General features: G+C 38.7%; 4 protein-coding genes and 2 pseudogenes across 4 annotated transcripts in view; 5 read left to right on the plus strand and 1 right to left on the minus strand.

Annotated features, from left to right (window-relative positions):
• The first annotated feature begins 976 nt into the window (after window positions 1–976).
• LOC148742839 (uncharacterized) lies at window positions 977–8,553 on the plus strand. The gene is made up of 4 exons (XM_088748767.1): window positions 977–1,289; window positions 1,412–1,660; window positions 1,991–2,056; window positions 8,297–8,553. The coding sequence occupies exons 1-4, from the start codon at window positions 1,052–1,054 to the stop codon at window positions 8,551–8,553; spliced, it is 810 nt and encodes a 269-aa protein (XP_088604893.1). The 5' UTR covers window positions 977–1,051.
• On the plus strand, window positions 8,431–9,892 carry LOC148742840 (uncharacterized; annotated as a pseudogene).
• Window positions 9,893–11,024: 1,132 nt separating this feature from the next.
• LOC148742841 (uncharacterized) lies at window positions 11,025–12,116 on the minus strand. Its single transcript, XM_088748779.1, has 3 exons — window positions 12,056–12,116; window positions 11,555–11,942; window positions 11,025–11,397 (listed from the first exon to the last, which is right to left on the minus strand). Exons 1-3 carry the CDS (start codon window positions 12,114–12,116, stop codon window positions 11,025–11,027), a joined length of 822 nt encoding a protein of 273 aa, XP_088604905.1.
• A 46,966-nt stretch (window positions 12,117–59,082) lies between these two features.
• Window positions 59,083–59,823, plus strand: LOC148742842 (uncharacterized; annotated as a pseudogene).
• A 16,514-nt stretch (window positions 59,824–76,337) lies between these two features.
• On the plus strand, window positions 76,338–96,861 carry LOC148742843 (uncharacterized). Its single transcript, XM_088748798.1, has 6 exons — window positions 76,338–76,408; window positions 77,130–77,201; window positions 82,654–82,725; window positions 91,605–91,673; window positions 93,676–93,747; window positions 96,786–96,861. Exons 1-6 carry the CDS (start codon window positions 76,338–76,340, stop codon window positions 96,859–96,861), a joined length of 432 nt encoding a protein of 143 aa, XP_088604924.1.
• Window positions 96,862–133,016: 36,155 nt separating this feature from the next.
• LOC148742844 (uncharacterized) overlaps window positions 133,017–135,000 on the plus strand; it is a 4,362-nt gene continuing 2,378 nt past the window's right edge. Inside the window, exon 1 of the mRNA XM_088748807.1 lies at window positions 133,017–134,220. Within this exon, the coding sequence (XP_088604933.1) occupies window positions 133,017–134,220 (1,204 nt within the window). The remainder of the gene's footprint in view (window positions 134,221–135,000) is intronic.

Here is a 135,000-nt window from a genome sequence, read left to right on the forward strand (position 1 = left end):
ATCACCGACGCTCGTTTCAGTTTTCGTGAATTTTCTAGGATAAAGAAGCAAATCTGGGGAAAAAAAAGAAAAAACCTTACCACGTTTCTAAGTTCATTATAAGGCATCTCTGACTGAAATATCAGGATAGTCATTTTTTCGGTCGATGTGCCACCTCTCACGCGGTCTTGAAAAAAAGTCGGCCTCAACAATGTTGACTATGGACTTCTCCCATGCCATCAGAAATTATTTTTTAATCACAAGAAAGTCGGAAATTTTGAACCTTGCAATTTGAGCAGGCAAAATCCTGATTAGTGGAAAACAAGAAAAAGGCAATCTCTTTGAGAGTGGGGCTTTGCTTCCTTTCCCGAAGAGCTGTTGAATATCGACCCACGCGGAGCCGTCTGTCGAGGAAACTAGAAATAATTTCGGCTATCCCAAAAGTAAAAACTTGGAAGTATAATCTTACTCAGAAACGGAAATGAAGTCTAAGATTATACAGGTTCTCCGTTGTTGAATTCTCACTCACATGAGCCGGTTTGGATCACACGCGACCGGTTTAAATGAGTGCGGACTACAACAAAGGTGAAAATGTTTCGTTTAAGAAAGATTTCTTGCTGAATAAAGCTTACCTTAGAGTGAAATGTGTGTATACAGACGATTAGTTAGGTCTAGAGCCTCACTTATACTTTAGAATGTGCGATACTGGTAAGACAGTCTCATAGGTTGTTACATATTTGGTCCACAACAATGCTATTGTTGTTTCTCTCCTATAGGATGTCATTTTCCCTTCCTATATAAATCTTTTAGTAGTTTTCATAGACACAACTAGTAACCACGTTGTCTTACATATATAGCTTTTATTGAAAACATCATATCGAGATTAGCGTTCTCCTAAACATTCGGGATGCTATGTTTTAATAGCTTTGGTGAAATATCCTCTCGTTTTCTTTTGATTTTACATGAAGTTTCGATGATAGTGGAAGTACGCCTACAGAGAATTGACGCATCGTCTCAGTCAAGTCAACTCTTGCAAGCTCCCAAGGGAAATTATTTGGTACTAAATTTCACCATGGAGACTTCATTTCCAATACCTTGCATTTATGATATGTACCTTGAGGTTCGTGATGGATACAACAAGTCTGCCAATCTTCTCGGAAGATTTTGTGGAGAGAAAGTTTCTGGCATTGTACGATCCAGTGGACAGAACTTATGGTTAAGATTCTCATATGATGATTCCATTCTCTGGCTCAGTGGTTATTACCACTGGATGACTTTTTCCCTCAGCAGCAAATCAGCTAACATAACTGGTAACTATTGTCTCAATAAAATTATTCATCGTAGGAAGTGAATACAAGGGATAAATAGGAGATAAGTACACTTGAAACACTTCAACTGCTTAGGCAATCTTTGTGTTTTTTTTCTCTATCAGTCGAACCTAACCTGAATAATGTAGCCATGAGTCAGTTTGTACTTTTCAACCATACTTCATCCCTATGGTGTCCAGCGCAAGGTGCACCGGCGCCTTTTATTGTTTGGAGAAAGAACGGCACAGTGGTACAGAACAGCTCAAGTGTTATGTATCAGCTGAACATTACTGATGAAAATAACGACAATTACAGTTGTGAGGTGAAGAAACGAGATGCCTTTGACAAGAAAGAAATCCGCTTAGCCATTGAAAGTGAGTTTTAGTTAGAAAAATATGATTCCTTTTCTCAATCACGCTGAGAGAGTAATATATTGCACATTTGAAAAGTTTCCATTCTTCGCTTGAAAAATGAACGAATCCGAAACAGTTTCATCCCATCTTTACAACTGAAAGACTGACACGACAGATTTATTATCCTAACAATACTTTTTCTTTCATGACACTGGAACAGTAATCAGAGTGTTCATGAGATAACCAGAAGAAGTTACTTTTTAGAGTACTCAAATACACTCATTCAGCAAGTACAACCAATTGTCCCACCAACAATACGTTGATATGAACATATATTTTTTTATTAACTAGGGTGCCCAGATCCCTGCCGATGTACAACTGGAGTTGGAATTATACACACAGTAACCCGCATTGAATGTAGGGGGAAACATTTACAGTCAGTTCCACGGCCCTTTCCCTTTTCTACGGCGAAATTGTAAGCATTTGAACTCTTCTTTTTTAGAAGCGAGTGGAGGTGGGAAGGGGTGGAGGGCAGGGTACAGAGAGAAAATACATTACAACAAAACAAAAAAAAATCGTTTAACCTTAATCAAGGATATATCGTCCATTCAGGGTTTTGGAAAACAACCAGATAGAGGAGCTATCACCTGGAGTCTTCGATAACAATGCGGAGTTACTCGAGTTGTAAGTAGACAATATGCTTCTGTTCATATTAACGATCGATTGTTTAAGAATTACTAAACGCCCTTCGCTTTCCAAAACAAAAGCAACCACAACATGTTGGTGGTGTTGGTTTATTTTTATTAATATTTATTTATATCTTTTTGCGGAGTATTTGATTCATTTGCATACGCGAGTTATTCTGAGAAGTAGAGAGAATGGGAAGTGGGATCATCCTATGACTGCATGGCCTATCCGTTTCTTCCCTTCTCTTTTCCGATACAGCAGTAATACTATCTCGCGTGATGGTTAAACCCCCTCCCGCCTCTTCCCTCTCTTTACTTACATAGCTGTAATAATTTTTTGTGTGATGGTAACACCCCCCGACCACCCCCGCCTCATTCATCTCTTTTCCTATACAGCCGTGTTACTTTCTTATGCGACGGAGAGACCGCCAACCCTCCCTCGCCTCATCTCTCCCTTTACCAATACGAGAGTGATACTTTCTTGCTTGATGGTAAGACTGTCCAGCCCCCCACCCCGCCTCTCACATCCCTTTCCTCCCTTTACCATTACAGCAGTGATACTTTCTCGCGTGATGGTAAGACTCTCCGACCCCGCCGCTTCATCCCTCTCTTCACCTATACGGCATTGATACTTTCTAGTGTGATGGGAAGAACCCCCTGTTTCTTCCCTCTCTTTGCCAATACAGCAGAGATACGTTCTCGTGTGATGGTAAGACCCCTTGCTTTTTCCCTCTCTTTACCAATACAGCAGTGATACTTTGTCGTGTGATGGCAAGACCCCCTTGTTTCTTTCCTCCCTTTACCAATACAGCAGTGATACTTTGTCATGTGATAGCTAGACCCCCTGCTCCTTTCCCTCCTTTAGCAATACAGCAGGGATACTTTGTCGCGTAATGGTTAGACCCCCCTGCCTCTCCGCTCTCTTTACTAATACAGCAGTGATACTTTCTCACGTAATGGTTAGACCCCACTGCTTCTTTCCTCTCTTTACCAATACAGCAGGGATACTTTCTCGGGTGATTGTAAGACCCCCCCTTGTTTCTTCCCCCTTTTTACCATTATAGCAGGGATACTTTCTCGTGTGATAGTTAGATTCTCCCCGCTTCTTTCCTCTTTTTACTAGTAAAGCAGGGATACTCTCTCGTGTAATGGCTAGACTCCCCTGCTTCTCTCCTCCTTTTACTAATACTGTAGGGATAGTTTCTCGTGTAATGTTTAGACTCCCCCTGCTTCTTTCCTCTTTTTATTAATATAGCGGTGATGCTTTGTCGTGTGATGGTAAGCCCCTCAGGCCTCTTCCCTCTCTTTGCCAATGTAGATTACTCTCTCGTGTGATGGTTAGATAACGTACTAACTCTTCCAGATTGATACCTGATAACAAGATCAAGAAGTTGGGAGATGAACCATTTTCTCAATTAGTCAAGCTAAGAGGGCTGTAAGTAAAAAGTCGCATTCATATCGGCTATTACACGAGTCATAACACACTCTTTTAGGTGCCTTGTATGGAATCTATTTTGTAGATATTAAGACCCCTCAATATCCGCATGGCAGTAGTAAGGTATTCTGCACCAAAAGACTTGAAATATATTGAGTGTCCGAAACATTTTACCTAAGATTGTTGCAAAAGTGAACATTTTCCTAGGCCAGAGAGGAAGTACACCATCAAAGACGTAAAATGGTCAACCTAAATCCAGGACTTATTTTGTATCTAGGAGCTTGTATAACAACCAGATAAAGGAGTTACCACCTGAAGTCTTCCACAAAAACTCTAAGTTGGTCTTACTATAAGTAGTCAATGACTATGTCAATGATAATATCGTGGCGCGATTTGCCAACAATCACTAGTCGCGTCACGCTTGGCGGGACTTGTCAACCCCGCAGGCTTCAAAAAGTGGTATTTAGACTATCAGTGTTGAACAGCCGGGAGTAAAGCAACCTATTGGCTTCAACCTATTCGTTCCCATTTCTAAAACAACGGACGAATTCTCAATTAAACAAGACGTAGAAAAATTCCTTCGCCGCGTTCAATTAAAAGCCTTTTTTCACAACAAAGAGGATGATTCTAACACCTCGAACAAAGACACTTTCGAAACACTTCAGACTCGAAAGTCTAAATGGACTCTCCCAGAGGGCCAATTCGCATCATTAGACTTTTTTATCAAAAAATGTCGCCACGATATCAACAAACTCAATTTCAAACGTATTACCAAGTTTTCTAATCTCTCTTCTGAAGAGTGGTCGGCTCTAAAAAGTCTTAGAAAACGCAAAGACATAGTTATCAAAGCGGCCGATAAGGGCGGCTCAGTCGTTGTTTGGCGCACCGACCTCTACCAAAAAGAAGCTTTGCGGCAACTTTCTGACACCTCTTTTTATCAAAAGATCGACAAAGACCTCACTGCCAGCAATCAAAACTCCGTCAAGAATACGATCAACCAACTCATAACTAAACAAGAATTGCCGGCCACAGCAAAGAATCTCATCATAACCACTCCTAGAACTTCTCGTATTTACTTTTTACCTAAAATTCACAAACCTAACAACCCGGGTCGGCCCATTGTCTCGGCTTGCAGTTGCCCTACCGAACTTATCTCCAGCTATCTAGACAAAATTATGGCTCCCATCGTCAAAACTTTACCATCATATATTAAAGACAGCCAACACGCTCTTCAAATTTTTCAAGACTTTAATTTCCTTGGCCAAAACAAACTTCTTTTCACCATGGACATTACGTCTCTTTACACTGTCATTCCTAATGGCGAAGGCCTTCTGGCCCTTAAACATTTTTTTGATCAACGTACTGTTAAGGAACCTACATCTGAAACACTACTACGCTTAGCCGAACTGGTGCTCACACTCAATTGTTTTTCATTCGGAAACAACTTCTTCAAACAAACCAATGGTGTAGCCATGGGCACCAAAATGGGACCTAGCTATGCGAATCTTTTTGTAGGTTTTGTCGAACATCAATTTTTCAGCCAATACAACGGGTCCAAACCTGAACTCTACGGTCGCTACATCGACGACTGTATCGGCGCTACCTCCTCTACCAGAGAGGAGCTCACTCAATTCATAACTGCAGTCAATTCTTTTCACCCGGCTCTGAAATATACTTGGGAAATTTCTGACAACTCTTTATCCTTCTTAGACGTCAAAGTTTCAATTGAAGGTAACGGTTTATGCACTAGTGTGTATTACAAACCTACAGACTCGCATAATTACTCGTTATATTCGTCTTCTCATCCATCTCACGTTAAGAATTCCATTCCTTTTTCTCACTTTCTAAGACTTCGTCGTTTATGTAGTAATGACTCTGATTTTCACCACAAATCGGAGTCAGTGTGCCAGTTCTTCGATAAACGTGGTTACCCTGTTTCCGTCGTTCAAGCGGGTTACCACCGCGCTCAACTTATTGATCGACATTCAGCACTACAAACGTCGCATAAGGAAGATTCCGACCGCATTCCATTCACTCTCACGTTTCACCCTCATAACCACTCAGTTAAATCCATCATTCTTAAAAAATTTAAATTACTTCAAAACGATCCAGAGACAGGCACTATCTTTTCGCAGCCTCCGCTCATTTCATTCAAACGCGACAAAAACTTAGGCAATTTTTTGGTCAAAAGTTCTTTTCAGACTAATGAGCAACCAGGCACTTTTAAATGCGCTCGTGCACGATGCAAAACGTGTCCTTTCATTCACAACACTGATAAAATATCGGGACCTAAACGATCCATTAAGATCACCGATCACTTCAAGTGCACCTCCGCTAATGTAATCTATTGCATAACTTGCACTTATTGCAAAAAGATATACATCGGCGAAACAGGCAGAAGACTAGGTGACCGATTCCGAGAACACCTTCGAGACGTGGAAAGGAATGACAAGGACACATCGAAACCAGTCGCTAGACATTTTAATTTACCTAATCATTCTAAGCAACATATGGTAATCTGCGGTCTTTCCTTGCACTTAGGTGGCACGGAAAGCCGTAAAAATCTTGAACAAAAGCTCATCTTTCAAACCGGCAGTCTAAATCCCACAGGGATCAATGAACGCTTTTCATTCCACTAATTTATTCATGTTTTTCTAGTTGCCATGCACCCACCAATAACGTAGCTCCATTTTCTGCCTTCAAAAGCACACACAACCCACAATTCCTCTATTCGCTCCGACGAAGGGCTAACGCTCGAAACGTCAGCTTTTGTAATCATTACGGTGGCCAATTTACCATTTCAACTTTGTTGATATATCCAAATTATTGGCTTCATAGATGCAAATATGTGGAATATGTAAAACCAAGACTCCCAAATTATTTTAGTGGTCTTGGTTGGCAAATTCCATTTCCTATACATTTTTTTTCACGGTGAAGTTGTGTTTTTTGGTTACGTGAGGTATCCTGCGAGGCCAACGTCCAAAATGGGAGGCAGTTATACGGCTTCGCTCTCCACACTCTTTTTACCTGTATTGCAACATGTGAAAGTTTTAACTCTTGCAGACGGCTAGGTAGTAACAAGATCAAGAAATTGCGCGGTGACTCATTTCTCAATAGATTAGGCTGCAGTGGCTGTTAGTGAAATGTCATACTGTCATATCGGCTATTACACGACTATATAACTTTAGCTACGTGACTGATGTGAATCCATTTTCCGACTACTACGACCGTTGAATATCTGCATGGTACACAGGGCAATCCCATTGAAAATCACACTGAAATAGATGTACTAGTGACTCTGTCAGTAAACCTTTGTCACAGATAACAAGTTAAGGTCCTTCAGTAAAGTATTTTTATTATAGTGATATATTTTTTACTCAGGCACTTAGGCTGGAATCAGATAAAGGAGTTACCAGCTGGAGTTTTCCATAGAAACCCGGAGTTGACCCTCTTGTAAGTAACCAACTTGTAGAGTATAAAAGTACATGTAGTAGTAGTAGTAAACCTTTATTTAACTAGGGCAATCCCTTTAGAAATACTTAAAAGTATATCTGTTATCAATAGGAGCCCTAAATTAAAAACTAACAAAAAGTTTTAAAAATGAATACTAAGAAACTAAGTAACTAAGTTAGAATAGTACAGTATAACAAATAAAACTGATTCTTATTTAAATAAATAACTATTATACACAACTGAGCCATTATAAAAAAAAACTTTTCTTGGCGGTCTCAGTTCTTACCGAAGGTAAGGTAAGTATATAAAATTGCTTCTTCTTGTTTCTTTTAAAATGACTTCTTTATTCAATTTAAAATAATTTTTTAAAAACTGTGGTACATTATTATTTAAACACCTCTTCAGTAAACCTAAAATATGAGCGTTACGGCGATCTTCTAAACTCCGAAAATTAAGATAGTCGGTGGATGTTGTACCCCATTTAGATTTAACTATAATTTTCAAGGCCCGCCTTTGCAAAGATTCAAGACTTTCCATATCTGCTTTATTACAGCTGTACCAAACAACATCGCAATAATAAAAAATGGGCAAAATTAATGAATTATACATCTCAAGAGCTGCATGTATAGTGATACAGTAAAAACCCGCAAGTAAGAACCTACATTTTTAGGAGTTAGCCTAAACAGGGTCTTATATAAATGGTACTTAACAAAATCTTAGGCTATTTAGGTTCTTAAAACAGGTTCTTATTCTTGGAGAAAAACACACCTGCATAACAAGTTGTTAATAGGCTTGTTTCGAATTTTTGGTGCGAGAAAGTGTGCTAACTAAGTAAGAGCACCAAGTCGAGGCTGAGGGGAATAAGCGCTTATTTTGAAAGCAGATCGGAGTGACTGTAAGTGTGATATGAAGTTTTGTGCGATCGCTGTGTGCAAAAACAACTCTAAAAAACGGCCGGATCTCAACTTTTTCGAGTTTCCAGGAGAAGAGAGACTTAAAAAGAAATGGATTGCCTTCTGTCGTCGGGCTGATAAGGAGTATACGTCAATCAAGAACTTACACATATGTTCTAAACACTTTTAGACGAAACAAATCGTAAAGGCACTTTCTCGGATGAAAAAATTAGTACAAGGGACGGTTCCAACAATTTTCAATCCATTGAGCGGAGAAAACGAAAGTCAACTGAAGGCAACAAAGAAGTATTTCCCGCCAAAATTTTCCATGTCTCCACTGATATTGCTTTAAAAGATCATGACTACGTGGTAAAGGAAGACAAAGTTCATGCAATAAAGGAATTCAAGGAAAAGGAATGTGTCTGTTTCTTGTCAAACGGACATTGATCACCAACAAATGGACGATTTGATGAAAAATGTGTCGATGCTAAAAGCGGAAAACAAAAGAATTCGAAACGAACTTAATGGTAAGCCGGCATTAAAACGAAAACTTTCCATGGACGATATACTGAAAAATGACGAATCCGTGAAATTCTACACGGGATTTTCAACATTGGCCTGTCTTATGGCGATATTTAATCTACTGAAACCTGCAGCCGAGAAACTGAAATACTGGGACAGCAATAAGGGGAAAAAGTAAATCTCCAATACAGACCTGTAAACAAGAGTGGCAAAAGGAGAAGTCTAACCATCTTGCAAGGATTTATTTTGACCTTGGTAAGACTTCGATTGGGTTTACTTGTTCAACACCTGTCAGACACTTTTTCCATCTCTAAATCTTCTGTTTGTATGGTGTTCACCACTTGGATCTCCTTTCTTGTTATTACTTTGAGGGATGTTCTGTTGATTTGGCCTTCTAAAGAAATGGTTCGCCTAAACTTGCCCAGGTCATTTAGAAATTATCCATCCACTAGGGTTATAATTGATTTGTACGGAGATATTCATTCAGAAACCTACCTCTCCTGCTGTACAGCGAGCCACGTGGAGTGAATATAAGAGCCATAACACTATGAAAACGTTAGTTGGAATAACTCCATCAGGATTTTTCAGTTTTGTGTCAAAATTGTGGAGAGGAAGTAGAATTGACCGCAAACACACCCAAAAGAGTAGAATTTTGGAATTGATTGAGAAAGGGGACAACATCATGGCTGACAGGGGATTTGCAGTCAGAGACTTGCCGACAAAGCGAAAGGCCTTCCTAAACATGCCTCCCTTGTCTAAAAAAGGTAACTCAATCCTTAAGTTATTGCTATTTATAGGACATTCCCCTACTTACCCACCATGCACACAACAGTCACTAGTACTTCCTTTCCTCTCATGGATGTTTGTAACTTAAGAGAGTCACATTATAAAGACAATCTCAACTTGAAATAAAGACTTAACAAAGGACTGAAAGGTCAATATTAAACATTATTTTTTTATTTCTTGCAAAATAGGTCAGCAACTGTCCAAAAAGTCACTGAAGACAACAAGATCAATTGCCAGTGCAAGAATTCATGTTGAGAGAGCCATTGAGAGACTGAAAGACTTCCATATTCTACAAGGAAATCTGCCTATACCACTTGTACCTCTTGCTGATAAAATATTAATAGTTTGTGCTGCTTTGTGTAACCTACAACCTCCACTTAAAAAGTACAACTCTCCAGTGTGCTTCCAATTTATCATAGAAACAACTAAAACTAACTTCACGAGGCAAATAAATCTTTCAGATTTATCTTACCCTTAACTTAACCCACTTAAAACTGTTGGTTCAGTTCACAAAGCAAGGATGTTTTTTGGAATTCATCCACAGAAGATAACACTAGTTTACCAAAAAAAAAAGAGTTGTGATACCACAATCACTTCCGTCGTGTTTACAATTATATGCATCTTGAAGTACTGTCATATATTTCTTGAGTTCAAAACAGTACAACATGCAAAAAAACAAGTGTATTCTCCAATCTGCAAACAGGTCATTAAGACTGTTCTGCATCTTGTAAGTGTATAAATTGACTTTATGATAGACAGAGCTTGAATTGTTACTCAAGTGTGAGTAACCTCTTCAAGAGTCTTTCCATGCACCATGTGTTCCAAAAAGAACTTTGATAGCTTCTCCACCATTTTATCCCACAGTTCTTTGTCAAATTTAACAGGTAACTAAGATTCCCTTAAGAGTGTAAATGATAAGATTACACTGTTCTAATCTAGCTAAAGCTAGCTGTCCTTGCATTTGATAATTCCAAGATGTTTCTTTTTTTACATAATATTTGCCAGCCACTACGTCAAGGCAGTGAGCTTCTGCAACATGGGGTTGAAGATTTCTCTTGCTAAAAATGCTCTTGACCTCTAAAAGTGTCTTGGGACAACACTTACAAACTTGAATTCTGTCTGGAGAAGCTCCCAGATATGGATACTGCTTGTCTACGATAAGACCACTCCGAAAAACCTCCAAACCCCTATGTTTTGTTCTATGTTTCTTGAGATACTCTTTGATGGCCGCAACTTCCTTCTCATGACCCCAAGAAAGCTGATATGGGGTGCTGTCCTCACTAAGAGGACAATAATTCATTAACAACTTCGCTGTATTTTTGGAATTGGTTGTCTCTTTCATGTAGCATACCTTGTAAAAATTGGAGGCAGCTATCCTCCCTGCCCTCTGTGAAAACCAAAATTCTGAATTACTTGTACTTTGACTCAATGTTTTCTGAAATATTACCTCAGTCGCAAACTCAAAATGATGCAGGAACTCTAGAAAGCTACTACAATGCTCATACGTAGGATTTTCCAAACTTTCAAAATTATTTTGAGCAACAAATATGTCAGCTAACTCTTTAAGGGAATACACCTCTGCATATTCTACTATTTCCTCATAATCAATGTCAGCAGATGTGATCTGGTCCAAGAGTTCTTCCTCGCTCACAGCCTGGACTGGGGGTTTTGTTATAAACTGCAAAGCTACACAATGAAGGAGCAGCTTCTAACAAAGTATTATAAAACTTCTCTTGTAATGACTGGGAGAGATCATCAGAGTACAAAGGGTTAAAGTCATGAGGTTTTGGACAATTCTTAGATATTTTTCCATACTCTGATTTTTGAAATTTAACATTTTCCATTGGAACAGCATTTTCTGTGATTCTTTTCCGTTTCACCCAAAAGCAAGAAACTGAGGTGCAAGTCTCCGAGTCATTTCTTCTAATAGTTGCTTCCAAATCAAACAGAGCAGCAGCTGTATGTCTGCATGCACCATCAGCACTATTATAAGATACAAAATAATAGGACACTAGTCTCTTATAACTTAAAGAGTCTGAGTTCATTCGCACAGAAATCAAATAGAACATTAAAAAGTAAAAAACCATCATTTCATTCGCTTGTAAGGAAAAGGAAAAAATATGGCACACACATGACTCACCCGCCTTTGCAAGCACAGTAGGCAGAGTAAATGCTTCCAGTATATTGAAGAACGATAAAACCCCAGTAGAAGTCTTTTCCATCTTCGGTTTTGGACCTTTCGGTAGGTTTTACTTTGAACTGGAAATAACAGTATCCATCCTTTTTACCTGTCTCGTCATCACTTAAATCGTGGTAGCTCAGATCCTCCACATGCCCGTCTACAAACAAGCGAAAACCCTCGAGACTTTTGTACGAACGTAAACAGTCTTCATCGTAGCCATCTTTTCCAACAAGATAATGGTAAATATCAGGAAACCTAAAGTCTGGAACACCAGTAAAGTCGTGAGCCCAATCCTTGAGCGAAAGTGGATGGGGAAGTAATTTTCCTCCGATCCTGGCAGTGTTATCTTGGAATTAATTAACTCATCGCGTTTCGTTGATTCCTCTTCAGCATTTGGAACTTTTATTTCCGCTGCATTCTTACATAGCTCCAGTAGTTCTGTTCTTCTCCTACTCTTACCGTTAATAGAAATTTGAATATCTCTTTCTCTTAAAAACTCTTGAAGCTCAGATACTTTCATATCGGCAAAGTTGGCATGGTTCTACGGAGGCCCAGAAGGCTCAACGCAAACAGAAAATATACTGCAGAAAATAAAAAATATACTGCAGCAAATAAAAAATATACTGCAGCAACTAAAAAATATACTGCAGCAGATAAAAAAATCAAAACGCAAAGAAAAAAAGTACCGCATCAAATAAAAAATGCAACGCAAACAAAAAATACTGCAGCAAGTAAAATATGCAACGCAAACAAAAAAAAAGAAAACGCAAACAAAAAAAATTGGAACGCAACGCCAAGGAAGACTGGGTAATAGTTCTTAGTTTCCCGCCAACACTCATTCCATCCTTTGCTTAGCTTGTTCACCTTTCCGAAACCATGTTTTGCAGCGAACTTCTGACAGTACCATGCTGCTCCTTTAAAAAATCGATAATAACTCTATTTTCATACCCTTGATGAAAGTAATCCTCTATAATCCTACGCAGATCGCTTTCGTCCATAACCAAAAGCGAGTTCCAGCTCATGCTGTTTTGGCGGGCAACTAAGAACTATTACCCAGTCTACCTTGGCGTTGCGTTCTAATTTTTTTTGTTTGCGTTTTCATTTTTTTTTTGCTTGCGTAGTTGCGTTGCATATTTTATTTGCTGCAGTACTTTTTGTTTGCGTTGCATTTTTTATTTGCCTCGACACTTTTTTTCTTTGCGTTTTGATTTTTTTTATTTGCTGCAGTATATTTTTTATCTGCTGCAGTATATTTTTTGTTTGCGTTGAGCCTTTTGGGCCACCGTATGGTTCGCTGCCATGCTGAGACGACTTCTATTCCCCTCAGTCTCGTCTTGGTGCTAAAAACTAATTACCAGACTTTCTCGCACTAACAATTCGAAACTAGCTTATTGTCCTATATTTTAATTTTATTCATCACACCACCCCTACCCCACCCCCCCACAAAAAGGGAAAAATATAAATCTGTATATTTACATCTAATTATATGCTTTGCCTAGCTGTACTAAGCTTTAACTGTAACATTTAAAAATATGATTTTAGAAAATGAGAACCTATTTTAATTTTATCAGGCTAAATAAGTTCTTGTTTATAGTGGGTATAAATGGCAAATTTTAGGCTAACAGGTTCTTAATTTTTAGGTTCTCACTTGCGGGTTTTTACTGTATTCCTTCTAAGGCACCCTAAGGCACCAATTCTTTCACCAACCTTAGAAATAACTTAACGAACATGGTCTTTTCATGTAAGACTATCGTCAAGAATGATGCCTAAATACTTAAAATCATCAGCTCTATTTATTTCGTAAATAGAGTTCATAAATACTTTACATATACAGCCTCTCTTTGGCGCAAAACAACGTCCAGTTATTTGTCCACGGACATTATCTTATCAAAAAAGCGAAGAGGCAGTGAAGCTCGAGGAAAACAGTGCGTTTCGAGCCAATTACACCCAAGGCCATATATCCGAGTTCATAGCCCACCCACTAATTTTCATGCGATCTTAATGGCTATTTCATGTCGCGAGCTGCAAAAACACTGGACAATTATCACGCATGAAACCCCATCTACTTGTACACCGATCGTTTCCGTCACGAAAAAAAAGGAAACGAAAAGAGCCAGCCCAGGAATTCCACTTTTTCCTCTTTATTACTTTACATAGAAGAAAAGCGAACTGGTTTTTTAGAGTCCAGCGATGGTGACATTAAACAGCTGATCTCAAATGCTGCTCCGGAAAATTCAAAAAGTGAACAAAATTCGCTCTCAACACGCAGTACAAAAATTGATGGAAGGGTCTCAAAACAAATAAACCCTCTTCTGGGTTGCTACAATCTCGGCTGATGATGACCCAGTTACTATGTGAAAATCTTAACTCTTGCAGACGGCTAAGTAGTAACAGGATCAAGAAATTGCGTGACGACTCATTTCTCAATAGATTAGGCTGCAGTGGCTGTTAGTGAAATATCATACTGTCATATCGGCTATTACACGACTATATAACTTTAGCTATGTGACTGATGTGAATCCATTTTGCGACTACTAGGACCGTTGAATATCTGCATGGTACACAGAGCAATCCCATTGAAAATCACACTGAAATAGATGTACTAGTGACTCTGTCAGTAAACCTTTGTCACTGATAACAAGTTAAGGTCCTTCAGTAAAGTATTTTTACTATAATGATATATTTTTTTTACTCAGGAGCTTAGCCGGGAATCAGATGAAGGAGTTACCAGCTGGAGTTTTCCATAGAAACCCGGAGTTGACCCTCTTGTAAGTAACCAACTTGTAGAATATATAAGTATATGTATACATATACAGCCTCTCTTTGGCGCAAAACAGTGTCCAGTTATTTGTCCCCGGACATTATCTTTTGAAAAGAGCGAAGAGGCAGCGAAGCTTGAGGAAAATAGTGCGTTTCGAGCCAATTACATCCAAGGCCATATATGCGAGCTCATAGCCCACCCACTAATTTTCATGCGATCTTAATGGCTATTTCATGTCGCGAGCTGCAAAAACACTGGACAGTTATCACGCATGAAACCCCATCTATTTGTGCTCCGATCGTTTCCGTACCAAAAAAAAAGGGAAGCGAAAAGAGCCAGCCCAGGAATTCCACTTTTTCCTTTTTATTACTTTACATAGAAGAAAAGCGAACTGGTTTTTTAGAGTCTAGTGATGGTGACATTAAACAGCTGATCTCAAATGCTGCTCCGAAAAATTCAAAAAGTGAACAAAATTCGCTCTCAACACGCAGTACAAAAATTGATGGGAGGGTCTCAAAACAAATAAATCCTCCTCTGGGTTGCTACAATCTCGGCTGATGATGACCCACGCATATACTCAAAACCCATACAGAATCACAACTAAGAGATAAAGTTCCGAGAGCTTTCGTTCCAGTTTCCAAGGGCTTTGTTTGAAGAAGAGGACTACGGAAAAAACTTGGAGTTAATATAAATTTCGACAGATATATTTTGAAAACACTTTATGTCTGCCAAACACGGAAGTTACTAATTTGCTGTGTAGGGGTCTTTACACTCGGTGGCCTTCTATAGCGTTTCATGGTGGATAAAAGATATCCTGATTGTTAAATATGTAGTCAGAAATCGAAAAATGTAAAACAAGATGTTATTTCAAATAAAGCAACTATAAATTCGAACTGTTCAACTATTATTGATTCAAAACAATATTCATTAAAAAGACACCTACTTGTTGTCCAACTGCTTTTCTTCACTCGGTTTATCTAAAAACCTTGGATCAATATTCGCCAGCCATTCCGGCTCTTCGTCGGCACAAATATAATTTAAATAGTCCACCATTTTTTTTTTTGGAACTTCAATCTAATTCGTCGATTCCGCGATGCGAGAAAACTGGCTAACCGGTTCTGTGGAGTAAAAAAAAACCGCGTGATATTTGAAGACGTCTCGGGCGTTATTTGTACTCTACGAAGTGTAGATGGATAATAAAGAAGAAGAACTGAATTAATAACACAATTCGATCTAAAATACGAAAAAGCTATGTTAACACTCAGCTTCTTAAGTGTTTCAGACAATCAGAAAATTAGCTCTGATAAAACCTGCAAATCGATTGAAAACTTACATCTTGACTGCCTCCGCAAATGAGGTACATTGTAGCAAAAAAACTGGTGAGCAATTACGATGACTCGTTAGCTTGGTTGAAAGTGAACTGAACAACTGAACGAATAGATTTCGCGTCTTTAATTAATCGTTTTAGGCGACAATGATTGCGATAAATGTGATGTATAAATTTAATCAGATTGGACACGCCATACATGTCCAAGACACCCAAATCGTTGCGATTCATCCACGGTCGTTGACGAATTGTCACACCGGAAGTCGAATTGTACGCTATCATACTGTACTGGAAGTCGAGGGGCGTAAGCGATATGTGAAAATGAGTACCATGGTATGCCGGAAGTCGAATCGTGCGTTAGCGTACTGGAAGTCGAGGAGCATGAGCAATGTGGGAAAATGAGAAGATAAAACCTTCCACGTTTTTAAAGCGTGAAAAGGCCAGAAGTCAAGTTTCAGATTATCACATAATAAACAGGGATAGTAAATGTTAACAGTTCGCATGGATCGACTCAATTCTTCTTTTGTTGAGTCGATTCCTCTCACCGGAAGTCGATTTGCAGAATATTTTCGCGCCAAATGGAGGCTATTGTTTATATATGCATTTTACCGAACCTTGGAGGGTTCAAAACTTAGCCATTCAAAAAGAAATTTGGATTTAACAGGTGTAGCAGATTAAATAGATTCTAACTACCTCCTCCCTCCCTCCCACTTTGATTCTTAAATATCTGTATGGCACACAAAAGCCTATGAAGCCGTTACAAAATCTCATGACTTGTATCTGTAATTAAGGCGAGTGCAAACTTAGACGCGGAGAAAACTGCCTAGGTTATAGTTAAGAATTTTCCGATACTTCAGACGCTCCTGGAATTTCTTTTGGCATTGAGTGCGACTGTCGTCTCTGGGATTTCGCTTGCCCTTGGTTCATCCTCGCCATCACCGGCTAATGTGAAATAAATTTCTTGAACGTCCATACCGGCAACGTGAAATAGAAGAGCTCGCTTTTGAGCGTCATTCTAAACACCTTTACCCTTCACTTACAAATCAAACGCTCAGTTCCATCTCTTCCACCGCTGACTTAAATTGTGTCCCTCTTCCTTCGGATTATATGATTCCAACCCACTGACATCTAAGGCAACCGAAGCCATTCCAGAGCCACTAAAATAACCGCCAACAGCACCGCTTGTGGTGTCAGTTTCGCCTGATCCACCGCGTCCCGGCATCTCTGAAATAAATCCCTGGCGAAATAACCTACGAAACCCTGGACGAAACTCCTGAAACCCTCGACGAAACCTCGAATTCCTCAAAATCCTCGTCGCTAATGTAGTACACCACGGTGTACTACACCACGTGGAGTCTTCAGCCACAACACCAAGTTGATTCGACTGGAAGTAAAAAATATGTATTGCCGTATTCTAAGACACACATTTTTATGCGAATCCTACAGACCCAGTGACACGTTCAAAACATTTCAGCTTGCGTATTTACAAAATCTTGGTTACAAATTCTAATTGTCCAAGGGCCCGTGAAACATGCAATGATCGTTACTTAAAGTTGAGGATTAAAGCTTAAAAACTTATCATTCTTAAGTGCTTGAAAAATTTGCTGGTTACCAGAAGTCTTACTAAGATATCCGGAAGTAAGTAAATACTTACTTAAGCATTATTTACCCGAGATATTGAAAGTATGCTATGGTCTCTTAAATTTTATCTAGTTCTCAAAATAGCCCAGTTTTAGAGAATACATTTCATCAAGATAATATCTTTTCGAAGTGAATTGTATGACAACGAAATAGAAGAGTTACCACCTGGAGTCTTCGCTAACAACACTGAGTTAACTGTTCTATGAGTAATACATTTATCCGTTCACATATAACACCATTGTTCAGAGAGACGCCTTTAAGCGGACGTTGCAGGGTCCAAAACGCAGCCATTCAAAAGGAAATTTGAATTTATTTGTATAATAAAATAGATAAATTCTAGCTTCCTCCCCCCTCCTTCCCTCTTTGACTCTTAAATATCTGCGTGGCACACAAAGGCTATGGAACCGTCACAAAATCTCATCACTTGAACCGGTAGGGCGAGTGCAAACCTATCCGCGGACAAAACTGTTATACAATACCATGTAGCCAGTGTCTTGCTTATGAAGACGGGTTGGAACTAGTAGCACTAGTACAACTGATCACAGCCAGTGGCAAAATTCAAAATAATCATAGTGCTGTAAATTATCGCATGTTCAATCGTCTTACTTTATTCAAAAGGATCACAAGAGATATGTTGATGTGAACGATCACGTTAGTATTTGTCGTCCTTGTATAGCAAATGCTATTGCTTGAATCTCTATTTCATGACTAACCAAGAGCACCTTCTCAGTATTTTCAACACAAGTTGATTCTGATAGCCGAGAGTAACGTTACCCTCTTGACTGCCTTAAAAACCACCCAAAAACATCGACTGGCTCTCGAAATATGTCAGGTGTCCAGAACATTTTACGGAAAATTATTGCAAAATTTGAATTGACGTTTGCCAGAAGAAAATGACACAACAAAAATATACGATGGACAAAATGTTTAACCTATATCCAGAATATGTCCTCCATCAACAGACTTTAGGAACCTGATAGAAGGGCTATCACAGCACGTATTAGTCACTTATCATAGTTACATAAAGAATAGCTTTTATTTGGCTTTAAAGAAATGCTCTGATGTTTGTCCATTATCTGAAGCCTGGATATACTCTAGGCTTGAACGGGCTTCGAACCCGTGCCTCCCACATACTATTTCAGCGCTACTACCAAGTGAGCTACAGAGCCTCACATTGAAAGCAAGGTGCAGTTAAGAGGGTTCTTCTTTCTCGTGGAGAGGACTCATATAATTTGTAATTAGGTAAATTTCCTTTCATCGGCGACATTGCCAATCAAATAAAGCTTTATTACTAGCAGGTCAGCTAAAATATTAGCAATTACCGAAAATAAGCCTGAAAGAGAAAATTCATCCTTCAATCATCTAAAGTTTGCCTCGTTCTCAACGTGCCATGTGTTGAGAAATCTGAAAACAAGTTTCGGGTTACTTTCTATTTCGAACGAAAGTTTTCTTTTTTTAACATTTCAGTGTATTAAAAATGTTTTGAATTTACTGATTTGCTCTTGCAATATACGTGTTAATAACACTTTTTAAATGTTATCTTTTTTTATTACTATAAACCAATTAAAAAGAAATGGCCAAAAGGACACAATAACATAGACACACTCTCAGATATAGAATTACCTATTTAGGAGAGATCTTAAATTCAGTTTTGTCAAAATCTTAGGTGCCTAGGTGAAAACTAAACCAAGGAGCTACCACCTGGAGTCTTCACTAACAACTCCAATTTGACTGCCCTTTACGTAACACATGTTTGTTAAATACATATTTCTGCGGAGTTTCGACTTTAGCCTGTACATTCGCTATTGGATTTTTACACAGATTATGGGGGTACCTTTTGGAGTGTTCATTAACAGCACAAAAATTATGCAAGTGCCAGTTCACAACTATTTTACGAGCGCAAGTCGAATGTGAGTTGACGAATAATCAACAAAGTGCACAGCCCAGATTTTTTTGTAAATATCTCACATTTTGACAACGAACCGAAGTAAAAAGATAATTCCTTTCCTAATGGAGTATAGTTCCAATAGCTTCAGCTCATGTTCTTTAGCCCTTTTCTAGCAAGAGTGTTTGATCTAGTGCTAACCGCTGGGATTCCCCTCTCCAAGTACACAGACAAAACCCAGACACCTGCTTTCCCCTTTATCCCTTTATGATCCGTCACAGCCCTTTAGTATCTTTTTGACACACAAAATTGACGACACTACAAAGCTTTAATTATGAAATCAACCTGTAAGCCGAGTAAAAAGGTGCCCTACGGAAAATTTATTCACAACATCTTTTTCCGGTATCACACATTAACAGGACTGGTAAAAACCGTTACGATTGGCAAGATTGAATATAAACGTATGGCAAGAGTTAATATAGTTTTCGGAACGATTATGTCGCTAAAAATTTGCTACCTTATAAACACCATTGGGTTTCTGTTCGATGTTAAGCTTTGGCACACGTTATGTTAGCCACAAACTGACTCTGAAAGTGAAATATCAACTTGGAACAGACCGGAAATCAAGGGAAAGTTTTTCTTGTAGGTACTAAAATAGGCTTTGTCATTCATAGCAAGCAAAATAATGCATACGGACCTCTTGTCTGCAATCAATGCCCTGCAGAAACTCACACAGCAAAAAAAACTGGCGTTCACCTCACGGTAAACAAAGATTGAATTCACGGAAAACGCGGCATTTTATTAAAGTTTACCTGTGTTTTCCATACGGAAAGTCGATGTTTTCGCACCGGTGAATCCCACTTTTCGTTTTATTATTCGGTAGTTTTCCTTCGCGGTAAATACTGGTAAACAACTTATTTTCCGGCATTAGCCGCTCGGTTAACGCACGGTAAATGCCGATAAACAATTTATTTTCCGACATTAACCGCTCGGTTAACGCACGGCAAACAGCTTGTTTTCCTTTTGTTCATTGGCAATTTCCGAGTGAACAACAACATATTCACCGGAATTAACGCCTAAAAAGACGTATTTCCGGGAAGTTAAATGTGTGTAAAATACAGGAAAACCAAATGTTTTCCTGTGTTTACCGTTTGTATAACGCACAGATAATGTCATATCTTCTTTTGTTCGCAACCATTTTTTCGTCCGGTAAACAAAATGTTCACATGAGTTTTGCAGTCAAAAGCATGCATTTTCTAACATTTTTCCGAGATGGTGAATTCGAGAAAATTCGTTGAAACGCATTTTCCTCGTCTTACCACTTATTGCTGTTCGGTTAGCCTCGGTAAAATAACATGCACTCTGCCATTTACAGCCGTCTTGCGTATTCTAACGTTATGTTCACTGGAGTGAGCCAGTCGAAAGCATGCATTTCCCGATGTTTTCTGCAACGGTGAATTCGTGCAAGGCATGCACTCTTGCGTTTACCGCCGCTTGGTTAATCGCTGTCCGACCCAGTCAGTGCAAGTGACCCAACTGCCTGAAAGGACCCAGTAAGCTCAATTTCCTCAAATGATCCACACGGCTCCAATAACTGAATTGCCTCAAATGACCCAATCGTGGTGAATATTCTAAATATTCTAAATATTCAAGATATCCATTTGCGTTTTCATGGAGCAGGATAAAGAGCAGGAAGTAATTATCACGATCGACGAACATCTTATATTCATGGCGTTGACCGTCAGCGTTTCTCGGATAAAACACTTAAAAAATGCATTGTTCGGACGCGTAGGAATGCAGCAGGAAAAAGTTCCGGAAAAAGAACTATTCATTAGCCTCTCCTTGGAGCAAGAAAACAATGGACGACCATCGCGTTTTCTTGTCGTTCACTATAAGTAGTTCTGTGTGAAGACGCTTGGAAAATGCAGCGATTTTGCGCTCACGAAAACTACAGAAAAACATATGGGAAAACAATGTAAGCTGTTCACGAGTGTTTCTACAGAGCAGGCAAACAATAGACGAACAACAATTTTTCATGGCTTAATCACGTTCGTTAGTGAATATGCGTGCTCGGGAAAACTATAAATAAAGGTTCAGGAAAACAAGCCATAAACTAGCGTTTTCGTGGTGCAGGAAAACAATCAACAAACATCATGATTCCGTGGGTGATTCTGCGGTAAAACGCTTGGAGACTGAAATCCAGCTTTCGTGCGTTCGGGAAAACCATAGTAAAACGTTCAGGAAAACAAGCTATACACTAGCGTTTTAGTGGAGTAGGAAAGCAATCACAAAGTAACATCAGGTTTTCATGGCATTCAGCGTTAGTTATTCTGTGGGAAGACGCTTGGAAAATGCAGGGTTCGTGCGTACAGGAAAACTATAGAAAACCATTCAGGAAAACAAGTTATTCTTTGGTATTTTTCTGGTGCTGGATAACATACAATGAACATAGTGCTTTTCTAGAGTTTTTCTGAGAATTTGCCCTCCGTTTCCAGATATCGGAAAACATGCTTTAGTATATTGCTGAATTTTTCAAACATTCACCATTCTGAACCTTGATACTCCTTTATTGTCAAGGCATAGATCTTAACAACAGTAACCAGGTTTGATCTTAAGGGCGTGAAGAGCGTGAAAAGGCCAGAAGTCCATTTTCAGAATATTATATAGAATACAGAGATAAAAAATGTTGACTCGCACGGATCGACTCGACTCGTCATTAAGAAAGTCGATCTGTCTCACTGGGACTCGATTATCAAAAGAAGACAATACATACTTAAGCGTTGACTTAGCCGTATTCAGTGTTGACAAATTACAGAAGTAGACAATGCACAAGTAAGCGTTAACTTGAGGTATTCAATGTTGACGAATCGACATGATTTGCACGGATCGACTCGACTCGTCATGATCACTAAGAAAGTCGATCCGTTTCATCTTTTCATAATTTGGGTTAAAGATCTTGCATGTTAAAGAGACTAATACAGATTCCATTACACGCTTGAGAGGAACAGAAAGTGTTTAAGAACAAATGTACGAGCATATTTTCCCGCCCAATGGAGGCTGTTGTTTATACGTGCATTTTACCGAGCCTTGGAGGGTTCAAAGCTCAGCCATTCAAGAGGAAATTTGGATTTAACAGGTGTAGCAAATAAGATAGATTCTAACTACCTCTTCCCTCCTTCCCACTCTGACTCTTAAGTATCTGCGCGGCACACAAAAGTCTATGGAACCGTCACAAAATCTCATGACTTCTATCTGTAAGGCGAGTGCAAACTTAGTCGCGGACAAAACTGTTATAGAATATTATTTGGTCAGTGTCTTGCTTCAGGAAGACGGGTTAGAACTAGTAGGACTGGTGCTATTGCTTACAACTAGGGGCGAGAGTGAAAATAGAGTGAAAACATTAAATGGCTCTCGAACAGTTTCTGGTGTCAAAACATTTCATCGCAAAAATTTAAGTTTTCCTTAGCCAGATAGAAAATACAGAAGAAAAACAAATGAGATCAAACGTTCAACCTAAATCAAGGATATATCTTCCATCTGCAGACTTGAGACAACCTGATAGAGGAGCTAACACCTGAATTGTTTCAATAGAAAGCGTTTACCAATCATTTATCATAAATATATGAGCATTAGCGTTCATTTAGCCGGAAGAAATTCTCCGATGTTTGTCCGTTATTTAATCCGAAAAGTGAACAAAGAGCGAGGCTCGGGGAAAACTTGGAGCTTCAAGAAACAACTTATGTTCAAGGACAAATATTATATGTTCAATCGTCTTACTTCATTATCAGCAAGACTAGTAAAACTTTTAATGGATGACTGTCAGAATGCAAACGAGCTGCAAGGATCACAACAAATATGTTGATGTGAACAATTACATTAGTAATTATCATCCCCGTATAGAAAACGTTATTGATTGAGTCTCTAATTCATGATGAACTAGAGCACCTTTCCTAGTATTTTAAACGCAAGTTGACTCTGATTGCTTCACAAACCTAGGTAAAACCTATAATTCTTGGTATATTCTTTGCGTAGGTACTTATACAGCAATCAGATAGCAGAGCTACCTCGTGGAGTCTTCAGCTACAACACCAAGTTGATTCGACTATGAGTAAAAAGCATGCATTGCTTATTCCAAGACACATTTTTAAATGACTTATAACGACTTAATTACATGTATAAAACATCTCAGCTCGCGTAGTTACAATATTTTGGTTCCAAATTTCAATTGCCTAGGGGCTCATGAAACATGAAATCGGGAGTAAAGCTTAAAAACTAATTATACTTATGTGCTTGAAAAATTGCTGGTTACCGGAAGCCTTACTAAATCACCCGGAAGTAAGTTTACATTATTTACCTGACGTAATGAAAGCATGATGTGGTCTCTTAAATTCTATTAGAGTTTAAATAGCCTAGTTTTAATAACCCAGAAAATACATTAGATCAAGAATATATCCTGTTCGTAGTTACTTTAATTTCAATCAAATAAAAGGGTTACCACCTGGATTTTTCGATAACAACACTGAGTTAACTGTATTGTAAGTAATGCATTTATCCGTTCATATTTCACACTACTGTACAGAGAGACGCCTTTAAACGAACGTTGCAGGGTTTAAAACAAAGCCATTCAAAAGGAAATTTGAGTTTATTTGTATAATACAATAGATAAACTCCAGCTTCCTCCTCCCTCCTCCCCTCTTTGACTCTTAAATATTTGGGTGACACACAGAAGCCTATGGAACCGTCACAAAATCTCATGACTTAGACCTGTAGAGTGTGTGCAAACCTATCCGCGGACAAAACTGTTAGGCAATACCATGCAACCAGTGTCTTGCCTATGAAGACGGGTTGCAACTAGTAGCGTGGGTGCAACTGATCAGAAGTAGTAGCAAAAATCAAAATAGTCATGGTGCTGTAAACGATCACTTAAATTGGTAAACATGGACTGGTTCTCGAAATGTATCGGGTGTCCAAACCTTTTTGCGGAAAATTATCAGAAAAATGGAAATTTTCTCTGTCCAGACAGAGATTGACACAAAGAAATATACATGAATGATAAACTGTTCAACCTAAATCCAGGATATGCCCTCCAACTACAGACTTAAGAAAACCATATGCAGGAGCTACCATCTGAAGTCTTCCAAAGCACAGCGACCATCAGTCATACATGATAATTATATGTACAATAACTACCGTAAGGCCCGAAGAATGGTCCGATATTTGTGTGTTTAAAAAAAGGAAAAAAAATCAGCAGAGAGCGAGGCTAGAGAGAAACTGCGAGCTTCAAGGAACAACTTATGTTATTAAAAAAACAAATATCCAGGCATATTGTCAAGTCAAACGGGAATATTGTGTTCATTATCCTTCAAATATTTTTAAAAGTGCAGACAATAAATCATTTAAAACAGGTTATCGTCGAAAAAGCGGGTTAATTTTTCTGCACGTCATTAATCTATGAATTCGCCATGAAACATTTTCTTTTAACCCGCAGATTGAAAATCAAATCTAACAAATGGTGAACACCATAGCGGACACTTTTGAGTTTTGGATGCACGCGGGAGGTTGCTAAGCACAGACCTGAGAAGCGTAGGAGTCGCGCAAGGCAATAGCCGATAGTAACGCTAGCTTCTTGAGTGCCTTGCAAACCACTCAAAAACATTGACTGGCTTTCAAAATATGTCAGGTGTCCAAAACATTTTACCGAAAATTATCGAAAAATTTGAATTTACGTTGTTTTACCGAAATCCGGGATATGCCCTCCATACACAGACTTTAGCAACCTGATAGAGAGGCTATTATAGTAATTAAAATGATCAGTCCTTTATCATAATTACACAAAGAATAGATTTTATTCGGCTTGATAGAATTGCTCTGATATTTGTCCATTATCTAAAGCCCGGATATACTTTAGGCTTAAATGGGATTCGAACTCGTGCCTCCCAGCGCTACTATCAACTGAGCTAAAGAGCCACAAGTTGGAAGTGAGGTACAGTTGAGGAGGTTCTTCTTTCTCGTGGAGGGGACTCATATAATTTGTAATTAGGTAAATCTCATTTCATCGGCGGTATTGGCAATCAAATAAAGCTTTATTAGTAGCAGGTGAGCAATAAATTTTAGCAATTTCCGAAAATAAGCTTGAAAAGAGAAAATTCATTCTTCAACCCGCAAATTTACCAAAGCTTGGTTCCAAATTTTTATAGAAATCCTGCCCCATAGTTATTAATCCCACTACTTTATTTTCACCCAGTTCAAGGTAATAGTATCAATCCAGAAGAATATAACTAATAAACTATTTATATCCTCTTGATCAGAAAGACACACTTAACTTTATCTTCAAACTATAGCTCTCTCTTTTTCTTTTATCACAATCTGATTTCAGGCATTATGAATCCCTATAGGTTCTAAAACAGGTCAAAGGAACACCTTTCATGGGCCTTTTTCCCCTAACGCAGGCAACGTAAAAAATTATCGAATTCGACTTCTTACGTTCAGAAACTCAGCCATTCTAAAGATGTTGTCAGAAGTATAGTTCTTCGAACTTAAGGTCCACCTAGACTTTAGTCGTTTAAAAGGACATAAAGTTTTGTTTTGTTTTGTTTTTTTCATGATGCTTAGACTTATTACATTACTCTTTTGTCGGTTCCGCACGAGTGAACAGCTCTTTTTCCCTAGTTTCTGGTTTCTCACTTTTTGCCGAGCAAAAGTAAATAACCTCAACTCTCTTGCCCCCAACTATATATATTCTTATAGCCCTTTGATATTTACTTGCCATAAAAACCGACTACGACGCGACATTTCATGACTTGAGCCATTCCAGCTGATACAAATCAAGCTTTAGAAAAAACTGGATTACAATATCACATGTTCAATCCTCTTACTTTATTCAAAAACATCGCAAGAGAGATGTTGATGTGAACAATCACGTTAGTAGCTATCATCCACGTATAGAGAAAGCTATTGACTGAATGTCTATTTAATGACAAACCGAGAGCACCTTTTCAGTATTTTTATATAGCAATCAGATAGCAGAGCTACCACGTGGAGTCTTCAGCTTCAACAGCAAGTTGAATCGACTGTGAAAAAACATGCATTGCTTATTCCAAGGGACACATTTTTGAGCGACTTTTCCAGACCTAATCACACCTATAAAACATCTCAGCTCGCGTATTTACCGAAAATCTTGGTTCCAAACTTTAATTACTCAAGGGCTCATGAAACATGCAATGGTCGTTTCTTAAAATCTAGGAGTAATGCCTAAGAGAGACGCATTTTCCGAGCCTTGGAGGATTCAAAGCTCAGCCATTCGAAAGGAAATTTGGATTTAACAGGTGCAGCAAATAAGCTAGATTCTAACTACCTTCTCCCTCCTTCCCATTTTGACTCTTAAATATCTGCGTGGCACACAAAAGCCTATGAAGCCGTCAAAAAATCTCATGACTTCTATCTGAAAGGCAAGTGCAAACTTAGTCGCGGACAAAACTGTCATAGAATAGTATTTGGCCGTTGTCTTGCTTTAGGATGACGGGTTCGAACTAGTAGGACTGGTACTGCTGCTCACAACCACGAATGGAAGTAGTAAGGGTGCTGTAAACCGTCACATTAATTGCTAAACATTAAATAGTTCTCGTAGAATGTCTGTTGTCAAAACATTTTATCGCAAAATCTAAAATTTTCCTCAACTAGATAGAAAATACAGAAGAAAAACACCTATGAGAATAAACGTTCAACCTAAATCTGGGATACATATCGTCAATCTACAGACTTGAGATAGTCTGATAGAGGAACTAACACCCGAAGCGTTTCAACAGACAGCGATCATCAGCCATTAATCAGAATTACATGAGCAATAGCCTCCATTAGGCCGGAAGGAATTCTCCGATATTCGTCCATTACCTGTTTCGAAAATGAACAGAGAGGGAGGCATGAGGAAAACTTTGAGCTTCAAGAAACAACTTATGTTCAAGGACAGATATTACATGTTCAATCATCTTACTTCATTATCAGCAAGACTGGTAAAACTTTCAACAGATGACTGACGGAGTACAAGCAAGCTGCAAGGATCACAGTAAATATGTTGATGTGAACAATCACATTCGTAATTATCTCATCCCCGCATAGAACACGCTATTTATTGAGTCTCTATTGTATGACTAACCTAGAGCACCTTCTTAGTATTTTCAAGACACATTTTTGAGGGACTCCTACAGACCCAATCACAAGTATAAAATATCTGAGCCTGCGTATTTACAAAAGCTTGGTTCCAAACTTCAATTGCCCACATTACGCGGGATTTTTCTTGTTGGTGGTTTTGCTCTTCTGTCAGGAGGTCATTTTGGTCAGGACAATTGTAAGTATCTTGTCGTTTTTGCCTTTTCTGCACTTGTGAGTACCTGCCGGGAGGGAAAGCTTTGCAGTTGTCTTTTTCTTTTTCGCTGTTCGTCACCCATCCAATTTTTTGCATTTTTGGTTGGGTCCGAGCTTGGTGGGTCGGCCGTTTGGGGCTTTTTGGGCTTTGCCCTTTTGCTCCCTTTTTTTCTTTTTCTCCATGGCCCCGCCTTTGGAGAAGACCATTGACATTCAGTGTACTGGTTTCCCAGCTGGAACGTTGCAAACTGAGGTGGTTAAGTACATCAATGCCTATTTTGAAGTGGAATCGCAGCATAAAGTAGTTTCCATTCAAGAATGTCCTGGCCTTATAGCCAGGGTCACTTTTACGGAGCGTGTGGCTAAATTATTTTTCGAAGAACTGGGTTCAGTTGTCCTCAATGGGGTTGAGTGCTCAGTCAGGAAGCCTCCCCCCCCTCCCCCCCAGTTCACTAATATTGTGGTTTCTTGGTACCCTTATGAGTGGCCAAATGATGCGGTGGCTACCGCTCTGTCAGGATATGGGGTAGTTAAAACCGTTAGGCACCAGGTTTGGCCGGGCTTGCCCGATGTCTCTACTGGTTCAAGAATTGTAACGATGGTACGAACTAAGGAAATCCCCCGGTTTGTGTCTATCAAGGGGATTAGATGTAAAATTTGGTACCGTGGCTGCCCCTCCGCTGCGATATTTGTAGAGCGGTTGGACATAAGTCTGCAGCATGCCCTGATGGAGGCAAGTGTTTAAGGTGTCACAAAGAAGGTCATTTCGCTCGGACTTGTCCCGACGTCTGGAACAAGGCCTCAGCTCCTACTGTCCCAAGTGTGGCAGCTGCTGGTGATGAGGCGGTACAACCTTTGGACGCGGCTGTTGTTATTCCCCCTCCTCCAGCTGGTTCAGTTGATGAAGTTTCTGCCCACTCTGCTTCGGATGTTAACGTTGCTGACCCCATCCCTTCCGAGCCTGTGGACGCTGCGATGGAGTGTGGTGATGTCTTTCCTCCTGCCTCACAGGGCCCACTTGATTCTCAAGGTTACTTAAATGAGAATGTTGTCGACCCAATTGTAGTTGTGTCTGGTCAAGGTGCTAATGTTCCCGCTAGTGATATAGACTCCTCGGAGTCTGGTGTTAAATTGTATGACGAGCACTTCAGTCAGTTGGATGAAGTTGCTAGTGTCACCTCGTCGGTTGTTCAGGGTATTTTGAGTAATGGTGATATCCTAAGTAGTATAAATAATGAAATAATTAATGATACAAGTAGTGAAATAATTAACAATACAAGTAGTGATATAATTAACAATAAGGCCAGCGCTGGCAATGGGGAAGTTATCTTAGTTAATGAAATTGCAAACGAACCTAATACAAATAGTGAAAATACTACCTTACCTAATGTAGATGAGCCTCAGGACTGGGGTTCCATTGTTGACTCTCAGGATGTGAATATGTCACCGGCCTCTGGCCAACGCAAAAGGCCCTCTACCTCCTCGACTCCTAGGCGCCGTCCTGCTAAGAGGACCCCGGGCACTCCTCAATTGCCTGTGGGCCCTTCGGCTGTTACTAGGGTTAATCCAAGTCGTTCGGTTAAGAAAAAGTCATGATGTTTCTTTCATGCTTTGTGATGGCTCTTTCCATCCTTACGTTAAATTGTAATGGTTTGTTTTGGTTTTTGTTGTGCCTCCCCTTGGCTGGCTAGGGGCTATGATTATTGTTTTGGTTTTTTCTGGTGCCCCCTCTTGTCTGGCTAGGGGCTATCGTTTTGGTTTTTTCCAGTGCCACCCCTTGGCTGGCTAGGGGCTATTATTATCGTTTTGGTCTGCTATTATTATTGTGAGTGCGTTCTTCCTTGGAGTGAGTGTGTAATTTTTAGGTGAGGTGGGGTTCGATTCCCCAGCGAGTTTGGCGTCTGGTGACCCTCGTTTCTGGTGGACCCCATCCCTAAGGCATTGCACGCCTGGCATGGGTTGGGCTTAGACATGTAGGTCGGCGGGCACTGCACCTCCCTTCATTGGGGGCCCGGCCGTCCACCTTAAACATAAAAAAAACACATCAACATATAATGGCCCAATGGTAATTCAATTTCCAGACTGATTGACTCAAACAACTCCGATCACCGAACCGATTTCACTTTTACATTTTTCCTCACATAAATCGCTACGCCTCCTTTCTCTCGCTTGTCTTTGTCTTTGTCTTTGTCAAACCAGTCGTATCAAACTTTGCCTATTATTTTGGTTAGGATTTTTTAAGACAATGAAGCTTTTCTTATATGTCCTTTGGGATTTTTCTCTTCGGTGAGGCGAACTTAGACTCGGTTTAACTGGGCTCTAGTTCGCAAATTTTCAATGATGACATTTTGGTTCCCCACGGTAGCCTACTAGGGAAAACACAGACAGATTAGCAGGAGGTGAGTTAGTACATGTCGGTACCTCGACAGGACGCGTCTGTTACGTTGATTCACAGTGCGCGATTCGAATTGTAATCATGGCGTAAGCTTATCGCATGCGATAGAGTCCCAACGTGTAATGCTCCACTCCAGTACACAGTATATAAATAAAATATGCATGAAATATAAAGTTTACGACGTATTTGATCAGTAAAAGTAATTTACTCCAGTCATGTTATTGCGCGCAAGCGTTCTCGGAAAGCTGGGCCGGGAGCGATCTGTTTTCCATTCGCGTTAAATTTGTTGTTAAAAATTTCTTTTTGTTTTGGTCACGCGACGCCGTTTTAAAATAAACAGAGGGCAGGCAAAAAAAACCTGATCCTGAAAAAAAGAGGAAAGAAAACTGCCCGCGTTCTTTTTTCAACCACTGACGCAAGCAATGTAAAAGAAACAATGCTGTTGTTGTCAAGCCTCAGGAACAAAGAAAGAGTGATTTCCTACCTTCTTACGTTTGAGTTATGTCACTTATCGGGTAGGGCCCAGATAGTTTGAAAGAACATATTTATCCTTTTTATTTATTCAAATCTAAATTAAATCGCCACAGTTTAAAGTAAGATCTTAAAGTAAGATCTTAAAGTAAGATCTTAACTTTAAGCAAATTTTAGACACGGCCTCCATAAAAAGCAGAATTTTTTACTTATTTCTTTTATTTGAATTGTTATTATCAAAATAATTTTTGTAGTCAGATAGATAGGTCTCTAGTATAGAATTCACTTAATCAACTGATGGAAAAACCGTGTATAAATAACGTTATCCTATCCTATCCTAGTTATGCATACCTGAATGTTGATATTGACGCGCAGTGAGTTACGAATTATCTAATTTCTCACGCGTTGTTGGTGTAGTTAGCTATGTGCTAAAGTAATGAAACAAGGTGCGATGGTTAGTTGATTGGTAGTGATGAACAGGTGGGAGTAGCCTCGTCTCATATTTGTTTTATTTTCATGCGTCAGATACCCTGCGTGGATATTTGTGATAAAATAAGAGAAGGAAAAAACCAAAGTTGATCGTCCTTGCAGGCTTTCTCTATAACTGTTTGCTTTGCCCCCTCCCCCTCCTCCCTCTCCTCCTTCTCCTCCTCCCTCCCCCTCCCCCTTATCCCCCTCCTCCCCCTCCTCTTTCCCTCTTCTCCCCCTTCCCCTCCCCCCCGTCTCTTCCCTCTCTTTACTAATACAGCAGTGATCAATTTATCGTGTGATGGTTAGACAAAGTTTGAACTCTTTTTTAGATGGTTTCGTAATGACAAGATCAATATTACTGATAAACTGTTTATATTCTCTTAATCGGAAGAACAAATTTAACTTTATCTTCAAACTATAGTTCTTTTCTATCTGATTTTAATCATTACAATCCTAGTAAGTTGTAAACAGGTCAGAGGAACACCTTTTGAAAGCTTTTTACCCTAACTCAAGCAATGTAAAAAATAATCGCATTAGCTTTCTTACATTCAGAAACTCAGCCGTTCGAGAAGACGGTGTCAGAGTTATAGTTCTCCGAACTCCAGCTCCATCTAAACTTAAGTTGCTTTAAACGACTTAAAATATTTTTTAAAATAATGTTTAGACTTATTACACTATTCTATTGTCAGTCCCGCACCAGGGGATAACTCTTTTCTCCTAGTTCCTGATTTCACACTTTTCCCGCGCAAAAATATATTTAATATTTACTCGGCATAAAACCGATGATGATGCAACAACATTTCATGATTTGAACCGTTTCAGCTGATACAAATCAAGCTTTAGACATAAATCGTTTATAATACCACATGTTCATTCGTCTAACTTTATTCCAGAGGGTCACAAGAGATATGTCGATGTAAACAATCACGTTGGTAGTTATCCTCCAAGTGTAGAAAATGCTATTGATTGAGTCTCTAATTCACGACCAACCGAGAGCATCTTCCCAGTATTTTCAACACAACTTGACTCTGATTAGTTAAAAAATCTCGGTCAAACCTTAAATTCTAATTATATTCTTTGCATAGGTACTTACCTGGCAATCAGATAGGTCCGATCGATCGTCGCATGGACATCTGCTAACCGTATGCAACTAAACTTCAAGAAAACGCGGGAGATGCTTCTTAGAGGCAAATCCACATGGGCTTTACCTGCTCCTCGGATTTCTATAGAGCGTAAGCCATGTCTGAAGTTGTTGAGTGTAACCCTTCAATCTGATCCGTGTAACTGGGATTTACATTTTGATAATATTATATCGAAATTCAGTAGTCGTCTGTACATCTTACGTGTTTGTAAATTCTATGGACTGCCGCTGGATCATCTTCATCTTTTTTTTATCAGTCTTATTCTACCTATATTTACATATGCTGTAGAAGTATGGGGCTGCGCGTATTATCATAAGTATCTGAGTCGCATAGACAGGCTGTTCAAGAGAGCTTTTAAGCTTGGTTACTGTAAAGAGCTTTTTTCGATTGAAAATATTATTACTCTAAAAGATAAGAAGTTGTGGGCCAAGATCACCGACAGCGATTTTACAACAGCTTTAGATGACCTTTTGCCACCGGAGCGACAAATGGTTACGCTACGTAAGAGGCGCCATAATTATATTCTCCCGCTTGTCAGAACTGAACGTTTCAAGAGGACTTTTGTTAATAGATCTTTGTTCTCTTATTAGTCAGTCAGGTAGTAATTTAGTTAATTAGTTTTATACTTGATGAGTTCATATCATTGTAACTAAACACGTTTGTTGTTTAGAGTGCTTAATAAAGACTTTTATTATTATCATTATTATTAGAATAGTATTTGGCCGTTGTCTTGCTTTAGGATGACGGGTTCGAACTAGTAGGACTGGCACTACTGCTCACAACCACGAATGAAAGTAGTAAGGGTGCTGTAAACCATCACATTAATTGCTAAACATTGAATAGCTCTCGTAGAGTGGCTGGTGTCAAAACATTTTATCGCAAAATCTAAAATTTTCTCTAACTACCGTAAATTCTCTACTAAGCCCCTGGGCGGGGGGGGGGGGGGCGCTTATTTTTTTCAATCACTTTTGAGGGGGGGACTTAAGGTGGCTCGTACCAGTTTCCTCGCGCGGGGAACAGGTCACTATTGCGTGACGCGCGTGATAGAAACGTGCGAAAGAAGTGCGAGATCAAAAGATGAAAATTCAAAACAAAGATGGCGGCGCTTGGAATTTTTTCTACTTTTGTGAGAAGTTTACCTAAGAGCTTGTATTTGATGTGTTGAACGGCCACTGTGAACGCAGGAGATAGAAACTAAGATAACGAAGACGATTTTCGGAGAAGTAAAGGTTGCTTCAATTCACATTTAAAAGAAATATTCAACCGATATGAGATCTTGCGACGGCAAAAAAAGAAGAACTCAAGTGAAGGATAATCTACCTGAAGTGGAAGAAGACTTTGAAACTTCAAGGAAAATAAGATGATATAGCCAGAGGTCATGTGTAGGATTTTTAAGATGAGCTCGGGAGGCTGTCTTTGACGGCTGTTTAATGATTTTCTTAGCAGTAAACGTCTGTAAACATCAGATCGTAGGTGCTCGCGCGAGCACACGCAATTGTCAGCGGTAGCTAAAACAAATCATGAGCAAATGTCGATCTTATAAAATCCAGATTTTTACATGCGCGAGAACGCGCGTGGAAATTGCTAAACTCACGAAAGCTATTGCATGAAAACAAGTCCGGTGACCCCTTCTTTTTATTGTTCCAACATGATAATAACGTCGAAAGGAATAATCAGAAAAAAAAAAAACTAGAAAATTCTACGGAAGGAAATTTGTGATGTGTGAAAATTGCCCTTTTTGTAGATTTTCTGAAATTCCGCTCCGTAGAATTTTTTAAAAATCTCTGTGCATTTTCCTTTTCAAGTGCCAAAAGCAATCACTGAAAAAAATCAAGGGGTCACCGGGTTAGTTTTCGAATTATTTAAGCCACCAGCTAAAAAATGCGTCTGAATATGCCTATGAAAGCGTTGCCATGGAAACTGCTGGAGACGAAATGACATTTATTTTTGGATAACCAATGATTATGTAATTCAACCCCGTTAAATTGTTCAACTGGCCTTGGTCAATCTTTCTGTTGTATTCTTTCAAAGTTAAAAACCATCAATAGAGATGGGGGGCTTAAAAGAGAGGGGGGGCTTACTTAATTTAGCGAAAGGCATCACCTGTAGCAAAAATACCGTGGTATGAGACAGAGTAGACTTACGCGTTGTACAATTAGTCACTGTAAAAAGTATCTAATTCACTTCTAGGAGCCTAAAAATAACAAAAAATAAAATTCTTATTCTATAAAAATGTGCTTCTGGTCTCATGTTCTTCGGCAATTTTTATGAGAATGGTTACTTGCATAGATTTGTCGTACACAACTTACAAACGAAAATCTCTGGAGAACTCCTCTTATATTTACATTTCTTATCTCTTACATTTAAATATTTTATATAAAGAGCCTTGAAATTCATGATACTATAATTCTACGGTATTTTGTAATTCGATAACCTAAACAAAACAGCAGAAAGTGAAATCGAAAAGTTCGGAACTTTATGGTCAAGATTGAATGTCAATGTCAAGGATTTCATCCTCATCATCCTCATCCAAAATAAGGTGTGCGACGTTTTCTTGAGCCATCTCTTCTTCTGAAACAATAGTGTACTCGAAAGGATCGAACTCTTCCTCCTCTTGGTGAAACGCTTGCAATCTAGGTAACAGACTTTGGCATGGACCATGCTTGGTTTGGGAGAGGGGGAGGGGGGGCTTAATAGAGAGGGGGAACTTTTTAACTTTCCTCCTCTGAAAATGGGGGCTTATTAGAGAGGGAGGACTTATTAAGTTTCCTCCTCTGAAAAGGGGGGGCTTATTAGACAGGGAGGGTATTAGATAAGTAGGGCTTATTAACTTTTCTCCTCTAAAAAGGGGGGCTTATTATAGAAGGGGGGCTTATTATAACTCTCCTCCTCTGAAAAGGGGGGCTTATTAGAGAGGAGGGCCTATTAGAGAAGGGGGCTTATTAACTTTCCTCCTCTGAAAAGGATGGCTTATTAGAGAGGGGGGTTTATTAGAGAATGGGGGCTTATTAACTTTCCTCCTCTGAGAAGGGGGGCTTACTAGAGAGGGGGGTTTATTAGAGAAGGGGGGCTTATTAACTTTCCCCCTCTGAAAAGGATGGGTTATTAGAGAGGAGGAGGGCTTATTAGAGAGGGGGCCTATTAGCTTTCCTCCTCTGAAAAGGGGGGGCTTATTTGAGAGGGGGGATTAATAGAGGATTTACTGTAGATAGAAAATACAGGACAAAAACACCTATGAGATTAAACGTTCAACTTAAATCTAGGATATATATCCTCAATCTACAGAGTTAAGATAACCTGATAGAGGAGCTCACACCTGAAGTGTTTCAACAGACAGCGATCATTAGCCATTAATCATAATTATATCAGCAATAGCTTCCATTTGGCCGGAAGGAATTCTCCGATATTTGTCCATTACCTGTTTCGAAAAATGAACAGAGAGCGAGGCACGAGGAAAACTTTGAGCTTCAAGAAACAAACTTATGTTCAAGGACAAATATTACATGTTCAATCGTCTTACTTCATTATCAGCAGGACTAATAAAACTTGCAACGGATGACTGACAGAACATAAGCAAGCTGCAAGGATCACAGCAAATATGTTGATGTGAACAATCACATTAGTAATTATCTCATCCCCGCATAGAACACGCTATTGACTGAGTCTCTATTGCATGACTAACCTAGAACACCTTCTAAGTATTTTCAACACAAGTTGACTTTGATTGGTTCACAAACTTAGGTAAAACCTACAACTTTTGGTATATTCTTTGAATAGGTACTTATATAGGAATCAGATAGCACAGCTACCACCTGGAGTCTTCAGCTACAACACCATGTTGATTCGACTGTAAGTAAAAAACATCCATTGCTTATTCCAAGACACATATTTAAGCGACTCTTAACAAACCCAATCACACGTATAAAATATCTCAGCTCGCGTATTTATAAAATCTTGGTTCCAAACTTTAATTGCCCAAGGGCTCATGAAACATGCAATGGCCTTTCCTTAAAGTTGAGGATTAAAGCTTAAATACTAATCGTTCTTATGTACCTGAAATATTGCTGGTTACCGGAAGCCTTACTAAGTTACCCAGAAGTAAGTTTGCATTATTTACATTCTAGTTAGATAATGAAAGTATGATGTGGTCTCTTAATTTATTCAGGGTTTAAAAAGCCTAGTTTTAATAACCCAGAAAAAACTTTAGATCAAGAATATATCCTTTTCGTAGTGACTTGGATGACAACCAAATAAAAGAGCTACCACCTGGAGTCTTCGCTACCAACACCGAGTTAACTGTACTGTGAGTAATACATTTATCCGTTCATATTTGACACTATTGTTCAGAGAGACGCCTTTAAACGGACGTTGCAGGGTTCAAAACGCAGCCATTCAAGCGGAAATTTCAGTTTATTTGTATAAAACAATAGATAAATTCTAAATTCCTCTTCCTTCCTCCCTTCTTTGACTCTTAAATATCTGCGTGGCACACAAAAGCCAAGGGAACCGTTGCAAAATCTCCCGACTTGAACCTGTAGAGCAAGTGCAAACCCCCGTGTAGACAAAACCGTGATACAATACCATGTAGCCAGTGTCTTGCTTGTGAAGACGGGCTGGAACTAGTAGCCTGATACCACTGATCACAGCTAGTGCCAAAAATCAAAATATTCATGGTGCTGTAAACATCACACAAATTGCTCTTGTACAATAGCTTCCGTCTGGCCTAAAGAATGCTCCGATATTTGTCTGTTTAAAAAATAACAAAACAAAGCGAGGCACGAGGGAAGTTACGAGCTTCAAGGAACAACTTGTGTTAATAAAAAACAAACATCCAAGTATATTGTTAGGTCAAACGGGAATATTGTGTTCATCATCCTTCAAATATGTTTAGAAGTGCGGAAAAGAAATCAATTAAAAACAGTTCATCGTCGAAAAAGCGGGTTAATTTTTCTGCACGATATTAATCTATGAATACCTTGATCTGTGGATTGTAAATCAAATTCAACAAATGGTGAACACCGTAGCGTACACTACGGAGTTTTTGGATGGTGCGGGAGGTTACTAAGTACAAAACTGAGAAGCGTAGGAGTCGCGCAAGGCGATAGCCGAGAGTAACGCTAGCTCCTTGAGTGCCTTGCAAACCACTCAAAAACATTGACTGGCTCTTAAAATATGTCGTGATCCGAACCAATTTTCGGAAAGTTATTGCGAAATTTAAATTTACTTTTGCCAAAAGAAAATGACACTAAAAATATACGATACGGATAAAATGTTTAACCTAAATCCAGGATGTGTCCTCCATCAACAGACTTTAGCAACCTGATAGAGGAGCTATTACAGCAATTATCAGTCATTTATCAGTATTACATGAAGAATAACTTTTATTCGGCCTAAGAGAAACGCTTTGATATTTGTTCATTATCTTAAGCCTGGATAAACTCAGGCTTGAGCGCGACTCGGGCCCATGCGAGGTACAGTTGAGAGGTTCTTCTTTCTCATGATATAATTTATAATTGGGTTCATTCCATTTGATGGGCGGCATTGACAATCAAATAAAGCTTTATTACTAGCAGGTGAGGTAAAATATTAGCAATTGCTGAAAATAAGCCTGAAAAGAGAAAATTCATTTATCGACCCTCTAAAGTTTGCCTCGTTCCCAACGTGCAATGCGTTGAGAAATGTGAAAACAAGTGTGGGGTTATTTTCTATTTCGAACAAAGGTTTCTTTTTTTAACATTTCAGTGTGTTAAAAATGTTACGAATTCACTAAAATGCTATTATGATATTTGTGTTTATTAAGGCACTTCATAACACTTTTAATTGTTATCTTTTTCTATTACTATGAGCCAACTGAAAATAAAAAGGTGAAAAAATACAATAACATAGGCACACTCTCGGATTGACAGTTATCTATTAAGGAGAGATCTTAAATTTAAATATGTCCATTTCTTAGGTACTTAAATGGAAACCAAATCAAAGAGCTACCACCTGGAGTCTTCACTAACAACTCCAAGTTGACTCACCTGTATGTAACACTTGTGTATAAAATACATATTTCTGCGGAGTTTAGACTTAAGCCTCTGTTTTCATTATTGGATTTTTTTACGCAGATACTAGGGGTAGCCTTTGGGGTGTTCAGTAACAGAACTAAAATTCAAGAGCTATTTAACAGTTATTTTACGAGAGCAAGTCGAATGTGAGATGTTAAATAACCAACAAATTGCACAGCACCGAGTTGTTTATAAAAAGCTCACATTTTGACGACGAACAGGAGTAAAAAGCTGTTTCCTTTCCAAATGGAGTGGAGTTCCAATCGCTTCATCTCAAGTTCTCCAGCCCTTTTCCATTAAGAGTGTTTGATCTAGTGCTAACCGCTGGAATTTCCCTTTCCCAGTACACAGATAGACACTCGAAAAGATGGTGTCAGAGTTGTAGTTCTCCGAACTCCAGCTCCATCTAGACTTCAGTTGCTTTAAAGGAATTAAAAGAGTTTTTAAAATGATGTTGAGACTTCCCACACCACTCTTTTGTCAGTCCCGCACCAGGGGATAACTCTTTTTCCCTAGTTCCTGGTTTCGCACGTTTCCTTACAAGGGCCTTCCCCTAACGCAAACAATGTAAAAAATAATCGACTTGGACTTGTCATATCCAAAAACTCAGCCATTCGAAAAGATGATATGGTGTCAGAATTATAGTTCCCCAAACTCCAGCTCCATCCAGGCTTCAGTTGCTTTAATTAAAGGACTTTAATTTTTTTTAACAATGCTTAGACTTATTACACTAGTCAGTTCCTCACCAGTGGATAACTGTCTTCCCATAGCTCCTTGTTTCGCACTTTTCTCCTTTAAAAATAAATAAACATCAACCCTCCCTCCTGGCATAAAAACCGATTATGACGCAACAACATTTCATGACTTGAACCATTCCAGCTAAAACAAATCAAGCTTTAGAAATAATCGCTTTACAATGTCACATGTTCAATCCTCTTACTTTATTCAAAAGGATTACAAGAGATATGTTGCTATGAACAATACGTCAATACTTATCGTCCATGTATGGAAAATGCTATTGATTGAATTTCTATTTCATAACCGTGAAACCGAGAGCGCCTTCTCAGTATATTCAATACAAGTTGACGTTGTTGAGCCTAGAGAAACTCTAGCTTCTTGAGTGCTTAGCAAACCAGCCAAACACATTGACTGGCTCTCGAAATATGTCGGGTGTTCAAAACATTTTTACAAAAAATTATCGCAAAATTTGAATTTACGCTAGCCAGAAAAAAAATGACACAACAAAAATATACCATAGATAAAATGTTTAGCCTAAACCTAGGATGTGTCGACCATCAACAGACTTTAGCAACCTGATAGAGGAGATATTACGGCAATGATCAGTTACTTATCATAATTACATGAAGAATAGCTTTTATTCGGCTTGAAAGATATGCTCTGATATTTGTCCATTATTTAAAGCCTGGATAAACTTCAGGCTTAAACAAGATTCGAACTCGTGCCTCCCAGCGCTACTATCAACTGAGCTAAAGAGCCGCACGTTGGAATCGAGATACAGTTGAGGAAGTTCTTTCTCGTGGAGGGGACTCGATCATATAATTTGTAATTAGTTAAATTTCATTTCATCGGTGGTATTGACAATCAAATGAAGCTTTATTACTAGTAGGTGAGCTAAAAATTTTAGCAATTGCCGAAATAAGCCTAAAAAGAGAAAATTCATTCTTCAACCCGCACATTTACCAAAGCCTAGTTCCAAATTTTAATAAAAATCCCATTCTCTTAGTTATATAAGATATAACTAAGATATAACTAAGAATAAACTGTTTATATCCTCTTGATCAAAAGGACATATTTAACTTTATCTTCAAATTACGGTTTTTTTTTAAAATTTTTTATCACAATCCGATTTCAGTCATTATTAATCCCTATAGGTTTTAAAGCAGGTCAGATGAACACCTTACGTGGGCCTTTTTTCCCTAACGCAACCAATGTAAAAATAATCGAATTGGACTTCTTACATTCGAAAACTCGGCCATTCTAAAAGATGGTGTCAGAATTATAGTTCTCCGAACTCAAGCTCCATCTAGACCTCAGTTCCTCTAAAGGACTTAAAATGTTTTTTTTTTTTTTGTCGATTGTTACTCTTTTGTCGGTTTTACACCATGGGATAACTCTTTTCCCCATGTTTCTGGTTTCTTACTTTTACCGTGCAAAAATAAATAACCTCAACTTTCCCTCCCCAAACCTATATAGTCTCATAGCCCTTTAATATTTACTTGGCATAAAAACCGATTACGAAGCAACAACATTTCATGACTTGAACCATTCCAGCTAATACAAATCAAGTTTTAGAAAAAACTGGTTTGCAATATCTCATGTTCAATCGTCTTACTTTATTCAAAAGGATCCTAAGAGATATGTTGATGTGAACAATCACGTTAGCAGTTATCATCCACGTATAGCCAAAGCTATTGACTGAATGTCTATTTCATGACTAACCGTGAGCATCTTCTCAGTATTTTCAACACAAGTTGACTCTGATAGCCGTGAGAAACTTTAGATGCTCGAGTGCTCAGCAAACCATCCAAAAACATTGACTGGCTCTCGAAATATGTCAGGTGTCCAAAAACTTTTACGAAAAATTATCGCAAGAGTTAAATTTACGTTGGTCAGAAGAAAATGACACGACAAAAATATACGGTATGTAAAATGTTTAACCTAAACCCAGGATATGTCCTCCATCAATAGAGTTATGGAACCTGATAGAGGAGATATCACAGCAATTATCAGCCACTTACCATAATTAAATGAAGAATAGCTTTTATTCGGCTTGAAAGAAATGCCCTGATATTTGTCTATTATCTAACACCTGGATATACTTCAGGCTTGAACGAGACTCGAACTCGTGCCTCTCACATGCTAATTCAGCGCTACTACCAACCGGGCTACAAAGCCTCACGTTGAAAACGAGGTACAGTTAAGAGGGTTCTTCTTTCTTATGGAGGGGACTCTTATAATTTGTAATTAGATAAATTTCATATGATCGGTGTCATTGAATCAAATAAAGCTTTATTACCACCAGGTGAGCGAAATGTTACCAATTACCGAAAATAAAAGAGAAAATTCATCCTTCAACCTTCTAAAGTTTCCCTCGTTCCAAACGCACCATTTGCTGAGAAATCCGAAAAGAAGCCTATAGGGTTATTTTCTATTTCGAACGAATTTTTCTTTTTTCAACATTTTAGTGCGTTAAAAATGTTATGAATTTACTGATTTGCTATTGCAATATTTGTGTTTATCAAGGGACTTCATAACACTTTTAAATGTTATCTTTTTTATTACTATGAGTCAATTAACAAGAATTGGTCAAAAGGACACAATAACCTAGACACACTCTGAGATTCATAATTACCTATTTAGGAGAGATCTTAAATTTAGTTATGTCCAATTCTTAGGTATTTAAGTAAAAACCAAATCAAGGAGCTACTACCTGGAGTCTTCACTAACAATTCCAAGTTGACTCACCTTTATATAACACATGTAACGCACATTTACCATGCAAAGCCTGCTTGCAAATTTTAATAGAAATCCCACTCTCATAGCTATCAATCGTACTGCTTTCAGCCCTTATTTTCACCTCAAGGTAATAGTATCAATCCAGGAGAATATAACTGATAGACTGTTTACATCCTCGTGATCAGAATAACATATTTAACTTTATCTTCAAATGACGGTTCTTTTTTTATCAGAATCTGATTTCAGTCATTATCATTCCCAGTAAGTTTTAAAACAAGTCAGAGGAACACCTTTCATAGGCCTTTTCCTCTAACGTAAGCATTGTAAAAAGAATCGAATTGGAAATCTTACATTTAGAAACTCAGCCATTCGTAAAGATAGTGCCAGAATAATAGTTCTCCGAACTCCAGCTTCATCTAGAAATCAGCTGCTTTAAAGGAATTAAAAGAAAATTCTAATGATGTTTAGACTTGCTACACTACTCTTTTGTCAGTTCCGCACCAGGGGATAACTCTTTTCCCCTAGTTCCTGGTTTTGCACGTTTCCCGCGCAAAAGTGAATAAACCTTAACCCTCCTGCCCCGATGTCTATTTACTCTCATAGGAAACTCTTGATAAGTAGTTTTTTAGAAAAGCTTTTCAAGATTTAAATTAGTGATAATAATTTTGAACGACGTTTCGACCTCGCTGAGGTCATTTTCAAGCTAACGAAAAGGAAAATTTTTACATATATGAACTAAATTCAAGACGTGGGATGATAAAGGCGATACAATATGGAAATATGTAAGCGGTAGGCGTAAAATGGAAGGAATTGTTGAGAAAGACAATTGACCTTAATCTTAAAATCAAGGTGTTGTATTTTATCAATCGTAACTAATCCCACTAAGTTTCAAAACAAGTTAGCGGAGCACCTTTCATGTCATTTTTCCCCTAACAAAAGCAATCACAATAAAAAATAGTCCACTTGGATTTCTCGGCATACAAGTTATGCATATGCTGTACTGAATAAAATGGGGCATTCGAAAAAATGATTTAAGAGTTGTTTCTTCGAGCTCAGAGGGACTTCATAAATGTTTTAAATGATTATAGGAGTACTACAATACTCTTTTCTCAGTCCGACATTAGGGGTAATTGTTTTTCCCAGCTCCTTGTTTTGCTCTTGTCCCTTACGAAAATAGATAAATCTCAGCCTCCCTCGCCCCAGTGCCTATTTATTTTCTTAGGACACTCCATAGACCTATAGTAATATCTGCGTGAGACAGAAGCCGATGGCGATGTGATTATAATTTATGACCTAAACTATTAGAGCTAGTACAAATCAAGCCTTAGGCATAACTGGTTTACAACATCACGTACAACACATCATAGACCATAACTTTCTAAACGTATCAAGCGTGCAGATATTTTCCGTAGTTTCAAGAAATGCTCAGTCAGACATCTTTGGCAGAGCAGAAGATAAGCCATCCTAAGGAGGAAAAACGCAACTCTCCCCTTTTCTCCAGAGGGAAAAGCAAAGCAATAACATAAAGAGTCTTCATGACACTTTTCAGTTAAATGGTATTTTAAACCCATTCCTAGTTTAGTTTATCTATAACTCAATTTAAACAAAAATTATTTGAAAAGGACAAATAACAGAGACTCACACTAAGATCGCCTTTCTTGACACGTCAGTTACGAAGGAACCAGACAGACGCCTGAACACCATGCAGTGTCTACAGAAAACCAAATCACACGGACTAGTGCTTACCGTATGATGCACACCACCCTTGATCAGTAGAGCTCAGTATTGTCTGACCGGGCGAAGCGCCTTGTGACAAAACCGTCAATCCCCTCCGAGGATAAGGAACATTTTCTCTCTTCCCTGAGCAGAGAGCCCGTTAGTTTATCTAGCCCAATTTAAACAAAAAATGGTCAAAAGGGTAAATAACATAGACTCACTGTAGGAATCATAATTCTCTATTAAGGAGCGTTCTTAGGTTCAGTTTTGTTCATATCTCAGGTACTTAAATGGAAATCAAATCAAGAAGCTACCAGCTGGAGTCTTCAATAACAACTCCGAGTTGACTGAACTGTAAGTAAGACATTCATAAGATTGAAAAATTTGAGGGATTGTTTAGGATATATAGGATATTTTAACAGAAATATGATTTCAGATAGGTCAGCGGAAAACCCTTTTATGGGGTTTTTCCACTAACATAAGCAATCATGAGAGATAATAATCGATTTGGACTTTTTGCATACAAGGAATGCATATCCTGAATTGAAAATAATGGGCCACTCGACAAGATGATTCAATAACTGTTTCTCCGAACTTCGAGGGACTTTATAAACCCTTTTAAATAATGTGTAGACGTACTGCAGTACTCTTTTCTCAGTCCGACACCAGGGGTAACTTTTCTCCCCACTTCTTGGTTTCGCTCTTTTCCGGTACGAAAATCTCAGCCCCCTGAACCCAGTGCCTATTTATTTTCTTACAGCACTCCATATCTCTTTAGCAATATCTGCGTGACATAGAAACCGATGACAATGTCACTATAATCTGTGAATTAAAATATTAGAGCTAGTACAAGTCAAGCTTTAGACATTACTGATTTACAACATCACTTGTCCAATCGTCTTGCTTCATTGTCAACTTCATTGTCAACTTCATTGTCAACGTATTTTTTCTCTTGGGTTACTTTACTTGCTTATTTACGCGAGCAGAGTGTTGTGATTAAAAAAAAAATTTGAAATCCTTATAGACCATACAAAGTGAGGCGAGTAAAAAATTTGATATCCTTAGCTCGGTTATTTTTTTTTTTTTTTGCCCGCCAATTGTCTTTTTTGCAAAATTCGAGAGCAAATTTTGTCTAGCTAAGATGGACCTTTTTATTCGTGGCGAAAATAGTAAGAAATTATTTGCTCTACTCTCCGGTGGCGAAATGTACTGCTTGATATTTAACAAAACCACCAAATGCACAATGTTTTGTAACTCAGGTTATCTGTTTTAGTGGTATTAACTGCTCGTAGTTACTTGGCATTTTTTCAATTACTTGGCATTTTTTAAATGTCAAGTACTCAAGATTAAGTTCACTAGAACATACTTTTCTAAATGTATCAGGCGCACAGATATTTTCCGAAGTTTCAAGAAATGCGCAGTCAGACATGTTTGGCAGAGTAGAAGATAAGCCATCTTAAGGGGGAAAAACGCAACTTCTCCTTTTCTTCAAAGGGAAAACCTAAGCAATAGAATTAGGAGACTTCACAACACTTTTGAAAAGGTATTTTAAACCCATTCCCAGCTTAGCTTAGTTTATCTAACCCAGTTTAAAAAAATGGTCAAAAGGATAAATAACATAGACTTGCTCGATTGAAATGCGATTGAAATGTGATTTCAATCGTTAATAATCCCACCAAGTTTCAAAACAACTTCAAGTCGATAAATCTGTAAGTCAAAAATTCAAGACTTAAAAGATTAGCTCGGTAGTTTTTTTTTTATCTTTCCCGCCAACTGCATGCTTTATAAATTTCAAATTACAATTTTCCTCATCCTCTCCCCCATTTGTGTTCTTTCTGTATTCACGCGCAGCGCGTGTGAGTTTACAAATTAGCCAATCAGTCAAAGAACTCTAACCTCGACTTTGAAAATTTACCTGGAGAATTTTTTCCGGGTATCCTTTGCTGTTTTGTTTTACGGAGTTGTTTTGGTTTTTGAGTTTTCGCTCGAGGTAATTTGTTATCCCTCAGTTTGGAATTCTAAGAAGCTTCTCAAGTTTTATTTGATCCGAAAGTTGTGGTTGTTTTAACACATGTTGGTTAAACATATATTTCTGTGGAGTTTGGACTCTAGCCTTTGTTTTCGTAATTGGATTTTTTACACAGACTAAAGGGGAGTACCTTTTAGAGTGTTCAATAATAGTACCAAAATGATCCAAGTGCTAGTTCACAATTATTTTGCGAGAGAAAGTCGGATGTGAGATGATAAATAACCAAAAAAGAGCACAGCCACGAGTTGTTTATGAAAATCTCACATTTTGACAACGAACAGAAGTAAAAAGCTACTTCCTTTCCAAACGGAGTACAGTTCCAGTAGCTTCAGCTCAAGTTCTCCAGCCCTTTTCTAGTAGGAGTTTTTGATCTAGTGCTAACCGCTGGAAACCCCCTTTCCCAGTACACAGATAGACAAAACCCAGACACCTGCTCTCCCCTTTACCCTTCATGACCTATCAGAGCCCTTTAGTACCTTTTTGACACACAGAATATTGATGACAATACAAAGTGAGGCGAGTAAAAACCTGGCCCTAGGAAAATTGGTTCCCAACATCTTGTTCTGGTATCATACATCAGCAAGACTAGTAAAAACCGTCACGATTGGCAAAATTGAATGTAAACGTATGGCAAGAGTCAATATAGTTTTGGCAACGATTATGTCCTTAAAAAAAATTGCTACCTCATAAGCACCAGTGGGTTTCTGTTCAATGTTAACCTTCGACACTCACTATTTTAACCACAAACTGACTCTGAAACTAAATTCGGAATATGAACTTGATACAGACCGTACATTCAAGGTAAACTTCTTTTTGTAGGTTCTTACAGGACAATGAGATAGCACAGTTACCAGCTGGAGTCTTCAATAACAACAGGAAGTTGACTAAACTGTAAGTAAAATATTCATGTTCCTGCTAAGTTACTGGCTTTACTCTACTAGCCAAACCTATACTAAAATAGACTTTGTTGTTCATAGCGAGCCAAACGAGGGCTGGGGTAGTTAAAAAAATGGAACCAGTAAGCAAAGAATTAGCCATTGGGTATAGTTCTGTAGAACAAAAGACCAAAGAGCCAATACAGAGGAAGAATCGTATTGTCGCTAAAAACATTGCTACCCTATAGACACCACTGGGTTTCTGTTCTATGTTAACCTTCGACGCTCACTATCATTAACCACAAACTGACTCTGAAACTCTGGGGTAGTTTAAAAAAATGGAAATAATAAACAAAGAATCAGCCATTATTCCGTCGAACCGAGAACCAAAGAGCCAATGCAGAAGAAGAGCCGTATCATTAACACGATTTGATCTAACTAGTGAGTAGTGCTATATCTCATTTAAAAAAAAAGGACAGGATAAGCTTTAAAAAAATAGTTTGTTTCCTAAAATGAATGTATTTTAAATGTGAAGGAAATGTCATGAGATTTGCCTAACTTAAAATAATGATAATAATAATAATAATAATAATAATAAAGTAAAGATGAAATAAAAAATTTTTAATAGAAGAGAAAAATCGAGTTTCCAGATGGGATTTGAACCCACAACCCTCCGTGATCTAGTCTAAGAGGGGTCGTGGGTTCAAATCCCATCTGGAAACTCGATTTTTCTCTTCTATTAATAATAATAATGATGATAAAAATAATAATATTTATACAGGATAACCCCTTCAGTGTACTAAGCACTGGTATCAATGGGGGTCCTGTTATTAAAATACTTAATTAAAAGATACAAAAAGTCTAAAAGGTAAAAAGCACTAAGAAAAACTGTTGCATGGCCGACATCAATAAAAAGAGATGTACATCTACACGAAAACGTCCAATAATTAGGAAAAAGTCTTTCGTGGCCCTTGAGAATTCAATAAAGGATTCCTTTGCTTGAATATGGCGAGGGAGACCGTTTATTTCCATCGCGCCTGTAAAATAAAAAGATTTCTTGGCGACCTCAAGGTTGACTTTTGGAAGATGAATGTCATTACAGCGTCTAGTCGCAAACGTGTGTATAGAAGTATTTAAATTAAAATAGTGATTCAGATAAGGCGGTACCGAGCCATTAAGGCATTTTCTAGCCAACAAGACAATATGAAGCTTTCGTCTATCAATCAAGGGTACTAGACCCAAAGTAGCACTCAGCTCTTTAGTATCGAGACGAAAATGTGGAAAAAATAACTTTGCTGCTCTACGCTTTAAGCGCTCGAGTACATCAGAATTAGCTTTACCACAGCCGTGCCAGGCCACATCACAGTAATCAAAAACAGGTAAAATCATCGTCTTGTAAAGGCGTTCAGCAGCAGCCATGGGAATAGAAATTCTCAGACGCCTAAAAACACCCAATCTCCTTGAGACCTTATTGACCACGCGCTCAATATGGTTTTTAAAACTCAAGTGCTGATCAATTACAACGCCAAGATATTTAAAAGACTCGGATTTTGCCAAGGAAGATCCATTGCAGGATAAGCTTATGCTATCCTCCCGCTTAAGCCGTCGATGTAGGCCATATATCACATATTCAGTCTTACTCATATTGAAAAAAAGCTTATTTTCTTACATCCACAAAGAAATACGGTTGATATCGTTGTTTAGGCTTGCTTCTAACTCAATACCAGTTTTAGCGGTAAAAAAACAACACCGTATCGTCTGGATAAGGCAGAACTTGCGAGAAGCAGATGCAGGAGGGCATGTCGTTTATGTACATTATACAGAGCAGGGACCCCAAAATTGACCCTTGAGGGACGCCAGAAGCTATATCCAGGGGCGAGAAGAGAGCTTTGTCGACCTCTAAACGCTGGGAATGGCCTAGCAAATAGCTAGAAAACCAAAGAAGAGTCCTGTTACATATGCCATACCTCTGTAGCTTGTTTAGAAGGATATGGTGGTCTAGCGTATCGAAGGCCTTCTTCAGGTCAATGAAGACCGCCCCAGTGAGAAGACCATTACCCATATTTCTACGGATTTTATCCACAAAAAAGGTGACAGCTGTTTCAGTGGAAAAATTCTTCCGGAAGCCAGATTGACAGGACGACAAGAGATTGCGTTTAAATAACTAAACAATTGATGATATACGACTTTCTCGGCGACTTTGGAATTTACTGGGAGAATAGAGATGGGACGATAGTTATCCATTTCTTCTCTGTTACCGGAATTGAACAACGGAACAACTCTTGAAGTCTTCCAGTCGTTCGGCACCACTCCAGATGAAAAGGAAAGGTTAATTAAGTGAGTCAGACACTCCGAAATAACCAGGGCTCCGTCCTTAAGCAAACGTGCAGGAATGTTATCCCGCCAATCCAGTAGCTTTGTTCACTTTTATCAAACAACTTGTGACTCTGAAACAGCCTAAGCCTGAATGCAGTGCAATTAGAAGGTAACTTTTAAACAAAAAAGATGCCTTATTTTATGGGCAAGATATCCAGAGAGTTTCGCTGAAAAAGAACAGATACAGAATTAATAACCCATATAGCTACCACTACATACGAGTAATACATATGGACATTTTGTTTGCAATCAGTGTACTTGCAAAAACTCACAGGACAAAAAATCTAGCGTTCGCCTTTTGGAAAACGAAGGTTGAATTCACGGAAAACGCTGCATTTTAATGACGTTTCTCCGTGTTTTGCATACGGAATATCCGATGTTTTCTGTGCGTTTTCGCATCAGTGAATATCAGTAATCGTTACATTATTCGGTAGTTTTCCTCCGCGATAAATGCAGGTAAAGGATTCATTTTCCGGCATTAAACTCTGGGTTAACGCAAGGCAAACAGCTTGTTTGCGTTTTGTTCATTCGTATTTTCTGACCGAACAACAATGTATTTACCGGAGTAAACGGCTGAAAACACGCATTTTCCGGGAAGGTTAAATGAGTGTAAATACGAAGAAACGTAATGTTTTCCTGTGTTTGCCGTTCGTGTAACGCATTGAAGGTATCATATTTTCTTCTATTCGCGACCAGTTTTCGCCGAGTGAGCGAAAATGGGCAAGAGTTTTCGAGTCGAAAGCATGCATTTCCAACAGTTTTCCGCGATGACCAATTCGAGAAACTTCCTTCAAACTCAGTTCCGGCGTTTTACCATTCATTGGTGTTCGGTTAACTTCTGGAAAGTAACATGTACTCTGCAGCAGTTTTTTCGCATTCCAACGTTGTGTTCGCTGGAGTAAACCAGAAAGCACGTACTTTCTGGCGTTTTCTGCAACGGTGAGTTCGTGCAAGGCATGCATTTTCCCGCGTTTACCGTCGCTCGGTTAATCGTTGTTCGACCCAATCAGTGCAAGTGACCCAACTGCCTGAAAAGACCCAATCCACTTAAATGGCCCAAACGGCTCAAATGACTGAGTTGCCTCAAATGACCCAGTCATGGTCAATATTGTAAATATTAGACATGATATCCACTGGCGTTTTAATGGAGCAGGATTAAGAGCCGGAAATAATGATCATGATCGACGAACATCTTGTATTCATGACATTGACCGTCAGCATTTCTCGGATGAAACACTTTAAAAATGCATCGTTCGGACGCGTATGAAAACAGCAGGAAAACGTTCCGGAGAACGAACAATTCATTAACGTTTCCTCGGAGCAAGGAAACAATCGACGAACATCGTATTTTCTTCTCGTTCACTATTAGTAATTCTGTGTGGAAAATGTAGCGCTCGTGCGCTCAAGGAAACTACAGAAAACCTTATACGAAAATGATGTAAGCTGTTCACGAGTGTTTCTATAAAGCAGGAAAACAATAGACGAACAACACGTCTTCATCACCTAATCACGGTCGTTGGTAATTCTGTGATCGTGAGAAAACGCTTGGCAAATGCAGCGTTCGCGCGTTTGGGAAAACTATAGAAAAAAGTTCAGGAAAATAAGTCATACACCAGTGTTTTCGTGGAGCAGTAAAACAATAAAAAAACATGTTTTCAAAGAATTCGCTGTTGGTAATTCTACGGTAAAACGCTTGGAAACTGAAATCCTGCTTTCGTGCGCTCGGGAAAACTATAGTTAAACGTTCAGGAAAACAAGCTATACACTACTGTCTTCGTGGAGCAGGAAAACAATTACAAACATCATGTTTTCATGGCATTCATCCTTAGTTATTCTGTGGGAAGACACTTGGGAAGCGCTGTGTTCGCACGCACGGGAAACCTATAGAAAAACACTCAGGAAAACAGACTATTCATAGGTATTTTCCTGGTGCTGGATAACATGCGATGAGCATCGTGATTTTCTTGAGTTTTACTGAGAGTGAACAATGAATTTGCAGTCCTTTTCCAGATATAGGGATCGTGCATCGTTTGCTTAATAATCTCATCTGACAGCAAATGTTCTTATTATCATACTCTTCTCCAAACAAAGTTCCAGCAGAACTTTTTGCGGACGGCCACCATTGGGATAAAAAACTCAGAACTCTAGTATTTCTTCGCACATGGCTTTTCAATTAAGCTATAAATATCACCTATTTGAAGTCTTCTCGGATTTCAGTTCTCAGTGAACTTCATTTCTATTTAAAAGCTGTGTTTACCAACGAGGTTTTTCTTTTCTTTCGCTCTTCGACGAAGTTCAGCGCGGGTTTTCGGTATCGTGAGAGAGAGTTGACTAACGTTTCTTCCCTACATGAGAATGCAAGTAAATACGTCAATTTCGGATTGGGTTTAAATGGAATAAAGTTTAACTGAATATAACTACAAACAAACAGCCAAATAGGTCAAATTACGACAAATGCTTCCCAATAACAGCCTTTTGCGAAGCTGAAACTTATGTTTATGAGCAAGCGACAGATGAAACGGGCGGCGCCGGGTGGTGGATGCGATAAAATTATTTCAGGCGTGGATAACTTGCAACGCACTCCTCTAGTCCCGGCTTTACTCAGTTGGAAATTGCCAGACTCAATCCTGAAAAGGAAGAATGTTTCACTGATTTCCCTTCCCCGTTGCTGCTTTATTTCGAAATTCTAAGAGATGCGTTTGCAGTGAAACGTTTTTTTTTAGAATTGAATCTGGTAATTTCCTATTGAGTAAAGAAGGGTTCTGCTAATAGTATCGTTCAGAAGTTTGAAAAACCTTGACTTGGTGCGGGAAAATGCAAAGAAAAATCTTGATCAGATGCATAAGGTGATAACATGGCGCTCAAGTCATTCTAAATACTAAAAAATAACCTAAAGTGCCCATGACAATTATTTTTTTATTATTTTACATCAAAATGTAATGACTCTAGAATATGTTTTAGCAACATTAGAGGTACTTTACCGTTTTCTGAATTTTTTTATCAAGCTTTATAATCCGTAGATAAAATGTCTGGCCGAGCAAGAGGGGACTGGGCGCCGTTACGTCACTGTAGTAAGCATATGTTCTCATCATGCAAAGAAATGAGCTTTGTAGTCAGTAATTTCCCTGGCTATTTCGGTGATATGTTCGTGTCATTATGTCCGATAATTCCTGTTTTCTGACGAAAGTTTCTTCTCGGATGACTCGGAGTTTAATTATATTCCGGAAAACGTGGCGATTGAATCCAAAATTGCAACTAAAAGCGGTGAGATGGAGGAGGGGGAGGATAACATACAGGGGCCAAATTCAAACGAGCCCTTAGCGTATCGAAAAAAATAGAAAAGGGACAGAATGTTAACAAGTCGTTTGAAAGGTCTCGAATCTACAGAAAGTGGTACGTTACGTGTATTTTTGCCGACTTTAGGGACCGCAAGTTGAAGCTGGACACCGTTGTCTTCTCAAGCCGGGTTCTCGCATCTTATGTAAGACCTAGTTTTGAAGCAAACAACTTGTAAATCTGTTTGATATGGTTGAACATTAGCAGAAACATAAATTTTGAAAGCAGCGCATCGTCTTAGATCTTTCGAGTGGGAATTTACAAGCTGTAATCAGTCTTCTAGTTTATTTTGCGAATGATATTAGGTGTTGTTCTGGCCACTGATGCACCGAGTTCTTGTTAAATTTTAATGAAGGCCATTGTTGTCAAAAGAGCAAAGAATGCAATAATTCTCTCAAATCGCCGGCTGTAATGGAAGATACGAGAGAGCCGATCGGTTGAGAAATCCTCCGGCTTGAAATTTAACATATTTATTTGCCTAGAAGCTGAGCGATTTTTGCACGAAAATACACTGAGAAGTAATCAAACGTTAACAAGACTAGGACTTTGGCTTACGGCCGAGCATTTCTTTAAAAAACAAAATTCGTATATCGTAAATCTAATGCATATTCGGCTAAGAGCCACGTGATCATCAACTTACACAAATTACTAGTCTTACGCAAAATTGTAGCTACCCAATTACTTTTATTTGAATGGAGCCGTTTTGTTAAGTGATAACTTCACGAATGAGTGTTAATTTCTCGTCTTCTTTGCTGTCGGCCTCAAGGCCATCATATCGTCCGCTAGTTCGGGCAATTTCATCTGTGTGAATATTATCATCTTCTGTGCCGTTGAGCGCGTTCGAAACTCCGCATGTTATAGATGATTTCTCCATCATCTCCTCTGGAATTTCTCCTTAAGCCCGTTTCACTTTGAATCGCTGCGCAATTCTTTCACCTTTAGCCGCAGAATTTATCCGCAAAGAATGAATAAAAGTAAGACGATCTGACAGAAATCAGCTCAGGCTTTGCTTCCCAACATTTCATTTTATCCTGACTACTCTACCCGAAAAGGCGAAAAGCACTTCAGAAGTGTTTGATCTAATACAAGATATTTTGAATACAGCTCGTTTTGCTGACATTTTAAGTTCATTATTCGTCTCAGTTAACAACTCGCGTGAACCTTTTTACAATATTTCAGCAAACGTTTTGGTCTCGGCTTATAGACGGGATCGGCTCATAGCCGGGATCGGCTTGAAGGCAAATAATTGCAGTATTGAACATATGCGTGAATTTGAAGTCGGTGTCTACTTGTGGCTTATTCTTCATAAAAATCCAATAGCTTCTGAAAGCTAAAAGTTTAGGGTCTCCGCCTATGGCCAGGATCGGCTTATAAATAAACAATTACGGTATTGAACATATGCGTGAATTCACAGTCGGTGTCCAGTTAGCGCACTGCGCTCAAAAAATGAATCCACCTCTTTCTCCTTTTCACAGCCTCTGGCTTTTGATCGCCCTCGAAAGAAATGTTGTGGAGCGAAACATTGTTTTTCGAGTCAGGGCGTATTCGAACAACCCCAAACTACACATCAAAATAGCATTTTTTTGCTTAAAGATTGTAAACAATAGATTTCACACTCACTTGGATTCTCTGATTTAATAAACTTGGTCCTACCACCTTGACCTAACGAATATTTGGGTACCAGTACTCTTTCACGCGGGCAAAGAGATACGGAGAGCCTAAGTTCGCTACAATTTCGGACTTTTATCGCCTCGTAAAATATCAAAGACGCATCGGAACCACTCCCAAATCATACCAGACACCCTCTACATGCTTCTATTTTATAATTTGATGCAAAAAAATAGGTATTATAGGCACTTTAAAGGACACCACCCTCAATATGGACCACCTCACTGGAACGAGATAAGATAGGTGAAATGAGTAAAGTAATGTTATGAGCCGGAACAAAAGGTGACACTTCTCGAAATGAAATAAAAGGTGCAAAAAAGAAACAAACGGATTTTTCTGTCTCTGGACTAGAACTTTGGACTAAACGGTCAGAGCAGAACTAGTTATTCACGTTTGTTATATTCATATTACAAATAAAGTGACCTTCATTAGATCTAGAGGAAAATGAACACAAATCAAAAGAACAATGTGTCATAAAACTTACGATGTTTACTACAATATGGCATTTTATCCCAAAAAGTCTAGTCCATAGTGGCGAGTAAAAAGGAAACACGTAATTGTAACTGGATAGTACAATATTTAATTCATGGGGAGTTTTTAGAAGCAAAGAAACCGATATTTACTAAGGCAGTCGACGAAGAAATTTAATATAACCTTGTTGGTCTTTTCAACCTTTGCAAAAAGAGTAGCCACGAGGCAAAAACAAGATTAACAATCAAATATGATATATGCAAATAATTTTCGCAGGCTTTTATCTGGGTCAGCAAAAATAGCCTTCCAAAACGTTGCGTGCGTTGTAATTGACGGGCCGGTTCACAAAACACCTTTTAACTTGAAAATGGTAGAAACATTTCGGCCTGACGACCTTTCTAATCCCAACCGATCATAGCGAAAGAGTCCTCACGAAGGACATGAGTAGATGAGCTCACAAGTCTTGTTAATGTCATTCTTGATGTGTGTTAAAGTTGGGTTGATTCCTTCGCAACGTATTGTGGTACCCTAATTTCCTGACATGATTGGCATGAGGTACGGCATTCTGATTTGCGCAAGCATATCCCAATGTTCTGATCTGGTTGGTACGTGATTCGTACTCTAATGCAGCAATCTAACTGGTTTGTAATAAACCCAAAATGCGGCAATCTGATTAGCAAGTGATATATACCCTAATGAGGCAATCTGATTGGTTTGTGACGTACCAAAATGCGGCAATCTGATTGGTGCGAGTGACGTACCACTCTTTACGCTGACATAAAGTTTTTGATTTTGTTTGTTTGTTTGTTTGTTTTTAATAAATCTCAAAAGGTATAAAACTGTCTGTATAATACTCTTATCAGAGAGTTTTATCTTGGCTAGTTGTATGGAGAGTCCTTCATATTCATCGAAGAACCTTCCTTCAAGGCTAATCGACCAATGTCATTTTTCTCAGATAACAGATGAAATAATAGTTAACTATGTACTTCAAGGCAAGAGAAATCGGTTAAAAAAAAATCGAACAAACCGCCGCAACTTCATTGTCGGTATTTTTTTTTTAATTGTGGCTGATTGACACTAGGCCTTTATAGATTACGCTAGCATAATTTTTGGCATAATTTGAGCAAACTGGCATGATTTTTGCCAAGTAGCAATACTAGCATAGTTCACATATTTTGATAATTATCGGATCATTTTTGATGTTACAATTTGATCATTGTTCATCTTTTCTCCCAAGCACTTGGTGACGTTATTCGATGTTGTATTGTATTGTATTGTAATCTTTATTTAGACACGATCAATTCATCAGCCTATAAAAATACATATCACATACGCTAAGATATTTAAAATTAAAACTACATACTATAACACTAAAGCTGTATTCCGTGAATGCCGAGCGTTAGACTTAAAGAATGTCTTTGATCTTACGTTTAAATAACCCCAGAGACTCTGTGTTCCTTATATCGTGTGGTAAACTGTTCCATAATGTGGCGCCATTGCAGCTAAAGCTTTTTCGGTAATAATTAGTGCGCGGTAGTGGAACATTAAGCTTATTTTCAGAGTCCCTGAGGTCATAAGCAGAGTCACGCCACGTAAACTTTGAATATAGATACCTTGGAGCTAGCCCGTGCAGACATCTAAACATCATGGTGGCTTTATGGATTTCCTGCTGGCGTGCAAGATTTTTCCACCCTAAAAACTCGAGTAGCTCAGTTGCATCAGCATCATAGTTAGAGAATGTCAACACACGGGCTGCTCTATTCTGCAATTTCTGCAGTTTGTCTCGTAGCGTTTTCCCACAGCTACCCCAAACAATGTCACAGTAATCAAAGTGAGGTTTTACTAAAGCTTGGTAGATGAGATGTAAGGTTGATGCTGGGATCAGGTGCCTAATTCGCTTTAGGGCCCCGATACCGGAGGCGATCTTTTTCGTTAGTTTTTCGATGTGACTATGCCAATCGAGTTTATCGTCTATTATTACACCAAGCGATTTTGTAGCTGTAACCTGGCTCAATTGAGTATTGTTCATTCTAATTGTTGGTGAAGCTGTGAGAGTATTCAGTCTCTGCCTCGACCCTATTAGCATGAATTCGGTTTTAGTCATGTTCAACGTGAGTTTGTTCGCTTGTAGCCAGTTGAAGACGTTTTCTAGGTCTTCATTTAGACAAAACTGAACGTTCTCAAGATTGCTTCCCGTATATGTGAGGTGCTTGTCATCAGCATACATTCTCGGTTTACAATTTGATGAGCAATTTGGAAAAATCGTTGATATATAAGAAGAACAATAATGGACCGAGGATGGTCCCTTGAGGGACGCCGCAAGTCAACGAGTAGCTACTGGATAGCGACCCGTTAACAGAGCATTTTTGTGCTCGGTTTTCCAAATATGACTGAAACCATCTGAAAGATTTTCCATGTATACCATAATAGTTTAGTTTCGATAGAAGGATCTGATGATCAACAGTGTCAAAAGCTTTTTTCAAATCTAGAAATATGACTCCATTGATTTTCTCGTTATCAACATTATATGCCCAAGAATCTGTCGTTTCCAACAAAGCTGTTACAGTTGAATGATTAGCACGAAACCCTGATTGGCTTTGACATAAAATATCATGCTCTTCCAAATAGACATATAACTGTTCATAAACTATCCTTTCAAACACCTTCGCCATTATTGGAATCACCGATATTGGGCGGTAATTGTTAGCATCACCGCGGTCACCCTGTTTATAAAGAGGGGTAATCCTTGCATATTTCCAGTGGTCTGGGAACGTCCCTTGGCTAATAGATTGATTGAAAATATCACATATCGGCACACAAATAAGATCAGCACATTCCCTGATAAACCTAGCAGATATTTTGTCAAGGCCTGTTGCCTTTGACTAGTCTAGTTTATTTAAAAATGAAAATACTTTAGTTGGATTGGTGGGTTGGAGCTTAAACCGTTTATCTGTTGCGGTAAGATATCTTTGATAGCTACCACTATCACAATTTATCTTACTGGCAAGTTTTGGACCAATATTAGCAAAGTGGTTATTGAATTCGTTTGATAGCTCCAACGGATTAGTTATCGTTAATCCGTTCACTTTTAGTGACGCCACTGGCGTTTTCCCAGATTTTCGAGAAGTTAGCTCGTTTATAGTCTGCCAGGTCTTTCGGGAGTCGCTGGTTTGCTTATTAAAACTATTTTGGTAATAAACTTGCTTAGCTGAGCGCATATGCTTATTGACTATATTTCTTTGTTTCTTAAATAATGTCCAATCGTTAGGATCATTTGTCTTGCTAGCTTTGATTTTTAATGTCTCTATTATGCATAAGGTCTTTCAATTCAGAGGTAATCCACGGAGAACTCGGTGAACGAACGCGCATTGTTTTCAGTGGGGCATGTTTGTCAGCGATAGCCAGAAATGTACATGTCCATTGCTGCCACATCACGTTTGGGTTGGAAGACTCGTATACCTTATCCCAACATTGAGAAAGAATATCATAACGAAACTTTTGGCGATCGAAATTTCGGAAATTTCTGTATGTAATAGAATTATGTCCGTTAGACATCCCATTCAGGGTAAGTTTTCTATATACATACACCATGCTATGATCACTTATTCCGATATGACAAACTCCCGAACATGCAATCTTATCCGAGCAGTTGGTATAGATTAAATCAATTAGAGTTGATGAGGTGGGTGTTATCCTCGTCGGCTCAGAGATAAGCTGCTCGAGTCCGTAGACATCAGCAATACTCCTTAATTTGGATGTGTTATTGTCATATCGAGTAGTGATCATGTCACAGTTCATGTCTCCCAGTACAAAAAATTCTACATTTTCACTATCCAATTTCCCAATTAGGGATTCAAAAGGTGAAAAAATGCCAATAGGAGAGTCAGGTGGTCTGTACCAAGTAGCAATCACAAAAGATTTTGAATTTGGCTTATGGATTTCCAAGCAAAGATTTTCTAGTGTATCCATGTGTAGGTCATTTCGTACTGTAAAGTTGATTGAAGTTTTTACACAGAAGCATACCCCTCCGCCGCATTTTGTTAGTCTATCGCGGCGAACTATTTCGTATCTCGGAATATGAACTTCTTGATCTCGAATACTCTCGTTCAGTTTCGTTTCATTCATGGAAACGATATCGATATCATTGTTTGCAGTAGCATTTGTAGTTCACAGTGAATCACTGAGCGGCGTCTGAAACGGTCTGAGCCCGGGTCTAGGGTGGACCGGAACCGGAAGTTACATTGTACGACATGTTGGTCCCAGTACCTCTCATCAGGCAACTCGCAGATGAGCTACATGAGAGTATAGTTCAGTACTAGTCTGCATGTTAACATGAATCACATGTTTATTTGAGTTTCATTGTGGAATTGTTGCGTTTCTTTCTCGTATATCAATGGTTTCTCATTAAAAATGTATTTTTTATACTTATTTGCATTTTTTTGCAGAGAGCATAATTTCAAAAAAAGGGGCATAATTTGGAAAAAAAGAGAGCATACTTTTAACATAATCTAGCCAAAAAAAAGCAGCGCTACTAGCATAATATGCTAGTTTTACTACTATAATCTATAAAGGCCTAATTAACAGCCGTCCTTACCGAAGCATCAGTTGGAGTCTCTTATTGCTCAAACCAGCAATCCCATGAAAAAAAGACTCGTTGATTCTAGGACTCTGTCCGTCTTGACTGCTTCACTTTTGAAGACTGGCAAAGGCCGGGAAAATCTAAAAGGTCAGAGAGCGTTGGGTTTCTTTAATTTTGACCGCTGACGTAAACCCCATTGCGACTTCTTACGCACCTCGTAGGTTATTGCGCCAGTAAACTGATAGAAAATGTGGTCATTTTGGTTTAACAATTAACTCGTTTGGACCATTCAGAATCGGTTGTTCTCGTTGGGTATATTCATGTTATATGAATAAATAAACTGACCTTCTCAAGAGAAAATGGACACAAATCGATAGAACCACGCCGGGTCAGTTGTCTCGAAAAAGTCCCCATTTGGCTACCGCGGTCAAATCAGCGGACATTCCCAAAACAAAATGGCGGCCAGGAGAGAATGCTTTTCCCGTGAGCAAATATTATTGAACAAGTTTCTGTGGAAAGTGTGGAAATCGTGGAAGGTGAAGGCTTGGAAGTTAGTTTCGCGGATGTTTTGGAGAGTTCGATAACTGAATTTAATGTTCTACGGCCTTCCATTCCGTATTTTTCGGATTTTAAGGAGGCAGTTTGTCAGTCATTAACGAATGTCTACACGAAGATGAAGTCCATGGTATGGATAGGGCTCTAATGTCTTCCATCCCAGCCTGGCCCATGATCTCATCAGAAGTTCTGATGTGGCTAAATAGGATAGGGATGCGAATGTCCGCAAACCCAAAGGCTTCAAATCCCTGGACCATAGAGGTAAAGCGTGACCTCCCTCAAGAGGTATTTGATATAATGATGAAGTCTGTGCAAGGGGCACCTTCAACATTTAGAGTTTCAGTGGAGGAAAGTACAATAAAATACTGCCAAATAAATCGTCTCCTCCGTGATTTTTCGAAGTTCTCTGGCCTCCCTAGAAGTGAAGTTGTCAGAAAGCTTAAAAAAAAAAACATTTGGGGAAACGTAAAGGCTTTAAGGCAGAGGTGCTTGTGAGCAGGGAGAGGCCTTTTGAACTAGCCTATAATCGCAAGCGAAAGCAGGTAACTCTCCCTTGCAATTGTGGCTGTTGGAATGAGTTTGGATACAGTTTTCATGGGTAATAACAAACATAAGGCATCAAATTACCTTCTCTTTTTGATTTTATTGTGAAATATACAAATTATTTTTACAGTGAAACGAACTCAACCGGGGCCACCCAACGATTTTTAGCCAATCACAAGACAAGTTCAGAACAAAAGAATTGGAGTTCGTTCATCAGTGGACCAATCACAATAAGGGTCAAATTTAACTGTTCGTTTGACTGGATCAGATGTGAAGATATGCGAAAGCAAAAAAGTATAATATTTTTCATTTCTATTACGGTAAAGGCGAATAAATATTTACCGAATGGCGGCCGGTAATTTTGAAGACTAAACTGACTTAGGTAAATTTACCAAATTGCGGCCGACTCACTTCATATAATATATTTGCCAAAACACAGCCTGGAATGCTTAAGACGAGAGCGTATGTAATTTACTGAATGTTGCGGCCGCGAATTTTGAACACGAAACGGGCTCGACGTAAATAAATTTATCAAATTACGGCCGGCTAAACCTTTTAAAATATATTTTCCTATAATGACTGCCTGGAATGGGATGACGAAGGCGAAACGGACTCAATGTAAGTATGTTTACCCAATTATGGCCGAGAATTTTCAAGACGAAACCGGCTCAACATAAGTATATTTTCAAAATGTTACTGAAAAACGGCCCTTTTACAGTTTTACCGGGAATTTTAGTAGCCAATCACAAGGACAAAGAAAATTTCAAATTTAGTTTTTGCATTATTACTGGCGGTTGATTCCGTTTGCGTTGTAGTTTGAAAGTCGGGAAGTGTTTCAAACATGTCGGTACAATGTTCAATGTTCAAACATGTCGGTACGGATTAACCAAAGCGGGGGACTATATGACAATGGCCGTAATTTACCCCATTTTATTCGTGAGAGAGTCTTAGATCTCCACCATGCAGGTCTTTCGCAAAGAGGAATAGCACAAGAGCTTTGTACAAGTCGCCACTTTGTCCAAAACGTTATTCGTGACTACGAACTCCTCTTGTCAGCCGGTTAAAGGTCATAAAGGGCGCTCTGTTCTAACGCCAGATGCCATTCAGTGTATAGAGAACGAAAAACTGTGCAAACCAAGTATTTATTATAGTGAGTTACAGAACAGGCTAGTATTGGATGGTGTTGTCCACCCCGCCGATCTACCTCACCCGAGTACCATCAGTTACCTTTTGAGAAAAGAACTCTTGATGACTAAAAAGAGAATTCATGCCGTACCTTCCGAATCTAAAACTCAGAAAATAGAGGATGACACCAATTTCTATCTTGATCAAGTCAGTGATTTAAACGTCAGTTCCGTGCACTTTTTTGACGAGGCTGGTGTATCAAAAACAACCATGAACAGGTGTTACGGACATGCACCCATAGGAGTTCCAGCATTTGAGGTTCAATGATCGGGGTCTAATACTAACTATACCATAAACCTCATGCATTCTTGTCTAGGAGTAGATCACGTTAGTGTCATTGAAGGTGCGTCAAACGGCAATGAACTTTTACTTTTCTTCGAGGAAGCTGTTCACATCACAAAGCGGGATGGATCTGTTGTACTCGAGAGGGGTGACACAGTCATCATGGATAACTGTCCTTTTCATCACGCCAGATTTGCAGAGATGAATTTGAGAAATATGCTCGCCGAATATGGAGTTAACCTGTTGTTTCAGCCTGCGTACTCCCCGCACTTCAACACTTGCGAGCTTTGTTTCCACCAAGTCAAAGCTTTTCTCAATCACTATCAGATGTTAGCGGAAAATGAAACAGAAATTGCCATCTATGAGGCCTGCAGCAGAATCTCACCGCAAAATTCGGTTTCTTATTTCAGACATTGTGGATATGTGATATAAGTTTGTTTTCGAAAGCCCTGGGAAGTATTGTTGAAAAAAAAGGATGTGATAACATAAAGAATCCTCATCAAATATCACATTTACCAAATATATAAAATAAAGTGACATTAATTTCAAGCTGTTGTATGTTTCATACAGAGCCTTGAAAGGACGGAAAAAAGTATTGCGTGACAAACAAATGACTGTGTGCATGTCAAAGGTCGACATAAAGGAAAAGAAAATTTGCATATTCTGAAATTTACTCACGGTGGAATATAAAGGCTAAATTTGATTGGTCGGTTAAGGAAAAGGTATTTCGAGGCAAATTCCCGCGCTTCTCAGTATTTGGCAGTTCGCCGTCGTTTTGAAGGAAAATGTCTGAACCGAAGTCTGAGGTTTATCTCTGGTTACATTCTATTTCTAATGGACTTGGACTGGAAAGGTTAGCAGTAGAGTTCGAAAGCCGAGGTTTTCGAAAGACAAGTTCGCTAAAATATATCAAATTATCAGATCTTGATGTCCTGTTCCCCTCACCTCACAAACTTCTGATGGCTGAGAAGAGAATAATAGAGTCTGAACTTGAACGGCTAAAGTAAGGAAATCCTGGAAAAAACCTGAGCTTGCCACCCCGAGAGCTCTTTCCGCCGTCGTCTACAGAAAAAGGTTTCGGTGTAAGTTCAGTGTTATCTCCATCTAATTTGGTGTTCAATGTCATGCAACTGAACAACAACGGCACTGTTAGCGCAAATATTGAGAGCGAAACTGCTGAGGAGAATAAAGCCCCACAAGTCGGTAGTCAAGCAAATTCTTATCTTCAAAGGCGAGAAGCCCAACTTAAGGAAGATAACGTGCTTTTAGCGGCACAGATAGAAAGCGCGCGAGAAATGCTAACGGAGAAATCGCGAATGTTCGAAAATTACGACAATAGCGGCACCGGGCGCAAAAGCTGTGTACTCTTTGTCACGCTGCAGGGCATAACAAGACCAAATGCCGCAATGCTCCTGTCACGATTCTGTGAACTCAAAAGGGTTGTTTATTGTGCGAACTCGACTGCCGCCACGTGTGTTGTCGTTGTCTCCTAAGTGTTCTAAATATAAAAAATGTTCATCGGCCCAGTGGCGTGACCGTGTAACGCAATATCACGACATCTTCCCCTTTTTACAAAGTTTACCTTCAAAAGTTAATTAATACTTAATGTTCGGTTTCGATCGCTGTTCAAATCACATAAAATCGATAAAACATTGTTCTTCATTGAAATCATAGAAAGATAGAAACAGAACCCAACAACTATTTAGCGGCTCAATCATTCAATGTTCAGTTCATATGGTAATCCTGATGCCACAAAGGTGGTCGACGTCTGCGTTCTGATCGACAAGTTTCAATCCTTTGTGGCTCAAGCTCAGTTCCCATTTCATTTTCAGGTGGCATTCTCTCTGTTTTGGTCTCGCCATGGAACTCCGGTGGAGCAGGTCCTGGCTCTGTCAGATTTGGCGCCGGTTTGAGGGTAGACTCGGGCGGAGTTAGTTCTACCAGACTCATAGGTGGTGCTGTTTCCGGGGTCAGGCGCAGTTGCCGACGGTTGCGTCGGTATCGCCTGCCGCAAACTTCAACTTCATAAGACCTGTTCCCCAAGGCTTTCATGCAGGTCCCCAGACTCCACTCCTCCCTTCCGGGAAGCCGCATCCTGATGGCCTGTCCACACTTTAGTGCCTCTAAAGGGCGAAACTTTTTGTTGTATTGTTGAGCTTGTCTTTTCTTGCGCTCAGCTAATTTGGTGGCTGTTTCCTGGTGTGATGGCTGCCGCAGGAGCGTTTCATGGGTTGGTAAGAAAGTGCGTGTGCGGCGTCCCATCAGTCTCTGTACGGGTGATGTTCCTAGACCCTCTGTTGGGGTGTTGCGCCAATCAAGAAGGGCTAACAGCGGGTCTTGCCCATCCGCTTTCGCTTTCGTCATCAAGTTCTTGCAGGTCTTCACGGCATTCTCGGCGCGGCCATTTGACTGGGGGTAACGGGGGCTCGAAGTTCTATGTTCAAACTGCCATTCTCTCACGAATGCACTGAACACCGATGACGTAAACTGAGGTCCGTTGTCGGTAATAAGCACGTCTGGTATCCCATGGCGGGCGAATTGTACTTTACACGCAGCTATCACGCTAGCAGATGTGGCCACCTTAACCTACTGGACTTCAAAGAACCCACTCCAGTAGTCGACTGGGACAAAGAAATGTTGTTGCCCAAGGTCAAAAAAATCGGCACCTAGCATCGACCAGGGACGCGACGGGATCGGATACGGTTGCAATTCCTCGCGGCACTGATCTGGCTGGTACGACTGGCAGATTGAGCATTTGGAAACAAAGTCCTTTACTTCCGAATTCATGAGGGGCCAATAGAGGACTTCCCTAGCGCGACGTAAACACCCTTCGATTCCAATATGTGATCGATGAATTTGCTTTAACATTTCTTTTCTCAGGGAAGGGAGTACCAGCAATCGCTCCCCCAGGAATACTAGTCCCTTGTCTTCTATAAGCTCACTTCGTTTGTCATAGTAAGGCGTCAGCTCAGGGGTACAGAACTTCCTTGACACTGGCCATTCACCCTTGATTGCTCCGATTAGCTTTTGCATCACTGGGTCCCTGGCAATCTCGTTTCTGAATTCAGCGAGCCTGTATGGTGCAATCGAGAGGTTTTCTGAATGATCTATCTCGGCAAGTGTACAGATCAGACTTGTATCGTGCTTGGAGGCTTCGGTGGTGTTGCGGTATGCTCGACTCAGTGCATCTGATACCCACATAAGTTCCCCTTTTTTATACTGCACATCCAGGGAGTAATTCTGAAGGGCCATCAGCATTCTCTGGAGTCTCTTTGGTGAGTTGTGTATTGGCTTGGTAAAAACTGCCCTTAGTGGTTCGTGGTCAGACTCGATGTGTACAACTTCGCGTCCCAGTATGTATTGATTGAACTTGTCGGTTGACCACACTATGGCGAGGAGCTCTTTCTCGATTTGAGCGTAACGCGTTTCGGTGTCGGTCAGAGCTCGCGAGGCAAAGGCAACGGGCTGACCCTTTTGCATCAGTACTGCACCTAGACCCGTTATGCTGGCATCGCATTGGATTGTCACTTCTTCAGTAACATCATAGTATTTCAGTACCGGGGCCTTGGCCAGGTATTCTTTGACTGTGGTAAATGCTTTCTCGTGCTGTGCAAGCCAACACCACTCGACGTCCTTGTCCTCAAGCCTTCGCAAAGGTTCTGTCATGTCGGACAGGAGTGGCAAGAATTTGGCCAGATAATTGACCATCCCCAAAAACCTCTTCAGGCCTTTCACATCAGTCGGCGGTGGCATATCCAAAATAGCTTCAACTTTGGCTGGGTCTGCCTTTAGACCATCAGGAGTCAAGAGGTGGCCCATGAAACGCACTTCGGTTTGAGCTCTTTTCAACTTGAGTTTGTTGAGCTTGAGGTTCCACTCCCGGCATTTCTTGAAGAACGCACGTTCGTTCTTTTCAAGGCTCGAGTTTACCTCTGCGTCAGTTTCGCCAAATCCAGCGATGAGGAAGTCGTCAGCGATAACTTCAACTCCTTCTAAATTTTCTACGAATTCATGCATGCGTCGCTGCCAAACTTCAGGCGCACTTGAGATACCAAAAGGCATGCGGGCCCATCTATAACGCCCAAAAGGCGTATTGAACGTTGTCAGGAAACTAGAAGCATCGTCTAAGAGGATTTGGTGGAAGCCATCCTTGGCGTCACAAAGAGTAAATTCCTTGGCACCTGTTAAGCGGGAGGCCACTTCATCGATAGTCGGCAACTGGTAATGCTCTTGCCGAATGGCACGATTTAAATCTCTCGGGTCAATACAGATGCGTACTTTGTTTGGCTTCACTATAGCCAACATGCTGGATACCCACTGCGTCGGTTCTGTTATTGGAATAATAACTTTACGATCAACAAGTTCGTCCAGCTTGTTTTTGATGCGTGGACGCAAGGCTACTGGCACTCGCCTCGGTGCGTGGACAGCTGGTTGCGCCTGTTCGTCTATGGCTATTTTGTATGCTCCTGGTAGGGCCCCTAATCCGTCGAATACGTCCTCATACTCTTCGAGCAAGGAGGCTTTGGGGCACTTGACGTGTAATGCTAGGACGTCACAATTATGCAAACTCACAAAGCCAAGATTGAGGCTGGTGTTCAATGATAAAATCGGTTGATAGTCTCCGTCTAAGATGTTAAACTCCATTGACCTCCGCTGTCCACGGGACCACACAGGCAGGGTAGCTTTACCAGCAATTTTGCGGCGATCCCCTGTGTACGAGACTATTTCCTTTTGGCATGGTTTGAGGCGATGAAGGAGGGTGTCCCCAGTGATTTGCTTGTATAATTGGGCCGGGAGAATGTCGCACTGCGACCCAGTATCTATTTGAAACTGGACTTCTGTCTTCTTTAGGGGTGAACAGATCCCACTCCTGACACCATGTCACGATTCTGTGAACTCAAAAGGGTTGTTTATTGTGCGAACTCGACTGCCGCCACGTGTGTTGTCGTTGTCTCCTAAGTGTTCTAAATATAAAAAATGTTCATCGGCCCAGTGGCGTGACCGTGTAACGCAATATCACGACAGCTCCATGTAAAGGGATTGCCTTCTGCAACAATCGAGATAAACATCCAGAAGTTAGAGCAGAGATACAGGATCTAAAGAAAGTTTTGAAAGACCTGGAGAAAAGGCAAGACAAGTCAAAGAATGAGTCTGACACATTCAAGGCTGCAAGAGAAAGGGCAGCAAGTAGTTTCTTTGCAGTGATGAGGCCAAGATTAAGGAAGCAAAACCACATTAAATATGTCGACAGGAGCACTTTGGATAAGGATCTTATGATCCTAAAAAGGGCAATGGCCAACAAAGTTCCTCTTGATGAAAGGAATGATTGGGAACTACCGTACATCATTGAACGGTACAAAAGATCAAATGTGGACATTCTTTCATTACAGGATCAACACTGAACTTTATTTGTCAGTCTGTTCATGCCACTTCGAACTTTAAGGTCAACACTGATTTCCTTAGCTGTATTAGATCAACATTAACCGTTCGTAGACGTGTTAGTGTGTTGTGTTTTGTGACCTCCCGGTAACTAGTATGCATGAACCTATCATATTTTCACTGTTGGTTGAGTTTTTTTCTGGCGATAAATAAGTATGGTTTCAAGCGTTCGCCTTTGGAATTTGTTTATAAAATACATCTTTCTTTCTTTCATTTTCTTGATGTAATATCTCTTTGTTGATTCAGTTTATTGTTTGAAAACGTATCTCCCTTGAAAATTTCAGTTGGAAAAATCTCTGTTTTGAGGTTTTTGTTGTATTTATTTTTATTTTAAAAACTCGGTACATATACTGATTCGAGGTAAAACCGTTTCGTCTTCAAAATTTCAGGCCGTGTCAATTCGGTAAATATATTTGTATCGAGTCGGTTTAGTCTTCAAAATTATTTTCCATTAGTTATTATTCGGTAAATTAATTATAGAAGCTTTCATCCTCGACATTTCAGACCGTGTTTCGAAAAATATATTTTATAAGTTTACCCGTTCGTGATTTAGAAAATTTCTTTACGTCTGAGTCCGTTCAGTCTTCAAACTTCCCGGCCACAAAATCCGGTAAGTTATGTAAGCTTTCATCCTCAAAACTCCATACCGTATTTCGAAAACTATTTGTTTTATGTTAAACGGCCGTAATTTGATAAATTTCATTTACGTTGAGTCCGTTCAGTCTTCAAAATTCCCGGCAGCAATACTCGGTAAATTATACAAGTTCTTGTCCCCGCCATTCCAGACCGTGTTTCGAAAAATATATTTCATTATTAGTTTACACAGCATAGTCGTTAAATTTACATACGTTAAGGCTGTTCAGTCTTCAAAATTATCGGCCGCCATTCGGTAAATATTTATTCGCTTTTACCGTAAACGAAATGAACAACATATTTATTTCACCGTAAAAAAAAAAAACTAGAAGTTTTCGCATGTCTTTGACTGGAGCAGTTTAATTTGACCGCTGCTGAAAAAACTCCCATTCTTTTGTTTCGTACTTGTCTTGTAATTGGCTGGAAAACGTTGAGTGGCCCCGGTTGAGTTCGTTTCACTGTAAGTGTTTTGATACAGTTAACTAAAAGCTGATGTAATTGGTGTTCAGTCAATTGGACCTGTTATAGCACGTATGCAATCCCTGTTTCCCTAGTTAAAAACTAAATATGTTATAGAGCACTTGGAGCAAGCTGATACAAGTTTATTTTCTTCTTCTTCTTCGAGAAGTTTTAAGTCTATTACTTTACTTTAGAGACAGTGACTAACACGACAGCTGCGGCTACTCTGGTCACTCTGCACACATATACAAACCTGCATGTTACCTACTTGTCATTATTTTCTTCACCTAGTTGTATATGTCATCTTATACTGTATTAATTTGAATATAGTGCAAAATAAACTGGGAACTTGCAACTTGGCTGAAGGAGTCATACTACTGTTAACATTTTGTGATAGAATGTAGGGACACAAATTCACCACTGCTTTCTAATATCAGTCATATTTTAATATTCTAATAACACACTAACTGAAGGCATTAGGAATCTGTTATTTCTGAGACATCCACTTTATAGGGCAATGGCTATGTTACTGTATTGTTATGCTATCATTGACAGTGAAACTATAAAATTTTAATGGCTATTTTTCTGATAGAATACCATTAATTTTACATAGAAGATAGAGACTGTAAACCTTAACAAAATTAGTTTTGTGCAGCCTTTCAACTAGGGGTTGAATTGATCACTGCACACAAAACTTTTCAGTCTTTTATAATTACATGTATGTGTTCACTGTTTTCATAGCAACAGCACTGTTATATTTATCATTTTCCTTTAAGCAATCACAAGTGTCTTACCGTAAAGTTAAAAGGAAGTCAAAAACGGGCCTGCACAGACTTCCAGTGTGGTTTTTATGATTGTGTCACGATATCTAAGCCTCCAAATTATAGTTTTTCTCTTACAGGCATGTCTTTTAGAGATTTACCCCTTTTGTAAGATATGATCAGTGCTTTATAAAGGTCATTAATTTTGAGTCTTGCATTAAATCATGGCAAAATATCAAATTAATTTATTTCCCTTCATTTGTTATACAACTGATTTACTGATTAAAATGCTGAGTTTTCAGTGAATTAAAAAAGGAAACAACAGTTAATTACAATAACTGCATGCTCTAAAAGCACTCTTTTGGTGACTTCATTTATCAATTCATGTACCTAACTTCACCTTTGTTTGATTGTATTAACAGTCTCTGAAACTAGGATAGTCCTGCAGCAATTTTTCCTTCTTTCACACTTTTGTTAAACAGTGTCATGAGGTGATCACTACATAAATAGCAGCTCTTATCAGTGGGATCAGCTTTATGTAGTCCACAGTAGCAGTTGTTACTGTCATTAAAAGCTCTTTGAGGAAAGTAAACATTTTTACTAGGAGTGTAAGAACTAGGTTCATGATGCTATTCAGGTAACCAAACCAACATAATAAATTTATGCCTGAAAATTTCAGCTCATTGATGTTGGTATGTAGTGTTTGCACTTAACTTCTGTAAAGCTATATGCTTGGCTTCTCTGCCCTCCATTGTTACGGTTAAAAAACCTTACTTGACCATATTTATCATGGACCTGCCTGGCATGAGCAGGCACAACATGGCCAATGGTCCAGATAGTGGGATTTACTGAGGTGGGTAACAGTAGTGCATTGGCAAGATAGTGCTCTTTTGCTAATTGCTGAAGTTGGTCAAGATGAGTATCTTCCACTTCAAATCGATTGACGATTGAGCACAAATCCCTCAGTCTTACACCAATATAAGCTAGGGAAAGCAAATTCTGTCTTTGTTTTGGACTGTCATTGTCCTGCCTCAAAAATGTCAGCAACCTTGCAGAGTTGTGACAAAACAACCGTGACTCTTTTCCTGTAAAGCGATACTGCAAATTGCCTTGCTTACCCTGTGTTTCATCAAACCATTTACAGGACTTTTTGGCTAGGTGACCAGCCTTCACTTCACATTTAAGTGCAGTGACCAGTCTCCCCAAAGAGGTATCCTTTGGAACCTCTGCAAATGTTTTGCATGTTGATGGTATGTAGGACTTACCCACTGCCTCCTTCAACAGCACTTTGAAAAAATATCCCTAAGCATTATTTTTGAGGTGAAGTGGCTCTACATGAGCTTTATCAATTAATTTACCCACCAAAGGAATATATTCTTGATGGCTCTTTTGATGAGCTCTAAAATCAGTAACCTTGGACCTCTTGTTTTTCAACAAAGGTTTTCCTTCCAGTGAGGCCTTACAGCCTTAGCATCTTTAAGTCTATTGGCATACTGCCAGGGCTTCCATTTACATGAAGGACTGGAGCCAAATGTCCCCCCTAAATCAGTATAGTCTTTTGTACTTACATTTGCAAAAGTTGAAAAGAATGTAGCACAATTACTAAGCTCTCCACCAAGCATTGCAAACATTTTCATGTCATTAGGAAGCTCTTCAAAATGAAATGACACATGTAAACCATTATTTTCAAATACACATCCCTCTAGATCCCTAATTTGTTTACATACAAAGTTTATGTACTTTTTCACAACAAGGGAGGTCTCCTCTACATTATCCCCAAAGACTAAAAAATTGTCACTGCTGGATGCCACTCTCTTTCCAACATTAAGAAAGCTGATAAGGAATGAACGAGCAGATTCATTTTTATCAAAAGGGCATCCATCCCTCCCATATGCAACGAGAAACCTACCCTCTGTTTCTCCAAACCATTTTAATGTACCTTTGCGTTTCCCCTGAATGTTCAAATAAAATTTTGCTAGTTGGGGCAAATACTCTCTTAAGTCTCTAAAGCACCCATTAATATTCTCATGATCAATGTCTGTAGAGAATTCTTCTTCAATGGAATAGACCTTTCCCACATCAATCCTCTTAATTTCATTTACAAGAGAATTGTAAGTAAGAAGTTTTGGTATAGGGCAGTTTGACAATAAACTTGATAACTGTCTTACCCCCCCCCCTCTTAGCATCACTAGATGTCATTGATGATGCTAGCCTCACAGCTTGGTATTTCCTTTACCCCATTACCCCAGATGTATAGTAAGTAGCTATGCTATGCAATACATTATCTTTTGAACATTCAAATTCTGCCAACTATTCTTTTTTACATTGCTTGATGATTTGTAACCTTACTGTCAGATAATATATAATCACCTAGAACACTGGTTTTGCACTTTTTAGATATGATATGGAAGAGACCATCAAGTGCAGGTCTTTTATTGGAAATTGTTTCTCCATGAATCTTCATGGCAGCTTTAAATGTTTCTTTACAATTCTATGCTGTAGTGTCTTAGGTGAGACAGTGTCAGTTGGTGGACACACATGAGTCACTGTTTAAAAAATGAGACTACTGAATATGCCTTGTTATTTTTTCATAGCTTCTAATTCTGAATTCTCAGATAGAATGGTGTTGTACACTTAAGACAATAGCCACATCTAATACTGTAATCCAGAAAGTATCCTTGCAATACACATATTCAAGATTGCATATTATGCTTCAGTTATCATCTCAGCATAAAAATAAGAGAATTATCCAGTATCATAAAGAATACCCTGACTTCTCTTGTTACCCGTCTATAATTATTATTTTCAAACACACATGACATAACATATCTTAATTATAACATAACATAACATATCTTTATTTCACCTTCTGGGGTGTGAACTTCTTTTTGTTGACTCTCAGTCAGTCCTTTTTTCTGAAAATATTCCCTAAGCTTAAAAGTCTCCACATTTTACAACTTTAATCTGTTAATAAAATGTCTCAAAAACATTACTGTCAAAACGTGCAGAGCTAAAAGATTCTGTGTTTATGCATGTAGATATATGCTAATTATTTTACAAATCTTAAATTGCATGCAGTACTGTGCATTTTCCTTTTAAATTTGGTAATTTTGGTTTGCTTGGGCTTCAACAACAAAAATAAGCACGAAAGAGTGTTTACCAGATCAAAACCTGATTTCTCCTCACCTGCACGACTATTCGTATTATGATTGTCTTGGAAGAATTTCTTATTGGTTTGTGTTACAAAGTGAGGCCAGTGTGTTTTAATAAAGAGCTGATACGTGACTAAACAGTGAAACATATAGACTAAATAATCAACGATGGATTTCAAAGACTACCTTTATAATAAGTTAGGGAAATCATACAGTAGCGAGAACGCATTCTAGTGGTATTAATTTCATTTCAACAGAAGGCCGTCATCCTTAATTTCGGCCCCGTGTTTACCTTATCATCCAGTCTCTGAGCTTTTCGCTGGAGTGTTTTCACCTCTTTCGAAAGCTGAGAAAGGCTGGCTTTCTCTCTGACGAACTCCTCCTGCAAGCTTTTCCTTGCCTTGTTGTATTGCCCAACAGCAAAGCGGTTATATTGCTTTCGCCTGAGAGGCATATCACTGGTGTTGAAGGTTCGAAAAGTAAGTCTTGATCATTTCAGTACCGGTCTGTTCGTGCTCAAGTCTGACACAAACCACTCATAAAAAAGCAATATTTCTGAAAAAGTAAAACGAAATCCCCAAAACGAAAAACATACGTTTCTAACCGAAGGTTTGTAGTTTCCATTTTTGCAACACTTGATGTTATGTTCAGAAGAACGAATAAGCCTTTTGAAGCTGAACTTAGCCATTTTTAGAGCAGTTCCTCACGGCTCCATGATAAGGCAAAAGCGAAGACGAAGGAAAATTCACATATTTAACTTTTGCCGTTGAATTTGGTATCAAAATAAAGCTTGCTCTTCGTATTTTTGCAGGATAATGCTTTCAATTCATCCCGCGCTTTCCCAAACAGCAACGCGAACATTATATATACCATTCCAAACTAGTTTCCAGGGCCATAACTTATGACAACGGCCATATCGCCATCTTTGGCGACAAAGCGTGACCAAAAATTGCCGACAGCTGACCCGGCGTGAACAATGTGTGAAAAGCTTCAGTTTACCGAAAGATTCGTTATTAAGTCTTTGGTAAGCCTTAGATACCGTTGCTTTATTTTCATTGTCAGGGACGTAAATTTAATCGATGGGATTGTAACCATTCTAGCGAAAGTAGCGGCAATAAAATATTTCACGGAGGCTTAGGGGGAGTGGCTATTGAAGTGAAGTATGATTTCTAATACAATGTCGACTTAATCATTTATGTAGCTATTTAAAACAGTCGTCGATGTATGAGTCGTATGAGTGAGGGGGAAGGGGAAGAGGGCAATCGAGAGCCGGTTAAACTATTACCTTTTGTTGTTTCAATCCAGAAAAATCTTGAATTATCTGTCTATATAATACTTCTACCAAAGAGTTTTATCTTAGCTACTTGTATGGAGAGTTTCACTTCTTATTTATCAAAGAAGCCTTCTCTCAGATCTCGTCGACCGATGTTATTTGTCTCAGATGAGATAGGAAATCATAGTTAACTGATATTTAGTGACGTTAAGGCCCATCCTTACTTATGTATTTCAAGGTGAAAATGAAATCAGCAACTTTTTGAGCCCTCTCCACCCGGGGAGAGTCGTGTAAAGTTCTAGGCATTATCTAAAAGTGCAAATCTCACCACCTGATGCAATGATTTCTTGTTGAAAGGGAATTGTCCAATAATCAGTTTAAGAACTTACCCGTGGGAGTCTTGAAAAGAACTACATGGCTCAGGGAACTGTAAGTACCCGCAACCAACATAAATCTTTATATACTGTTGTAATATCCATGCGAGTAATGGGACGGACTGAGGCAGTTTCGGGCAGAATTCCACTACTTGCAAATGAAAAATATAAAGTCGTTGGAGCAAAAAAGTCAACGCCTGGCGAGCAAAAAAACACCGCCGGTCTAATTCTACATCCCCGCCCCCATGCACCCCCCGTCCCTTTTCACAAACTCCATCTCCCCACCAAACGTGGACGAGAAGCTGAACTCTGCAGAAAAAGTCTAGCTGCACCATAAATGTTCCCAATATGAATTGTATGCAACAGGCTAGAGCGTGTTTTTTTCTGGATTATTGAATCCCAGTAATTAAATTTAGCTGAAAACAATCCACTTTAAGTCAAGAAAGCTGGCACTTATTTCAGAATTCATCCAGACGAGAGAAATCGATAAAAAGTATTGTATTTCTCGTTTGATTTGTATAAAGTATATCAAAAAGATGATTTTGACCGAGTTTTGTAGTTTCTAAAGCCGTGCCTTATTGAACGTAGACCTGCCAGAAGCGATCCCTGCTTGTAACAATACGCTGGATATGACTATCACTAGAAGTGATAACCAGACCTTCTGTTCGGTATATGTCGGCCGCGAGTTGGGGATCTCAGACAATGTGCGAAAGAGAGCGCACAGCAGGTTACGGCGATTTATATATGGCGAAGCATCACTTGAACTCGATAAAGAACTTGTTGGAAACACTTGCACCGCTACACGGAGCTTCGACGGCTTTCTTGGTTTTATTGACAATATTTAGACTGGAACGAGACCCAAATAATTGCTTTTCAAATAGACGACCGTATAGATTTCATAAGTTACTTTAAGAAAAAAGTTAAAATCACCTGACTAAGGTGATTTTAACTTTTTTTTTTATGGCGAGTCTCGACTCAAACCTATGGTTAGGGTTGGGGTTGCAGAAATCGCTTCAGTTCCATGTTCTTTTTCCAGTATTTTGACGTTAGGTTTACAGTTGGGTTAGGTTTACAGTTGGGTGAGGGTTACAGTTAGGGTTAGGGTTAGGGTTAGGGTTAGCACAAGTCAAGTGACCAGCATTTTCATTGCCCTTCGGCACCCTGGGACAAGTAAATGATGGCACTGGTCTTGCTGAGCCCAAAACAGTTTGCACTAACCCGATAATTTAAAAACTGACCACCCCCGTTACCTGCACTTTGTGTTCTAATCCCAAATTGAGCCCTGCAAGGCTATTGACAACTACCCTCCCCCTCTAAATTTTTATTTTTTAGTAAGATTCACATATAGTTAGAGACATGAAAATAGCAATATAGTGACAAGAGGAGGATTTTATTAATTAATTCATTAATACACGATAACAGTCCGAGTTATTTCAGTCTGGTGAATTCCTTTCCCATCTTGATGGCAATCTCAGAAATAGTTTAACTCGGGTGCCGCACGAATATAACTTGACAGTGACATTCATTGACATTTTGGACCGGGCTTCCAGGATCAGAGTTCTTCATTTAATTTAATTCGTGTGGGTGTTTCTCGCAATTTTAGAGTAGCCATTTATCCAGTAACATACTCGTGTGGAAGCAGTTTGAGGTTATAGAATAGAGAATCCAAACCGCCGGCAACTCCATTGTCTTTCATAATACACTGACGCCTGGTTTTTAAACTGTGGCTGATTGACACCTGTCCTTACCGAAGTTTTAGTTGGAGCCTCTTGTTTGCTGAAATCAGCAATCCTACTAAAATAATATTGCTGATTCTTGGAATTTGTCCGTCGTGACTGTTTCGGTTTTTGAGACTAGCAGAGAGTTGATTCAATTTAAAACTTAGATAGCAAGACGTTTCTTTTAATATCCCAGAGACACGTGCCACTTTATTCGCCGTGGGGATCATAGACGCCCAGTCTGAGCGATTCTCTCGTATGCTAGGCAGAGACCATTCTAATTGTAAGGAGCGAAGAGACGGTGTGTTACTCATGCAATAAAACAAGTATGTGTTTGGGCGAAAATTGTAATACGGAGAATGATTTTAAAGTTAATACATTTAGAAACAATTGGACACTGGCCAAGGTGGTAGGAGTGTGGGAGGGGAGGGGAGGGGGGGTAAGTTGAAAGCTTTATCTAATAACACATTTCAAACTTTCTCACTTGATGATTCCTTTTTAACGGGGTAAGTAAAAGTGAACGAGACTTGTGATCATAAGATCCCAGATGTTTTTTATCCCCCAGGAGTAGTTAGCCCTTATCAGGGCTCAGTCACGACATGAAAATCTTGTCAAAATTGCTCACCTAAGATTACGCTTTAAAGAAAGTTAACAGTGGTGTTATATTAAGAGAACTGTGGTTTGGTTAGTTCAGCCTTTCTCGATTTAATTTTTGTACTAGTTGCCTTCTACGGGAGAATTAAATAGGGTTCGGGAGCATTAATTATTGCGTGAATCGGTTTAATTCGTCTAGTTCCGTGGAGAGGTATGAGACAGATCGCCTCTCGCAAAAGGGTAAAAATTTTTTCCTTTAACTTTTTAAATCGTGTCTATGATCTCAACAACAATCCTTTTAAACTGTTAACTGATTCCACATACATCAGCCGGAAAAAATTGCGGAAGCTGTTGGGAGCCACACTACAGAGTCGAGAAAACCAATCTGGACACGATAAATACATCTGCATTTTGAATGGAATAGCACAAACACGCACCTTCAAAGCAAACGATTGTGATGTGGTGCTTTCTTTCGATGTCTAATCACAACTGAACCCACACAGCTACTTTACCCATTTTCATCTTTCGTAATTTCTTTACTCGTGAGCTTTTGTGAACGGTTTGAAACTATACGGAGAGGTCAGATGTCAATTATTTCGAGAGTAAATGAGTTAACACTGCACGGGCTTCTCAATGATTTTTGTTAATTTGCACTCGGTTAAAATCGTAATCTTCGAACACACTATTCAGTTCTAGTAAAAAGGCATTTTTTTGTCCCGTGCAGCTTTCCGATTTCGAAAACATGAACAGCACACTTATCTTTGTACTATGTACTTTTAGGCTTCCAGGTTCAAACACCGAAACTTTCTTTTGGTAACTTTTAGAGCTCAAAATCGGGAGGACTTCTCCATTGCTGCTTCTTCCCCTTATGAAACTTGCAATTAAGGAGGTCAATATGTAGTGCAACCGCCTCTGATTAAAAAGCTGAAGTACAAAAATACAGGAAACGCCTTTCATCACATTTGCTAGAAAATATGTACATGTGTTAATGAAATAGAACTTTAACTCCAGTTCCCGAGCTCTTTTCTGAAAGAACGCAATAAAAGAGACTCACTCTAGGAAACATGACCACCCATTAAGGTTACTTATTACATCGCAAACAGCGCCCCTGGGCAAGATGAAGCGAATCCTGTGTTCTGATTGGCTGCCGGAGCGGGCAAGATCGACCCTTCTTGCCCACTCGGGATTACCCAACTTGATCCCGCGCATGAAAGAAATAGAATAAGAACTACTTTCGTAACTCTTGGACAATTTCGGCACAGAAACGCAAAAACCGTTAGAAGATAGTCGAAACAAATAAAACAGAAACGACTCTCGTAAGTTTGTTGTACTACAAACACAGCTGGCTTTCTTTCCCTGCACTCGAAGCAAACAGGTTATTATTAATTCTAAATAAAGCGAAATCTTTTTGCAGTTTGATAAACCCTTCATTAACCAAGCTTGTTCGGTCAAGACGGCTGGATATCCAGCTTTCTTGACCTGACGCTTGGTTAATAACGCATATATCTTAAACTTAGTTATTTCCATTTCTTAGGTACTTTAATGGAAATAAAATCAAGGAGCTACCACTTGGAGCCTTCAATAACAACTCCGATTTGACTCACCTGTAAGTAATACATTCATAAGCTAATATTTGACAGATTGTTTAGAATATGACTTCTAAATTTCTTTATTAACAGTGCAATTTCATTAACATAGGTGTTAAGCTCCTTCTTTGATTTCTTGCTTCAGAAAGAATTTGTAAAGCTCCAATTTTTGTTAGAACATAGCTAGCAGAGCTGCGCAGTCAAATTCAGTATACGTAAGCGTGCTCAAAATCCCGGTACTGCACGCTGATAGCAGGAGCAAATCGCTTCGCCAGAAATTCTTTTTTCGCGCGAGCGGCCATTCTTAGCGCGAAGAAAAATAACATACATCGCGACAATAATGGATACAAACAGAGACTCGGCCTACTAGTCCCAAAACGAATACAATTTTTCGACCTGATCCCTTGGGTCAGAGTCCTTAAAAGAGGCAGTAAAAGAGAAAAACAACGGAAAAGGAGACTTGGTATCGGCACCGTCACGATTCGCTTTAATTGATATGTCATACAATGAATATATGAAGTTCATATATTTTGAACTGCGGTTTTAAATACGTATGATGCACGACCCTTCGCAGTAGAGAGCGCTATTTATGCAATAGCGAAAATCAGACCTGAAAAAAATCAGGCCTGTACGGGATTCGAACCATTGACCTCTGCGATACTAGTGCAGCGTTCTACCAAGAACGCTGCACTAGTATCGCAGAGGTCAGTGGTTCGAATCCCGTACACGCCTGATCTTTTCCAGGTCTGATTTTCGCTATTGCATAAATAGCGCTATCTACTGCGAAGGGTCGTGCATCATACGTATTTAATACCGCAAATATATGAACTTCATATATTCATTGTATCTGATTTATCATCACGGGTTTATTACGAATCAACTTAACGGCCTGCTCCCAGTTGGCTTGTTAGTTCAATTGGTAGAGCGCTGCACTAGTATCGCAGAGGTCAGTGGTTCGAATCCCGTACAGGCCTGATTTTTTTCAGGTCTGATTTTCGCTATTGCATAAATAGCGCTATGTACTGCGAAGGGTCGTGCATCATACGTATTAATTGATATTGTTGTCCGTTTTTCGCGTCGGATTTGATGCACAATTCCACCGGCTATGTTCTAAAACTGTTGTTTCATGCTTTCAGCTGTGCACTATCGAGTTATGGAGCACGTGGGAAGCTTGGAGAGCACTCAAGAAGCTAGAGTTGCCCTCATTACGCTTCTTTCGTGCTCTTCAAACTTCCCGTGTGCTCCATGACTCGATAGTCCACGCTAAAGCATGAACCAATTGTTAATTAAAAGCTGGGTATTAGGGTGTCTAAGCTCAGCGGTATCCGACAGCCATAATAATAATAATAATAAGTAAGATCTTTTGACAGGGAGCCCACGTCACAAAGTGTGGTTTTCAGTGAGGCCCTGCATAAATCTAACGTAAGGATAACAGAAAATATAAATATGGTTATCAAGAAAAGGATAAAAGGGCATAATCAATAGAAGAGACTACATATTTTTAACAAGACGTCTAAAAACTGAAAAATCGGAAATGTTCCTAATGCCGTCTGGGAGAGCCATAATATGCGATTAAAAGAGAGTGGCATTGTTAGAGCGTGTGAGTTGAACAGAGGTAAGCATCTTTTTTCATCAGTTACTGGATACTTGAATAAGATTTGTAACTATGGTCGGTGACCAATTCCGCTCTCTGAGGACATCTATTTCGTTTTCATAAGCGAACACATCTTAATGACCATTAACAACGAACTATTCTATAAAGAAAAAAGGAAAAACCATTTCAAAACCCCAATGAACGTTTACACTTAAACAACATCAAAACAACTGCGTAATGATTTATTCATTCGATTTGTCGAGCTGTACGAGTTGTGTGTAAAAAAACATCTATTGTGTGCTACACCACACAAAATTTTAAGGGACTAATACTGACCCTGTGACAGGCTGAAAACATTAACATCTAAACTGACTCAGATTATTCACCAAAAACCCGGTTCCACGTTTTCATAGAAATACCATTCTCATTGTCATCAGTACCACAGGTTTCAAAAAGGTTGTTGAAGTGACGCTGTTTACTTTTTATTAATCTAATTTATTCAACCCATATCAGTCACCCAGTCAAAGGTTATAATATCAACGACAATACCTATAAAAAGCTGTTCCGAAGGACAAATTTACCTTAATCTTCAAACCACGGTTTTGTATTTTACCAGAAATGCGATTTGAATCGTTATTTATCTAATTTAGTTTCAAAACAAGTAATAGGAACACTTTCCACGGGGTTTTTCCCTTAGCGCAAGCAATCATGATAAAAATAATTAATTTTGACTTTTTGCATGCAACGAATGCATATGCTGGACTGAAGAAAGTTGGCTATTTGAAAAAATTATCTGAGTATCGTATTGTTTTTCCAAACTTCAGCTCCATGCAGCCTCAGTTGCATTAAAGCATCCCTTCCAACCACAATACCCTGCGCGCCTCTATTATTGTTTTGATGCCAGCAGCGTGATTCGCAAACAGAAAAAATAATTAAGAAATAACTAGTCAAATAGAAAGAACAATAAATTTGGAACGCGATTGAGGAAATTCAAGACCTCACTGAGGCAAATGTACGCGGATGAACGAGGATTTCTTTCCACTTTACGACTTGTCCAATACCGGATGGCAGAGAAAGTGGCGGATTTCACATATCGCGCGCGCAATGTATTGTGGTTGGAAGGGATCCTTTAAGAGACTTCATAAAACTTTTTAAATGATGTTACTTCAGTACCATTTTCTCATTCCCGTAGCAGGTGGTAACTGGAGTTAGTGGTTTCTCTCTCTTCCCGTGCGAAAATAGATAGATCTCAGCCCCCTTGTCCCAGTTACCATTTACTCTTTCAGGACAATCACTAGCCCTTTATTAACTCGTGAATTGCGCTTGCGCAAGAGCGAGTTGTAGGTACGATGTGATGAATGGCGCTCGCTCGCTGGCTCGCTCGATTGGTCGATTCCTGTAAACTTTTTTCTATTTTAGGCTTTTCAACGCATTTGATAGTAACTGTTTTTGGCGAGTGATAAACAAACGAAATGGTGACCTTTGTTGCTAAGAATAGTGTTGGGGTGAAAAAGAAGCCAATGATAATCTTCAAAGAGTACAATAGTATACGTTTTTCATTTGTGAATTAATTAAAGTTTGCCCAATCTCCGAATACACTTTTATCTCTTGCAGCGTATATTTCATCTATGGCGTCAATACTTCTATTTTTAAATGTATAAATCCAGGAAACTGATTATTGTGTCCAAAAAAGAAAACAAAGAAAAGAAGTTAAGCAAAACGCAAAATGTAATATGGACGGCGCTTTCGAACCACCTACGTCGCTAGCCTGAGATCGACATTGACCGCCCCGCTATTTACCGTAAAGCCACCGTAACATTTTGTTAAAGACTTCTGAAACTTTATCAACCTATATATTTTACATTTAAAACGCTGATGTTTTGTTAATCTCAACCGCGGGCTCAAACGACTCGAGTCGCTGCTCGCCGATAGTCCGATATTGAAGTGTCGCTCATGGTCAACTGCTCGTAAAGTGGGTTTTTTTAGGCTTGTTAGGTATTCCTGGAGCTGTATCGACGTTGGAAAGTGGTTCACAAGTGGGAACTGCAGTGAAAGAAGCTCAAGCATAAGTTCAATCAATCGATATGCTCTTTCTTCAATGGTGTAACTCGCACTGTGTATACGTATGTTTTTAGTGCACTGTTAAGTTTATATGTTTCCAGTTACCTTGAATTAAGGATTTTTTTCTTAAAAATGCGTCCTGGAGTGAGGAACAGGAAGTTCTAAAGATGAGGATTGATATCACTCAAAATGAGAGTAACTATCAGTTCTCAAAACAAGGAATATGCACTCACAGTGAGTGACAAATACTGCCTAAAACTGATAACAGTCCTTACTTTAAGGTGACTGAAGTTTCTTGTAGTAAGACCTATTTTTTTCAAAATGAGTAAGTAAAGATCTCAAAAGAGAGCACTTCCTCCTCAAAGATTGTTAAAAATACATCATCCCTATGTCCTTGAGACAAGGATCTTAACTCCAGGTAGTGGTTCTTTCTATCAATATTTTGTGCATGTAACACAGGTTAGCCAGGCCATACTACAAACTCGATAACTTTTAATCTGACTTAATAAACCCAAATTGTACTTTCTGTTAAATTTTATCACAAGTTGACTTTGATTGGTTTCAAAAGTTAAGTCAAACCTTAAATTCTTGGTACTCTCTCAACTTTACTATTTAAGCAGAAATCTCCACAACAATAATCAGGCTCGATAGGCTGGGAAACTTATCATTCTCGAGGGAAGGAAATAAAAATTTTGGATCCACCGAATTAAAATGCATGAAAAGACCACATATCACCATGTGTTTTGCTGTAAGAAAAGATTCGTTCCGTTTTTCAATTGCAATGGCGAAACGTACTCCTTGTGTCTGTTGTGTTTAGTTGGGCTTCTCGTTTTATTGGTAAAGATCACTTGCAGTTAGTTGGCATTTTCTCAATGTCAGATACTCTAGAATAAGTGGAACAGACCAAAATGTATCAAGGGTGTAGATATTTTGCAAGGTTCAAGGGATGCTCAGTCAGACATCCTTAGCACAAAGAAAAAGATGAAAAACACAACTTCATTTTTTTTCCCAGATGGACCAACAAACATAACGAAAGAGAAAAAAACGAAACAAAAAAAAGAACAAACAACAAAAACAAAAACAGAAAACAAAAACAAAAACAAAAACAAAAACAAAAACAAAAAACAAAAACAAAAACCAAAACAGAAAACAAAAACAAAAACAAAAACAAAAACAAAAAACAAAAACAAAAACAAAAACAAAAACAGAAAACAAAAACAAAAACAAAAACAAAAACAAAAACAAAAAACAAAAACAAAAACAAAAAATAAAACGCAAAAAGGAAACAAAATGTTGAATGCGCACCTAAATTACTATTCTTGCTATTGGGACTTGGGTTCCAATTGGTACCTCAGCCTACTGTAGCTATTTAACGACGTATGTTATCCCCTCAAATTTTTCACTCCCACACTTTTGTAATATTTAGTCTATGAAACTTCAGATGCAAAATTTTCACCTTGCGTATCGGCTGACAACGCGTCAGTTAATCATTCATCCGCAACAGCCTCTAAACTTTGCCTCGCTCCCAACGTGCCACAGGATGAAGAATCTGGAAACAAATTTGGGATTATTTTCTATTTTGAAAGAAGTTTTATACGAAACACTTTAAATGTGTTTAAAATGTTAGGAGTTTACTAATTTGCTACATTTTTGTTCATTAAGAGAATTCGCAACATTCTTAAAATCCTACTTTGACACATACCCAGTTTAAGTTATCTAGCTCAATTTTTACAAAAAATGGTGAAAAGGACCCAGTGACATCGACTAACTCTTGGAATCAAGGAGAGATCTTTAATTAAGCTATCTCCATTTCTTAGGTCCTTGAATAATATCCAAATTAAGGAGCTACCGTTTGGAGTCTTCACTTACAACTCCAAGTTGTATCACCTGTAAGTAACACATTCATAAGTTAACATTTAATGAATTGTCCGAGCTCCAGCTCTTTGCAGCTCTAGCTGCATTCAGGGACTTCATCAAAGTTTTTAAATGATGTTTAGATGTAGCACAGAACACAGTTCCGCGCCAGGAGCTATCTGATTTATTAGATTTGCCGACAGGCAGGGACACCACAACAGCTTTACATCAATTACTGCGGGCCCAGAAACCCACCCATCCCACCCCAGGGGAGGACATCCATCACACAGTAATCTCGTGCGTGGGAAATTAACGTCTCCTACCCCTAACCTTGCAGCAGACGGGACCTCGATTTATTCGTCCCTATCCGAGAAGACTAGAATATCTAACCATTTCCTGATCTTATAAAAAGGTGGCATATTCTTCTCAATCATTTTAAGACCTTGAGTGTTGGTCAGGCCGGGGCTCGGACCCTCGACCTCCCGCACAACAGTCCAGCGCTCTATCCATTGAGCTAGTTCCTCGTTTCGCTCTTTCCTGTGCCGAATTAGACATATCTCTACCCTCTCGCACCAGTGCCCATTTACTCTCCTAGGACACCCCATAGCCCTTAAGTAATATCAACGTGGCACAGAAACCGATTACAATACAAAAAGGATTTTTGATTCGAACCATTAGAGCTAATAAAAATCAAGCCCTATACATACCTTGTTCACAACATCCCAACGTCAATCGTCTTACCTCATTATTAGCCAGACTGGTAACACTTTTCACAAACGAACGACAACACAAGCAAGCTGCAAAAAGTCAAAACATTTATGCTGATGTGAATATTCACATAACTTATGTGAATATTCATAAAACTTATGCCTTGACTGCCTCCGTAACTAAGGTATATATGTGGAAAAACTGAACGGGTGAGCAATTACAATAACTAATTAGCCTGGCTAAAATTAACTGAACAACTGATAAACTAAATTACGCGTCAAGTTAACTGAACGTTTAACGTGACAATCACTACGATAAATGCGATGAGGAAACTTAAAAAGAGTGCGCACGCAACATTAGACATGATGTTATACACAATTAAGATTGAAAATTAATTGGCGGAGAGAAAAATTCAACGATTATTTGGCGTCAAGTCCTAAAATTAAGATTGTTGATGGCAAAGGGCTTTTCTTGCCATTATTAGTCGCAAAGAGTGTTCCACTACAATTAATAATCATGGAAAGTACGGCTATTAATCGTGACTGAGTCACTAATAGTCGTGTTTGACGAGCCTTAGACTTCTTAATCGTGCATTGTATGGTCAATTACTGCATCTGACAGCGAATGTTTTTCTTAATCATACTCCTCTCCAAAGAAATTTGAAGCAGAAATTTTTCTGGACGGCCGCCATTACGATCAAGAATTCAGAATTTAGTACTTCTTCGCAAATGGCTTTTTAGGTAAATGTCACATATTTAAAGTCTTCTCGGGTTTAGTTCTCATTGAATTTCATTTCTATTTAAAAACTGTGTTTACCAACGACGTTTTTCTTTTCTTTCGCTTTTCGAACAGGTTAAGCGCGGGCTTTTGGTATCGTGAGAGAGTTGACTAAAGTTTCTTCTCTATGAGAATACAAGTAAATAAGTTAAATTCGGATAGGGTTTAAACAGAATGAAGTTTAACCGAATATAATTGCAAACAAACCGCTAAATAGGTCAAATTACGACAAATGCTTATTATGAGCAACCGACAGATGAAACGAGCGGCGGTGATGGATGTAATAAGATCATTTCAGGCGTGGACAACTCGCATCGCACTCCTCTTGTCCCGGCTTTACTCAATTTAAAATTTCCGTCCTCATTCCTAAAAAAGAAGAATGTTTCACTAATTTATTTTTTCCCGTTTCTTTCTTTCCTTTTTTCTCTTTTTTTGAACAAACGTAATTCCAAAAGAGATGAGTTTGCAGTGAAACAATGCTTTCTCTTTAGGGTTTAGTGTAGTAAATTCCAATTGAGAAAAGCAGGGTTTTGTCTGGAATATCGCTCAGAAGTTTGAATAACCTAGGCTTGGTGGGGGAAAATGCTAAGAAAAAAATCTTAAACAGATGCATAAGGTGACAACATGGTGCACAAATCATCCTAAATACTGAAAAAATAACTTAAAGGACACCACCCTCATTATGGACCACCTCCCTGTGTGAATTCCAGAGAATCACAGGGTAGCGTCGCTTAGCAGTGGAAGGATAGCCAGTACATAGAACCCCAAAACGAACGCACAAGCACCACGTGTAACAATCCCAGGTGTTATAATTTTATGTGATACAAAATGGAACGTAGCCAGGTAGCGATAAAAAAGGTAGTTGCTGAATACTTGGTGTGATTGCGATAGCAAATGTGGTAGAATTATGTGTGTGTGGTTCGAACTAGAAGGTAACAGAAAATGAAACGAAGCTAATTAATTGACTTACAAACGATGACACAGCACAATGACCTATTCTTGAAATCAACTGAACTAATAACGAAGGAAACGATAAACTAAATCGAGCATAAACAATATAGGTAACTTACTTTGGTAGAGCTCCTAGCGTATTTGAAAAGCGCGGGTAGCGGAGTAGACAAAACAATTTTACACTGAGTAGCGGAGCGCACGACCTCTTGACAGGGATCAAAACATGGTTCTCTCTTTGTCGCAAGCCCGTAATATGAGCGAATGACTGACATTAATTGCGTAACATTTTCACACCAATTACAGTAATCGACAAAAATAATCCGTGACGTAGATAAACATTAACTAAGCATAGACAATAGGCGGTTAAGCAATAATCTAAAGTACAAATAAAATAAATAGCGTTTCAAAGCTAACACCCCGGAATAGGCCAAGATAGATGAAATGAGTAGAATAATGTTATGGGCCGGAAGAAAAGCTAACACTTCGCCACATGAAATAAAAGGTGCAAAAAAGCAAACGAATCTTCGTATCTCTTGACTAGGACTTTGGACCGCTAGAGACCCATAGAACCTAAACAGTCGAGTGTACATCGCAAAAAAAAAACAAAAAAAACAAAGAAGATACATAAATGATTATATTAAAGAATAATAATCACCATTTTTAATGTAGCGTATTTAGGACCGTGTAATAATCCGAAAGTCTTCAGCAAGTTTTGACGGTTTTCTCCGGACTTTCGTCTGAGATCTTGATTTGCATATTTCGTTTACAGTTGTATTGTACCGCACAAAAGAAGTGAATTTGTACATTTCCCAAAACATTGAGAAATAAGAGTCATGTTCTTCATGCTCTGGGTTTCAATGCCTAGAGCCTTTGCAGCCAAGGTATAGAAGCAATCCCAGTGCCCAGGCGGATTGAATATCACTTCAAACCCTAAATTATCTAGTTTCTTTTCCATATCTAGCATCGCAGGTTTCGAAAAACATCCAACAAATCGAAACAAAGATTACTTAGACAGTGACAGGCTGTCAAAAATCCTTCCCCTACGAAATTTATAACGCACTGAAACATGCGCAAGTAAAAAATGACAATGTGAGAAAGCGCCAAAGAGAGGAAACGCGCAAGTTAACTTCCGGATATTTCTGACCACAAGGTACAAGTAAAAATAAGATAAAAAATAAAGTAAAGGAATAGATAATAAATGGCGCTTACTCTTTTTGAACCTTTGACATTTCAATCTTGGTTTTCGACAAAAACTTAAAGTCAATTTTGGAAGCCGCAACCTTGATGTCTATTTTAACGCGAGTTAACTCTACTTAAACGAATTAAAAAGGTCTGTAGTTTGTCGGATTTTGACGAAAATTGGTCAGAATACTCGTCGAAATATTTTCTTTTGTCCAACTTCACAATACACTGATTTCCTCTGGAACCAGTAGGAATATTGAAAAAGCTTTACATCTTTTCTGGCCTTTCATCTGCTGAATTATATTGTCCAGCTTTTTTGGATGTCCGCGGTAACGCGAAGGCTGGTAGTTCAGTTAAACAAACGCCGTCAGTTTTATCAGACTTGCACGTGCCGAACCAAAACAAAACCTATCAGAACTTTTGCTACTTGCAAAACTCTACACGCTATATGTGCTAGTTTTTAAAGCGCGTTCAGAATTTCCTCTTACTGTAATATAAGAGTTTGTTTTTCGCTCATTTTCCTGTTTATATGAAGAATATGTTTTCACTCCGGTCCTCTTCCTATGATCTTCGTGGTAACTAAATTCTTTCCCCCAGTAAACCTGATAAAACTACCTTTGGCCTTAACTCCTTTTGTTACTTCTCAGTTAAGCAGTGGAATGCACAGCCAGACTTTTAATATTTCGTACTAGTTTCTCTGCAGACTTTAAAACAAAATACGGGATATTACCTTCATGGGGATTCTTTTTTTGCTTGACATACTTAAACTTAAGATTGAGAATTTGTAACTAATATTTTCTTTTCTCTACTTTGTGTGTTTAATATTATTATTATTTTTATCGCAGTACTGAACTTCTAGTGCTGAGCTTACTAAAAAGAGAAAAAAACATAGGGCGTAACAACGTAACCTATGTTCCCACCAGGATTAGAACTTTCTATAATATACCACGAGCAAAAATGGTGGGAAAGTAATAACACTAATTAAGATAGCTCGTGTTCCTTTAAAAACCTTATTTAAAAACTACGTATTAACATTTGCTAGAAAGACTGACCACTGGTCACCATCAATTTCGCTAACTATTTACAATCTATCTTGAGGTCAGTTAAACAGCAGCCTTGAATATCCGGGCGATGTGGAGCGTACTTGAAATGACCGCTCCCTACATTAGCCTTAAGATTTCTCTGCATCTAGAACCTAGGAGCATCCTAAGGGATCTTTCCATGTCCACACTCCAGCCTCCCAACACATCTATGATCCCGTTGTATCGGTTGATCTTATAACCCCTGTACTGTGTTTTACACACCATTGCCGAGATGTCATTAGATATGACAACACCGGCAATGCAAGCTGGTTAGTGGCCATGACTCTGTTCTTACAATACAATAGCCCTTCGTTAGCCCTTCGTCGGAGCGAAGGGCTAACGCTCGAAAGGTCAGCTTTTATAATCGTAACGGTGGCCAATTTACCATTTCAACTTTGCTGATATATTCAAATTATTAGGCTCGGACATAGCCCATCCCCCTGTGGAAGGCCTCTGTTGAACCGTATGGGTGGTGACAGCTCGTTTCCCTTCACGGTGTGTGCCGCAATCTTTGTGTTCCAGCTATCGCACAGCTTACTGACAACCTCAAAAATCCATTTCGGAAACTTGTGGAGCCACATGATCTTCCTCAACCAATCATGGTCAACACAGTCATATGCCTTGCGCACATCTATCCATGCGACACTGAGGTTACGCTTTTTTTCATGAAAGTCCAACGTAACCATACGATCTATCATAAGATTGTCAGTAGTTCCACTACATTTCGCTTTCACTCCTCTCTGGCTCTTTTCCATTAGCTCATCCTTGTCCACGTGTTCATCCATAGGACCCAAGCCGCATGAGGTGAACCACTTGTATGATGTATTGAGGCACGTGATAGAGAGCTGATTTTCACTTGTGAGCTTGGCTAGCTTCGGTAACTGACTGATCTTTCTCTCTGTAAACCATTCAGGGTATGTTGTTGAGGTATCTGCAACTGCTTTAAATGCAGATACCATGCCTTCGTGTAGTGAGTATGTGCTTTTCCATCGATAGTTTACTACCCTATCTGGGCCTGGTGCATTCCAATTCTTATTTTTCAATATGATCTTAAAAGAGTCCATTTTCGTTTGGCCCCAAACCTCTTCTGATAGACGGGGCACGCGTTCACTAAATGCAATCTCCACTTCCTCAAGGCACTCATCTCCAGACCCATTCTCTTCCCAAAACGTTCTCCAAAACTCCTCGGCCTCAGTAATGTCACTAAACATGCCCTTATTTACTCTATCCTGGTCTTCACATTCCTTCTTGTATTTTGGTCGAGCATTGCCTGGATCTTCCGCTGCCATCTTCGTGATAGTTGTATGTACGCGGCCAGGGCACTCTTCTGTAAACTTGCGGTTTAGTTCTTTGGGTTTCTCCTGCCTTTACCTTCTACTAAAACTAGCCTTTAGTTTTCGAAGCACTGATTTCTGCCTAGCTATCGATATGGCTCACAAGGGATGATGCTCTCAACAAACCACATTCTTTTTGCAAAAGAGCGCGGTTTTTCTTTTCCTTTTTGTTCAACTTCCAGTTTTTCTTTAGCCTCTCCAACTCAGCTGTTGCTTTAGAAGTACTTCTTCTCCCATCTCCAACACTTTCTATATAAGTTCTTTTCTAGTTCTCACTCGGCTACCCCGAATTTACTTTGTCGCTTTGTCCTTTGGTTTTTTTTTCCATCCTTTCAACACGAAAAATGCCGCTACTACAGAGTACAGAATACATTTAGCAAGCTATATGTACATGAATGGACTTTCCGTAGGTGTCGCTTTTTCCCTCTCCACAGTGATCACATAATTGATGGACTTTTAGTCGCTTTCAGTTGGCTTTTGTTTTATGCACGTATCTATGGTCCGGTTTGAATATTCACCCTCACGCGTGTTTACTAACGCGAGTAACAGTGACGATTGTTCCAACAGCTCCCATTGGAAATCATTCAAGGTGTTCATCATCTCTTCAGACTGATCTTGTGTATGCAAATAGTCCCTTTTACAGCTGTGTGCTTGGTTGCCAAGCCTTTGAACAGTAGTGAGGCTAGAGGTGACCTTGTTATGATACAAACCTTGCTGCTTTTCAAATGTAAATCAGTTTGTTATAATGCTAACTAGATACTGGTCTCTATCACAACAAGGTCACCTTCAGCCTCACTCTGAATCAAAGGCTTGGCAACTAAGTACACAACTGTAAAATGGCCTATTTACAGGCTCTTCTCGTCACGGCTCGCTAACTTTAGTCCTGTTTTCTAGAAAATTAGCATTTCGTATCTCAGCAGTGATATCATCATGATTCAAATCTTCCAATAAACTCGGTTTACTTTGCGCTGGCTCGCCTCGTACGATCACTGCACGCACCGTATCTACAACACTACCGACAAACTTCTCGAGTCTGGCGGCCTGATCCCTTAAATTCTGTTTGGTCAAAGCCAAATTACCATATCCCTTCTCTATCGACTGAGCTCGCATCGCTTGCATATAACCCATCTTTCTTCCACTTTCCAACCGTGGTGGGTTGTCCGACTTCACCAATTCCAAGGCCATCTTTTAACACTCCAACAAATCTCTGTTCATTTGCTCACTTCACCGCAACCTTCCGCTTGCCTGGTGATGTAGTCGTCCTTCTACCATAATAAATCAACTCACAAATCCAACAAAATTAAATGTAGCTGAAAATTCCAATTCAGAGACACTTCACAGTCTAGCAAAACTGCTCGACACACAGCAAAGTGTCCTAATCACTTCTCGCAATAGGCTTTGGCGCTCTGAACTTGGCTTACTTTCGATAGGCGCGGACTTTAATTTAACGGATAAACTTAAACCACGTCTGCAATACTTGCCACCATTATTATTATTATTATTATTATTATTATTGTTGTTATTATCATCATTATTTTTTAGCTCGCTAGCTACTCTAACCTTATGTATACATGTATTAGGGTTTCTTCTATACAAGCGCAACATGGGACGATGTTTCAGTGCGCTCTATCTTGTTGACAGTAACCCTAAATCAGCATTCCGGCGAGAAAATTTACCTGATTCTCAGAATTAGTTCGTCTTGACCATTTCACTTTAATTTTGAAGACTAGCAAAGGCTGAGAAAGTTTTAAAAGTTAGAGGGCATAAAGTTTCACCGCTGACGTAAACCCCATTACGACTTTTTTCCTTCCGCGTGGGTTTTTACGCCAGTGGACCGATCAATAGAAAGTGCGGTCTTTTGCTTTAAAATTGAACTCCCTTGGACCACTCAGAAGTACAACGTTTAATTCATGGAGAACTTTCAGAAGCAAAGAAACGGATATTTACTAAGGGAGTCGACGCAGAAATTCGAAATAACTTAGTGGTCTTTTCAACCTTTGCAAAAAGAGCAACAAGGAGACAAAACAAGATTAACAATCGAATATCATTGATGCAAAGGACCGGTTTACAAAACATGTTTTAACTTGCTAATGGTAGGAAAATTTCGGCCAGAAGACCTTTCTAATCCCGACCAATCATAGCGAAAAAAGTCCTCACGAAGGACATGAACTATTACACTAGCTAGATGAGCTCACGATTCTCGTTAATTTTAATCTTGACGTGTGTCAAAGTTGGGTTGATTCCTTCGCAACTTATTGTGGTACCCTAATTTCCTAACATGATTGGCATGAGGGACAGTATTCTAATTTGTGCAAGCATACCCCAGTTCTCTGATCTGCTTGGTACTTGATTCATACTCTAATGCGACAATCTGACTGGTTTGTGATACACCAAAAATGCGGCAATCTGATTGGCACGTGATACATACCCTTATGAGACAATCTGATTGGTTTGTGATACACCAGTATGAGTAGCATACCATCCTTAACGCTGACATAGAGTTTTGTTTTTTTTTTTGATAACTGAAAAATCATAAAAGTCAAAATTTTCACCGATTTAGAGAAATCGTGAATTATCTTTCTATGTAATACTTTTACCAAAGAGTTTTATCATGGCTACTTGTTTGGAGAGTCCTTCATATTAATCGAAAACCCTTCCTTCAAAGCTAATCGAGCAATGTTATTTGTCTCAGATGAGATAGGAAATCATAGTTAATTGATATTTGGTAACGTTAAGGCCCATCCTTACCATTTATTTTGAAGTGAAAACTAAATCAGCAACTTTTTTAGCCCTCTCCACCCGGTGAGGGTCATGTAAAGTTCTCAGCATTATTTAACAATGTAAATCTAACTACCTAATGAAATGATTTCTTGTTGATAGGGACTTGTCCTATAATCAGTTCACCTTACCCCTGTTAGTTTTGAAAAGGATTGCATGGCTCAAAGAACTGTAAGTACCAACCAAGGTAAATCTTTATTTACTGCTGTTACATCCAGGTGAGTAATGGGAGGGACTGAGGTGGTTTCGGGCAGAATTTCACTACTTGCGAATGAAAAATATAAAGTCGGGGGAGAAAAAAAGTCAACGCACGGCGAGCGATAAAACACCGCCGGTCTAGCTCTACATCCTCGCCCCAAAGCCCCCAGTCCCTTTTCACAAACCCTATCTCCCCACCAAACGAAGACGAGAAAGTCTGCACCATAAACGTTTGCAGTACGAACTCTATGTAACAGTTTAGAGCCTGGTTGTTCTGGATTGTTGAATCCCAATGGTTAAATTTTCCGGAAAACAATCCACTTTTTGTCAAGAAAGTTGGCATTTATTTCAGGTTTCATCAAGGCGAGAGAAACCGATAAAAAAGTATCGTATTTCTCGTTTGGTGTGTAAAAAGTACATCAAAAAGGTGATTTTCAGCGAACTTTGTAGTTTCTAGAGCTATGTCTTATTGAACGTAGACCTGCCAGAGGCGATCACTGATTGTAACCATACACTGGATATGACTATCACAAGAAATGATAACCACACCGTCTGTTCGGTATATGTCGACCGCGATGTAGGGATCTCAGACAATATATGAAAAAGAGCGCACAGCACGTTACGGCGATTTATGGCGAAACATCACTTGAACTCGATAACGAACTTGTTGGAAACACTTACACTGCTACGCAGAGCTTCGACGGCTTTCTTGATTTTATTGAAAATATTTAGACTGGAACAAGACCCAAATAATTGCTTTTTAAGGTAAATGGAACCTCAAATAGACGACCTTATGTAATTCATAAGTTACTTTAATACATGATAACAGTCCGACTCGTTTCAGTCTTTTCCCTCTTGATCCCCATCTCAGAAATAATTTAGCTCGGGTGCCGTATGAATGTAGCCTGACAGTGACATTCATTGAAATCTTAGACCGGCCCTCCAAGATCAGGGTTTATCATTTAATTACATTTCTGCGAGTGTTTCTTGCACTTTCAGCGGTGGTCCTTTATCCAGCAACAAATTCGTTGGGAAGCGCTTTGAAGTTATAAAATAGAGAATCCAAACCGCGGGCAACTCCATTGTCCTTTCTAATACGCTGACGCGTGGTTTTTAAACTGTGGCTGATTGACACCTGTCCTTACCGAAATACTAGTTGGAGCCTTTTGGTTTCTCAAATCAGCAATCCTACAAAAACAATATTGCTGATTCTTGGAATTTGTCCGTCATGACTGTTTCGGTTTTGGAGACTAGCAAATAGCTGAGTAAGTTTAGAAAAGTTAGATAGCATGACGTTTCTTTTGAAATCCCAGAGACACGTGCCACTTTATTCGCTGAGGAGATGATATACACCCTGTCTGAGCGATTCTCTCATATGCTACGCAGAGAACATTCCATTTTTAAGGAGTGAAAAGACGGTCACTCAATGAAATAAGTATGTGTTTGGGTGAAAATTGTAATACTGAGAATGATTTTAAAGTTAGTATATTTATAAACATTTGGAGACTGGCCTCGCAGTCTGTAGATCCAAAGAGTCTTCGAGATCCAGAACCGATGAGCAGTAAAAATAGTGAGATCTGAAAGACCTTAATTGAAGCTATTTGACGGTCACTGATAGGCTCGGATGAATTATACCAGCATAAGTTTGTGTATAATGCTGTTGTCAGAAGATCGAGTATGACTCCGGCATAATTACTTATGCGTAAATGCGTCAAACTGCGTTGCAAAAATCTTGAACTATCTGTAAATGTAATAATCCTATCAGGGATTTATATCTTAAGAAGTTGCATGGCTTCTGTCAAACCAAATCAACTAGTTCTGCTTAACGTACTTCCTCGAATTAACGCCTGGGCACTTCTTTAAAATCTCGGTCAATAAAAATGCAAAAACAGAATTCGGCCAATATCCAGCCCTCTTGACCTCACGCTTGGTTAATAACGCATATATCTTAAACTTAGTTATTTCCATTTCTTAGGTACTTTAATGGAAATAAAATCAAGGAGCTACCACCTGGAGTCTTCAATAACAACTCCGAGTTGACTCACCTGTAAGTAATACATTCATAAGTTAATGTTTGATGGATTGTTTAGAATATGACCTAAAAATCTCTTCATTAACATTGCAATCTCATTAACATTGATGTTAAGCTCCTTTTTTGGTTTCTTGCATCAGAAAGAGTTTGTAAAGCTACAGTTTTTGTTAAAAGCTGGGTCTTAAAGTATTTAAGTTCAAGGGTCTCCGATAGCCTTAATATGCGATTAAAAGAGAGTGGCATGACTGTTAGAGCGTGTGAGTTAAACAGAGGCAAGTGTCTTTTCTCATCAGTTTCTGGATACTTAAATAAGATTTCTAACCATGATAGGTGACGAATTCCGCTCTTTGAGGACATCTATTTCGTTTTCATAAGCGAACACATCTTGATGACCATTGACAACGAATTATTCTAGAAAAAAAAAGAAAAATAATTTCAAAACCCCAATGAACGTTTACGCAAAACATCAAAAAAACTGCGTAACGATTTATTCATTCGATTTTTGGAGCTGTAAAAGTTTTGCGTGAAAAAACATCCATTGCGTGCTCCACGACACAAAATTTTAAGGGACTTATACTGATACCATCACAGGCTTAAAACATCTGAATTGACTCAAATCATTTACCAACAATGCGATTCCAAATTCTGATTCAAATACCATTCTCATTGTCATCAGTACCACACCTTTCAAAAAAGTTGTTGAAGGGACATTAAGTACTTTTATTAATCTAATTTCTTCAACCCATGTCATCACCTGATCAAAAGTTATAATATCACTACGATACCTCTAAAAAACTGTTCTGAAGGCCAAATTTACCTTAATCTTCAAATCACGGCTTTGTATTTACCAGAAATGCGATTTCAATCGTAACTAACTTACCTCATTTAGTTTCAAAACAAGTCATAGGAACACTTTCCATGTGGTTTTTCCCTCGACGCGAGCTATCATGATAAAAATAATAGAATGATTTGGACTTTTTGCATACAATGAATGCATATGCTGAACTGAAAAAAGTTGGCTATTTGAAAAATTGATCTAAGTAATTTTTTTGCCAAACTCCAGTTCCATGCAGCCTCAGCTGCATTAAGGGACTTTATAAAAATTTTGAAATGATGTTATTTCAGTGCTCTCTTCTCAGCCCCGTAACAGGCTAGGCGGTAACTGTAGTTACTGGTTTCTCTCTTTTCCCGTGCGAAAATAGATCAATTTCTGTCCCCTCGTCCTAGTTCCTATTTACTCTTTTAGAACGCTCACTAGCACGTTATATTATTGATATCTGTGGCTCGGAGACTGAGAACGATAAGGCAATAATTCATGACTCGAACCATTGAAGCTAATACAAATCAAGCCTTAGATATAACAGGTTACAACATTACGTGTCCATTCGCCTTACTTCATCATCAGCAAGACTGGTTAGACTTTTCACAAAAAATGGATTGAACACAAAGGACCTGCAAGAATCAAAACATTTATGCTGTTATGAATAGTCACATAAATATTAGTAATCGTTGTGCACTTACAGATTAGGTCTCTGTTAAATTTTATCACAAGATGACTTTGAGTGGTTTAAAAACTTTAGTCAAATCTTAAATTCTTGGCACTCTCTCAACTTTACTATTTAAGCAGAGATCTCCACAACAATAATCAGGCTCGATAGGCTGGGGAACTTATCATTCTCGAGGGCAGGAAATAAAAACTTTGGATCCACCGAATTAAAATGCACGCAGTTAAAATACCACATATCAACATGTGTTTCGTGGGAAGAAATGATTCGCTGCGCTTTTCAATGGCGAAATGTACTGCTTATGTATGTTTTACGTAGTTGGGCTTCTCGTTTTAGTGGTAAAGACCACTTGCAGTTAGTTGGCATTTTCTCAATGTCAAATACTCTAGAATAAGTGTACCAGACCAAAATGTATCAGGGGTGCAGATGTTTTGCAAGGTTCAAGGAATGCTCAGTCAGACATCTTTAGCACCGAAGAAAAGATAGCCATTCAAGGTGGGAAAAAAAATATAACAAAAGAGAAACAAAAACAAGAATAAAACAAAACAAAACAAAACGCAAAACAAAACAAAACAAAACAAAATGTTGAATGCGCACCTAAATTATTATTCTTGCTATTGGGATTTGGGTTCCAATCAGTACCTCAGCCTACTGTAGATATTTAACGACGTATGTTATCCCCTAAAATATTTCGCTAAAATTTCCATACGCACTCAGAAAGTTAAGACAAAATGCCTGATGACTGATTTGCGAGACTATTCAGCCTGAGTAGTCTGTAAGTTATTAACTTTACATTAACTATTTCAGAACTATACCGAAACACATGTCCATTCGCGAGTAATGTATCCCACAAATTTGTAATATTTGGTCTATGAAAATACAGATACAAATAAGGTTTAAACAGAATAAAGTTTGACCGAATACAATTGCAAACAAACAGCTAAATAGGTCAAATTACGACCAATGCTTCCCAATAACAGCCTTTTGCGAAGCTGAAACGTATGTTTGTGAGCAAGTGACAGATGAAACGGGAGGCGGTGATGGATGTAATAAAATTTTTTCAGGCATGGATAATATGCATCCGACTCCTCTAGTCCGTCTTTAATCAATTGGAAGTTTCCATACTCAATCCTAAAAAGGAAGAACGTCTCACTGATTTCCCCCTTTTTTTTTAACAAAGTCACGTCATTCCAAAAGAGTTAAGTTTGCAGTGAGACAACGGTTTTTTTAGGATTGAGTTTAGCAATTTCCAATGAAGTAAAGCAGGGTTCTGTCTGGAATATCGTTCAGAAGTTTGAAAAACCTAAACTTGCTAGGGGAAAATATTAAGAACAAAATCTTGATCAGATGCACTGAATGTGACAACTAATTTGCTTCATTTTTGTCCATTGAGAGAATTTGCAACACTCTTCAAATGGTACTTTGACACATACCCAGTTTAAGTTATCGAACTTAATTTTTACAAAAAATGGTGAAAAGGACTCAATGACATCGACTAACTCTTGGAATGGAGGAGAGATCTGATAATAGGCTATCTCCATTTCTTAGGTCCTTGAATGATAACCAAATTAAGGAGCTACCACCTAGAGTCTTCAATTACAACTCCAAGTTGTATCACCTGTAAGTAACACATTCATAAGTTAATATTTCATGGATTGTCCGAGCTCCAGCTCTATGCAGCTCTAGCCGCATTAAGGGACTTCAGTTAATGTTTAAATGATGTTTAGATGTAGTACAGTACTCAGTTCCGCGCCAGGATATATCTGTTTCGCTGGTTCAGTTCGCTTCGCTCTTTTCCTGTGCAGAATTAGACATATCTCTGCCCTCTTGCACCAGTGCCTATTTACTCTCCTAGGACACCCCATAGCCCTTAAGCAATATCAACGTGGCACAGAAACCGATGACAGTACAAAAATGATTCCTGATTTGAACCATTAGAGCCAATGAAAATCAAGCCCTATGCATAACTTGTTCACGACATCACATCTTCAATCGTCTTACTTCATTATCAGCCAGACTGGTAAAACTTTCCACAAACGAACGACAGAACACAAGCAAGCTGCAAGAGTCAAAACAGTTATGCTGATGTGAATATTCACATAACTATTAATAATCATTATGCACTTATTAATTGGGTCTTTACTCCATGACTAAACTAGAGCACCTTTTCATTTCATTAAAAGCTGACTCTGATTGGTTTAAAATCCTAAGTCAGAAGTCTTAAGAGTCCTAAGTCAAAGCTTTGCCCACCACTTGCCTGCCTTTTCGCTATTTGCAAAGCTCGAACGCAAATTTCTTCCAGCTAAAATTTATCTCGTTATCATTGGCGAACAAAACGAGGCTAGAGATGGTTTGCGAGTAAAGAAACCATAGCACCCTCTCAACTTTATTATTTAATCAGATATCTTTACATCAATAACCGGGCTTGATGGGTTAGGGGACGTCTCATTCTCAAGAGCAGGGAATAAAAAGTTTGGATCCACCAAAGTAAAATGCAGGCAGTTAAAACGATACCTATCGCTAAGCATTTCGTGGTATGAAATGACTCAATGTGCTTTTCAGTGGCGAAAAGTACTGCTTGATATTTAAAGTGCCCCTGAGATCAAAATTTTAGTACATAATTTTTTTTTCATTTCTGTGTTCAGTGTGTCTCGCATACTCTGCCAAATTTCTGTCTAGACCGAGCCCCAGAACTATCTTTTTTCGAGCCGTTAAATTCACGATTTCGCGTCCGCCATTATTTGACCATGTTCCGAAAGTTCATTGCAGGACTCAGAGGAGGTGACGTCAAAGGTTCAACGCGAAAATCTCACATGGAAAAATGTCAAGCAAACACAACAGAGTGCTTTACTCCATTCTTACAAAAACTAAAACAAAGATGACGAGGCATCGATGTGTAATTCAAAGCTGAAGTGCGAAATTTGCAAGAGGGTATCGCGCTTCATACATTCCTCATACAACACACCCAGTCGGCATATTTCGGACAATATCGACGACAACCTTCCCAAACAAGTGAAAATGTGTGAAATGCAGACTTTCGTGTTATCGATTTGACGTCACATTACCCGCTAGAGCCATTCCTCTTTAAACTCGGTCGTGGGACAAGGTGGTGGCCGATTTTATTTTGACTGGGCACAGAAAATTAAAGATTTGAGCAAATTAAAAATTTTTTGCACAGCAATACTCAAAAAAAAAAAAAAGCAAAACTTATTTCGTTAAGCGAAAAAAAAATTTGGGCTTAGGTGCACTTTAACATTTAATTTCTAAAAATAAAGTTTTGTTCGAACCTCATTTTCAAGTGCTCTGAGGAGAGGTATAAGACAGGTCATCTGTCATAATGATGAGATCCTTTAGCAGACAATAAAGAGAGGGGTCAAAAGTTTTCCTTTAACTTTTAAATCCTGTCCATAATCTCAACAACAATCTTTTCGAGCTTTTAACTGATTCCATATACATAACCCAGGAAAAATTATGGAAGCTGTTCGGAGCCACAAGGATTTACAGAATCGAAAAAACCTCTCTCGACAGGGTAGATACATCTGCATTTTAAATAAGATAGCACACACACCTTAGAAGTGCTATTCAAGGCAAATAATTGTGATATGGTACTTTCTGTCATGTCGATGTCCAATCACGACTGAACCCCAATAGCTAGTTTACCCATTTTCATATGTTGCAATTTCAGTACTCGTGAGCTTTTGTGAAGGGTTTGAAATTATATGAAGATATCGCGTGTCAATCATTCAGAGAGTAAATGAGTTAACACTGCACTCTTATCAATGATTTTTGTTAATTGGGTTAAGAATTTTGTTAATTGATTTTGACTGTCACACCCTGGCACTTTGAGGAAAGCCTAATTTATGAAACACTTCTTCAGAACAGTACAAACAATTACCCCAAGAGGTAGAGAATATTAACAGAACGTTAACAGAATGTTGATATTTCTGTACAGCATTGTGAAGAAATAGCGAAATATCTCCTTTTCTCGTTTTTTTTGGAGCGCGACCGATGAAAAATCTACGGAGAAATACAGCGTAATGACAATGCGATAATGTACATGGTAATTGAAGATGATTGATATTACCAAAATGACTAAAGTTTAAGAAACTGAGACAACCCAATCTATTACTCCAAAACTATTACATGTCGACGAGGAACGGCTAAGCTATACTGAGGAGATTTTTAACTTTCACGTAGAACTCTCAGTTTACGCTGGGCTAAGTGTCAACAATCATGAGGCGTTGGTTGACACGATTTCATTCTAATCACTGTTCTTTTAGGAAATTTAAATTCACCTGCACGGCGACTTATAGGAAATTACCCATCATTTTCTTGTCTCAATCTTAAGGGCTTCCTTTTCTACAGATTCACTCACATTCGACGGGCTATCACTAAGCACATGGTATGTCCAAATTGGGAAGTGTCAATCACACACATGACATACCTTTCTTCAGATTTGATTGTTTCCTCTTAACTTTGGTGAAATCTATTTCACTATGAACGAAATATTCAGCCTGCAAAGAGAAGCGTGTGGGTCATTCTGTAAAATGGTTGTATCAACATCCTAAAGGTCTCAAAATCCAACAGTCTGGAATCTAGAATGAATATTGGCATATAAGGACCTCCGCACATTGAATTACAGAGCTACACAAAGGGAAAAGGGTGATTAGCATGGTAGCGGCACAACGAAACTATTCCTGCATTGTACAAGATATGACGCTATCGACATTGCCGATCCTCGGAGCGAGCAAATTCCAAAACCGCTCCTTTGAGACGGTGTTTTCACAAATAGATGTACATTAAGGTATCGGATAGACAATATCCAGAAGAACAAAAAGTGTCAGAGGTCAGCTTTGCAGTTTTAGCCATGTCATCAGCGTTGTAACAGACTAGGAACGGCACTTATCTCGAATAAACTGGAAGTGAACTCATGCGGTATCAAAAGTAATTTAAAGGCGATGTAACTAATCGCCAAGTTATAAAATTGCAGACAACCACCCCTATAAAAGGCACATGTCAACTGGCGCATCGACGAATCCATGAAAAGGAAAAGGAAAGAAAAAGAAGAAGGAAAAGAAGCAAGAAGGGCCGAAATTGATGACCTTTAAATTTGTTCTGCCCGTATCGTAATTAAATGGGTTCTTGAATAAAATTAACAAAATAAGCAAAAAAAGAAAACCATTTAAATAACGCTAGAAACTATGCGCTTGTTTAAAAGCGCCTTATCATTTATCAAAAACTAGAGAGCAACGCTTTCCTAAAAAGAAACGTTTTGAGTTCTTTCTTAAAAGTAGCTACGCGGCTAAAGTATATGATTGGTAACGTACGGCAACGAATTTCATAAGGCAGGAGCAGCATGAGCAAAATCGTGATCCCCCGAGTCTAGAGCAGGTGATTGGGAAACGAACAGAGGAGATTGTGTAGGTTAGCGAAGAGCATAGTTGGAGGCAGGTTATAGAGATAACAGATCTTAGATAGTTTAACGACTTAAAAATAGAAAGAAACAGATTTTGAATTGGGCTCTGAATGATACAGGAGGCAAGAGTAGGTCTATGAGAGCTGATGCAATGTGTTCAAATTTCTTAGTTTGTGCAATTACCCTAGTTGCGGCGTTCTGAACTTTCTGTTAACGATCAAATTGATAGTTAGGTAGACCGTGATCTAGGGATCTTAGACCGTTACGCAATACTATTATAATTTTTCCTTAAAATCTGTCTAGAGCGAAGTCAATCTTAAAAATGGTTCAAGCTCATCATAATGCTCTGTTCGGCAACTCCGGGACTCGAGTTTTATACATAGAAGTGGAAAAGTCCTCTTAGCTTCAATAACTACAATTGGTCACGCGAAAAGGTGCATTACATGGGAAATATGAACATCGTTTGTGCTGCAGCTAAATAGAAAAGTCTTCTTGAAGGGAAGCAAATTAAAATCGATCACAAAACCTTTATGGAGAAAATATTCCAAAGAGCAAAAAATTACTTCACCATAGTTAACGGTGAAAGACTATCAACTGAGATGATTAAAAGTACAGCGTAAAGGTAATTTTCTTCCGATGTATGTCACTGATATATCTCTGCAGCAATGTAACAAAGAGCGCACAGCACGTTATCGTGATTTATGGCTTAATCAAAATATATCACTTGGACTCGATAAGGTACCTGCTGGGAACACTTGCAATGCGACAAGGAGCTTCGACGACTTTCTTGATTTCACTTTTGATGTTAAAATTGGACCTAATGCCAAATAAATGCTGTTAGAGTGAATGAAAAATCAAATCCACGACTATGAATTTCGTAAGTTACCTTAATGTATTATGGCAGTCCGATGGTTAAAAGGAAAAAAAGGTGAATTCAGTTGTATTGGAATAATCTCTAGTTATTGCAGTAAGTCCAGTTAATTCCTTTCCCATCTTGATTGATATCTCAGGAAGAATGAAGTTCGGATGCCGTATGAATATAACCTGACTATGACACTTTTTAAAATGTTAGACCGGGTTTGAAAGATCAGAGCATGCCATTTAATTACATTTGTGCAAGTGTTTCTCGAAATTTTTAGCGATTGCCATTTATTGAGCAACACATTCGATTTGAGGTTCTAGAATGGAAAATCCAAACCGCCGCAACTTCATCGTCTGTTTTTGTTTTTTGTTTTGTTTTTGTTTTGTTTTTTTGTTTTCTTTTTTTTAATTGTGGCTGATTGACAACCTTCCTCACCGAAATGTTAGTTGGAGTCTCTTATTTGCTAAAATCAGAAATCCTTTGGAAAAAGGAAAAAAAAAAGAAAAAAAAGAGAGACTCGCTTATTTTGGTGATTTTTCCGTCTTGACTGTTTCACTTTTGAAGACTAGCAAAGGCTGAGAAAGTCAGAGAGCATAAGGTTTCTTTAATTTTGACTGCTGACGTAAACCTCTTTACGACTTCTTACACCCCGCGTGGGTTATTACACCAGTAAACCGATAGAAAGTGTGGTCTTTTGCTTTAATAACGGACTCGCTTGGACCATTTAGAATCAGTTGTTCACGTTGGGTTTATTCATATAATATGAAAAAAATAAATGTGTGAAAAACAATGTGTGAAAAGCTTTAGTTTACCTAATAATCCGTTATCAAGTCTTTGGCGAGCTTTAGAAAATGTTGCTTTATTTTCGTTGTCCGCGACGTAAATTTTATCGATGGGATTGTAACCATTCTAGCGTCCCACCTCATATTCATCGAAAAAGCCTTCCTTCAAACCTAATCGATTAATTTTATTTGTCTCAGATGAGATAGGAAATCATAGTTAACTGAGATTTGTTAAGGTTAAGGCCCATCCTTACTTATGTATTTCAAGGTGAAATTTAAATCAGCAGCTTTTTTGAGCCCTCTCCACCCGGTAAGAGTCATATAAAATTCTACGTGTTCTCTGACATTGCAAATCTAACCATTCGACGTGATGGATGACTTCTTGTTGACAGGGACTTGTCCAATAATCAGTTAAAGAACTTACCCCTGGGAGTTTTCGACAGGACTAGAGAGCTCAGAACACTGTAAGTACTAAACGACATAAAATCTTTATTTATCGCTGTAACGTTGGAGGGACTGAAAAATTCTCACGGAGAATTGTATAAATATAACCTGACAGTGACATTCCGATGACAGTCTGATATGTGAAGGTGAAAAAAAAAAAGGTGAACTCATTCAGTTGTATTTGAATAATCTCGATTGCTAAGTCAGAAATAATTTAGTTTGGGTGCCGCACGAATATAACCTGACAGTGACATCTGTTGAAGTCTTAGACCGGGCTTCGAAGATCAGAGTTTTTCACTTAATTACATTTGTACGAGTGTTTCTCGCACTTTTAGCGAGCGCCATTTATCCAGCAAAAAATTCATTTACAAGCGATTTGATGTGATAGAATGGAGAATCCAAACCGCCAGCAACTCCACTGTCCTTCATAATACGCTGACGCCTGTTTTTTAAACTGTGGCGGAATGACACCCTTCCTTACCGAAATATTAGTTGGAGCCTCTTGTTGGCTAAAATCAACAATCCTACAAAAGGAATCTTGCTGATTCTTGGAATTTGTATGTCGTGACTGTTTCGGTTTTTGAGACTAGCAAAAAGCCGATTTGACTAGATAGCAAGACGTTTCTTTTAATATCCTAGAGACACGTGCTACTTTATTCGCTTAGAGGATGATATACTTCCAGTCTGAGCGATTCTCTCATATGCTAGGCAGAGAATATTCCAATTGCAAGGAGCGAGGAGACGGTGTGTTTCTCAATGAAATATGTGCTTGGGCGAAAATTGTAATACGGAGAATGATTTTTAGTTAGCACATTTTGAAACATTTTGAGACTGGCCTCCCAGTCTTCAGATCCAAAGAGCCCTTGAGATGCAGAACTGACGAGCAGTAAAAATAGTGAGATCTGATAGACTTTCATTGAAGCTATTTGACGGTCACTGATAAGTTCAGATAAACCATACCGGGATAATTTTTTGTGTAATACTGTAGTCAGAAGATCGAGCATGATTCCGGCATGATTACCAAAATTCTTGGGCGTAAATGCGTCAAACTGCGTTGCAAAAACTCCGTGAAATCTTGAATTATTTTTTAAATGTAATAATCCTATCAGAAAATCTTATTTTGAGAAGTTGCATGGCCTCTTTCAAACCTAATCAACCAATTCTGCTTAATGTACCTCCTCAAATAAGTGCTTGGGCACTTCTGCAAAATCTCGGCTGACAAAAGGGGAGCTTATTGGAATGAGGGTGCTCTATAGGATTGGCAACTTATTAAGTAGATATTAACCTGTTCTGATTCAGCCGTAATTAAAAATGTGTAGATAAAGTGGCAATAGAAACAGGTTTTATTTGTGTTCAAGATAGCAAGGGAGGGGGTGGGAGGCAAGTTGAAAGCCTTATGTAACAGTGCATTTGAAACTTTCTCACTTGATGATTCCTTTTTAGTTGGGTAAATATAAATTGAGAACTAGATAGGTTTCAGGCGCAATCAACTTTATAGGAATCGATTTAATTTGTCTTGGTCACAAAAGTCTCTGTTTCGCTAATTACAAAGATAATCGTTAATTGACATCATTCAATTTTGCGCGTCCACTTAAATTAGCACTCTACTATAATGTCATAGAAAAAACCAGGAAAGATTTATTACTCGACGTTTCGGGGTCATCGTGACTCCATTATCAAGAGACTAGTTTAAAAACATGCAAATAAGGAAAGGTACAAGAATAGCATAAATTAGACTGAACGGCTTAAATAAACACCTTGGCGCGGATGGAATCCGTTTGCACGTTCAGTGTTGGCTTACGCATGCGAATATACAACATTTCATTAACAAGGCAATCAAATTTGCCGTTACATTTCGTGATGACGTTGAATTGCTCGATCAAGCGTTCAGGCATTTCACTATTGTGCTGGAGATAATTTTTCTTGATAATGGAGTCACGATGACCCCGAAACGTCGAGTAATAAATCTTTCCTGGTTTTTTCTATGCCTTTGCTTTAGCAAATCCCTGCTGATCAAGTACTATAATGTCTATCGGTTTTTGTCGTCCCGATCCTATTTTGTAACAAAAGGCAAGATTCGTTGGTTCGTCTTTTTTTTTCTGTTGAAGAGCTAAATTCATGTTTTTTAATTCACTTCTGAGAGGGTTGTGCTAATGAGGGTCCTCTGGGTAGCCTCTCTTTAGCAAATGCGCTTCATTTGTAATTTTCTCCTCAAATATTTGAGAGGAGTTTGTTCTTAGGAGCCTAAGGGTCTCCCCTTTTAAGAAGTTTTTTTTTCAGTTACCTTGGCAACGCAATATATCTGAGAACTCAATCACTATGTACAATAAAGTGTTTGCTCCGAACGCGCAGCATCGCAGGCTCATTCGACCATCATTCAGATGATCATTGTCAAACCCGCTTTGTTCTATAAACCAAAAAAGAGAACTCTTTTCAATATACTTATCTAGTTAATTCATATCTTACAAAGCGAGGTCTGTCACCAATGTAATACTAATTGAATTCCACTAAATTCTTCCACTTGTTGGCTAATCATTTTTATTAAAAACTGGATCATTGGATAATGTAATTCAAGACTTTTTATTGGCTTAGCCACTACGGTATACGAGCCAATATACCATAATCTAATATCTGTACATCGTCAAATCCGGTTTCTTCTTACAAAATAAAGTCGAGAAGACTTGTCTAATATCTTGGAGGCGTTTTTTTTAATAAAACAATTATTCCACTCGCGCTTGTTAGATATGACATTATTCTAGCCAACTTGGTGCTACGCGTCTCGTTGGCTATCTATCATCTCATATCCAACGCGCGCTCGTGGAATAACTCTTAAATACATGTCTAAAACCAAAATATTTTCTACGTTCCGAAAGGTATAAGACAATTCACCTCTCATAATGTTGAAATCCTTTAGCAGGCAATAAAGAGAGGGGTCAAAAGTTTTTCCTTTAACTTTTTAAATCCTGTCTATAATCTCAACAACAATCTTTTCAAGCTGCTTACTGATTCCATAAACATAACCCAGAAAAATTGTGGAAGCTATTCGGAGCCACAAGGATTTACAAAGTCGAAAAAAGCTCTCTCGACAGGGTAGATACATCTGCATTTTGAATAAGATAGCACACACACCTTAGAAGTGCTTTTCAAAGCAAATGATTGTGATATGGTACCTTCTCTCATGTCGATGTCTAATCACAACTGAACCCCCATAGCTGGTTCACCCATTTTCATATGTTGCAATTTCATTACTCGTGAGCTTTTATAAAGGGTTTGAAATTATATGAAGGAGTCCCGTGTCAATCATTCAGAGAGTAAATGAGTTAACACTGCACTCTTATCAATGATTTTTGTTAATTAGTTTAAGAATTTTGTTAATTGATTCTGACTGCACACCCTGGCACTTTGAGGAAAGCCTAATTTATGAAACACTTCTAGAGAAGAGTATAAACATTTACCTCAAGAGGTAAAGAATTTTGACAGAACGTTAACAAAATGTTACAATTTCTGTACAGAAATGTGAAGAAATATCGAAATATGTCCTATTCTCGTCATTTGTGGAGCGCGACCGATATAAACTTTACGGAAGAATACAGCGTAACGCCAAAGCGATAATGTAAATAGTGATTGAAAGTGATTGGTTTTACGAAAATGACTAAAATTTTAAGAAACTGAGGCAGCCCATACAATCCAAACTATTACATTTCGACGAGGAACGGTTAAGCAATACTGAGGAGATTTATAGCTTTTATATATAACGTTCAGGTTACGCTGGACTAGGTGTCAGCAATAAGGCGTTGGTTGGCACGATTTGATTCTAGTAACTGTTCATTGAGAAAATTCCAATTCACCTGCATGGCGACTTTTAAGAAGTGATCCATCGCTTTCGCGTTTCAATTTTTAAGGGCTTCCTTTCTACAGATTCATTCACATTCAGTAAGCGATCAGTAAGCACGTGGCATGACCAAATTGGGAAATGTCAAACCTTTCTTCAAATTTGATTATTTCCTCCTAACTTCGACGAAATCTGTCTCGATATGAACGAAATATTTAACCTTCAAACAGGAGCGTAAGGGTCAGCTTGTAAAATGGTTGTATCAGCATCCTGAAGGCCTCAAAGCCCAACCGTCTAGAGTCTGGAATTAACTTTAGCATTTAGCGGACCTCAGCGCATTGTAACACAGAGCTAAACAGATGAAAGGACTATTTTTGCGGCTGATTGCCTCGGTAACGGCACAACAGAATTATTCTATTTACGCTGTACGAAATATGACGCTATCGACATTGTCGATCCTCGGAGCGAGCAATTTCCAACCCGCTCCTGTGAAATGGTGTTTTTAGAAAAAAGAGTTATATTTAGGTAATCCTTTCTCGGGGATTGATATCGGATAGACAATATCCACAAGAACGAAAACTGTCTGAGGTCAGTCTTGCAGTTTCAACCATGTTATCAGCGTTTTAACAGACTAGGAACGGCACTTTTATTGAGTAAACTGGAAGTGAACTCATGCGGTATCAAAAGTAATTTATGGGAGGCGTAACTGATCGCCAAATTATAAAGCTGCAGACAACCACATGTCAACTGGCGCATCGAAAAATCCATTAGAAGGAGCGAAAAAGAAAAGGGAAAAGAAGCATAAAGGGGTGAAACAAACTTTGGTTCTGATGAGCTTTGTTCTGCCCGTATCGTAAATGGGTTCTTTCTTATAATTAATAAAATAAACTAAGAAGAAAACATTTAAATAACGCTAAAAACTATGCATACATTTAAAAGCCCTTTATCGTGTATTATAAACTGGTACTGAACGCTTTCCTAAAAATTGAACGGTTTTGAGTTCTTTCTGAAAAGTAGCCATGTGCCTAAAGGATCTGACGGGTAACGCATGGCAACGAGTGCCATAAGGCAGGAGCAGTATGAGCAAAAACGCGGTTCACAAGTCTAGAGCAGGTGACCGTGGAATGACAAGGAGGTACTGTGTAAACAAGCGAAGAGCATAGCTGGAGGCAGGTTTTTAGAGATAACAGATCTCAGATTGTCTAGCGACTTCAAGACAGACAGAAGCAGACTTTCAATTGAACTCTGAACGATACAGGTAGCAAGTGTAGGTCTATGAGAGCCGGTGTAATGTGTTAAAATCTCGTCATCTAGAAAATTATCCCAGCTGTGGCCTTTCTGAACTTTTTGTAAACGATCAAACTGATATTTAATAAGAACAAAAAGAAGTGAATTATAGTAATTAAGTTGCGAAGATACAAAAGCGTGGATCAGTGCCTTTGTCGATTGCACACTGAGAGAGGAATTTTTTACTTTGCTTGATGCCTGCAGAGTCCACGAAAAGCCTGCTTCAGATCTTACCGATATGAAAATCCATCAGGTTCTGAAGCATTTTGGTCTCCCAAACACTGAAAACTGAAAATACAACAGGAATCATAGTCCATAATGCCTGGTGTAGATTAATACCTTTTAGTATAAATTCAGAGCTGAGCAAAGAGTCTCCAGCAATCTGATTGGTCGAGCGGTTCCTGAGATGACGCCATATAAACCACTCCACGCGGTTTACATAAAATGTTAAAATAAAATGTTAAAATAAAATGTTAATAAATGTTACTAAAATGTTATGATTTTAGAAATTTCTCTGTTGTACAGCTCTGAAATTATACTAAAACAATTATTCGCCTCAGGTTCGGTGAATATACATATCTTATTAGACGTTTTGTTGTGTAGTATCGCTGAGTATTTTTACGAGTTGTGCCGTATTTTGACGAGCTCGTAGGGCGGGTCAAAATACAAATAACGAGCAAAAATACTCAACGATACTACACAACAAAACGTCTAATAAGTTATTTATTATCCAACACGCCAAACTGTTTTTTCAGTGTGGGTGAGTTTCGCGGATATTTATTTATGGGGAGTGCGTGACACAAGTAAACGAAGCGGAACGGAATTGGCGCGTTGTTGTGTCGCTGTTTCTATTTTCTTCATTAAATGAAGAAATTTTCTGGTCGTCATGCTGTTTTTCTTCGTTCGATTCATCTAATGAACTTGGACCTATATTTGCCAGTCATTCTGACTCTTCTTCGTCGGAAATATGATTCAAATTGTCCGCCACTTTTGTTTTTTTTCGTAACTACAATCCAATTCTTCGCTCGCGCGATGCGAGGAAACCTGTTTAACTGGTACTACAATAGACGAGTACAAATACCGCGTGATATTTGTACTCGTCTATGGCGTTATTTGTACTCGTCTAGGTGTAGTTGGATAACAATGTCAAAGATATTCACCTCGCCTTCGGCGAATAATTGTTAAGTATAAGACTCGGGATTTATTCTGTAATCTTGAACCCGTGAGCGATATTCCTCGGTTATTCCGTATTCAAACCACCCAATCGGAGCCTCAACCGTCACTCTACTCAGAGATTCTTGTGTGTTTCACAGTTGTTTCACTGAAATAACACGTCCACGTGTAAAGAATTTCCGCTTTCAGTATTGACCAAAGAGAGATAAAAGTCAAGTTATTGTACGCAACAAGGAGCATGTTCTTATTCGAAATGGCGGGAAACTAGAGGACGAGTGCCTATCTTGACCTCTTTCCTATTCTATGAGATACGTTTTACGTTAAAACCACCTTTATGACCCTATTCTAGATCGTTATCATTAACACCTTGAAATATCAATAAACTCTAAAATAAGATGAAAGTGAAATCTGTTAGACACTATTTTCTATGTGAAACCAAATGTCCAGAGTAGGAATTTCGAAAAGTACCGTTTAAGTAGACGTACAGATTTTGAAAAACAACACCTTGAAGGTTTGATAGGGCTGTGGATCATTTTTCTCACCTTGCCTAACTCTATTCGTATGATTTTTATAACAAATAACTGTTTGTTTCTTTGCCATATCTCAGAAGGACTGGTTTAAAGCAAATTGAATCATTTGGCTGGCTAAAATCATAACCTCACAATGAAATTCCGATCACAGTCCGATATGTGAAGGCCAAAAAAAAGGGTGAGTTGATTCAGTTGTATTTGAATAATCTCTAGTTCTCGATCGCCATCTCAGAAATAATTTAGTTCGGGTGCAGTACGAATATAACCTGACAGTGACATCCTTTGAAGTCTTAGACTGAGTTTCAAAGATCAGAGTTTTTCATTTAATTACATCTGTACTAGTGTTTCTCGCACTTTTAGCGATCGCCATTTATCCAGCAACAAATTAGTATAGAGGCGATTTGAGGTAATAGAACAGAGAATTCAAACTGCCGGTAACTCCATTGTCCTTCATAATACACTGTCGCCGCCTGGTTTTTAAACTGTGGCTGATTGACACCCATCTCTACCGAAGTAATAGTTATAGCCTCTTGTTTGCTAAAATCAGAAATCCTACAAAAAGAATCTTGCTGATTCTTGGAATTTGTCTGAATTGACTGTTACGGATTTTGAACCTAGCAAAGAGCTGACTCAATTTAAAAATTAGATAGCAAGACATTTCTTTTAATATCCCAGAGACACGTGTTACTTTATTCGCTGAGGGGATGATATACACCCAGTCTGAGCGATTCTCTCTTATGCTAGGCAGAGAACATTCTAATTGAAAGAAGCGAAGAGACGGTGTGTTTCTCAATGAAATATGAGTTTGGGCGAGAATTGTAATACGAAGAATGATTTTAAAGTTAGCATATTTAGTAACATTTGGAGACTGGCCTCCCAGTCTTCAGATCCAAAGAGTCTTTGAGATCCAGAACTGACGACCGTAAAAATAGTGAGATCTGAAAGACCTTAATTGAAGCTATTTGACGGTCACGGATAGACCCAAATGAATTATACCGGCATAAGTTTGTGTATAATACCGCAGTTAGAGGAACGAGCATGATTCTGGCATAATTACTAATAAATTATTGGGCGTAAATGTGTCAAACTGCGTTGAAAAGAGTCAGTGATAACTTGACTTATTTGTAAATGTGTTAATCTTATCAGGGAATGTTATCTTGAGAAGTTGCATGGCCACTGTCAAGCCTGGTCAACCAATTCAAGTTTTATTTGCGTTAAAGAAAGCGAGGGAGGAGGGGAGGTGGGGGCAAGTTGAAAGCTTTATGTAACAGCGCATTTCAAACTTTCTCACTTGATGATTCCTTTTTAAATGGGCAAATAAAAGTGAGAGTTAAGTAGGTTCGAAATAATTTGAATATATCAACAAAGATGAAATGGTAAATTGGCCACTGTTACGATTATAGAAGCTGACGTTTCGAGCGTTAGCCCTTCGTCGGAGCGAATAGTTTCACTGATTTCCCTTCCTCGTTTTTGGTTTTTTGGACAAACGTAGTTCCAAAAGAGATGCGTTTGCAGTGAAACATTGTTTTCTTTTTTTTAGGACTGAGTCTGGCAATTTCTGAGGGTTTTCCCGGACTTTCGTCTAAGATCTCGATTTGCACATTTCGTTAACAGTTGTATTGCACTGCACAAAAGAAGTGAATCATGATTTGTCACATTTCCCAAAACACTGAGATAGAAGAGTCATGTTCTTCAAGCTCTGGGTTTCAGTGCCCAGAGCCTATGCAGCCGAGGTATAGAAGCAATCCCTGTATTCAGGCGGATTGAATGTCACTTCAAACCCTAAATTCTCTAGTTTCTTTTCCATATCTAGCATTCCAGCTTTCAAAAGACATCCAACAAATCGAAAAAAAGATTACTTAGACAGTAATACGCTGTCAAAAATCCTTCCCCTACGAACATTGTAACGGGCTGAAACATATGCAAGTAGAAAAGATACGACGCGTGAGTTAACTTCCGGATATTTCTGACCACAAGGTACATGTTAAATAAGAAAAATAAAGTAAATGAATAGATAATAAATAGCAATTACTCTTCTTGAACCCTTGAAATGTTACTCTTGACTTTCGACGAAAACCTAAACTCAATTTCATTGGAGGCCGCAAACTTGATATCTGTTTTAGTTAACGCGAGTTAACTTCAATTAAACGAATTCAAAGGGTATGTAGTTTTGTTAGATTTTGACGAGAATTGCGGGCCAGAATATTGGTCGAAATATTTTCTTTTGTCAGACTTCACTATCGATCGATTCTCTCTGGAACCAAAAGGAATATCAAAAAAGCCTCAGATCTTTTTTAGGCCCTGCTAAGGTATACAGTTCAGTTTATTTGGATGTCCGTGATAGCTTGAGGGCTGGTAATTCAGTTAAGCTAACGCCGTCAGTTTTATTAGGTTTTCACGGGCCGAACCAAAACAAAAAACCCATCAAAACTCTTGTTATTTCTAAAATCTATACGCTATAAGCACTTGTTTTGTAACCGCGTTCAGAATTTCCTCATACTCTTATTTAAGAGTTTCTTTCTCGCTCATTTTCTTGTTTATACGAAGAATATGTTTTCACTCTGGTAGTCTTCCTATAATCTTCGTGGCAACTACATTCTTCCGCTTAGTAAACTTAAAACAACTACCTTTGGTCTTAACTTCTTTTCTTACTTCTCAGCTAAGCAGTGGAATGCAATGCCAGACTATTTTCGCAATAGTTTCTTTGCAGAGCTTAAAAGCAAAATACAGGATGTTACTTTTAAACGGCTTATTTAAATGTTTGACATACTTAAACTTAAGATTGAGAATTTCTAATTAGTTTTTTCTTTTCTTTACTTTTATGCGTTTTTTATTATTATTATATCGTTATTATCTCTATTTTGTATACATATATTTATAGATTACCTTTACATTTATATTTTACCTATATATAGCTACTCTAAAATTCGAGTATAGATAAAGTTTATGTTGGCATCATGGTTTATTGTATAGAAGCGCACGTGTGACGATGTTTCCGGGTAGGTACCCTCTCATGTTGAGAGTAACCCTAAATCAGCAATCCAGCGAAAAAACTCTAGCTGAGTCTCAGAATTAGTCCGTCTTGACCGTTTCACCTTTGAAGACTAGCAAAGGCTCAGATAATTTTAAAGTTAGAGAGAATAAGGTTTTTATTAATTTTGGCCGCTGACGTAAACCACATTTTAATGTGGTTTACGTCAGCGGTCAAATTTAAGACTTAAAAGTCCTCTTACAGCCCGCGGGGGTTATCTTTTCCTTTAATAATTAACTCGCTTGGATCACTCAGAGTTAGTTGTTCACGTTGGGTATATTCATATTGTATGAATAAGTAAGGTGAACTTCATAAGAGAAAAATGGACACAAATCAAAAGAAGAATGTGTCATAAAACATACGATGTTTACTGAAAAATGGCACTTCATCTGAGAAGGTCTTGTCCATAGTGTCGAGTAAAAAAGTAACACGTAATTGTTGCGAGAAAGTACAATATTTAGTTCATGGAGAACTTTTAGAGGCAAAAAACGGATATTAGCAAGGCAGTCGACGCAGAAATTAAATATAACTTGGTGGTCTTTTTTACCTTTGCAACAAGAGCAACCAAGAGGCAAAAATAAGATTAACAATGAAATATGGTTTATGCAAATGCTTTCGCAACTTTTACCTGAGTCAGCAAAACTAGCCCTTCCAAAACGTTGTCTGCACTGTTAGTGGAGGACCAGTGCACAAAACACGTTTTTACTTGTACTAATGGTGGACAAATTCCGGCCTGACCACCTTTCTAATCTTGACCGGTCGCATCGAAAAAGTTCTCACGAAGGACATGAACCATTACACTGGGTAGATGAGCTCACGATTCTTGTTAATGCCACTCTTGGCCGTGTGTTAATGTTGGGTTGATTCCATCGCAACCTATCCTGGTACGCTAGTTTTCTGACATGAGAGGCATGAGGGACAGCATTCTGAATTGTGCTGTGATCTGGTTGGTCGTGATTCATACCCTAATGCGGCAGTCTGATTGGTTTGTGATAGAACAAAAATGCGGCAGTCTGATTGTTGCGAGTGACATACCCCTCTTTACGCTGACATATAGTTTTTTTTTTAATATTTCAAAAATCATAGAAGTCTAAACTTTCACTACTACCTTTTGTTGCACTAAACCAGAAAAATCCTCAATTATCTGTCTATAGCATACTCCTACCAAAGAGTTTTATCTTGGCTAGTTGTATGGAGGATCCCGCTTCATATTCATCGAAAAGATCTTCCTTTAAACCTAATCCATCAATGTTAATTGTCTCAAATGAGATAGGAATTCATAGTGAACTGAAATTTGTTAACGTTAGAGTCCATCCTTGCCTATGTATTCCAAGCTTACCTCTGCAGAGGAAAGAGACCTTAAGATACCCCGAAATCGGTGTACGGGTACGGGTAGTGTACCCGTACACGTAAACTGTTCATATGCGAAGCTAATTTGATTAAGATACCCGAAGAGTTAACACGCAGGAATTTGTAACGATTGTTTACAAAAATAGCGGCCGCGGCGGCAAGGTTTGCTTTTTTTCTTCAGAAATAAGTTATCTAAATTGTTTAATTAAGTCTATCAAATATACCCAAAATTCTCCTTTACGAATGTTCTGTCTTTAGAAAGTACGCTGATATGCTTTTTCTTCGAAACCGCGAGCGCGCGACACTTGTTATCGCAAACCCCGCCATTTGATCGAGGCACATCACCAAACAATTTCTTTTATTGTCAACTTCAGCATTGACTCCCATGCCATATTTGTCAATGCTAGTGCTTTCGGGAGACACAACCGTTGGAGAAATTCTCAGAAATCCCCCAAATTACCACCTCAAACAGATATCGTTTCAGAGTTCAACCCTCGCGTTTGAGATCCAAAGTCAATGTAGTTTGACGCGCTTTCTTTACCGCTAAAATTTAAAATTTGGCAAAAATATTTCAAAAGCCTTGCAATAACATTGCCAAGCAGTCAAACAATTCAAAATGTCTTAAAAAACTCACTCGTTTCTCCATCATGTAGCTCGTCCTTCTCGTACTCTCGTACTCGTAATTCTTCTACGGGTAAACTGGTGTCTTACTCGGAAAAACGGCTGGGTCTACCGGGTAAGATCGATGACGTCTTTGCAAAATAAAAAAAACATGGCGCTACCCGTTACCCGTCCACCGATTTCGGGGTATCTTAAGGTCTCTAAACTTTGCGCCATAAACGTTCACAGTTCGAATTGTATGCAACAGGTTAGAGCCTGGTTTTTCCGGATTATTGAATCCCTCTGCTTGAATTTGTCTGAAAAAAATCCTTCTTATGTGAAGAACTAGATAGTCGGTACTTATTTCAGGATTCATCAAGGCGAGAGAAATCGATAAAAAGGTATCATATTTCTCGTTTGGTGTGTAAAAAGCATCTAAAAAAGGTGGTTTTTGACGGAGTTTTGTAGCTTCTAGAGCCACGTTTTAATGAACGTATAACTGTCGGAAGCGATCACTGATTGTAACCATACACTGGATATGAGTATCATTAGAAGTGATAACCACACCGTCTGTTCGGTATATGTCGACCGCGATCTTGGGATCTCAGCCAATATGTGACAAAGAGCGCACTGCACGCTACGGCGAGCTATGGCGAAAGATCACTTGAACTCCATGAAGAACTTATAATAGCTTTTAAAGGTAAATGGAGCCTCAAATCGACGACGTTATTAAGTTCATAAGTTACTTTAATAGATGATAACAGTCCAATTTGCAAAAGCGAAAAACTGCCCGTTCAGAATTTCCTTATACTGTTATGAGTTTGTTATGAAGAATGCGTTTTCATTCCGGTTCTCTTCCTATAATCTTCGTGGCAACTACATTCTTTCTCCAAGTAAACAACTGCCTCTGGTCTTAACTCCTTCTCTTACTTTTCAGCTAAGTAGTGGAATGCACTGCCGGACTTTTTTCGTACTAGTTTCTTTGCAGACTTTAAAACCAAAATGCAGGATGTTACTTCATGATGTGGATTTTTTTTTTTTTGGCTTAACATGCTTAAACTTAAGATTGAGAAGTTGTAAATAATATTTTCCTTCCTTTACTTTTATGTGTTTATTATTATTATTATTATCATTATTATTATCATTATTTTGTATACATGTATTTATATATTATCTTTTCAATCATATGTTACCTTTAAGTGTAGTCTCAGCTCGAATGTATTTGCTCGTTAGCTACTCTAAAATTCGAGTATGAATAAAGTTTATGTATATATGTATCAGGGTTTCTTCTAAGGAAGCACTCGTGGGATGATGTGTCCGGGCACTCTCTCTTGTTGACAGTAACCCTAAATCAGCAATCCGGCGAGAAAATCTACCTGATTCTCAGAATTAGCCCGTCTTGACCATTTCATTATTGAAGACTAGCAAAGGCTGAGAAAATTTTAAAAGTTAGAAAACATAAGGTTTCTTTCATTTTTACCGCTGACCTAAACCTCATTACGACTTCTTTCTTCCCGCGTGGGTTTTTACACCAATAGTCCGATAGAAAGTGTGGTCTTTTGCTTTAATAACTAACTCGATCGTCTGGACCACTCATAACGAGTTGTTCACGTTGGGTATATTCATGTGATATGAATAAATAAAGTGGCCTTCTTTAAAGAAAAATGGACACGAATCAAAAGAACAATGTGTCATAAAACTTACTATGTTTACTGGAAAATGACATTTTATGTGAGAGTCTAGTCCATACTAACGAGTATTAAAAAGTAAACTCGTAATTATAACTAGAAAATACAATGTTTAAGTCATGGAGAGCTTTTAGAAGCAAAAAAACGGATATTCAATAAGGCAATCGATGGACAAACTCAATATAACTTGGTGGTCTTTTGAACCTTTGCAAAAAGAGCAACCACGAGGGAAAAAGAAGTTTAGCAATCAAATGTGATTTATGAAAATGCTTTCCGCAACTTTTATCTGAGTCAGCAAAACTAGCCTTCCAAAACGTGAACTGCGTTCTAAGTGGATCGGTACACAAAACACGTTTTAACTTACAAATGGTAGAAAAATTCCGGCCTGACGACTTTTCTAATCCCGACCAATCATAGCGAAAAAAGTCCTCACGAAGGACATGAACCATTACACTGAGTAGATGAGCTCACGATTCTTGTTAATGTTATTCTTGATGTGTGTCAAAGTTGGGTTGATTCCTTCGCAACGAATCGTGGTACCCTAATTTCCTAACATGATTGGCATGAGGGACAGCATTCTGATTTGTGCAAGCACACCTCAATGTTCTGATCTGGCTGGTACTTGATTCTTACTCTAATGCGGTAGTTTGATTGGTTTGTGATACACTTAAAATGCGACAATCTGATTAGCAAGTGATACATACCCTTATGAGGCAATCTGATTGGTTCCTGATGCACCAGAAATGCGGTAGTCTGATTGGTGCGAGTGACATACCACTCTTTACGCTGACATAGAGCTTTTCTTTTTTCGATAACTCAACAATAATAAAATTACAATAATACAATAATAAAAGTCTAAATTTTCACCAATCTCGAGAAATCTTGAATCATTTCTCTATATAACACTTTTACGAAAGACTTTCATCTTGGCTAGTTGTATAGAGAGTCTGATAGGTTCAGATAAACCATACCGGCATAATGTTGTATATAATATTGCAGTCAGAAGATCGAGCATGATTCCGGCATGACTACTCTATGACTACTCTATGACTAACTCTTGGGCGTAAATGCGTCAAACTGTGTTGCAAAAACTCAGTGAAATCTTGAATCATTTGTAAATGTAATAATCCTATCAGAAAATCCTATCTTGAAAAGTTGTATGGCCTCTATCAAACCTAATCAACCAATTCTGTTATATGTACTTCCTCGAATAAGCCCTTGGGCACTTCTGCAAAATCTCGGCCGAGAAAAGGGGAGCTTATTGGAATGAGGGTGCTTTATAGGAGTGGTAGCTTATTGAGAAATTATTAGCCTGTACTGATTCACCGGTAAAAAGTTGTAGATAAAGTGGCAATAGAAACAGGTTTTATTTGTGTTCAAGAAAGCGAGGGAGGGGTGGGGAATGGGGGCAAGTTGAAAGCTTTATAAAACAGCGCATTTCAAACTTCCTCACTCGATGATTCCTTTTTAACTGGGTAACTAAAAGTGAGAATTAAATAGGTTTCGCGCGCATTAATCATTATGCGAATCGATTTAATTCGTGTTGATCACAAGTTTCTGTCTCGCTAAAGCTAATCGTTAATTGATATCATTGAATCTTGCACGTCAGCTTAATGTGCACTCTACTGTGATGTCTACCGGTTTTTTTTATCCCGATCCGGCCTTGGTCTTTCTACTAGAATTGTAACAATCCTTTAACATTTATTTCACTTTTTATGAATAGAAGTGAAATCATTTTAAACGTCTTTCATCATTTGAACATTTCTTTAAGTTACCTTAGCAACGCAAGATATCTGAGAACTCAATCAGTATGCACAATAAAGTGTTGGCTTTGAATGCGCAGCATCGCAAGCTCATTCGACCATCATTCAGGTGATCATTGTCAAACTCGCTTCGGTCTATATACCAAGAAAGAGAAATTTTTCAATATATTTATCTTATTAAGTCATGATCTTACAGCAAGAGGTCTGTCACTTATGTAATACTAATTCAACTCCACTAGATTTGCCCACTTGTTGGCTGTTCATTTACACATATCTTAACATTTTTATTTCTGAAAATAAATTTTGGTCGAGCCTCATTTTCAACGGTTCTGAGGAGAGGTATAAGAGAGGTATAACTTTCACGTAGAACTCTCAGTTTACGCTGGGCTATGTGTCAACAATCATGAGGCGTTGGTTGGCACGATTTGATTCTAATCACTGTTCTTTGAGGAAATTTAAATTCACCTGCACGGCGACCTATAGGAAATTACCCATAATTTTCTTGTCTCAATCTTAAGGGCTTCCTTTTCTACAGATTCACTCACATTCGACGGGCGATCACTAAACACATGGTATGTCCAAATTGGGAAGTGTAAATCACACACATGACATACCTTTCTTCAAATTTGATTGTTTCTTCTTAACTTCGGCGAAATCTATTCCGCTATGAACGAAATATTCAACCTGCAAACAGAAGCGTGTGGGTCATTGTGTAAAATAGTTGTATAAACATCCTGAAGGTCTCAAAATCAAACAGTCTGGTATCTAGAATGAATTTTGGCATATAAGGACCTCGGCACATTGAATTACAGAGCTACACAAAGGGAAAAGGGTGATTAGCATAGTAACGGCACAACAAAACTATTCCTACATTGTACAAGACATGACGCTATCGACATTGCCGATCCTCGGAGCGAGCAGTTTCCAAAACCGCTCCTGTGAAACGGTGTTTTCACAAATAGCTGTACATTAAGGTATCGGATAGACAATATCCAGAAGAACAAAAAGTGTCAGAGGTCAGCTTTGCAGTTTTAACCATGTCATCAGCGTTGTAACAGACTAGGAAAGAAAAATAAGAAGGAAAAGAAGCAAGAAGGGACGAAGTTGATGACCTTTGTTCTGCCCGTATCGTAATTAAATGGGTTCTTGAGTAAAATTAATAAAATAAGCAAAGAAACGAACACTTAAATAACGCTAAGAACTATGCGCATGTTTAAAAGCACCTTATCATTTAACAAAACCTAGAAACCGAAGCTTTCCTAAAAAGAAACGATTTGAGTTCTTTCTTAAAAGTAGCTACGCGGCTAAAGTATCTGGTTGGTAACGTACGGCAACGAATGTCATAAGGCAGGAGCAGCATGAGCAAAAGCGCGATCCCCCGAGTCTAGAGCAGGTGACCGGGAAACGAACAGAAGAGATTGTGTAGGTTAGCGAAGAGCATAGTTGGAGGCAGGTTATAGAGATAACAGATCTTAGATTGTTTAACGACTTAAAAATAGAAAAAACCAGATTTTAAATTGAGCTCTGAATGATACAGGAAGGAAGAGTGGGTCTATGAGAGCTGATGTAATGTGTTCAGATTGCTTAGTTTGTTCAATTACCCTTGTTGTGGCGTTCTGAACTTTCTGTTAACGATCAAATTGATACTTGGGTAGACCGCGATCTAGGAATCTTAGACCGTTACGCAATACTGTTGAAATTTTTCCTTAAAATCTGTCTAGAGCGATGTCAGCCTTAAAAATGGTTCAAGCTCATCATAATGCTCTGTTCGGCAACTCCGGGACTCGAGTTTTATACATAGTAGTGGAAAAGTCCTCTTAGCTTAAATAACTACAACTGATCACGCGAAAAGGTGCATTACATGCGAAATATGAACATCGTTTGTGCCGCAACTAAATAAAAAAGTCTTCTTGAAGGGGAGTCAAATTAAAATCGATCACAAAACCTTTAGGGAGAATATAGTCCAAAGGGAAAAAATTACTTCGCCACAGTTAACGGTGAGAGACCATGATTAAAAGTACAGCGTAAAGGTAATTTTCTTCTGAGGTATGTCCCTAATATATCTCTACAGCAATATAACAAAGAGCGCACAGCAAGTTATCGTGATTTATGGCTTAAGCAAAAGATATCACTTGGACTCGATAAGGTACCTGCTGGGAACACTTGCAATGCGACAAGGAGCTTTCACGACTTTCTTGATTTCACTTTTAATGTTAAAACTGGACCTAATGCCAAATAAATGCTGTTAAAGTGAATGGAAAATCAAATCCACGACTATGAATTTCGTAAGTTACTTTAATGCATGATGGCAGTCCGATGATTAAAAGGAAAAAGAGGTGAGTTCAGTTGTATTGGAATAATCTCTAGTTATTGCAGTAAGTCCAGTTAATTCCTTTCCCACCTTGATCGATATCTCAGGAATAATGAAGTTCGGGTGCCGTAGAATATAACCTGACTATGACACTTTTGAAAATGTTAGATCGGGTTTGAAAGATCAGAGTATGCCATTTAATTAGATTTGTGCAAGTGTTTCTCACACTTTTAGCGATTGCCATTTATTGAGCAACACATTCGATTTGAGGTTATAGAATGGAAAATCCAAACCGCTGCAACTTCATTGTCAGTTTTTGTTTTTGTTTTTCTTTGTTTTTGTTCTTTTTGTTTTTGTTTTTGTTCTTTTTGTTTTTGTTTTTGTTTTTGTTTTTGTTGTATTTTCTGTTGTTTTTTCTTAATTGTGGCTGATTTACAACCTTCCTCACCGAAATGTTAGTTGGAGTCTGTTATTTGCTGAAATCAGCAATCCTATGGAAAAAAAAAAAAAAGAAAAAAAGAAAAAAAAAAAAACAGAGAGACTTGCTTATTCTAGTGATTTGTCCGTCTTGACTGTTTCACTTTTGGAGACTAGCAAAGGCTGAGAAAGTCAGAGAGCATAAGGTTTCTTTAATTTTGACCGCTGAAGTAAACCCCTTTACGACTTCTAATACCCTGCGTGGGTTATTACGCCAGTAAAGCGAAAGAAAGTGTGGTCTTTTGCTTTAATAATCAACTCGCTTGGACCATTTAGAATCAGTTGCTCACGTTGGGTATATTCATATAGTATGAAAAAATGAAATGTGGGAAAAATAATGTGTGAAAAGCTTCAGTTTACATAATAATCCGCTATCAAGTCTTTGGTGAGCTTTAGAAAATGTTGCTTTATTTTCGTTGTCCGCGACGTAAGTTTTATCGATGGGATTGTAGCCATTCTAGCGTCCCACTTCATATTCATCGAAAAAGCCTTTCTTCAAACCTAATCGATCAATGTTATTTGCCTCAGATGAGATAGGAAATCATAGTTAACTGAAATTTGTTGAGGTTAAGGCCTATCCTTACTTATGTATTTCGAGGTGAAAATTAAATCAGCAGCTTTTTTGAGCCCTCTCCACCCGGTAAGAGTCATATAAAGCTCTACCTGTTCTCTGACATTGCAAATCTAACCATCTGACGTTGTGGGTGACTTCTTGTTGACAGGGACTTGTCCAATAACCAGTTAAAGAACTTACCCCTGAGAGTTTTCGACAGGACTGAAGAGCTCAGAATACTGTAAGTACCAAACGACATAAAATCATTATTTATCGCTGTAAAACTGTAATACGGACAATGATTTTTAGTTAGTATATTTTGAAACATTTGGAGACTGGCCTCCCAGTCTTCAGATCCAAAGAGCGCTTGAGATCGAGAACTGACGAGCAGTAAAAATAGTGAGATCTGATAGACTTTCATTGAAGCTATTTGAACATCGTTTGTGCCGCAACTGAATAAAAAAGTCTTCTTGAAGGGGAGTCAAATTAAAATCGGTCACAAAACCTTTAGGGAGAATATAGTCCAAAGAGAAAAAATTACTTCACCACAGTTAACGGTGAGAGACCATGATTAAAAGTACAGCGTAAAGGTAATTTTCTTCTGAGATATGTCCCTAATATATCTCTACAGCAATATAACAAAGAGCGCACAGCAAGTTATCGTGATTTATGGCTTAAGCAAAAGATATCACTTGGACTCGATAAGGTACCTGCTGGGAACACTTGCAATGCGACAAGGAGCTTTCACGACTTTCTTGATTTCACTTTTGATGTTAAAACTGGACCTAATGCCAAATAAATGCTGTTATAGTGAATGGAAAATCAAATCAACGACTATGAATTTCGTAAGTTACTTTAATGCATGATGGCAGTCCGATGGTTAAAAGAAAAAAATATGAATTCAGTTGTATTGGAATAATCTCTAGTTATTGCAGTAAGTCCAGTTAATTTCCTTTCCACCTTGATCGATATCTCAGGAAGAATGAAGTTCGGGTGCCGTACGAATATAACCTGACTATGACACTTTTTAAAATGTTAGTTGAAAGATCAGAGTATGCCATTTAATTAGATTTGTGCAAGTGTTTCTCACACTTTTAGCGATTGCCATTTATTGAGCAACACATTTGATTTGAGGTTATAGAATGGAAAATCCAAACCGCCACAACTTCTTCTTTTATTTTTCTTTTTTTTTTTATTAATTGTGGCTGCTTGACACCCATCCTTACCGAAATATTAGTTGAAGTCTCTTATTTGCACAAATCAGAAATCCTGTGAAAAAAAAAAGACTCGCTTATTCTAGGAATTTGTCTGTTTCACTTTTGAAGACTAGTAAAGGCTGAGAAATTCAGCGAGCGTAAGGTTCCTTTAATCTTGACCGCTGACGTAAACCCCTTTACGACGTCTTACACCCCGCGTGGGTTATTGCGCCAGTAAACCGATAGAAGGTGTGGTATTTTGTTTTAACAGTGAACTTTTTTCAGGTTTCATGAAGACGAGAGGAATCGATAAAAAAGTATCGTATTTCTCGCTTGGTTTGTAAAAAGAATATCAGAACGTTGATTTTGAAGGAGTTTTGCAGTTTCTAAAGCCAAGTTTTATTGAACGTAGAATTGCCGGAAGTGATCACTGATTGTAACCATACGCTGGATAGGTCTATCACTAGAAATGATAACTACACCGTTTGTTCGGTATATGTCGATCGCGATCTTGGGATCTCAGACAATATATAACAGAGTGCACGGCACGTTTTCACGATTTATAGCTAAAACGAAACATCACTTGAACTCGATAAAGAACCTGATGGAAACACTCGCACTGCTACGCGGAGCTTCGACAGCCTTCTTGATTTTATGGACAATATTAAGATTGGAAATATTCCCAAATAATTGCTTTTTGAGGTAAGTGGGACCTCAAATTGGCAAACTTGTGAATTTCATAAGTAACTTTAATACACGATGACAGTCCGATTCGTAAAAGTGCAAAAAAGAGAACTGATCGAGCCAGTTTTATTGGAATAATCTCTAGTTATTTGAGTCTAATAAATTCCTTTCTCACAGTGATCGCCATCTCAGAAATAATTAAGTGCGGTTACAGTACAAACATAAACTGACAGTGATATTTCGATGACAGTCCGATGTGTAAAAGCGAGTAACAAAAAGGTGATCTGATTCAGTTGTATTTGAATAATCTCTAGTTCTTGATCGCTATCTCAGAAATGTTACATCCATTGAAATGTTAGACCAGGCTTCAAAGATCAGAAAGGTTCATTTAATGACATTTGTGCGAGTGTTTCTCGCTTTGTTAGCGATCGCCATTTATCTAACAGCAAATTCGTTTAGAAGCAATTTGAGACTATAGAATAAAGAATCGCAACAACCGGCAACTCCGTTATACTGTCCTTCATAATACGCCGACGCCTGGTTTTTAAATGGTGGCTGATTGACACCCGTCCTTTTCTTTTGTGCGACTTCATTATAGATCGATTCTCTCTGGAACCAATGAAAATATCGAAGAAGCCTCGCATCCCTTTTAGCCTTTCATCTGCTGAGTGATACAGTCCAGTTTGTGTGGATGTCCGAGGTAACGCGAAAGCTGGTAATTCAGTTAAAGAAACGCCGTCAGTCTCATCAGGCTCGCACGTGCCGAACCAAAACAACAACCGTCAAAAATTTTGCTATTTACAAAATCTATATGCTATAGGCGCTAGTTTTGCAAGCGCGCTCAGAGTTTCCTCATACTGTTGATAAGAGTTTGTTTTCCGTTCATTTTCCTGCTTATATGAAGAATATGTTTTCACTCCGGTCCTCTTCCTGTAATCTTCGTGGCAACTACATTCTTTCACCAAGTAAAACTAAAACAGCTAGCTATGGACTTAACTTCTTTTCTTACGCCATTAAAACGATAGAAAGTCTGGTCTTTTGCTTTAATTAACAAATGGTAAACATAACATTGATACATTGTAGCTAAAGAGTTCCTTTTACTTAACAAATCTTACGCCACCAGAAAAAACAAGCGCGCGCGGAAAAATAGTCTTTGCATTTGCTCACGTCAGCAGCGTACACCCATGGGTAAATGGTGGACGCTAAATTGACCGATCAGAGCGCGCGCTTTACTTTGATTATGTTATAATAATTAACTCCCTTGGACCACTCAGAATCTGTTGTTCACGTTCGGTATAGTCGTATTATATGGATAAATAAAGTGACCTTAATAAGAGAAAAATGGACACAAATCAAAAGAACAATGTGTCATAAAGCTTAGATGTTTACCAAGAATGGCATTATATCTGAGAAAGTCTAGTCCATATTAGCGAGTAAAAAATAATCACGTAATTGTAGCGGGAAAGTACAATATTTAGCTCCTGGAGAACTTTTAGAAGCAAAGAAACAGATATTTAGCAAGGCAGTCGACGCAGAAATTAAATATAACTTGGTGGTCTTTTCGACCTTTGCAAAAAGAGCAACCACGAGGCAAACACAAGATTAACAGTCAAATGTGATTTATATAAATGCTTCCTGCAACTTATACCTAAGTCAGCAAAACTAGCCCTTCTAAAACGTCGTGTACGCTGGAAGTGAAGGACCGGTACAGAAAACACGTTTAAACTTGCAAATGGTAGAAAGATCCCGGCCTGACGACCTTTCTAATCTCGACCGATCACAGCGATTATAACCCTAAAAACTATGCCCATGTTTAAAAGCGCTTTATCATTTCTCACAGACTAGAAACTAACGCTTGACTAATGAGAAACGTTTTGAGCTCTTTCTTAAAAGTAGCTACGCGGCTAAAGGATCTGATTGGTAACACATGGCAACGAGTGCCATTAGGCATGAGCAGCATGAGAAAACGCGCGGTCCCCAAGTCTAGAGCAGGTGACCGTGGAACGAACAGAAGATATTGTGTAGACTAGCGAAGAGTATAGATGGAGGCAGGTTTTAGAGATAACAGATCTTAGATTGTTTAACGCACGACAACTACAAATGGAGAATGTGAGAAAGTGCTCCAGAGAGAAAACGCGAGAGTTGACTTCCGGACATTTCTGACCACAAGGTACAAGTAAAAAGGAGAAAAAAAAAAAAAAAGAAAGTGAATGAAGAGATAATAAATAGCGCTTATTTTTTTTGAACCCTTGACATTTTACCCTTGACTTTCGACAAAAACCTAAACTCAATATCTTTGGAGGTCGCACCCTTGATGTCTATTTTAACGCGAGTTAACTCTCAGTTAAACAAATTAAAAGGATATCTAGTTTTGTCGTATTTTGACGAAAATTGGCTATAATATTCGTCGAAATATTTTCTTTTGTCCGACTTCATTACAGATCGAATCTCTCTGGAACCAATAGGAATATCAAAAAAGCCTAACATCCTTTTTAGCCTTTCATCTGCTGAGTGATACAGTCCAGTTTGTTTGGATGTCCGCAGTAACGCGAAGGCTGGTAATTCAGTTAAAACAAAGGCCATCAGTTTTGTCAGGCTTGCACGTGCCGAACCAAAACAAAACCTATCAAAAATTTTACTATTCTAGGCGCTAGTTTTGCAAGCGTGTTCAGAATCTCCTCATACTGTTATGTAGGAGTTTGTTTTTCGCTCATTTTCCTGCTTATATGAAGAATATGTTTTCACTCCGGTCCTCTTCTTATAATCTTCGTCGTAACTACATTCTTCCACTTAGTAAACCTAAAACAACTACCTTTGGTCTAAATTCCTTTTCTTACTTCTCAGCTAAGCAGTGGAATGCATTGGCAGACTATTTTCGTAATAGTTTCTTTGCAGAGTTTAAAAACAAAATACAAGATGTTACCTTTAAGGGGATTATGTTTTGCTTGACATACCTAAACTTAAGACTGAGAGTTTGTAAATGATATTTTCTTTCTTTACTTTTATGTGTTTTTATTATTATTACTATTATTATTATTATTATTATTATTATTATTATCATTATCGTTATTATCACTATTTTGTATACATATATTTATAGATTACCTTTTTATCAATTTATTGCCTATATATAGCCATTCTAAAATTCGAGTATAGATAAAGTTTATGTATGTATGCATCACGGTTTATTGTATAGAAGCGCTGGTGGGACAATGTTTCCGGGTGGGCACCCTCTCATGTTGACAGTAACCCTAACTCAGCAATCCAGCGAAAAAATCTAGCTGAGTCTAAGAATTAGTCCGTCTTGACCGTTTCACCTTTGAAGACTAGCAAAGGCTGAGATAATTTTAAAAGTTAGAGAGAATAAGGTTTTCATTCATCTTGACTGCTGACGTAAGCCACATTAAGACTTCTTACAGCCCGCGGGGGTTATCTTTTCCTTTAATAATTAACTCGCTTGGACCACTCAGAATTAGTCGTTCACGTTGGGTATATTCATATTATATGAATAAATAAATAATAAGAGAAAAATGGACACAAATCAAAAGAAAATGTGTCATAAAACGTACGATGTTTACTGGAAAATGGCACTTCATCTGACAAGGTCTCGTCCATAGTGGCGAGTAAAAAATAGACACGTAATTGTTGCGAGAAAGTACAATATTTAGTTCACGGAGAACTTTTAGAGGCTAAAAAAACGGATATTAGCAAGGGATTCCACGCAGAAATTAAATATAACTTGTTGGTCTTTTTTACCTTTGTAACAAGAGCAACCACGAGGCAAAATTAGATTAACAATCAAATATAGTTTATGCAAATGCTTTCCGCAACTTTTACCTGAGTCAGCAAACTAGCCCTTCCAAAACGTTGTCTGCACTGTTAGTGAAGGACGTACAGTGCACAAAACACGTTTTTACCTGTACTAATGGTGGAAAAATTCCGGCCTGACGAGTATTCTAATCTTGACCAGTCACATCGAAAAAGTTCTCACGAAGGACATGAACCATTACACTGGGTAGATGAGCTCACAATTCTTGTTAATGCCACTCTTGGCTGTGTGTTAATGTTGGGTTGATTCCATCGCAACCTATCCTGGTACCCTAGTTTTCTGACTTGATAGGCATGAGGGACAGCTTTCTGAATTGTGCAAGCACACCCCAATGCTGTGATTTGGTTGGTACGTGATTCATACCCTAATGCGGCAGTCTGATTGGTTTGTGATAGAACAAAAATGCGGCAATCTGATTGTTGCGAGTGATATACCACTCGTTACGCTGACATATAGTTTTTTTTTAATATTTTAAAAATCATGAAAGGCTAAATGTTCACTATTACCTTTTGTTGCACTATTACTGAAAAATCCTCAATTAACTGTCAATAGCATACTTCTACCAAAGAGTTTTATCTTAGCTAGTTGTATGGAGGATCCCACTTCATATTCATCGAAAAGATCTTCTTTTAAACCTAATCCATCAATGTTACTTGTCTCGAATGAGATGGCAAATCATAGTGAACTGAAATTTGTTAATGTTAGGGCCCATCCTTACTTATGTATTCCAAGCTTACCTCTGCAGAGAAAAGAGACCTTAAGATACCCCGAAATCGGTGTACGGGTACGGGTAATGTACCCGTACACGTAAAATGTTCATGTGCGTAGCTAATTTGATTAGGATACCCGAAGAGTTAACACGCAGGAATTTGTAACGATTGTTTACAAAAATGGCGGCCGCGGCGGCAAGTTTTGCTCTTTTTCTTCACAAATAAGTTATGAATATTTTTTAATTTAGTCTATCAAATGTATCCAAAATTCTCCTGGTTGTTCTGGATTGTTGAATCCGAATGCTTGAATTTGTATGAAAACAATCCTTCCTATGTGAAGAAAGTCGGTACTTATTTCAGGATTCACGAAGGCGAGAGAAACCGATAAAAAAGTATCGTATTTCTCGTTTGGCGTGTAAAAGGCGTCTCAAATAGGTGATTTTGACGGAGTTTTCTAGTTTCTAGAACCACGTTTCAATGAACGTAGAACTGTCGGAAGCGATCACTGATTGTAACCATACACTGGATATGACTATAACTAGAAGTGAGGCCAGACCGTCTGTTCGATATATGTCGCCCGCGATCTTGGGATCTGAGACAATATATGACAAAGAGCGCAATGCACGCTACGGTGAGTTATGGCAAAACATCACTTGAACTCGATAAAGAACTTATAATAGCTTTTAAAGGTAAATGGAGCCTCAAATCGATGACCTTATTGAATTCATAAGTTACTTTAATAGATGACGACAGTCCAATTTGCAAAAGCGAAAAAAAGTGAACTGATTCCGTTGTATTTGAATTACATCTCGTTATTTCAGTCTAGTGAATTCCTTCCCCAACTTGATCACTATCTCACGAAAAATTGTGGAAGCTGTTAGGAGCCACACCGATCTACAGTCGAATAAACCTCTTTTGACAGGGTAGATACATTTGTATTTTGAATAAGATAGCATACACACCTTAGAAGTGCTTTTCAAGACAATGATTTTGATATGGTAGCTTCCCTCGTGTCGATGTTTAATCCCAACTGAACCCCTATAGCTAGTTTACCCATTTTTATACATTGCAATTTCATTACTCGAGAGCTTTTGTGAAGGGTCTGAAATTATATGAAGAAGTCACGTGTCAATCACTCAGAGAGTAAATGAGTTAAATGACACTGCACTCTTATCAATGATTTTGTTAATTAGATTAAGAGTTTTGTTAGTTGATTTTAGGCGAATTGAAAGGGTATGTAGTTTTGTTGGATCTTGATGAAACTTGATCACGGAGGGTCGTGGGTTCAAGTCCCATCTGGGGCTCGGATTTTTTCTATTACACTAACAATTGTTTCATCTTTACATTCTCACTTTGGAGGTTGGTTGGCCGCATCTTGATATGCCTTAATGGGACAGCGTGATGCTGTTAGTGAGTTTTCACAGGTGCTTACCAATACTTGGCTGTCTAGCCGCGCGATGCGGTTCCAGTCGAGACCCAAAAATTAACCCTTGCTCACCATAGAGTCTCCAGTAGCTCAGGGGTTAGAGCATCCGACTAGATCACGGTGGGTCGTGGGTTCAAGTCCCATCTGGGGCTCGGATTTTTTCTATTACACCAAAAATTGATGAGACTTGGTAAGAATATTCATTGGATACTAACGCACAAAAGCGTGTGAGGCTTTACCGAAACTTAATTTTTTTCCTTTGTCCAACTTCAATATAGATTCCCTCGCGAACCAATTAGAATATCGGAAAAGCGTCACATCATTTTTAGCCTTTCATTTGCTGAGTGATACAGTCCAGTTTGTTTGGTTGTCCGCGGTAACGCAAAGGCTGGTAATTCAGTTAAACAAACACCGTCAGCTTTGTCTTTAAAGGCTTGCACACGCCTACCAAAACTAACCATCAAAACTTTTGTTATTTTCGCAACCTATACGCTATAAGCGCTAGCTTAACCGTGATAGGTAGTTTTTCATGGTTTCTTTTAAAGAAGCACGCTTTGCACGATTTTTCCGGAGGCTACCTTAAATGAACAATCCGGCGAAAAAATCTAGCTGACTCTCAGAATTAGTCCGTCTTGACTGTTTCGGTTTTGAGGACTAGCAATGGCTTAGAAAATTTAAAAAGTAAGGTAGTGTAAGGTTTCTTTAATTCAGTTATTATGTCAAAGACATGTGTCAATTGACTTACTTAGGAGATGATATACAGCTAGTGTGGGCGATTCCTCCATATGCTAGACGAAGGAAGCATTCTAAGGAGGGAAAGGATAGAGTATTTCCTAGGCACAGTTCTCAGTGAACTAAGCCCTTTAACATTCTCCGATTGTGCCTTTAGGCGAATATTGTAATACTGAGAATGGCTTTTTAAAAAGTGAGTATAATAAGAAGCCTTGAGGCTGGCTTCTCAGTCTTTAGATCCAAAGATTCCCCGAGATATAGGACTGTTTATAACGAGCAGTAAAAATGGTAAGATCTAGAAAAACCTTCAAACTGATCATTTGAAAGTTACCGGTGAGCTGCGTTTTTCATGTTTGGCGTCAAAAATCTTTCTTCATTAAGAGTTTAATTTTGGAAAGTTAAACACTGTTTGTGCCGCAGTGGAATATAGAGTGTCCTTTATTGTAAGTCAAGTTCATTTCGATCATAAAATCATTGGATCCGCCCCTGGAAAACATCACTTAAACTGACAAACCTGATGGAAACACTTGCACTGCCACAAGGAAAGAAAAGGTCAATTCAGATCAGTTGCATTTGAACATAATCTGTAGTTATTTCAGTCTAGTTAATTCCTTTCCCATCTCGATCACTATCTCAGAAATAGTTTAGTTCGGGTGCCGTACGAATATAATCAGACAGTGATATCCACCATAATGTTAGAACGGGTTTTAACGATCAGAGTATGCCATTTAATGACATTTTTAGAGGTAGTCACTTATTCAGCAACTCATTTGAACGGAAGCGATTTCATCTGTGGTGATCCAAACCGCCACAACTCCATTGTCCTTCATAAAACACTGATGCCTGGTTTTTAAATTGTAGCTGATTGACATCCGTCCTTACCGAAATATTAGATGGAGTCTCTTGTTTGCTTAAATCAGCAATCCTGCAAAAAAAAGTCTTTCTGATTCTTGGAATTTGTCCTTAACGACTATTTTGGCTTCGGAGACTACCTAAGGGCTGAGTTAAGTATAAGATAGTACTGTATCCCACAATTAAAAAAATAAGATAGTATCCCATAATTTAACAAAATAAGATAGTATCCCATAATCTTAACGAATTAGCTAGTATCCTAGACACTCGTCACCGGCTATTCGTTGACGGGATGATATACACCCAGTGTGGGTGATTCTCTCATATGCTAGTCGAAGAAAACATTACAATTATAAGGAGTGAAAAGATGATGTGTTTCCCGATAATTTTCAATGAAATAAGCCATTTAACACTTTCAGAGTATACGTTCGGACGAAAATTATAATACTGAGAATGACTTTAAATTAAGTATACTTGGAAACATTTGGAGGTTAACTCTCTAGCTCTAAGATCCAAAGAGTCCTCGAGATCTAGAACTGTTTGTGACTAGCAGTAAAAATAATGAGATCTGATCATGAAATACCTGAATTGAAACTGTCTGAAGGTCACCGATAGGCTTAGATAAATTTTACCGGCATAATTTGGGGAATAATGATTAAGATACTTCTGGTATGAATACTAACATTCTTGATCGTAAAAGTGTCAAATGCGTTTCTATTACTTTAAAAAGACGTTTTGGGGTCCTTTTCAGCATATAAGTTTCAAAGGCCATTTCTCAATACTACTCTTCTCACACTTTTTAGACTAGGTTACCTTTTTAAAAGCTTGGCTACTGCCTCGCTTGCTCAGTAAGACATAAATACGTGTAGCCTAAGAATTTGGTTCAATAAAATGATCATTTTTCGTGCGAAGTTGCAGTAAGCCGCTTTGAACACCCTGTTTTTTATTACCTGTTAGTGGCTTTAGGCATAATACTACATTTTGAGGGGTCACGTTGAAAAGTACAATGCTCAAAGTTTCGAATATGATATATCTGGCCGCAATCACTGATTAGCTGCTCATTTATGGTTGACGTTAAAATCGTTCTTTTTCGAAAGGTTTAGTTTTCTGACGTTTGACCGCTGACGTAAACACTATTTCGATACTCTATTGCGAGACTGCTAAATATGCCGTGTTTCTTTGCATGTGATCAGGGAGCCTTCGTGAACGGCTGTGACTTTTATTTCTGTGGAACGAGTCGTATTTCCAAGTTACTTTGGAGGCTCTTTTTTTACTATTTCACGCTGAACATTGCTGTATTTTCTTTACTGGCTGTCATTGGGCAGAATGCTCATTGTCAAAACGCACCAGTTTTGAGCGCAATTTCGACTGAACGTCTTCAAACTGAAGTAGATAAAGTTTTCCTTTGGCCAATTTTGAAAATTAAAACAGATTCTGTTAGAGTAAGGATTCATCAGTCTGTCATTTGCAGTGCGTTTATTTTTCGAGGGTAGTAATGTTTTTCAGAAATCGCTCTTGAAAATGACTTTCACACTAAAAATGCCCGAGTTTAGTGTATTTTCAAGAGTAAAATGACAATACTTCTACTTGAAATAAATCGTTTATTTTAGGTGTAAAATTGTAGATACATCTGTAATCTCAAAAAAGCCGTGCGCTGATTGAGAAGCAAACAATTCTAAAACTTGCAAGAATGAGTTTTACGAACTCTTGTGGGCTAATTTTGTGGGCTAAACTTTTATAGATAACGCTTAGTTTACGCTGGACTAAGTGTCAGCAATAAGGCGTTGGTTGGCACGATTTGATTCTAATCACTGTTCTTTGAGAAATTTCCAATTCACCTGCACGGCGAATTATAGGAAATGATCCATCACTTTTATGTTTCAATCTTTAAGGCCTTCCTTTTTACAGATTCCCTCTCATTCGATGAGCGCTCAATAAGCATATGGCATGGCCAAATTGGGAGGTGTCAATTACACACACGATATACCTTTCTTCAAATCTAATTGTTTCCTCTTAACTTCGACGAAATCTATCTCGCTGTGAACGAAATATTCAACCTTCGAACAGGAGCGCGTGGGTCAGTGTGTAAAATGGTTGTATCAGCATCCTGAAGGCCTCATCAATCATTACTGATTTGAGTAAAGTACATACTGACTCAACTCTGGTAGTCGCTGATCAGATTAATAACAAGAATATGTCTACTTCTGTACCCGAATACGGTTCGCTTTCCTCGTCCTTTGAAATGAGCGAAATGGCTGCTATCAAGAATGCATTAAATGGACGGTCCATCAACTCCCTGAAGGTGAAAGATCTAAGGGACGAACTTGGAAAAAGAAAGCTCTCTAAATCTGGCAGGAAAACTGAGCTGGTTAAAAGACTCAAGGAGTCGATTTTGTCAGGATCTGGTGAAATTCAAATTCCCCGCCACAATGTCAACCAACCGTCACCTCGGCCTTCGGCTGTTATAAACCTGGACGACACTAGCAGCAGCCCAGAACAACAGAGTCACACATGCAATGGCTACAAATCCCTTAAAGATCTATACGACCGCTTGGAAAATGAGGTAAACAAACTCAAAGACTCGTATAGATCTCGATTAACGGACAGTAGAGAAATACAGTCAACCTGTAAATCATGTCAAAATCAACAACGGATACAGGAAGAAAATCGCGCTCTGCGAGAGCAACTTCAGCTAATGAAGGGAAATCTAGATAAAACAAAAGAGGAGCGAGATTCCCTGCAGATGGTAGTATCATTGCTAAGCAAGGAGCTATATAACTTTCGCCTTGACAGCAAGGAAGCTTTTAATGAGTCGCCTTCGGTTGATCCTAAGGTGTCGGATACAAAATGGTCGGATACAAAGGCGGACACAAAGCAAAACAATGGATCATCTAAATCTCAATCTTCCAAAACAACGAAGAATCACCAAAGCAAATCGAGCAAGAAAAAGCCGCCAAACAAGAGTTCTCACAACAGCTCTAATACTCTTAACCACAACCAAGAAAGATCCTCGCCGACCACCGTCATTATTGGCGATTCAATTATCAGAAACATACAAGGGTGGCAATTAGGGAAAGAAGTCGGCCACCGGGTTGTTGTAAAGTCCTTCGCGGGAGCTACAACAAGTGATATGTCACATTATGTGAAACCAACACTGGACAAGAAGCCGGACCAGATCATTTTACATGCTGGTACTAACGACCTTGGAAAACTATCCCCAAGCGAAATCGCCGATAACATCGTTGACCTAGCGAGGGAAATTGAAAGCTCCACGGACGCACAAGTAATAATATCAGAGCTGGTCACAAGATCGGACCTCTCAGATAGCGGCGATGTTGATGCAGTCAACAAAAGGCTTCGAAAATTCTGCAATCAGCGACAGTGGCACTTCATACTCCACGATGACATTCACTCAACGGACTTAAATAGAGGAGGACTTCATCTTGGGGAGACAGGTATTGCCAAAATGTATAACAACTTCGCGAATAAATTACATGAATGTAGTTGACCTACTGGCCGTCTGTTCAATTCAGAGCGTAATCGCGACCTTGGAAATCCAATCGTTTCTCACCAATTTCTCCCGCCTAAACGAGGCTTTAAATTGGCCTCGCTAAATATCAATAGTCTTTCTGCACACATTGATGAACTAAGAATTTTGCTTTCCGACAGACCTATCGATATCTTAGCCATAAATGAAACTAAATTGGATGACACAATAGGCGATAATGAAATTCATATTTCTGGCTATGAATCTATTCGTAGAGATCGCTCTACTAACGGTAGGTCTGGAGGGGGTGTTTGTTTTTTTATTCGTTCCGAAATCAATTATTCTGTTCGCTCTGATCTAATATGTGAACAAATAGAAAGTCTGACTGTCGAAATCAAGAAGCCCAGATCAAGGCCTTTTGCCGTTATGACCTGGTATAGACCCCCTGATTCTTCAATTGACCTTTTTAGACCATTTGAAGAACTTATTGGAAAACTAGACTCAGAAAATATCGAATATTACGTCTTAGGAGATCTGAATTGTAATATGGCCGCACCTAAGTTTGACAAAAGTACAAATATCTTATCTAATATTGCTGATGTTTACGGCCTTGACCAGTTAATAACTGAACATACTAGAATTACCGACAAATCACGTACTTTAATTGATCTAATTTTTACAAATACTCCAGATAGGGTCGTCTGCTCAGGGGTCTCACATATAGGCATCAGCGATCACAGTTTAATTT

Source organism: Stylophora pistillata, chromosome 1 (assembly GCF_964205215.1).
Source record: "Stylophora pistillata chromosome 1, jaStyPist1.2, whole genome shotgun sequence".
Lineage (NCBI taxonomy): Eukaryota > Metazoa > Cnidaria > Anthozoa > Scleractinia > Pocilloporidae > Stylophora > Stylophora pistillata.

Bases quoted from the DNA above. Each gene is read 5' to 3' on its own strand.
- LOC148742841 (XM_088748779.1), bottom strand. From the start codon at position 12,116: ATGAAAGTATCTGAGCTTCAAGAGTTTTTAAGAGAAAGAGATATTCAA. The intron at 11,943-12,055 runs GTAAGAGTAGGA...ATTAATTCCAAG, and splicing joins TATTCAAATTTCTATTAACG to ATAACACTGCCAGGATCGGA. The intron at 11,398-11,554 runs GTGAGTCATGTG...ATCTTATAATAG, and splicing joins TACTGTGCTTGCAAAGGCGG to TGCTGATGGTGCATGCAGAC.
- LOC148742843 (XM_088748798.1), top strand. From the start codon at position 76,338: ATGAACAGCACACTTATCTTTGTACTATGTACTTTTAGGCTTCCAGGT. The intron at 82,726-91,604 runs GTAAGTAACACA...TCTTGTTGATAG, and splicing joins AACTCCAAGTTGTATCACCT to GGACTTGTCCTATAATCAGT. The intron at 93,748-96,785 runs GTAAGTAATACA...TCCATTTCTTAG, and splicing joins AACTCCGAGTTGACTCACCT to GTCCTTGAATGATAACCAAA.
- LOC148742839 (XM_088748767.1), top strand. From the start codon at position 1,052: ATGGAGACTTCATTTCCAATACCTTGCATTTATGATATGTACCTTGAG. The intron at 1,290-1,411 runs GTAACTATTGTC...TTTCTCTATCAG, and splicing joins CAAATCAGCTAACATAACTG to TCGAACCTAACCTGAATAAT. The intron at 2,057-8,296 runs GTAGGGGGAAAC...AAACACTTTTAG, and splicing joins CACAGTAACCCGCATTGAAT to ACGAAACAAATCGTAAAGGC.